This window comes from Ceratotherium simum, chromosome X (genome assembly GCF_057802395.1).
Source record: "Ceratotherium simum simum isolate JZ-2026a chromosome X, ASM5780239v1, whole genome shotgun sequence".
Taxonomy (NCBI): domain Eukaryota; kingdom Metazoa; phylum Chordata; class Mammalia; order Perissodactyla; family Rhinocerotidae; genus Ceratotherium; species Ceratotherium simum.
This window is the reverse complement of record NC_141940.1, coordinates 103,661,561-103,805,739: the sequence shown is the minus strand read 5'-3', so window position 1 is coordinate 103,805,739 and position 144,179 is coordinate 103,661,561. Positions and strand designations below refer to the sequence as shown.

The window sequence follows — 144,179 nt, the reverse complement described above, 5'->3', positions numbered from 1 at the left end:
GATTAACCCCTTGTCAGATATATGTTTTGCAAATATTTTCTCCCAGATGGTGGGTTGTCTGTTCATTTTGATTCTGTTTTCATTTGTCTTGTAGAAGCTCTTTAATCTGATAAAGTCCCACTTGCTTATTTTTTCGTTAGTATCCCTAGTCTGGGTAGGCATGGCATCTGAAAAGATTCCTTTATGATCAATGTCAAATAGTGTGTTGCCTATATTTTCTTCTATGAGTTTTATAGTTTCAGGTTGCACCTTCATGTCTTTGATCCAATTTTGAGTTAATTTTTGTGAATGGTGATAGCAGATGGTCCACTTTCATTCTTTTGCGTGTGGCTGTCCAGTTTTCCCAACACCATTTATTGAAGAGGCTTTCCTTTCTCCATTGCATGTTCTTAGCACCTTTGTCGAAAATCAGCTGTCCGTATATGTGTGGTTTTATTTCTGGGCTTTCAATTCTGTTCCATTGATCTGTGTGTCTGTGTTTGTACCAGTACCATGCTGTTTTGATTACTAGTGCTTTGCAGTATGTTTTGAAGTCAGGGATTGTGATGCCTCCAGCTTTGTTCTTTTTTCTTAGGATTGCTTTAGCTATTCGGGGTCTTTTGTTGCCCCATATGAGTTTTAGTATTCTTTTTTCTATTTCTGTGAAGAATGTCATTGGGATTCTGATTGGGATTGCATTGAATCTGTAGATTGCTTTAGGTAATATAGACATTTTAACTATGTTTATTCTTCCAATCCATGTGCATGGGATGTCTTTCTGTTTCTTTATGTCATCTTTGATTTCTTTCAATAATCTCTTGTAGTTTTCATTGTATAGGTCTTTCACCTCCTTGGTAAGATTTATTCCTAGATATTTTATTCTTTTTGATGCAATTGTAAATGGTATTATCTTTTTGAGCTCTCTTTCTGTTAGTTCGTTATTAGCATACAGAAATGCAACTGAGTTTTGTAGATTGATTTTGTACCCTGCGACTTTGCTGTAGTTGTTGATTATTTCTAATAGTTTTCCAATGGATTCTTTAGGGTTTTCTATATATATAATCATATCGTCTGCAAATAGTGAGAGTTTCACTTCTTCGTCACCTATTTGGATTCCTTTTATTCCTTTTTCTTGCCTAATTGCTCTGGCCAAAACCTCCAGTACTATGTTGAACAGGAGTGGTGAAAGTCGGCAGCCTTGTCTCCTTCCTCTTCTCAGGGGAATGTCTTTCAGCCTTTCCCCATTGAGTATGATGTTGGCTGTGGGTTTGTCATAAATAGCCTTTATTATGTTGAGGTACTTTCCTTCTATACCCATTTTGTTAAGAGTTTTTATCATAAATGGATGTTGTATCTTGTCAAATGCCTTCTCTGCATCTATTGAGATGACCATGTGGTTTTTATTCTTTGTTTTGTTGATGTGATGTATCACGTTGATTGATTTGCGGATGTTGAACCATCCCTGTGTCCCTGGTATAAATCCCACTTGATCATGGTGTATGATCATTTTAATGTATGGCTGTATTCGGTTTGCCAATATTTTGTTGAGGATTTTTGCATCTATGTTCATCAGCAATATTGGCCTGTAATTTTCCTTCTTTGTATTGTCTTTGTCTGGCTTTGGTATCAGGGTGATGTCGGTTGCATAGAATGAGTTAGGAAGTGTTCCATCTTCCTCTATGTTTTGGAATAGTTTGAGAAGGATGGGTATTAAATCTTCTTTGAATGCTGGGTAAAATTCACTGGAGAAGCCATCTGGTCCTGGACTTTTATTTTTTGGGAGGTTTTTGATTACTATTTCAAGCTCTTTACTTGTGATTGGTCTATTCAGATTCTCCATTTCTTCTTGGTTCAGTTTTGGGAGGTTGTATGAGTCTAAGAATTTATCCATTTCTTCTAGATTGTCCAATTTGTTGCCATATAATTTCTCATAGTATTCTCTTATAATCCTTTGTATTTCTGTGGTATCTGGTGTAATTTCTCCTCTTTCATTTCTAATTTTATTTATTTGAGCCTTTTCTCTTTTTTTCTTAGTAAATCTGGCTAAGGGTTTGTCAATTTTTTTTATCTTCTCAAAGAACCAACTCTTTGTGTCATTGATCATTTCTACTGTTTTTTTGGTCTCAATTTCATTTTTTTCTGCTCTGATTTTTATTATTTCTCTCCTTCTGCTGACTTTGGGCTTTGTTTTCTCTTCTTTTTCTAGTTCTGTTAGGTGTAATTTAAGGTTGCTTATTTAGGCTTTTTCTTGTTTGTTAAGGTGGGCTTGTATCACTATGAGTTTTCCTCTCAGGACCACTTTTGCTACATCCCATATGATTTGGTATGGCATATTTTCATTTTCGTTTGTTTCCAGATAGTTTTTGATTTCTCCTTTAATTTCATCAATGATCCATTGGTTGTTCAGTAGCATGTTGTTTAATCTCCACATTTTTGTCACTTTCCCAGTTTTTTTCTCGTAGTTGATTTCAAGTTTCATAGCATTATGGTCTGAAAAGATGCTTGTTATTATTTCAATCATCTTAAATTTATTGAGGCTTGCTTTTTTCCCAACATATGGTCTATCCTTGAGAATGTTCCATGCGTGCTTGAGAAGAATGTGTACTCAGCTGTTTTTGGATGGAGTGCTCTGTATATGTCTACTAGGTCCATCTCGTCCAGTTTTTCATTTTAGTCCACTGTTTCTTTCTTAACTTTTTGTCTGGATGATCTATCCATTGGTGTAAGTGGGGTATTAAGATCCCCTACTATTATTGTGTTGTTAATGTCTCCTTTTAGGTTTGTTAATTGTTGCTTTATGTACTTTGGTGCTCCTATGTTGGGTGCATATATATTTATAAGTGATATGTCTTCTTGGTGGAGTGTCCCTTTTATCATTATATATTGCCCTTCTTTGTCTCTCTTAACCTGTTTTATCTTGAAGTCTACTTTGTCTGATATGAGTATGGCAACACCTGTTTTCTTTTGTTTGCCATAAACTTGGAGTATTGTCTTCTTTTCACTTGGAGCCTGTGCTTGTCTTTAGAGCTGAGACGTGTTTCCTGGAGGCAGCATATTGTTGGGTCTTGCTATTTAATCCATCCTGCCACTCTGTATCTTTTGATTGGAGAGTTCAAGCCATTTACATTTAGGGTAAGTATTGATATATGAAGGCTTAATGTTGCTGTTTTGTCACTTATTTTCCGGTTCTTTTGCATTTCCTTTGTTTCTTGTCCCATTTGTTTCCGACTGCCAATTCAGTTTGGTTCTTCTGTCTTATGACTCTTCTAGTTTTCTCTTTGTTTATCATATGTGAATTCGTTTTGATTATTTGTTTAGTGGTTACCTTGAGGTTTATATAAAAAATCTTGTGTATGAGTTAGTCCATTATCTGATGGCCTCTTATTTTCTTATACTAAGTCAATTCAACCGCTTTCCTCTTCTCCTGCTAAGTCACCCTTGTTACAAATTATTCTATCTTTTATTGTGGGTGTGTGTTTACAGTGATGAGGTTATATTTATTTTTGGTAATTTCCTTCCTTTGATCTTTGATTTTGGTATTTAAGTGATTGCTGACCTATTCCGGTAAAGATCTACTATTTTTCTGATTTTGTCTACTTATTTTGCTCCTTGCTCCAAACTTTGTATTCCCTTTCTCTTCTTTTTTTCAGGCCTGAGGGCCTTCTTGAATATTTCTTATAGTGGGGGTTTCGTGGCCATGAACTCCCTTAGCTTTTGTTTATCTGGGAAAGTTACTATTTCTCCATCATATTTGAAGGATATTTTTCCTAGACAGAGTATTCTTGGCTGAAAGTTTTTGTCTTTCAGTATTTTGAATATATCATTCCAGTCTCTCCTAGCCTGTAATGTTTCTGTTGAGAAATCCGCTGAGAGCCTGATGGGAGTTCCTTTGTACATTATTTTTTGTTTTTGTCTAGCTGCCCTTAATATTGTTTCTTTGTCATTGACTTTGGCCAGCCGTAACCACTATATGCCACGGAGTGGGCCTTTGCCTGTTGATGTGTTTAGGCAACCTATTGGCTTCACTTACTGGTATGTCCTGCTCCTTCCCCAGATATGGGAAGTTCTCAGCTATTATTTCCTTGAATAGGCTCTCTGTTCCTCTTTCCCTCTCTTCTCCCTCAGGAATACCTATAATTCTTATGTTACATTTCCTAACACAGTCAGATATTTCTCGGAGACTTTCTTCATTTCTTTTTAGTCTTAGTTCTCTCTCCCCCTCCATCTGGAGCATATCTGTATTCCTATCCTCTATAATGCTAATTCTTCCTCCATATTGTCAGCTCTGTTCTTTAAAGATTCCAGATTCTCCTTTATCTCCTCCATTGTGTTCTTCATCTCCATCAGTACTGATTGGTTTTTCTTTATGATTTCAATATCTTCTGTGAAGAAACTCCTTATCTCATTGAATTGTTTGTCTGTGTTATTTTGTATTTCATTGAGTTTTTTTATGATAGCTATTTTGAAATCTCTGTCGTTTAGGTTATGGATTTCTGTGCCTTCAGGGTTGGTTTCTGGGTGCTTGTTATTTTCCTTTTGGTCTGGTGATTTCATGTACCTTTGCATTGTGGTTTCTGTATTTGCTTTATTTTTCCTCATCCTGGAAATATCTGGTTGCAGTTTCTGCCTGCTGCCACCATGTGGGGCTTAAGGGCTGTGTAATCTGAGCCCCCTGCACTCCGCCCCAGCTGCTCCCTGCAATTGGCCCGGCCGCTCTGTCTGGTCTGGTCTGCTGAGCTGCAGTGTCGGGCATATCGGGGGTGTTCTCTCTTTTGCCTGCTGGGTCCCTGGAGTGGGGGGCTTCTCGGTTGCCCCTCATTATCCACTCTCCTGGGGTGCTCAGATGTTGATGGCACCCTTGCAGCAGTTCTGAGTCCTCTGTGTGGGAATTTCCCACTGGCTGAGATACCCCGAAGAGCTACGGTTTCCCTGCAGAGGGCCGCCCCTCCCCCCTCTCTGGGAGCTGCATGGACCCCGATCGCTGATCTGATGGGGAGGGAGAGGATTTCTCCTTACCTCTCCCCACTTCCTCTGGGGGCCCCAGCACGTCCACTCTCAGATATGCGGCAATGTGGATCTTTCCAATCTTCCTTTTTGCTGTGTAGGAGTCCATTGTTGGTCTGTGACTGCCCCTTTTGTTGTATCTTATCAGGGGAAGAGTTTATGGGAAAGCTCACTCCGCCATGATCCAATTAAGATATGTCTATTGCATTTTTCACTTCATTCATTGAGTTCTTCAACTCCAGAACCTTTGCTTGATTCTTTTCTATGATTTCTATTTCTTTGGTAAATATCTCATTTTGAACATGTATTTTTTTTTCACGATTTTATTAAATTGTCTTTCTGGGTTTTCTTGTAGCTCATTGAGTTTCTCCAAAATAGCTACTTTGAATTCTTTATCAGCTAGATCACAAAATTCCATGCCTTACAGCTCAGTTATTGAAGAATTATTATTGTCTTTTGGTGATGACATATTTCCTTGATTTTGTGTGTGTGTGTTGCTTGTAGTTTTGCATCACGGCTTTTGCATTTGCAGTAGCAGACACCTCCTTAAATCTTTGCTAGTTGCCTTCAGATGGGGTATTCTGTTTGTTTATGCTGTTATTATCTGGAGTTTTCTTTGCTTTTGTATAGGTACACCTACCTGCTCTACTCTTCTTACTCCCTCTTGTGGTGGAATTCTTAAGCTTTTATGTCTTTGATTCTTACAACTCACCAGGCTGGCTACTGGAAACCTCTCTTTTATTTTCCAAAAGGTGGCGCTATAGCTCAAGTTTGTGGTTTCTCTCGTGCCCATAGACCTTGGTCTGTTTTCTGAGCATACTCTATCTACCAGAGCTCACTCTGCTGCTGTACTCAGGTGTATGCACAAAATACCAGCTGCAGAGTGGGAGGAGGTGTATGTCTAGCACCCAGGGTGTTGGGGGTGCCAGGGGACCTGGTGGGTCCATAGTTCTATGACACTGGGCATTGTACTTAACTAGCTAAGCTACAGTTTCTTTAACTATAAGGTACTTAGCATAATGCCTACAACAGTAAATACTCAGTAATTCAGCTACTGTTCTAATTAGGGCATTAATAAAAGAAGCTTTAGTCTCTAAGTGAGGAAAAAACTTCATAGTCTACAAGAGTATGCATTAAGAAAATTTAGAGAGGAGAAGGTGTCTACATATCTATGTGATTTATTTCCTCTGGAGTGAGATGACAGTGTATACCTCAATGCATGGGCCTGAGCCTATAATAACAGCTCACTGTACTTAGTAAGGAGATGCTTGGATTAAACAGTGTTAATTAGATAGGAAAGCTTTTGGTTGTAAGTAATAGAAAGTAGCCCTAGCCAAAGAAAAAAAATGCATTTATTGAATGGACCTTAATGCACATCTTGGACCCCAAGGACAGGAAGATATCTCAGCCTCAGGGTTATGTTGTAGCCAAGAACTAGATCACCATCTGGTCTCTGTCACTCTTTTCATCTCTCTGCAGTCTAAGATTATTCTTCTCTGTCACTATTTCTAATTCACAAGGTGCAAATTATGACTACCACAACTGCCCAAGTTTTAGGTGTTACATTTAATGGCCACTGGGATACACTGAATCACTCTCTCCCCCATGCTGTCATGACGGTAGAGCCAAGTGTCATGATGGAGCCTCCCTCGGCCTCAGCCCCTGGGGTGACCATTTTGAGCAGAGGCCAGAAATAAACTTTTGCTGTGTTTAGCCACTGAGATTTGGGGGTTGTTGTCACAGCATAACCTAACCTATCCTGGCTAACGAGAATATCCTTGAAGTTCATAGCCTTTGTAGATTTTTTCCTTATCCCTCCATGACAGAAATACATGGGCAATTTGGGAAAAGAGAACTTAGGCTGAAAAATAATTGATGTCCTCTATACCAAAGCTTGCTTTCTTAGTGATCTTAATGCTATGAATAGCAAACGCACAAGTAGAGTTAGCTAGAAACTGCTAAAAATGATCTTTCCTAGGAAATTAATTTGCTTGTTGGTTACAGAATATTACTTTTAAGGGATATTCTTGCCTACTAATTTAAAACACAATATTTGAAAGTTGCATGCGAAAAAAATCATTGTTAAAAGTTTGATTCATACAATCAAGATTTTAATAACTTAATGCAGGTGTTGCTTTAAATAGATTATAAATAGCATATTTCAGTGGTTTCAGTTTACCTAATATTACTCCTGTAGCAAAAACTGAATGGATCAAAGAGACCAGGTTTCGAAGCATTTCCAGGTCACGCGTTTGAGTAAGTTCAAAGCAATTACTCCAGTATAGCTCTAGTCTAGCAACTTGCTTCTCTTTGTCTCATTTCTCTTTCTTTGAGATACAACAGAAGGCCAAAACTAAAAGGCAGGGAGAATGTGATTAAAGGCAAGAATCATTAGAATATCAAAACTGGGCTTATAAATATTTGGTCATGCACCATTACCATAGACAAGAACAAGAAAATAAAATAATGTCTTTTTATCACAAATTTACCAAGACATTTTCTTTGTTTATTTCTTTTAGAAAAGGGAACCCTCATACAGTGGTGGTGGGAGTGCAAACTGGTGCAGCCACTATGAAGAACAGTATGGAGATTCCTCAAAAAGTTAGAAATACCATATGGTCCAGCTATTTCACTACTGGGTATTTATCCAAAGAGCATGGAATCACTAATTCACAAAGATATATGTACCTATATGTTCATCACAGCATTATTCAAAATAGCCAAGACGTGGAAGCAACCCAAGTGCCCATCAATGGATGAATGGATAAAAAAAGATGTGGTATATATATGTACAATGGAATACTACTCAGCCATAAAAAAAAGACAGAATCGTGCCATTTGCAACAACATGGATGGACCTTGAGGGTATTATGCTAACCAAAATAAGTCAGACATAGAAAGACAAATACCATATGAGTTCACTTATATGTGGAAGACAAACACATAGATAAGGAGAACAGATTAGTGGTTACCAGAGGAGAAGGGGGTGGGAGGAGGGTGAAAGGGATAAAAGGGCACATATGCATGGTGATGGATGAAAACTAGACTATTGGTGGTCAACATGATGCAATCTATATAGAAACTGAAATATAATGTACACCTGAAATTTACACAATGTTATAAGCCAATATGACTTCAATAAAATAATTTTTTTAAAAGTAAATTATTCTTTGGCTATAATTAACAAGACAGGAAACAACATGTGTTGGAGAGGTTGTGGAGAGAAGGGAACTCTCATACACTGCTGGTGGGAGTGCAAACTGGTGCAGCCACTATGGAAAACAGTATGGAGATTCCTCAAAAAATCAACGATAGAACTACCATATGATCCAGCTATTCCACTGTTGGGTATTTATCCAAAGAACTTGAAAACACCAATTTGCAAAGGTACATGCACCCCTGTGTTCATTGCAGCCTTATTCACGATAGCCAAGACTTGGAAGCAACCTAAGTGCCCATCAAGGGACGAATGGATAAAGAAGCTGTGGTATATATACACAATGGAATACTACTCAGCCATAAGAAACGACGAAATCCAGCCATTTGTGACAACATGGATGGACATTGAGGGTATAATGCAAAGTGAAATAAGTCAGAGGGAGAAGGTCAAATACCGTATGATTTCCTTCATTAAGTAGTAGATAATAACAACAATAAACAAACACATAGGGACAGAGATTGGATTGGTGGTTACCAGAGGGGAAGGGGGGAGGGAGGAGGGTGAAAGGGATAATTCGGTACATGTGTGTGGTGATGGGTTGTAATTAGTATTTTGGTGGTGAACATGATGTAGTCCATGCAGAAATAGAAGTACAATGATGTACACCTGAAATTTTTACAATGTTATAAACCAATGTTACTGCAATAAACAAAAAATTAAAGTAAAAGTAAATTATTCTTGAATTAAATATTGTGTGCTAAACAGAGATAAATCTAATTATTAAAAAGCATAACGTACTACAGAGTTTACTTAATGTGCTGAATAGATGGTTTGCATAAAGTAGTTAATTACTTTTGATATTTATTATGTGAAAAGTATCTATCTGTGTCTGCTACTATTGACTATAGTTTAAAATTAGTGATTCTGGGCTGGCCTCGTGGCTTAGCGGTTAAGTGTGCGCGCTCGGCTGCTGGCGGCCCGGGTTCGGATCCCGGGCGCGCACCGACGCACCGCTTCTCTGGCCATGCTGGGGCCGCGTCCCACGTGCAGCAACTAGAGGGATGTGCAGCTATGACATACAGCTATCTACTGGGACTTTGGGGGAAAAAATAAATAAATAAAATTTTAAAATTAGTGATTCTGATTTCACTTAATAGATCTGTCCTTTTTAAAATAGGAAATTTGGCTTCAAAGGGCATTTTCACGATTATTATTTGCCTATGTTATGCTACCAGTAAATTAAACTTTGGCCTCTTTGTTTATAATGCTGATTACAGAGTTTACTTATGAGAAACTTGTTTCATATCATCTAGACCTTATTGCTTCCAGACTGTGGTTTTCTATTTTTGTGTGGCTTTTTTGTTTATAAATGACATCATTGCTTTACCACCTACATAAAGTCATACAAATATTATTTAAAAAATTAACTTATAACTGTCTTCTTGGTTAAATCAATATTTTTTCTGCAAGTCACTGCCCAGTGTATTCCAAAAGTACAAATTATGTGTACTCACACATTCAGGTATATTAAAGATTTTATCACTGCATTCCTGTAAGTATGAATACTTTCATTATTAAACAGAAAAGCACTTCTTTCTTTCCAAATAACATTTTAGAAAAAAAATTATAATGGTGAAGACAGCTTTGGCTGGCACACTATCTTCTTTGGCCAGAATTCCAGAGCACCATTTAAAGTACTTCATGAATGTGTTAACTGGGGGTATTCATTGCAATGGACAGATCAAACTACCTTATGGGAAAAAAGCTGGAACAGAAATTTATCATCTCATGTAACCAACCAGCGGTGGAGTTAGATTCAAGGACACAGGCATCAGTGATGTCTGCCACCCCTGCCAACACACACACATACAAACTACATTATCTCTGCTCCTCTGCCTGCTGGTCTCACTCTTTCCCACAGTAGAGAGAATTCTCCAAAGAGAAAGTACCTGACGTGCAAGCCCCGGGCACCTATTTCTACAGTGTTCTGACTAACGAGGCAGGAAAATATCCTCTTCAACTGCAATCCAGAAAAGTCTGGGGAAGAACTTTGGCCCTCTTGGGGCCATTCACCCACGCCTCATACTACTTTGGATAAGGGGAAGGAGAGACTATGGTTGGCAGTTCCAGAAACATCTGGACGAAGTGAGGGAGGAGCAGCCCCTTAAAGAAGAATATCATTGTTCTGGTGAGCTAGATAATATTCTTCAAATCAAGTCTCTAATCCAGTTGTGAGCCAAGACATCTAAACACAGAGAACAGAATACAATGCAAAAAGCCTTTGCAAAGATTTTAAAAAATGATCATTATATTGTGATAAAAGTTTCAATATGCCGAGAAGTCATAACAACTATAAATTTTATGCATTTAATAATAGACTCCAAATATATAGAGCAAAAATTGACAGAAATATAAGGATAAATAGACAAATCCACAATCATAGTGGGAGATATTAACATACTCTTCTGGTTTACTATATCAAGAAGATAAAACTCATTAAGCATATACACAATTTTAACCACACAATCACATTTGATCTAATAGTAATACTGCACCCAACGGTGGCAAAATACATATTCTTTTCAAACAAACAATTAACAAAAATTGGTCCATAAAACAAATATCAACATATCCCAAAGAATCAGTATCATATAGGCCATGTTCTTTGAGCAAATGTAGTTCAGCAGGAGTTCCACTTCCGGTGTGACCAAGTAGGCTCCTAAGAAAGTAACCTTGCAACAGAGAACTAAAAACTCTGGACAAAATACAAAAAAACAACTACCTAGAGGCCAGAGAGTGAACCAAAGCAGACATATTTTGGATGGGAGAAAACTTGAAGGAAGGGATTAGCCCAGAACGACATCACCATTTTTACGGATTTTCACTTTAAACTATTTTTTTGAAAAACTGAATAATGCACAAAAACTTTTGGCAATGCTCCTCACTTATCCACAGATTGTTTGATGGGGGAAATTGATTAACTTGAAGTAGAGATTCGGTAACTGAGTAGTACCAAATAATCCATATGGTTGGCCAAAAAAATATTTTTTTCCCCTCTCTCCTAAAGTTAATTCTGGTCTATGATCCTACCCCTTAGGCTATCTGGACTCCCTGAACCCATTCCATCATGACTGTGATACCGAAACTGAGCAGTCCTGGCTCACTGCATTAACTTCAAAAATTCATTCCAAAAAGATGCATATTTACATAGACATTATAGAAAAATGACCTAAACCTTCATGACAGGGAAGTTAGAATTCATTTACTAGTCCTTCCTCCTTTTCTCTTTCCTCCCTTCCTTCCAATAAGTTAGTTAGAAAAGTAATGCCTCTGAAATCATCCTGTCAGATTAGTAGCAGGTCACTAAGTCAATGATGGGTTTGTAATTAGGGTAAAGTTCTTTCTATTTGCCCATATTACTTTTTTAACCATGTGTAAAGTCTCAGTGATGAAGTAGAAATCTGGTAAATTGAGACAATTCAAACTGCATTCATGTGGCTCATGTGTATTTGTAACAATTTTGAATGGGAAAGACCCCAAGCACACACCAATACGTTTACTAATAGTTCAACGAGAAAGTTAATTGGAAATTGATGAGAGCAGTCAAGAGCTGAATAAGGAGCACGTGAAAAACCAGAAACTGCTGAAAGAATAGAATATAGTCTGTGCAAAATAGCAAAACCTCTTTAAAAAGGTGGGGCTGCTTTTCACTCTTGCATGGAGGAGGTACTCTTGGCAAAAGGCCCTTGTAATGAGTCAAGTAAAGGAAATGTTTTTGATCATATGAGGAATTTTTTTAGAAAGAAAACAGGGTATGTTTATTTATAACTTGTCAGTAATTGTGAGTTTTATGGCTGTGACTTCTTGTTTGCTGCCAAATGAGCAAGAGAATGTTTTTCTGTCTCCTGGCAATCTTGCAGTCACCATTCCTGATGCCCTATTAACAAAAATTAAATGGTATGTCAGTAAGTTGAGTTTTATTTCAACACACAAATGTTTTTAATAAGTTTTCAAAGTGGGAAATAGTTAAATCCATTTGCTTTTTACAGAAGATATTTTAACTTGGCCTGTAAGCTATTAGCAAGATTGAAATCCACAGGAAAAAATCCATAGAAAACAAGGTTGAAGAGGAATCTGATGAGATGTTAAGAGTGGTTCTCTCTTAGGAATGGGATTTTAGTTAATTTTACTTTCCTCTTTGTACTTTCCTATATTTGTCTACCATGAAGATATATTTCAAAGTCAGGAGAAGAAAAGACGTTAAAAGGGAAAACATCTCTGACAAAGGCCATATTAAAACCAGTCCATGTCTCAGGGCAAGCACTTCATTTATATAAACAGCAGAAGTTGCTGACACCCCTTATCTTTATATCCTCCATAGTTCCTAGTGAGGTAACATAACAAAGGGTTTAAGTGTAAGGCACAACACTAACCACTGCAAGAGATAAAAAGAACTAACATGTAAATACATGTAAGAATTAAAAATTATTGGGCCGGCCCCGTGGCCTAGCATTAAGTGCACACACTCCGCTACTGGCGGCCCAGGTTCGGATCCCAAGCGCGCACCGACGCCGCTTGTCAAGCCATGCTGTGGCGGCGTCCCACATAAAGTAGGGGAAGATGGGCATGGATGTTAGCCCAGGCCCAGTCTTCCTCAGCAAAAGGAGGAAGATTGGCAGATGTTAGCTCAGGGCCGATGTGCCTCACCAAAAAAAAAAAAAAAAAAAAAATTCTGAAAAAAAAAATCATTTTACAATTATGTTATCTGTGAATCTGGAATATTAAAGATCATTCAGATTTTGAGGGAAGAAACCATTTTTTATTTATGTTTGTATCTCTTGCACCTCACTCAGTACATGGAATATGTTAAGTGCTCAGTTAATGCCCATTTATACATTGCTGAATTAATTGCATGTAGTCAACCCCCTTGTCTCAGAGGTGAGGATATGGTACCTTTAAGAAGCACTGTGGCTAGTAGGAGGGGCCCAGACTGTACAATGAGAAGGTGTAGATTCTAGTTCTGATTCTGGCCATAATACGAAATTGCTACAAGTCACTTCCCCTCTCTGGACCTATCTTCATCATCTGCAAAACCAGGGAGTTAGATTGTGGCAGACTCTGTTGGCTGCCTAGCTGACTGCCCTTCCCAACCTTCTTCCTTACTTATCTCTCTGTAGAGGCTGAAAGTGCCAAATCCTCACTTATCCAACTTCCTTTGCAGTTAGAATTGACCATATGACTCAGTTCCAGCCAACGAGATAGAAGAGGAATTAGACGAGGCTTCTGGGAAAGATTCCTCTCCCCTCATGAAAAGAGCAGGCACATAAGGAGAGTTCCTTTTCTTTTCCTTCTTTGGGACACTGTCATGTGAGGGACGTAATGCCTGAGCTGTGGCAGCCATACCAGAACCATAAGGCCATAAGCCTTTAGGAAGCCATAGACAGCTCTAGCGTGGCAGCTTTATTTTGCAGCCAAATTCATTTTAACCAATATGACGAACTTGAGGGTACCTTTTAGATTTGTGACTGAAGTCACATATGAACTTAATCAAAGACCTGAGCTTGAATTCAGTGAGCTTAATCCATGTGCTTTCATCGGTATACTTTGACTCTGCTTCTTTATTTAATGTTTCATTTTATTGTTTATTTATTTTCTTATTGAAGTATAGTTGACGTGCAATATTGTATTAGTTCCAGGTGTACGACATAGTGATTTGACACTTATTTACATTACAAAATGATCACCCTGACAAGTCTAGTTACCATCTGTCATCATACAAAGGTATTCCAATATTGTTGACTATATGTTCCATTTTGTATTTTACTCATCCGCTCATTAATTTAACTAAATGTATTGGGACTAGTCTACAATGTAGTTATTCTCTTAAGCAGACATTGATACCCATAGTCCACAGATGATATTTTGCATGGATGATCTCAAAAATGACAGGCGATCAGTTGAGACATGCCTCAATAAAAGCTTGAGGGTTTGGGTTATTTCTTTCTCTTTTTTTTCAGATATGTGAATTGATAAAAAATCATAAGTGATTTTTAAAAACTTAAAGTTAGAAAACACTGAGCCGGTGTCATTTGATGTTTGATGAAAACCAAACGGTTCTATTCTAATTAGGCCAAACAGAACACTTCTAGTTCAGCTGAAAAAAAAAAGTAAGTTGCTGTGACAACCTCAAAAACAAAAAAAAATCTCAGATCACACCAGAAATATTTAGAAGCTATATGCTAATCAAAGTTTATTCAATTGCTCCCAATTCAGAATAACTATGCTTCATTAGGTATTTTCTTTTCTCTATTTCTTTTCACTATGAAGTCAAAAATACCCTTGTATAATAATGAAACATTTGAGACCAAATATTTAGGGAAGATTCATTTTACGCAGCCAATGGACCAGAGCGGATTTTAGAAAACTAGGGATAAATCTGAGAGCTGGAGGGAAATTAATCAAAATCTGATAATCTTGGTGGCTGATGGGACAGATGGCAGTGTCAGGAAATCAGAATATAAAAATAGTATTAAGAATTAAGCTGTTGCCTACTATTGAATTAATGACAATATGGCATCTTGGAATAATTTTATAATTTTTAATTATAAGAAGTTTATGAAATAGAGAACAAAAAAATGAAAACTGAGAAAAAAAGAAAGTAACAAGTTCATGATGTAAATAGGAGTGGCAAGTTAAATGTTTGTTTTTTCTAAAGAATAAATGATTTAGAAAAATTTTTTTTATTTTAGTAGAGACTGATTTTTTGGTGAAGAAAATATCCTAACCAGTCTTTCAATAGTGACTCAATTTTATGATTACAATAATAAATTAACATGTTTTTAACATCTTAATTTTGTATTTATATTATATACCAAAATATTATTTTTGAACATTCATCTCCTGTATCATTTGTATCGTTATGGGATGTCTCACTTTCAAATCATGTAACTAAGCAAAAGTTATACGGTGAACTAACATTTTCATTAACTCTGATATTTAATCTTATATCTGTTGGTCCTTGGAATTACATAGGAGGTTTCTATTTCAAAATTTAAATATGACTACTTTTCTTTAATTTAAACTTTTCTCTCTCCACATTGTATGCCAAAATGTAAAGGTAACTTTGTTATTATTGGCTTATAAACTTTAACAGTACTAAATGAATACTATTTAGGCTAGCTAAATTTTAGTCCAATAATTTTAGTCCAACATAATTTTATGTTATACGAGTAAAGTTCTATATTTCTGCAAACTTATCTTTATTCTATTGGGCATATGTGGTAGCTCTTTACACCAAGAAGTGAAGTCTCTTTCCTCATCCCTTGAATCTAGGCTGGCCGAGTGACTTCCTTTGATGAATAGAATCCAGTGTAAGAGATGCACAAAGTTCTGAGCCTAGGACTAAAGAGGCCTTACAGCTTTTGCTTTCTTGTGGCTTTTGGAACAATTTCACAACCATGTGATCAAGCCAGGGCTAGCCTGCTAGAAGAAAAGGGACAAAATGGAGCAGAGATAAGTTGTCCTAGCAGAGGCCCCCCAAAACCAAGTAGCCCCCAGCCAACCTGGCAGCTAACCACAGAAACATGAGTGAACCCAGCCAAGACCAGCAGAACTTCCCTGTTGAGCCCAGCCCAAGTTGCTGACCCACAGAATTATGAACTAAATGAATGGTTGTTCTCTTAAGCCAATAAATTTTGGGGTAATTTGTTACACAACAATAGCTAACTGATACAATCTCCCTTTAACAGACTTAAATAAAATACATTAGTACATTTTTCTACTGTTATATTTCCATTTTGACATGTTTACTCTTTTGTAATTTGGTGAGCTTTAAAGACTATGTAAATGACTTGAGAAAAGTCGTTTAAATTATAGTCTTGGGTATGACAAAAATAGTTGTGTGTTGGAGTTTGAGGGGGATCAATAATTACCTCCTTCCCCTCAATCTTCTGCTCAAGTTTAGAACCAATTAAGTGACAGGCCTGGGAGTAAGGCAGAAGGAGAATAAACTGTCACTGTAATTACTGGTTAGGCCTGGCCTGGAGGAAATGGCCTAGATTATGAACCTGATGCTACTGAGTTATGGATTGAGAATTACACACACTCACAACCCCGGCTGAAATGAATGATTTTAGGCCACTTTCAGGGAGGTTGGGGGAGCCCCTGTGAAACTTAAAGCAGGGAGGAACAGAGTAGAGTACATGCCCTGTATAGACAGAAAGTGCCTGAGGACTGGGAGGAAAAAATATCAAGATGGGCAAGTTCCTTCTCCCAGATTCACCAACAGATAAGTCACTGCCCTCAGCAAAGGAGCAGAGAAAGGCCGGAAATACTACTTTTGTGGACTGTTTCTCCAAATGTAAAGCTACATCAGAAGCAATGTGTGGGCCGGCCCCGTGGCTTAGCAGTTAAGCGTTTGCGCTCCGCTGCTGGCGGCCGGGGTTCGGATCCCGGGCGCGCGCTGACGCACCGCTTCTCCGGCCATGCTGGGGCCGCATCCCACGTACAGCAGCTGGAAGGATGTACAGCTATGACATACAGCTATCTACTGGGGCTTTGGGGGGAAAAAATAAATAAATAATTATTTAGAAGCAATGTGTAAGTAAGTATCCTGTCTAACACTGTCACAAACTGAAAATGACATGGGTAACTTGAACAATACTCAGAAGTTAGTGGATTTAAAATAAGAAATACATCCTCTTAAAAAAAGGCAAAACCATTTTTCTATAGATAATAATAACAATAATAGTAATGATAATAGCTAATTGTTTTTGAGCATTTATTATAATGGCCAGTGTTGTAACAAAAGTATTTCATTTCCTCCTCATAGAACCCTATGATATAGGTAATCTTGTTATCCCCTTTTTACAGATAGGGATAATGAGGTACAGTCAGCCTAAGGAACCGGCCCCACAATAGACAGGATGGAATGGAATTGGGATCTTTTCTGGATTGTTTCCATCCAAGAGTAAGAAGTATATTTTGAAAGACAGATAACAAGCGTCGGCAATGATGTGGAGAAATTGGAAGGCTCATACATTTCTTATGGGAATATAAAATGTTGTGATTTCATTTCCTTTGGCTATATACCCAGAAGTGGGATAGTGGTGTCATATGATAGTTCTATTTTTAATTTTTTGAGGAAGCTCCATATTGTTTTTCATAGTGGCTGTTCCAATTACATTCCTACCAACAGTGCACAAGGGTTCCCTTTTCCCCACATCCTCGCCAGCACTTGTTATCTCTTGTCTTTTTGATAATAGCTATCCTAGCAGGTGTGAAGTGATGTCTCATTGTGGTTTTGATTTGCATTTCCCTGATGATTAGGGATATTGAGCACCTTTCCATGTACTTGTTGGCCATTTGTGTGTCTTTAGAAAAATGTCTATTCAGGTCCTTTGCCCATTTTTTAATTGGGTTGTTTTTCGGCTTTTGAGTTATATGAGAGTTCCTTTGTACATATTGAATATTAACCCCTTATTGAATATGTGGTTTGCAAATATTTTCTCCCTTTCCATAGGTTGCCTTTCCACTTTGTTGACGGTTTCCTTTGCTATACAGAAGCTTCCAAGTTTGATGGAATCCCACTTAGTAATTTTGCTTTTGTTGCCTTTGTTTTCAGTATCAAATCCAAAAATTCTTCACCAAGACCAATGTCAAGGAGCTTACCTCCTATGTTTTCTCCTAGGAATTTTATCGTTAAAGGTCTTATATTCAAGTCTTTAATACATTGAGTTGATTTTTGTGTATGGTATAAGATGGGGTCCAGTTTCATTATTTTTCATGTGGATATCCAGTTTTCCCACCACCATTTATTGAAGAGACTATCCTCTCCCCATTGTATATTCTTGGGTCCTTTGTCATAAATTAATTGACTGTATATGCATGGATACATTTCTGGGCTCTGTGTTCTGTTCCACGGATCGATGTGACTGTTTTTATGCCAACACCATACTGTTTTGATTACTATAGCTTTGTTTTTTTTTTTTTTTAAAGATTTTATTTATTTATTTTTTCCCCCCAAAGCCCCAGTAGATAGTTGTGTGTCATAGCTGCACATCCTTCTAGTTGCTGTATGTGGGACGCGGCCTCAGCATGGCCAGAGAAGCAGCGCGTCGGTGCGAGCCCGGGATCCGAACCCGGGTCGCCAGCAGTGGAGCGCGCTCACTTAACCACCAAGCCACAGGGCCGGCCCTGATTACTATAGCTTTGTAGTATCATTTGAAATCAGGAAGTGTGATGCCTCCAGCTTTGTTCTTCTTTCTCAAGATTGGTCTGGCTATTCGGTGTCTTTTGTGGTTACATACAAATTTTAGGATTATTTTTTCTATTTCTGTGAAAAATGCCATTGGAATTTTGATAAGGATTGCATTGAATTTGTAGATCACTTTGGGTAGTAAGGACATTTTAACAATATTCTTCCAATGAATGAACACAGATATCTTTCCGTTTATTTGTGTCTTCAATTTTTCATCAATGTTTTCTAGTTTTCAGTGTGCAGATATTTTACTATCTTAGTCAATTCCTAAGTATTTTATTCTTTTTGATGCTATTGTAAATGGGATTGATTTTAAATTTCTCTTTCCAATAGTTCATTGTTAGTGTATAGAAATGCAACTTATTTTTATATATTGATTTTTGTATCCTGCAGCTTTACTGAATTCATTGACAGTTCTAACAGTTTCTTGGTGGAGTCTTCAGGGTTTTCTGTATATAATATCATGTCATCTCCAAACAGAGATAATTTTACTTCTTTCTTCTGACTTGGCTGCCTTTTATTTCCTTTTCTCATCTAATTGCTCTGACTAGGACTTCTGGCACTATGTTGAATAAAGTGGTGAGAGTGGGCATCATTGTCTTGTTCCTGATCTTAGAGGAAAAGCTTTCAGTTTTTCCCCGTTGAGTAAGATGTTAGCTGTGGGCTTGTCATATATGGCCTTTATTATGTTGAGGTCTCTTTACATTTTCTTTCTTTCTTTCTTTTTTAAGTTTATAAAGTATTATAAACTAATACATGTATTTTATAGAAAATATTCAAATGTTGAAAGAAAAGAAATAACACTTAGTTCCACCAATCTAATATAATTGTTGTTAACATTTTGGTGATTGCCTTTCAGACTTTTTTTCCTATGCGTAGTTTTGAAATCTTTCCTTTTTTAAAAGTTTTTTTTCTTTTTTTAATTTTATTGAGGTCATATTGGATTATAACTGTGTAATTTTAAGTGTACATTATTATATATCAGTTTCTGTATAGACTGCATTGTACTCACCACCAATAGTCTAGTTTTTCTCTGTCACCATACATACGTGCCCCTTTACCCCTTTGGCCAACCCCTTCACCCCCTTCCCCTCTGGTGACCACTAATTTGTTCTCTTTATCCATTTACATTCTCTTTATATCCAATTTGTTGAGAGTTTTTATCATGAAAGGATGTTGAATTTTGTCAAATGTTTTTTCTAAATCTGTTGAGATGATCATATGATTTCTATCCTTTATTTTGTTAATGTGGTGTATCACATTGTTTTGCATATGTTGAACTATCCTTGCATCCCTGGAATAAATCCCAGTTGATCATGGTGTGTGATTCTTTTAATGTACTGTTGAATTCGGTTTGCTATTTTGTTGAGAATTTTTGCATCTATGTTCATCAGAGATATTGGCCTGTAATTGTTTTTTCTTGTAGTGTCCTTGTCTGCTTTGCTATCAGGGTAATGCTGGCCTCGTAAAATGAGTTTGGAAGTGTTCTCTTCTATTTTTGGAAGAGTTTGAGAAGAATTGGTATTAATTCTTCCTTAAATGTTTGGCAGAATTCACCAACGAAGCCATCTGATCCTGGACTTTTCCTTGTTAAGAGGTTTTTGATTACTGATTTAATCTCATTACTAGTAATTAGTCTATTCCGATTTTCTATTTCTCCATGATTCAGTCTTGCTAGGTTGTATGTTTCTAGGAATTTATCCATTTCTTCTACATTATCTAATTTGTTAGCATATAATTGTTCAGAGTAGTTTCTTATGATCCTTAGTATTTGTGTTATCAGTTGTAATGTGTCCTCTTTCATTTCTGATTTTGAATCTTCTCTTTTTTTCGTAGTCTAGCTAAAGTTTTGTCAATTTTGTTTATCTTTTTAAAAAAAACAGCTCTTAGTTTTGTTGATCATTTCTATTGTCTTTCTAGTCTCTATTTCATATATTTCCCCTCTCATCTTTGTTATTTCCTTTCTGTCACTAACTATAAACTTAGTTTGCTCTTGTTTTTTTCTTACTTTTGTTCTTCTTGAGGTGTAATGTTAGATTATTTATTTGAGATCTTTCTATTTTTTTAATATATGCATTTACCACTATAAACTTCCCTCTTAGAACTGTTTTTGCTGCATCCCACAAATTTTGGTATGTCGTGTTTGCATTTTCATTTGTCTCAAGATATTTTTTGACTTCCTTTTTGATTGCTTCTTTGACCCATTGGTTGTTCAGGAGCATGTTGTTTAATCTCCACATATTTGTGAGTTTTCCAGTTTTCCTTTTGTAATTGATTTCTAGTTTCGTAACATTGTGGTCAGAAAAGATACCTGATATGATTTCAAAATTCTTAAATTTATTAAGACTTGTTCTGTGTGGCCTAACATATGATTTATCCCAGAGAATGTTCCATGTGTGCTTGAGAAGAATGTGTATTCTGCTGCCGTTGGATGAAATGCTCTGTATATGTCTGTTAGGTCTAGCTGGTCTAACATGTACTTTAAGTCTGTTTCTTTGTGGATTTTCTGTCTGGATGATTTATCCATTGTTGAAAGTAGGGCATTGAAGTCCCTTACTATTATTGTATTGCTGTCTATTTCTATCTTCAGATCTGTTGGTATTTGCTCAATATATTTAGGTGCTCCAATGTTGGGTACATAAATATTTATGATTGTTATATCCTCTTGATGAATTGACCGCTTTATCATTATATAATGATCTTCTTTGTCTCTTGTTACTGTATTTGGTTTAAAGTCTATGTTATGTGATATAAGTATAGCTACGTCTGCTTTCTTGTGGTTTCCATTTACATAGAATATCTTTTTCCATCCCTTCATTTTGAGCCTATGTGTGTTCTTAAAGCTGAAGTGAGTCTCTTGTCAGTAACATATAATTGGGTCTTGTTTTTTTATCCATTTAGCCGCATTGTCTTTTCATTGGAACAGTTAGTCCATTTACATTTAAAGTAATTATTGATAGATATGGACTAACTATTGCTCTTTTGTTCATTGTTTTGGGGCTGTTTTGTAGTTCCTTGTTCCTTTCTTCCTCTCTTGCTTTCTTCCTTTACAATTTGATGATTTTCTGTAGTGGTATGCTTTGATTCCTTTCTTTTTGTCTTTTGTTTGTCTACTATAGTTTTTTGCTTTGTAGCTACCCTGAGGTTTACATAAAATGTCTTATTAGTTGTAACAGTCTCTTTTATGCTAATTACATCTTAACTTCAAACGTATACAAAAGCTCTACATTTTTACAGTCTCCCCAACATTTTATGTTTTTGATGTCACAATTTACATTTTTTATATTGTGTATCTATTAACAAATTATTCTAGTTATAGTTGTATTTTAATATTTTTGTCTTTTTAACTTTTATACTAGAGTCAGTAAGTGATTTACTCACCACCATTACATTAGGGTATTCTGAATTTAACTATATATTTACCTTTACCAGTGAGATTTCTACTTCCATATGTTTTTATGTTACTAATTAGCATCCTTTTGTTCAGCTTGAAGAACTCCCTATAACATTTTTTGTAAGGCCTCTCTAGTGGTGATTAACTCCTTTTGCTTTATTTATCTGGAAAACTATCTCTCCTTCAATTGTGAAGGACCACTTTGCAGGGTAGAGTACTCTTGGTTGGTAGTTAATTTCTTTCAGCATGTTAAATATATCATCTCACTCCCTTCTAGCCTTCTGGCTGAAAACTCCACTGATTGTCTTATGAGAATCCCCTTGGACATAGCAAGTTGCTTTCTCTGTGGCTTTTAAGATTCTCTCTTTGTCTTTAACTATAACAATTTAATTATAATGTGTCTTGGTGTCGGTCTCTGGATTCATCTTATTGAATTCATCTTATTGACTCTTTAGGCTTCCTGGATCTGGATGTCTGTTTCTTTCCCCAGGTTAGGGAAGTTTTCAGCAATTATTTCTTTGAATAAATTTTCTGCCCTCTTGTCTCTCTCTTCTCCTTCTGGACCCCTATAACATATTATTATTATATAACATTATGTAATATTATATATCATTATAATATATTATTATAATACATTGCATATATTGGTCCACTTGATGGTGTCCCATAAGTCCCTTAAGCTATCTTCATTCTTTCTTTTTGCTCTTTTGATTGAATGAATGCCATGGCCCTGTCTTTGAGTTCATTGATCCTTTCTTCTACCTGTCTAGTCTGCTGTTGAACCCCTCTATTGAATTTTTTAGTTCAGTTATTGTTCAGCTCTATGATTTCTGTTTGGTACTTTATCTTCTATCTCCTTATTGAAATTCTTACTTTGTTCATGCATTGCTCTCCTGACCTTGGTAAGTATCTTTATGACCATTATTTTGAACTCTCTATCAGGTAAATTATTTACCTGGATTTCATTAAGATCAGTTTCTGGAGATTTATCTTGTTCTTTTGTTTGGAACATATTCCTTTGTTTCTTCATTTTCCTTGACTCTCTGTGTTGGTTTCTGCACATTAGATAAAACAGCCACCTCTACCAGTCTTGACAGGCTGGTCTTGTGTAGGAGATGGAGACAGAGCTCCTGGTTGCCTCTCAAACCTTTCTGCCATCTTTGTTCTCAATGGCTCCCAGTAGTTGAGGGTGTGGCAACACCCATCAATGTCCCAAAGGGGAGAATATCTTTCAGCACCTAGATGCAGGCTGTTTAGAAGCCGGACCCTCAGCATCTTGTAAAGTGTGCAGTCCGACCCCTTCCAGGGAATGACTGGGAGTGGGTACTTTTGCCTGCTCTGTCTGCATTGAGCCCTAGTGTGATATCTGTGGCATGTGCTTGCACGCCCATTAATAATCACTTCTTTCTTTGCTGTAGTCCTGTGGGACTCGTGAAATGCAAGCCCTGATGGTTCTCAGAGCTAGGTTATTTGAGGGCCCATCCCTCAAGTGGCAACCTTAAAAGTTGGGATGCTAGATGTGTGGACAAGCTCCTTCCAGGGAAATGCTGGCAATTTGGCTTTATTGTTGGAGGAAGCTGGAGGGGAAAGTGTCCTTCAGCTCTTTTGGGCTCTGGAGAAGATCACAGTCAACACCTAGATGCATGCTGATTAGAAGCTAGACTGTCAGGCAGCAGATTGTAAAGTATACAGTCAAACCCCTTCCTGGGAAAGATTGGGAGATGGGCATTTTTGCCTGCTCCCTCTGCACTAAGCCCAGGAAGATAGCTGCAACAAGTGCTCACATGCCTATAACAACTGCTTTTTTTGTTTGCTATGGTCCTGTGGGACTTGTGAATTCAAGACACATTGACTTTCAGAGCTAGGTGGTTTGGGGGCCCATCCCTCAAGTGGCAGCCTTAAAAGTTGGGGCATTAGATGTGTGGTTCAAACCTTTGGCTCCTCAGGGAGAAGTTGGAAATTGGGGATTCCCTCCCGATTGTATGGTGCTGTGCTGGGAGTGGGATTTATGGTGAGAGCATGTCTCAGCCTTTCCTACCCATTTCGATGTGGGTATTTCCTTAGTCACCCAATGTGTAAGAGTCACTCAACTAGTTTCTGGGCTTCTCTCAAAGGGAATTGCTCGGTGTGTAGCTGTATATTCAGTGCATCTATAGGAGTAAAGAAATTCAAGAGCCTCTTATGTCACCATCTTTGTCTGGAATCTCTTTTCACTTTCTTGACGGTATTGCTTGGAACACAAAAGTTTTTAATTTTGATGTAGTCCAATTTGTCTATTTTTCTTTTGTTGCTTATGCTTTTGGTGTCATATCTAGAAACAATGGTCTAATCCAAAGTCAGAAGGTTTACTCCTATATTTTCTTCTAAGAGTTTTATAGTTACAACTCTTACATTTAGGTCTAGATCTATTTTGAGTTAATTTTTGTAAATATTGTAAGGAAGGGGTCAAACTTCATTCTTTTGCTTGTGGAGGTCCAGTTGTTGCAGGACTATTTGTTGAAAAGAGTATTTTCCCCCCATTGAATTGTGTTGGCACCTCTGTTGAAAATCAGTTTACCATAAATGTAAGGGTTTATTTCTGGACTCTTAATTCTGTTCCATTTATCTATATGTCTATCTTTATGCCAGTACCATGCTGTAGCTTTTTAGTGAGTTTTGAAATTAGGAAGTGTTAGTCCTCCAACTTTGTTCTTTTCAAGATTGTATTGGCTTTTGATCCCTTGCATTTCCATATGAATTTTAGGATCAGCTTGTCAATTTCTACAAAGAAATCAGCTGAGCTTCTAATAGGTATTGCAATAAATCTGTAGATCAGTTTGGGACGTATTACTACTTTAACAATAAGTCTTCCCATCCATACACACGGGATGCCTTTCCACTTATTTAGACCTCTAATTTCTTTAAACTGTGTTTTTTAGTTTTCAGTGTACAAGTCTCACACTTCTTTTGTTAATTTCACTTCTAAGACTTTTCACCTTTTTGATACTATTGTAAATGGAATTGTTATTTTAATTTTCATATTGTACATTGCTAGTGTATAGAAATGCAATTGATTTTGTATATTGATCTTGTATCCTGCAACCTTGCTGAACTCATTTATTAATTTGAATAGTTTTTTAGTGGATTCTTTAGGACTTTCTGTATACAAGATCGTGTCATCTATGAATAAAGATAGTTTTACTTTTTCCTTTGCAATATGGTTGCCTTTTATTTCTTTTTCTTGCCTAACTACTATGGCTAGAACCTCCAGTACAATGTTGAATAGAAGTAGTGAGAGTGGGCATCCTTGTCTTGTTCCTGATCTTAAGGGGAAACCATCTATTCTTTCACCATTAAGTATAATGTTAGCTGTGGGTTTTTCATAAATGGCCTTCATCATGTTGAGGAAGTTCCCCTTATATTCCTATTTTGTTGACTGTTTTTATCACAAAAGTGTGTTGGATTTTGTCAAATGCTTTTTCTGCATCTATTGAGATGATCTTGTTGTTTTTGTCCTTTGTTATATTAATATGATGTGTTACATTGATTTTGATTTTAAATCAATCTTGTATTCCTGGGATAAATCCCACTTGGTCACGGTGTATAATCATTTTTATATATTGTTGGATTCACTTTGCTAGCATTTTGTTGAGAGTTTTAGCATCAACATTCATAAGAGAGATTGATCTGTAGTTTTCTTTTCTTGTGATGTTTTTCTCTAGTTTTGATATCAAGTATTACTTGTCTCATAGAATGAGTTGAAAATGTACCCTCCTATTCTGTTTTTTGGAAAAGATTGTGAAGGATTGGTAATAAACTTTTACAGGTTCAGTAGAATTCTCCAGCGAAGCCATCTGGGCCTGGGATTTTCTAATTTTCTAATTAAATTATGAATTTAATTTCTTTACTTGTTACAACTCTATTAAGTTTTTCTATTTCTTTTTGAGTTAGTTTCAGTAGTTTGTGTTTCTCGAGGAATTTGTCCATTCATCTAAGTTATCTAATTTGTTGCCATACAGTTGTTAATAATATTCCCATATAAACATTTTTATTACTGTAATGTCAGTAGTGATGGCCCCTCTTTCATTCCTAAGTGAGTAATTTGAGTTCTCTCTCTTTCTATTCTGGTCAATCTGGCTAAAGTTTTATCAATTTTGCTGATCTTTTCAAATAACCAACTTTTCATTGATTTTCCTGTAATATTTTTCTATTCTCTGTTTCATTTAATTCTACTCTAATCTTAATTATTTCCTTCTTTCTCTTTGCTTTGGGTTTAGTTTGCTCTTCTTTTTCCAGTGTCTTTAGGTGGAAGATTAGGTTATTGATAGGGGATCTTTCCTTTATAAGATAGGTGTTTACAGCCATAAACTTCCCTCTAAGCTCTGCTTTAGCTGCATCCCATTAAGTTTTATATCTTTTGTCTTTTGATTTGTTGAGTTCGAGTTATTCGTGGAATGTTTGGGTGGAGCAACTTTAGTAGGAAGTTGAAAACAGGCCTAGAATTTGACAGAAAGCTGAAGACTAGAGATAAATGGAGATAGGAGTCATCAGTGTCCAAGTGATAGTTGGGGGGAGTGGATGGGTTTGTCCAAGGAGAGAACATGGAGTGAAAAGAAAACAGGGTCAGTGATGAAACACTGTGTATCAACAACATGAATATGATGGGCAGGGGAGGAGAAGTCCAAGAAGGAGACTAGAAAGTCATCAAGAGTAGAAAGAAAGGTCCTGAGATCTTAGAGGCCAGGGCAAGAGAGAATAAGAAGCAGTTAATCTTACAAGGTCAAGTGAGATAAGACCTGAGACCATGGCATTCTCAAGTTAAAAACCACTTTCAGCAGGCAATCTGGCACAGAGTCCAGTCTATGGCAGAGGAATCAGCAGTAGCCAAGAAAGAGTAGTAAGCTAATTTTAACAATAAGTTTCTATGAAAAGGACTCGAGAGAGAGAGGAGGAGAATTAGTGTTTGGGGAATTTAAAAGTACGTTTAAAAAATCAGTCATTCATGCACATGGTGCAGATAATACAGAAGGGATACTTTTGAAATGCAACCTTCTTCTACCCAGAGGCAACCACTGATAACTGTTTCTCTGCTCAGTGTTGTGTCTCTAAGTCATATGTTTATAAAAATTCTTGATTTATCAAATTTCAATAATACCTAGTGCATTCCTGTTTTCATAGATGAGGATTTAACTCATTTACATCTGCGCCTCATCTCCCTTTTCTTCCCGATATAGTCACGTCACTATTTTAGTTCCCTACTTAGTTGCCTTTGAAACTTTTAATAATATGCTTAGAGCTCTACTTCTTATCTCATTGGCTATAGCCAGTGTCCTTTGTCTCTCCATTTTATAATACTGGGACCTCAATGCCAGTACCCTCTCTTCATTTCCCTGTTCACCACTCTCACCTTCCTGCTTCTCTCACATGCACTTTCACATTGACCAGGTTGATAACATTTATACTCTATCTTCTAACGACAGTTCAGTCATTCCGGCTTTGTCTCCAGGTTGATTCTACAAGCTAAAAATCGATAGTGTTCATATTGCTATGACTTTGTTAACTGCAGAACCAAGTTGGGTATTAATGTGTTATTCCCTGGAGTTTCTAAGAAATTAGAACACTTCCCTTCTGTCTACCTGTTGTAATTCGAATTGATTGCCTCTGCCAGCGTCATCCAGGGACTTCTTTTCATTGCTCTGCTGAGATGCGCCGTCTGTTTCCTAGTTACCATTTCTCTTCCTCCTCCTCCTTGTTTACTCCCTCATTTTGCCAGAGCAGATCCTCTAGAAATTTTCCCAAAAGGGTATAGAAACGGTAAACTGCTGTGTCCTTGCTTTGTCTAAAAATGTCTTTATTCTAGCCTCACACTTGATCGAAACGTCCTTAAGTATATAATTTTAGTTAGAAAATCACTTCTACTCAAAACTTAGGATGAAAACACATGTGGTGTTAATGTTGAGAATTCTGATACCAGGCTGATTGTTAATCCTTTTTAGCTGATGTGTTTTTTCTTCCTGGAAGCTTTTTGGGTCTTCTCATTGTTAAGAATAGCTGTTTGTTGGGGGCCAGCCCGGTGGCTTAGCGGTTAAGTGCCCAAGCTCGTCTACTGGCGGCCCGGGTTCAGATCCCGGGCACGCACCAACGCACTGCTTGTCCGGCCATGCTGAGGCCGTGTCCCACATACAGCAACTAGAAGGATGTGCAGCTATGACATACAACTATCTACTGGGGCTTTGAGGAAAAAAAAGGAGGATTGGCAATATATGTTAGCTCAGGGATGATCTTCCTCACAAAAAAAAAAGAAAGCTCTTTGTGAGGTGTGCAGGTCTTTTGTTGTTTATCTTGAATATCACTGAGTAAACCCTAGTATTTTCCTTAAACTCTAGGGATGTTCTTGTGTCTCTTCTTTGATAAGTTTCTCCCTCTATTTTCTCTATTTTCTCTCTGGAACTCAGTATTTGAAGATTGAACCTCCTGGGTTGAGCCTATATTTCTCTTAGTTTTTCTCCTATTTTCTCTGTCCCTGTGTTGTGCTGTACATTTGGGAGATTTCCTCAACTTCCAACTTTTCTATAGATGTTTACTATTTTAGTAACTGTATTTTTTAATTTCATGGGTTTTTTTTTCTATTCCAATTATTCCTGTTACAGCATCATGTTCTAGCTTAATGAATGTAATTTCTACTTATATTTCTCTTATAGAAATAATGAGATTTGTTTTCTTAAGTTTTCTTCTGACCCCTGAATTATCTTTGTTTTTTGCTGAGGTTAGTTATTTGTTTCTTTTAAGCTGCAGGCTTACTCAACTGTCTGGTGATCCTTGATTGTTGGTTATTTTAAAGGGCTGACTGGGCACAGGACTTATTATCTGGCAGGGGAGTTGGTAGGAAGCTGCCAATATCTCCAATTTGTTCCATTTCTTTCGAGAAATATCTTCAGTTTTGTTGTTTTTTGCTGGATGATTAAACACATGGTTGCAAGCAGTTTTGTGAGCTGGAGTTTGGGAGTAGAGTGCAGGGATTTGATGGTTTTCCATTCCGCTTCTCTCTCCTGTCCTCCGTAGAACCTATAGACTCTGAACCCAAGACCTGTTCAGGACTTTGCAGTAATGTTGGCTGCCTCCTCAGTTGTAAGATCTTTGACAGATATTCTAGGCTGCAGGTTACTCCTCTCTGCTGTCATCAGTGCACTCATATTGCCTACCAGAAATTTGACGCGATCTCTTGTTCCTCAATGACCCCCATTCTGTTTATTAATATTGTGGGTTTGTACTTGTTAAATTCCTTTATTATTTTAATGGAATCTTGATGGGGAGAGGATAAATACTACCTGTGCTCATTCCACAATTTTGAACTCAAATTCTGGAGGATTTGGGGGGAAATAACTTTTTATGGGGATATAATTTCAAACTTCCAAAATCATTTTGCTCCATTTGCTTTATCCTTCTCACGTGTGTGTATACCATATATACTTAATATGTACATATATATACACACGTGCCCACATTTTTTTCTGAACAATTTGAAAGTACATTAATGATATCATCCCTTTTATCCCTATATACTTCAAGTATATATTTCCTAAGAATTAGACATTCTCTTACAAAAGATAGTACAATTTTCAAAATCAGGAAAATTATTTGATATGATCCGTATTCAAATGTTGTCAATTTTCATAATAATGTTTTTTTAGCAAATTTTCCTGGTCTAGGAGCAAATTTAGGATCTCACACATTACATTTTGTTGTCATGTCTTTTTTTTTTTTTTTTTTTTTTGTGGTGGGGAGGAAGATCAGCCCTGAGCTAACATCTGATGCCAATCCTCTTTTTGCTGAGGAAGACCGGCCCTGGGCTAACATCTGTGCCCATCTTCCTCCACTTTATATGGGATGCCGCCACAGCATGGCTTGACAAGCGTTGCGTTGGTGCGTGCCCGGGATCTGAACTGGCGAACCCCGGGCCGCCGCAGCGGAGCGCGCGCACTTAACCTCTTGCGCCACCAGGCCCGCCCCTGTCATGTCTCTTTGATATAGAACAATTCTTCTGCCCTCTTTGTCTTTCATAGCATTGATATTTTGAGGCCATTGTTTTGTAGAATGTTCCTTAATGTTGGATTTCTCTAACATTTACTTATGATTCAATTCAGTTGTGCAGTTTGGGCAGGAATACCACATGAGTGATGTTTAATTCTCAGGATGTCCTCCTATCAGGAGCCACACGATGCCGGTCGTTGCATTGCTGGTGATGTTAACTTTGATCACTTGTTTAAGTTGGTGTCTGCCGGGTTTCTCCGCTATGAAGCTACTATTTTTTCCTTTGTAAGTTATAAGCTATTTGTGGGGAGATCAGGGGTTTTAAGCGTGGAGAAGCTTTGAGCATATTTGAGGAGGCAGGAGCCAGTGGAGAAGCAGAGTTAGGGAAGAGAATTGGAAGCATGGGATCCTGGAGGTGGGGAAAAAGTGGTGCCCTTGTGAGTGAATGCTCCTGCTAAAAGTATAATACAAAACAGTAGCAATCCTAAGACCAGGCAGGTCTTAGGATTATTCGCCAAGGACTACAGATCTGATTCACATTACTTTATTTCAGTGCCTTTCAAATCTAGTGCTCCCTCTAAAACTGGTAACAGGGGTTGTTACTGAGGAGAAGAATCGAACAGGTAAGGGATAAGGGGCTAATTTTCATTCTATGATTTTGTGTAACATTTGGATGATGAGCCTTTTGGTTACATTACCTATTATAAACTACAAATTTAAAAAGAAAACTTTTCCGATCATTCCAATGATTTCTTCTCTCTACAAGTTCAATTTGGCCAAGGAAATCAGTATTAATATGGTGTTTGTGGTTGATGGTTACTTGAGTGTCTACATATGTAAAATTTTTCAGGCTGTGTGGTTAAGATTTATGTACTTTTATATACCATCAATAACTCATATAAGGAAACAGACCCTTATTATCCTCTCTCTTTAAAATAATTCTTTTCTAGCTATCTGTGATATTATAATTATAATGAGAAATATATATTTGGTCTTATGTCCCTTTTCCGGCACAGAGCTCCTAAAACCCTTGGCATTTCCTAAGCGATGAGAATGATAAAGGTGTCTTTGTTATGTTAATGAGGTGACTTTCGGAATGCCCCTAAGTCACAACCTTGAATAGAGGTCTGGAACTTTCAGTCCCACCCCCAGACCTCAGGGGAGGGGAGAGGGGCTGGAGATTGAGTTCAATTGCCAATGGCCAATGATTTAATCAATCATGCCTATGTAATGAAGCCTCCATAAAAACCCACAAGGACAGGGTTCGAAGGGCTTCCGGGTTGGTGAACACGTGGAGATGTGGGGAGAGTGGTGCGTCTGAAGAGGGCATGGAAGCTCTGCGCCCTTTCCCCATACCTTGCCCTGTGCATCTCTTCCATCTGGCTGTTCCTGAGTTATATCCTTTTATAATACACCGGTGATCTAGTAAGTAAGTAAAATGTTTCTCTGAGTTCTGTGAGCTGCTCTAGCAAATTAATTGAACCTGAGGAGGGGGTCGTGGGACCCTCTGATTTATAGTCAGTCAGAAGTACAGGTAACTACCTGGACTTGTATTTGGCATCTGAAGTGGGGAGGCAGGGGGCAGTCTTGTGGGACTGAGCCCTTAACCTGTGGGATCTGACCCTATCTCCAGGGAGATAGTGGCAGAATTGAGTTGAATTGTAGAACACCCTGGTCAGTGTCGCAGAGAATTGGATTGGTGGTGTGAAAAAAACCACATTGGTCTATCTCTATAGAATTTTTCCACTTAACCTTCTCATGTTTATTTACACGTGTATGCTTATTATTTTCAAATCTCTCTTGTATATTAAACTCTTTCTTTAGCTTCGCATTATAGAATATTAGTAAAATCCCTGGTATGATAGATAATATGGTAGGGTTTCTCGCGTAGGTTGGAGTAGTGTGAAGAATAAAAATGCTCCATTAAATGATAGCAACTCTTGTATATACCACAAACAGAAGCCATATACTTGTATGCCATAAACTAAAACTCAGAGGGTTCTAGAACTAAGAAGAGGATGTGGAAAATGAATCCTGTGGGACAATCAGGGGTCTATACCAGAGTCTGTACCAGACCCAATGTTTCCGGGAGTCCCCAACACCCTTTACATGTGTCCCCAGTTCTGGTGGACAAAGGCTGTCATGGCTAGAGGAGCTGGGATTCCACTGCTGAACCAACACTGGAGCCGAAGGTCTCAGCTGTGCATTCATATCAAAATTTTTCCACCATTTATGCTCCAAAAAAAAAAGGCACAGGGCGCTCCTTCCCTCTGTGTTTTTCTCAGTAGGAGAATGAACCTAGAGAAGGGCGCTTGGGCTGGGCAACACTGCAGTTAGTTCAGTTCATGCACGCAGGCTTTGTTCTCAGGGCAGAGCACACAGCCTTGGCTCAGGCCGGGGCTGCTCTGGCACTGCCGTGCAACTGTATTATTCTCACAGTGGGGCAAAACCATCACCTCCTTTTAACCCTCAGCTGAGACTGGCTTACTGTACCAAGCTTCTCTTTCCCTTATGACAGAATCTCTCTCAGTGGTCCTGCTGTTTGTTCATAAAATATGACTTTTGTCGGTTCCCCTTCCCCATCCCCAGCAACCCTCTCCACTCATTGACCCAAGTATAGCAGACAGTCATTCAACCAAGTCTTTATTAAGCATTTATTATTTGCCAGGCAATGTGCACACTGTGTATACGTGTATATAAAACGTCACTGGGGACATGGCTTGAGTTTTTCTTTTGTCCTAAGTTGCTCCTCAGCAGTGTATAAATCAGGGGATGGAATTAGGTGGTAGAAATATGTTGCTTAAATCTACCTACCCAAAGAAGATTCAAGGCCCAGGCTCAAGTCAGCCAAAATGCTCAGTTACATTTCCTTATAAGAGAGAGAAAACCTAGAATGTTCCACATGGAAAGCCTGTCCTTTATCCAAAGGTAATACGTTCATAGCAATCCCAATAACTGGTTACCAGAAAACAAGCCAGAGTTCTAAAGCTAAGATTGAAAAGTAAGTGTGGTGGGGGAGGGAGAAGGGAGAGAAGGGGAGGGGGAGAGAGAAGGGGTAAAGGGGAGAGTGAGTGAGTTCTTTCCATTTGACTTTTTCTTGTGCCAAAATCAGCAGCACAAAATTTATCAGAATTGAAAAAGAGTTAATAATGTGAGGGTACTTCAGGCCAAATATATTTTGATGAGCATGTGATTCAACCTAATGTATGACTCACTTCCAATGAGGACACACTTAAAAGTCTCAGAGGGAAAGAGCCCCACTCCCACGGAATTGGCAAAGTCAAATTGTTGAGACAATTGCTTCATGCACAGAGAATCTCAGGTATTTCACTGAAGTAAGTGGTGTGTCACGACAAAATCCTAGTGCTCCGACATTTTAAACAGGCTAGTCTTGTCCAGTGTTTCTAATCCCTGGATGGAGATTAGAATTACCTAGGGAGTTTTGTTAAAAAATAATGACTCCTAGGTCTCACCATCCATAAATTCTGATTCAAGCAGACTAGGGTGAGGTCTGAGCAAGGTCTAATCCCGTAGATCAGCCCTGTGCCTTAGAAGGTTGGGGAATAAATAATCTGTCGTCCACATTGGTTTAAAAAAATAATAAAGGGAATAAAACAACAATCCATCCATCAACTGAAATTCCATAACTCCAGGAATCCTAGGGGACCTTGATATCAGGTATCATGCTCCAGGCAAACATCCTTAAAGACCAAACCAAGGACAAAGGTCATCTGCTCAAAGCTGGGGTATAAAACTTAATCTCATCAAATTTCTACAGCTGAGATGGGCGAGTTCCATCCCATTGCTGGAGATGAGACGGGGCTCCCTCAGAGGAGACCTAGAGACCAGATACGAGATCGGCACATGCTTTTGTCAAAATCCCTGTTTGTGACAGTTACACTGAACTCAGGAACATAAAGAAGCAGTCCATTAGAGAGTCCTAACTTGACACAGTTGTGAACTTGTCTGCTGCCAAGCTCACCTAGTCCTCCTTCTGTAAACGATCATAATCAGTTTTAGCTTGGTTTTAAAACCATAGACTTTAGACACAATTTAGAACACTAAATCTTTTTTTTTTTTTTTTTGGTGTAACAATTCAAAAGACCCTAAAAATTAGACGCGTTTTAAGTGGTGATAGCATTCGACATACACATGCACACACTTTTACACCTACCATACACATTGCTTCATTTATTTCATTTCAGCTCCCTGGGAGAGAATATGTGGAAGAATTAATTTCCAATTGGGGGAGTAAGGCATGGTCTGTAAGAACTTTCATCCGGGCACACACAATGATTCTGGGGAAAAATGGAAATCTAAGCAGACAGAGTCCATCTTTCTTGTGTCCTATATTTCTCTATGAATGGACAAAGATTCACATTTCCAACAGTAGAAGTATATGCAATTTTTTTTATTGAGGTATAATTGACATACAACATATTGGTTTCAGGTGTACAACATAATGATTCGATATATGTATATATTGCAAAATGATCACCACAATAAGTCTAGTTAATATCCATCACCATACGTAGTTAGAGAATTTTTTTTCTTGTAATGAGAACTTTTAAGATCTACTCTCTTAGCAACTTTCAAATATGCAATACAATATTATAAACTATAGTCACCATGCTGCATATTACATCACCATGACTTATTTATTTTATTACCGGAAGTTTGTACCTTTTGACCCACTTCACCCATTTGGCCCACCCCTCAACCCCCACCTCTGGCAACTATCAATCTGTTCTCTGTATTTATGAGCATGGTTTTTTGTTTTCCTTAGATTCCACATATAAGTGAGATCATACAGTATTTGTTTTTCTCTGTCTGACTTATTTCACTTAACATAATGTCCTCAAGGTCCATCCATGTTGTCACAAGTGAAAAGATTTCATTTTTTTAATGGTTGAATAATATTCCATTGTGTGTGTGTATCACATTTCCTTTATCCATTCATCTGTTGATGGATATTTAGGTTGTTTACATATGTTGGCTATTGTAAATAATGCTGCAGTGAACATGGGGGTGCAGATATCTCTTCAAATTAGTTTTCATTTTCTTTGGATAAATACCCAGAAATGGAATAGCTGGAGCATATTTTTAATTTTTTGAGGAAGTTCCATACTGTTTTCCGTAGTGGCTGCACCAATTTACACTTCCACCAACAGTGCACAAGGGTTCTCTTTTTCTCTACATCCTCACCAACACTTGTTATTTCTTGTCTTTTTGATAAGAGCCATTCCAACAGGTGTAAGGTGTTATCTCACTATGGTTTTGATTTGCATTTCCCTGATAATTAGCAATGTTGAGCATCTTTTCGTGTACCTGTTGGCCATCTGTATGTCTTTGGGAAAATGTCAATTCAGATCCTCTGCCCACTTTTTAATTGGATTGTTTGGTTTTTTTTTCCTATTGGGTTGTATGAGTTCTTTATATATTTTGGATATTAACCCCTAATCAGATATGATTTGCAAATATTTTCTCCCATTCAGTAGGTTGCCTTTTCATTTTGTTGATGGTTTTTTTTTTGCTGTGCAGAAGCCTCTTAGTTTCCGGGCCGGCCCCGAGGCTTAGTGGTTAAGTGCGCCAGCTCTGCTGCTGGCGGCCCGGGTTCAGATCCCCGGCGTGCACCGACGCACCACTTCTCCGGCCGTGCTGAGGCCACATCCCACATGCAGCAACTAGAAGGATGTGTAGCTATGACATACAACTATCTACTCGGGCTTTGGGGGAAAAATCAATCAATAAATAAAAATTATTAAAAGAAGCCTCTTAGTTTGATGTAGTCCCACTTCTTTATTTTTGCTTTTGTTGCCTTTGCTTTTAGTGTCAAATCCAAAAAATCATCACCAAACTGATATCAAGGAACTTATCATCTATGTTTTCTTTTAGGAGTTTTATGGTTTCAGGTCTTACATTCAAGTCTTTAATCCATTTTGACTTGATTTTTGTGTATGGTGTGAGATAGTGGTCCAGTTTGATTCTTTTGCATGTGGCTGTCCAATTTTCCCAACACCATTTATTGAAGAGACTATCCTTTCCCCACTGTATATTCTTGGCTCCCCTGTCATAAATTAATTGACCATATATGCGTGGGTTTATTTCTGGGCTCTCTATTCTGTTCCGTTGATCTGTGTGTCTGTTTTTACGCCAATACCATAGTGTTTTGATTACTATAGCTTTGTAATATAGTTTGAAATCAGGATGTAACAAAGATTCACAACCCCAACAGCACAAGTACGTGCAAATTTTAATGCCATCATTTTTTGGGTTTTTTAAATGCAGTAAACAGTGTTTTATTTATTTTTCTTTTACTTATTTTTTTATTGAAATACACTTGACATACAACACTGTGAAATTAAGGTGTACAACATGTAAATTTGATAATTTATATATAGTAATATATTTGCTATTGTAGCAATAATTAGCACCTCTATCGTGTTACATAATTATCCTTTCTTTTTAGTGGTTGGATTAATGCAATCGTTTTAAAAAACTCTTATGGGGCCGGCCCCGTGGCTTGGCGGTTAAGTGCGCGTGCTCCGCTGCTGGCGGCCCGGGTTCGGATCCCGGGCGTGCACCGACACACCGCTTCTCTGGCCATGCTGAGGCCGTGTCCCACATACAGCAACTAGAAGGATGTGCAACTATGACGTACAACTATCTACTGGGGCTTTGGGGGGAAAATAAATAAATAAATAAAATTATAAAAAAAATAAAAATAAAAAATAAAAAAATAAAAAACTCTTATGACTGAGAAAGGAATAATGAAATAGTTACTTTTGGTATGTTGTTGAGGAAATCTCTATAATTATGTTTAAAAATCAAAGTGGAGGGCCGGCCCCGTGGCTTAGCAGTTAAGCGCGCGTGCTCCGCTACTGGCGGCCCCGGGTTCAGATCCTGGGCGCGCACTGACGCACCGCTTCTCTGGCCATGCTGAGGCCACGTCCCACATACAGCAACTAGAAGGATGTGCAACTATGACATACAACTATCTACTGGGGCTTTGGGGAAGAAAAAAAGAAGGGGGATTGGCAATAGATGTTAGCTCAGAGCCGGTCTTCCTCAGCAAAAAGAGGAGGATTAGCATGGATGTTAGCTCAGGGTTGACCTTCCTCACACACAAAAAATAAATAAATAAAAATCAAAATGGAAATTAGATTATGATTCCATTGTATTAACATGAGGTTCACTTGGGTCTAATTTAGATTTTTGAAAGTCAACATTACAGAGCACTCTTAGAAATGAAGATTTGTAGCAACATTGTGAAAACTAGATCTGGTCTGGATGCAGCATTCGACGAATCAGTTTGGAGAGCAGGGTTATGGTTGGGCACCTAAGATAATTTGATGTCTTTACAAACCTTTAAACTTCTTTATTTGGAAATAATTGTAGACCCACAGGAAGTAGCAAAAGAGTACATAGAGTCCCATGAGCCCTTCATTCAGCTTCCCCCCAATGGTTATATCTTATATAACTGAAGTATAATACCATGATATCATTTTGTATTAATAATGGTTTTGGGTTCAGTCAAGATTTCCAGCAAAGAAAACAAACTGATTGACCAAATAATTTCATCTGGCTCCACTAAAGAAGACTGCATAAAAAAAGAGTTAGTGGCATGCTCTTTTAAGATAAATAACCTGTAATCTTATGAGAAGTGGTAATTCATGTATGCAAGAGAACCCTTCACTAGTTAGAACATGTTTTGTTTGAGCTTCATCTCCTTTAAATTTAACACAGTGCATCAAATGGTTAGCTGATTAACCTTTGATTCTCTCTAAATTCATATATCCTCAAAATTTCAGTTAAACGTCTTCTATATTCAGTTGCCTATAATTAATGTGACAATCCTTAAGTCACATAATAAGACATTCAATTCTGTAGAATAAATTGTTCTAAGAGATGATATGGCAGTTTAAAATCTAATGATACTCCTACACATTAATATCTGAATATAAATAATCATTATATTCACTATTTGATATCTGCTTTATTGAAGTATATATAAATATTTTGGCAAAGCAGCTGTAGGGGAGGAAGAACTATTCCTCTACCCTCTAGGTCCTTCTGGCTTGTCCGAGAATTAAATTGACATGAGACAGAATAACAGGAGAAAATCAAACAAAGTTTAATAACACATATACATGGGAGAAACCCAGGAATACTGAGTAACTCACCAAATGATCAAAGCCACAACCTTAAATACCATCCTCAGCTAAAGACAAAGGAGGATGTTGGGGGTAGTAGTTTGGGACTTCAAAGGGGAGGAAGGCAATTCACATGGAGATGGAAAAGCAAATGTTTGGTAAACGAATGTTTGCTGGGCCATCTATAGACAGTGTGACCCGAGAGAGAACTTGGATAAAAATGGTCTTGGCACGGATCCTCCCAGCCTGCCATACCCAGAGTTATCTATGGTGATGGCTCCTTCCTGGGACAGGCCTTCTATCTTAATTTTATTTATTTATTTATTTATTTTCCCCTCACAGCCCCAGTAGATAGTTGTATGTCATAGTTGCACATCCTTCTAGTTGCTGTATGTGAGACGTGGCCTCAGCGTGGCCGGACAAGCGGTGCGTCGGTGTGCGCCCGGATCCGAACCTGGGCTGCCAGCAGCGGAGCACGCGCACTTAACTGCTAAGCCATGGGGCCGGCCTCAGCTGTTGGAATTTTGATAGGAATTGTGTTGAATCTTTGGACCACTTTGGGTAGTACTGGCATGTTAACAATATTAAGACGTCTCATCCGTGAACATGGGATTTCTTTCCATTTATCTAGGTCTCCTTTAATTTCTTTCTGCAATATTTTGTAGTTTTCAGTGTACAAGTCTTTCTTTTAAATTTATTCCTAGGTGTTTTATTCTTTTAGATGTTATGGCAAATGGAATTGCTTTCTTAATTTCCTTTTCAAATTGTTCATTGCTGGGGTATAGAAACAACTGATTTTTGTATGCTGTTCTTGTACTCCCACAGCTTTGCTAAATTTGTTTACTAGTTTTAGTAGCTTTTATTTGAAATTTTTGAGATTGTCTACATATGGGATATGTTATCTGAGAATATAGTTTTACTTTTCTTTCCAACACGGATACCTTTTCTTTTTCTTGTCTATTGCTCTCGCTACAATGTCCAGTACAATACTGAATAGCAGTGGTAAAAGCAGGCATCCTTATCTTGTCCCTGGTCTTAGGGAGAAAGCTTTTAATCTTTCACCATTGACTATGATGTTAACTGTGGGTTTTTCATAAATACCCTTTATCATATTGAAGAAGTTCCCTTCTATGCATAGTTTTCTGAGTGTTTTTTTATCATGAAAGGGTGTTGGATTTTGTCAAATGCCTTTTCTGCATCAGTTGAGATGATCGTGTGGGTTTTTTTCTCCCCCTTTGTTCTATTAATGTGATATATTACATTGATTGATTTTTCTTATGTTGAACTACTGCTGCATTCCTGGGATAAATCCCACTTGGTCATGGAGTAATAATCCTCTTAATATGCTGTTGGAGTCAGTTTGCTAGTATTTTGTTGAGGATTTTGCATCTGTTGCATAAGGGATATTGGTCTGTAATTTTCTTTTCTTTTGATGTCTTGATCTGGCTTTGGTATCAGTGTAATGCTAGCCTAATAGAATAAGTTAGGAAGTGTTCCCACCACTTCTAGTTTTTGGAAGGGTTTGAAAATAATTGATGTTAATTCTTCTTTAAATGTTTTATAGAATTCACCAGTGATGCCATCTGGTCCTAGACTTTTCTTTTTTGGGAGATCTCTGATTACTGATTCCATGTCGTTGCTTGTTATTGGGTCTGTTAAGGGTTTCTATTTCTTTGTGAATGAGTTAGGTAACTTGTGTGTTTCTAGGAATTTGTCCATTTCATTTAGGTTATCTAATTTGTTGATTGCAGTCATTCACAGTATTCTCTTATAATCCTTTTTATTTCTGTAACATCAGTAATGTCACCACTTTTACTTTTGATTTTAGGTATTTGCATCACTTCTTTTTCACTTTGTCAATGTAGCTAAAGGTTTGTCAATTTTGTTTTTCTTTTCAAAGAGCCAACTTTTGGTTTTATTGTTTCTTATTTTTCTATTTCCTATTTTATTTATCTCTGCTCTAATATTTATTTCCTTCCTTCTGCTAGCTTTTGGTTTAGTTTGCTCTTCTTTTTCTAGTTCCTCAAGGTGTAAAGTTAGGTTATTGATTTGAGATATTTGTATATTTTTTTTTTAATACAGGCATTTACAGATATAAATTACCCTCTGAGCACTGCCATCACTTCATCCCAAAAGTTTTGTTATGTTCTGTTTTCTTTTTCATTCATCTCTAAGTATTTTCTAATTTCCCTTGTGATTTTTTTTGACCCGTTGGTTGGTTGCATATGTTGTTTAATTTCCACATATTTGTGAATTTCCCAGTTTTGCTTCTTTTATTGATTTCAAATTTCATTCCATTATGGTTGGAGAAGATACTTTGTATGATTTCAATCTTTGAAAATTTATTGAGACTTGTGTGGCCTAACATATGGGCTGTCCTGGAGAATGTTCCCTGTCATTCCACTGTTGTTGGATGCAGTGTTCTATGTGTCTGTTAGGTATAGATGGTATATAGTGTTGTTCCAGTTCTCTATTTCTTTATTGATCTTCTATCTAGATGTTCTATCCATTATTTAAAGTGTTGTATTGAAGTCTCTAATTGTTTGTATAACTATTTCTCCCTTCACTTCTGTCAGTTTGCTTCATATATTTTGTAATAATAATGATAGTTTTAAAATAGTAATAATAACATACTGATAATAATAGCTAACAGCTTTTGAGTATTTAAAATATGTTAGGAACTATTCTACATGCTTCAAATATAATAATTCACTTAATCATCTTCACAACAACCCAGTGAGGTAGAATGCTTTTATCATCCACATTTTACAGGTGAGGTGACTGAGTTGGAGAGAAATAAAGCAATTTGTAGAAGATCACACAATAAGAAAGTTGTAGATAGGACAGGTAGTCCACCTATACAGCTGGAACCTTAACCATTAATAGTCCAGGCACTTCTAACTCCTTAAACTAAGACAAAACACTGTAATAGGAATTTGTGTAGCATAAAAAAATGTAGTGAGTGAGTGTGTGTGCTTTTCATTGGAGGAATATGGTTATTTTAGAGAATAAACACAAATGGAGTGTTTCATTCATTGTGCTTCATTCACTGTGGCCATTCAGAAGATAAACGTTTGTTTTTTGTATGTAAATGTTAACCCTGAGAGTAATTCATATTTGCTATTGGAAACTAGCATATTGATGGGGTAGAAAGACACATTTGTTCTTTTGTTTATTTAGTTTAGTACAAATTCTTTAGTACAAGTTCTCCTTCTAAAATGAAAATATTTTGTGATACAACAGCAGAGATTCTAACTTTATGTCTGGCCCTCAAAAAACTTCTGTATAAAATTTTTAAAAACTGAATATGAATAAAATTGACAAGACTTGATAAGCTAGGGAAGCTACAATCTTCTTGATGATCTGTGGACATCCTGTAATTGTCTCTCACAGACTTCTAATTCAAGATGTTCCCATACAACATCACCTCTTCATTCTTTCTTAGACTTCTTGATACTTGTGATTATAAAATTATTACATGACCATCATAAATAACAATAATTATAATTCCAAACATTCAGTCAAGGTATAGAAAATAAAGATTATCTATAATCCTGTCAATTGGATATTATTTAAACCAAACTATGACTTTTGAAAAAAATTAATAGTATCATGTAGATCTTTCACAATTTATTTAACCAACCCCATTAGTGATAAGTTGTTTCTAATCCTTCACTGCAGCAAACAGTACCTTGACCAGCTGATATATACTTCTTTGTACACCTGTCTAATGATCTCCTTAGGAAAAAATTTCTAGAACTGGAATTGCTAGGGTTGAGGGGTATCCACATTTAGACTTGGATACATGTTGCCAAATTGATCCCTAGCAGTGTGGATAGGCCCGTGATGGTGCTCAGGGCAAGCTGCCCCAGGAAGCACCACTCTGGTATGCGGATTATTTCGAGCTGAAGACAATAAGGACTCAGAGAGCTCAGGAAAAATATTTGAGTTTCCCCTCCCAAACTGCCTAAAGAATTTAAAACCAAAAAATCTGTTTTAGGAAGGGGTTATTATCATGACTGCTATAAAAGATAATTTAGGATAGAGGTTACAATAGAAAAGGCACCAACAAGCCCATCTTATCGGAGTTCTGTCTCTCGGCCACATTCTTTGGATGGCCCTATGAGGAGTTGTCAGACAATCATTTACAAGGGAAGTCTCCATTTGTAAAGGTATCTCCCTCTCTGTATTGAGAAAAAGGGGGGGTGAGCTCATTTCTAGTAACTTATCAATGTGGAAGATGAGGCCTTGGGGCTGTATAATAAACCTTACTCTTGTTTACTGTGCTTTAGTGGTAATCTCCTGTAACTGACTCCCCCCACCCCCAAATCCTCCTTTGTCATTGGCTGAAAATGATATTTAAGACGAGAATTTCTGCTATTGTGTTGAGAAACGCAGTGTCCCTGCTTTCTCCCATGTATACATGTTATTAAACTTGGTATTATTTTCTCCTGCTAACCTGTCTTGTTGATTATTTGGCCAGCCAGAAGAACCTTAAGGGAAAGGGCAGAGGGAGATTCTCCCTCTTCCCCCGACAGTTTTGGCGAGCCAGCCAGGAGAAGCACTGGCTGGTAAGTTGCCTTCTCTGGCTGGAAGACCTGCCTTCTCCCTGGACTACTGCAGATGATGAGATACGGGAACGCCTGACGAAAGCCGGCAAAAGGTAAGACTTCTTACCACGTCAGCCTCCCTGAATCTCTATCTGCGGAGTCCGGCGGAAGGAAGTGGTGAGAATTTTTTCTCTTTCTAAATTTAGATTGGCAGGAGAAAATATTTGGGAAACTAGTTTCTTGGGCTTTTAGTGACTCTTGGTTTAAATTTGGTAGAGTACTCTTGGTTTTTGATCTTGATCCCTTTTCCTCCCAAAGGTAGTCTCTGTTTTTCTCTTTTGTCTGTGTCTTTTGTCATAAGAAGGAAATACCATAGGGTAGGACGCAGGCATAGGCCCTATAAGCCTGCTGTCCGGACGGGCCCCACAGACTGGTGAGTTTGCGGGTCTCACCAGACCGGCGTCTACAAACTTTGCTGTGGGTTAACATGCACATGAAGTGAAGGCCATTGCCGAGGGCATCTTGGAAGCCAAAAATGCCGCAAATTTAAGTGGGCGCGGGTCGAGCAGTTAAGAGCCATTAGGGCACTCGCCACTTTCAGAAGACTCCCGTGACAGGATAAGTTGGATCACGGAACGGGGTAGATGACACAGGTCCCCCGCCAACTGCAAGAAAATGTCCGTGCAACGACGAGGTACTCTGTAAAGCACACAGTCCCCGACCCCGCGGCACCTCCCCCGCTAGGTATTATTCTGGCTCCAAGAGACCTAAGGCGTGGCTAAAGCTGTCATTGTGCACATAAAAAAAAAAAACAAAACCGGATGAGGTTTTTCCTTCTGTCTTGTTCTGTGTCCTGAGAAAACTTGGCTTTGTGACCAGTGAGAATATTCTCCTTGGTCTCCACCATACGGAAGGTGCATTTACCGGGGTGCACCTTGGTGGCCAGTCGAGTAGACTGGGGTTCCGAACTGTCTCTGTCCGGCTGTGCCAAGCTCTCAGGGGAGTCTGAATATCTTTGGGAGTGAATTCTGTGGATCATGGGGGCTACAACATCTGCGCCCTCACCAGGGACGCCTCTTGCATCCATGGGAAAGATTTATTCTAAGCTTGGAAAGTTACCTCCGGGTCTTTCCTTAAAAAGGCTTATTGGTTCGAGTCACTATTGGAATAAATATACAAATGAAGATCCTACTCGTCAATGGCCAGACGACGGATCCTTTGAATTGGAAAAACTTCTAAATTGGGGAAAAAAAATGTTTTGAGAGCTCTCACATAATTGCTTAATTGGTACCTAAGAATTAAGGCCAGAAAAAGGAAGGGAAAAATTTGACTAGTCTTAAGACCTTGACTCAGGTTACAATTGAATTGAGAACATGTAAAAGTGTAAGTGTTGATAAGATTATAAAGGTTGGAATGTTTGAGCTAATTTTATACAAAGAGGTTACATCAACTTTGCCTGAGTATGTTTTAAAATGTCTGACTGGGAATGCTTCTCTTGTCCAAAATTAGAAGACCAAGACCTATTGATAAAAATCTTAATGATAATTATGTTTAAAGGTATAAGAGGTGACGAAATTTACATGAAATTTTATGTTATTTCTATTACAGAACTGGTTAACAAAAATAGTAATTTAAATGATGGCTAATTTTATCTGAAGTCTTATGAAGTCTTATAGGCAATCTAAATAATTATTGGGAATAAGTAACTAAATAGTTGTGAAAAGGATGAATGTTGGATGAACTTTAAACAATAATTATGTGTTATGGTGGTTACAGCTTCCAAACTCTTTTTGGTGACTTAAAACTTGAGAGTTTTGCTAAGTTTTATGATAAAAATTCTCTGAGTATCATCATTTCCAAATAAGATAAGATATTAGACATTGATTGCTAAATGTACATTTGTCTACTTTTGGCTTTTCATTACAGGAAAACTAAAAGGTGTTTTGGGTCTATTGGTAAACATGTGTTTTATTAAAAGATTGTACTATAAAGTAATGTGTTTCCAGAAGTTATGAAGTGTTTATAAATTTTCCAAGCCACAAGATACTAATGTAAAAAAAAGTTTATAATGGTTCACTTAGTTTTTACTCACAAATTAAGGTTTCTAAAGGTTAAAATTTCTAATTAGTATATGTGATTGAAAATTAAGAAAAATATGTCTGTGTACAAGGAAAGTAAGATGTATAAAGGTACAAAAAATGGAAATATTTTGTTTGGTTAAAAAAGATAAATTTGTCCTCAAGTACTAGGAGAGAAAAGAAAGACATGGGACAAATTCTGAATGTAAAAAGAAAGTTATAGAAGGTTTGTGGAAGAGGAATTCTGGAAAAAGAGTTTTTGCATGATCAAGTTGGCTAAGATTGAAATGAATTTAATTAAGTAAATGAGTTTTAATAGCAGAAGTAAGTTGGTGCAAAATTAAAATTTGGTCTTATTTCTCTTAAAAGGATAATCTGCTTAAACTTGATAAAGAGGTTATAAAAGATTTTTCTTTACCTTTGAGTAAGTCTACCTAAAAGAAAGAAAAAAAAAAAAAACTGTTAAAATAATTTCCTACGTTCAAAAGACTGAGGTCTCTCTATTAAGGCTTTTAGACTGTTAATGCTCTGTTTGCTTTGACTTTTTATATTTTTGACAAGCTCCCCAAAATTCATACCTTAAATAAAGTCTTTTTTTACTTTTTTTTTCTTTGAGAATTTTCAAAGGGCCCTGGAACTTCTCAAAAAAATTTGCTCTCTTCCTATAAGCAGGAAGATACTAAACTTATTAGGCTGATTCAGTATGTTAAATTACATAGAAAACATTGTCAGACAAGTGATGATAAGCCTGCTTAGGTGGTATTTTGTGGGCAAATGTTATTGACATAGGTGTTTTAAAATTGTATAACATTACTGAAATTCTGATCTGTCCTGGTTATCAGTCATAATTCTGGTTATTATTATTTTAAAATGTTGTATGTCACAAAATTAACCAAATTTCTCTGTCAATTGCCATTTTGAGGTCTTGTTGTTTACAGACTTATTTCTTTGCTCTAATGCTTTTGAAAAATATGTTTCAACTTCAGAAAAATTCATGGAAAAGACTCTGATATTTACACTGGAATACAGGTTTCTGACAAACTTTCTGATCATAAAACTGAACTTGGTAAGAAATTACAGAAATCTGATGGAGAAACTGACTTCATGAAGCTGCTAACAAAAAGACTGGGATCGAGAATGGATTACACAGGACTGAATGAACTGATAAGGATGATTATAATTTTTATGATTTTTCGTTTGAAGTATTGCTGAATTTTTAATATTTTGTTTTTTCAGATTTAAAGAAAACTTTTTCTCTTTTCTCCCGAGATAGCTATGACTTATAGCAATTTGGTAAATGATATTTTTGTAAGTAAAATTGAAATATTTATCTTTTTCTCTCTACCTGATCCCTCGAATTTAGAAACTCTTAGTAAGTGAATATTGTTGTTTTCATGGCAATATAGTTATTTGCATAAGTTCAATAAGAATCTGTTCTCCTTATAACAGGACACAATTGGAAACACTGGTTCTATTACCAAGGTTGTGACTGGAACATCATATTTGCAATATAACCATACAGCTTTTGAGGAATGAAGATTGGACTTTATGGAATAAAGCCACGTGGAAATATTGGCCTGGTACCTTATGTTCCAAGCAGCACTTACCAGGATAGGTAAAGAATGTCACTTATCTGGCAGGTACAAGGAACCTCGAAATATTTTGGGGAAACCTCAGAAGAGAGGAATTCACCCAAATCTATAGGTATTGCAGGCAAAGTCTGATGACAAAATCCTTGGCTTGGCTTTCCTGGCCTCGAGAGACCTTTAAAGTTCAATCTGAGATTCCTTATAAAAAGTTCCAGCAAAGCAGATTTAAAAGAGCCTATGTGATCAACTGCTATTCTTGCTGTACTTATGTAAATAATTGAGCCAACTCTATTAGAACTAGACTTATTTTGCAAACTAGTTTTAATTTTGCTATCTTAATAAAAATGAGGGTGATTTTAGAGAGAAAAATTATATTTCAGTAAAAACTATTTCAGTATAAGTTTGCGGATATTAGCTCCTAGTTTTGTTGTCTTTTGAGGTTTTTGTTTTATATCTGTTGACTGGACTGGATCCTGATTTCTTCTAGTCTCCTGAAATATCTGGCTACAGATGTCCAAACTAACGTTTTTGATTTTTTCCATCATTTTCATTTGAAATCACTGAGAACTGAACCTGCCCTTTTTCCTGAAGCCTTACAAACTGAAGCTGATGAACTTGATATAAACTTAAGAGATGACCTGACGACACCATCAGAGACATTTTAAACTGCAAAAGATACTTTGATGCTAACATCTAAAATTCTTCTTCACTGGCTGTCCTCTGAACTCAAAAACTGGTTTACAATTTGCTCTAACCATTAACCTTGTTTTTCTTTTGTTTACACAAATATGCTTTTGGAGTCTGCCATGCTGTTGGCACAATTTGGAAATCCTGTGGATTCTTAACTTCTGCAGGAACTCCTATTGCTAATGGACACTTAATTGCAGCCTTATTACAAGCTATTCACCTTCCTTCAAAAATTGCCATTGTTCATTGTTCAGCCCATACTAAGGAGACTGATGTCATATCTTTAGGGAATGACAGGGCTGACAGAGCTGCTAAACATGCAGCTCACTATGGACCCCCTTATCCGTTTTCCACCCAATTTTTAAATCTGCCTTTATCCCTGACTGATGTTATTAACTATTAGGCAAATGCCCCACAATCTGAAAAAGACAATTGGATACAAAAGGGTGCCAAACAATTATCAGATGGATTATACATTGGACCAAATAGACTTCCAGTAACTCCTTTTCTTTTGACTTTTTGGCTTGCACTTATCTCCCACCAAATGGGACATATGTGCAAACGGGGGATAGTTAAGGAACTGAAAGACAATTGGTTTTGCCCTGGCATCCATAAAATTCCTTTTTTTTTTTTTTTTTTTTTTTTACCACCTTAACCATTTTTTTTTTTTTTCCATAAAATTTCTGACCAAATCACCTCCCAGTGCACAACTTGCAAATCTTACCAAGTCTCTGGGAGAAATCAGTGTGATCCAGGAAGTCCTCCCAGGCCCACGCTGCCTTTTGCGGCACTCCAAATAGATTTTATAGACTTGCCCTCAGCTTTAGGTTACTCTCACTGTTTGGTTATTGTCTGCATGTTTAGTGGATGGACTGAATGCTATCCGACCAGACATGCAGATGCCACAACAGTGGTAAAGAAATTAATAACTGAAGTTATTCCTCGCTTTGGCATTCCTTTATGGATTGAATAAGACCAAGGAACTCATTTTACAGCAGAGATAAACCACTTGCTTGCAAAAACTCTGGGGTATTCATTAAAATTTCATACCCCATATCACCCTCAGTCATCAGGGCAAGTGGAACGTAAAAACCTAGATATAAAAAGAACTCTAGGAAAAGTCTGTCAAGAAACTGGACTTAAATGGCCAGAGGCTCTGCCCTCGGCCCTTATGAAGATTCAAAATACTCCAAATAGAAGGCATGGACTGACTCCTTTTGAAATAGTTTTTGGACGTCCGATGCCTACTGGTGTCTCTAAACCTTCAATTCCTGGATTAAATGAATATTATGGGAACTTAAGTAAACAATTTGATGCTATGACTTGTTATATACAAAAATTAACTAGTATACTTGAAGCATATTGTCAACAGGTAGAAGAGGCATGGCCACCACCTTCTGACAAGCCTTGCCATCCTTTTCGACCAGGAGACCGGGTGTACATCAAGGTCTTTAAAAAAAAACACGCACTGTCACCTCGCTGGGAAAGACCTTATAAAGTCTTACTGACGACCTGCACTGCCATCAAAATAAAGGAAAAATCTTCCTGGATCCATGCGAGCCACGCCAAAATAGACCCAGAACATCGCTCTCAAGACAACTGAGAGATAATCCCCACAGGTGACCTTAAATTAAGGATTTCGAGGGCCAAAACACAGGCCCCAGAAACAGCCGACATCACGAAGTAGACAGCTTTTCCCAAGATCACGGATCAAGAAAACCTACTTTGACCCATTTCCCCCCCTTGCTTTAAAATTCCCTATATATATATACACACTCACACACACAATCTATTAGTGGATATATATATATATTTTAATCATTTATTAGAAAGCTGACTGGAGAGTGCTGGTCTCTATCTGTCCCTCTTCCCTCTCTAAGTCTCCGCTATGGGCTCTTTTCCGATCTGTGTCTTGCTTTTACTAACCCTCTCCTTTTCAACAGGTCGGGCACAGACCAAACACCCCCTCGTGCCAGTTTACCAAGCCCTAGCCACGTTAACTAATCAATCTGACTGTTGGTTATGTCAACAGCTAGATAGTGCAAAAGAACCTGAACTCGTCTTTGTTCCTGCTGATGTGAACACCTGGTGGACTAAGTACGGAAAATGGACGAGTAACAGAGTATGGTATCCGCAACAAGGGAAACTTCACTCTGCTTCTTCTCCTGGTGGCATCTTCAGAACTCTCAAGGGAATTGTAAGTGACTCTATCACTACTCCCTCTGGCACAAACATTTGCCAAATCACCAAGTGCTCTGGATGGCTTACGAGCCACCCGTGTGCAACTTGGGGTATAGCAACTATCCGCATGGTTAGGCTGCCCAATGCCACAGACTATATATGGGTGGATCAAAAATCTGGACTCATTTGGTCAGGTGACAAGACCAGGCTTTATAGCTGCCAAAATCAGACTGCAGGCCTCCTGTACCAGCTATTCCGCAATCTATTCTGTTCTCGCAGACTGACAGGAGCTCATGGGAAATGGAGATGTTTAGGTAGTAACAGTGCAAGTGGCACAGATCATGAAATAGTCCAGATCCTGGGAACTACAGACTCAATTCTAACCTTGTCTTTAAACTACACTGGTCTTTTCATTTTATGCGGCAACAAAGTGTATAAAGGATTCCCACCTAATTGGTCAGGACGATGCGGACTTGGATACCTGGCTCCTTCTGTCACCAAACACTCCACCTTAAATGCTAGCCAAATTACAAACTTGGGTTCGTTTGTTCATAAGATTGTGCCACATAAACGTGCCAGTCAAGAAATCGTGGAAAATCCATTTGTGTATCACAACTCCAAGTTCTTTTCAGCCTTGAGAGTCCTATTCCCCGGCTTTGGAGATTATGAGTTGGAGAAAGCAATATTAAATCTCTCTATGGTAATGGAACAAGAGTTCAACACCACCATGCAAACCTTAAACATACTCCAGTCAGAGATTAACAGCCTAGCATCTGTGGTGCTCCAAAATCGATGTGCTCTAGACGTACTCACTGCCCAGCAAAGAGGAACATGCGCAATCATTGGAAAAAAATGTTACTTTTACGTGAATCAAACAGGTCAAGTAATATCTAACTTAAATCTATTAAAAGAGAAGATTGACATTTTTCATCAGATAAACGAAGCTCACACATTTTATTGGACTGACTTATTTCCAGGATTGGGGGACTGGTTTAATGGAGTGTGGAGAAATATGCTCCGATTTGTTCTCTTCTGCTTGTTCATCCTCATTCTAATCTATGTTCTTTTCTCTCTTTGCAGACTTCTTATCACTCGGGTACTAACACGATTTCTCTCTCCACAGTCACCAGCTCAGCTTTAATATGTGAAACTTCTAGGGAAGTTTCAGAGGAGGGAACTGATGGTGCTCAGGGCAAGCTGCCCCAGGAAGCACCACTCTGGTATGCGGATTATTTCGAGCTGAAGACAATAAGGACTCAGAGAGCTCAGGAAAAATATTTGAGTTTCCCCTCCCAAACTGCCTAAAGAATTTAAAACCAAAAAATCTGTTTTAGGAAGGGGTTATTATCATGACTGCTATAAAAGATAATTTAGGATAGAGGTTACAATAGAAAAGGCACCAACAAGCCCATCTTATCGGGAGTTCTGTCTCTCGGGCCACATTCTTTGGATGGCCCTGCGAGGAGTTGTCAGACAATCATTTACAAGGGAAGTCTCCATTTGTAAAGGTATCTCCCTCTCTGTATTGGGAAAAGTGGGGGGTGAGCTCATTTCTAGTAACTTATCAATGTGGAAGGTGAGGCCTTGGGGCTGTATAATAAACCTTACTCTTGTTTACTGTGCTTTAGTGGTAATCTCCTGTAACTGACTCCCCCCACCCCCAAATCCTCCTTTGTCATTGGCTGAAAATGATATTTAAGACGAGAATTTCTGCTATTGTGTTGAGAAACGCAGTGTCCCTGCTTTCTCCCATGTATACATGTTATTAAACTTGGTATTATTTTCTCCTGCTAACCTGTCTTGTTGATTATTTGGCCAGCCAGAAGAACCTTAAGGGAAAGGGCAGAGGGAGATTCTCCCTCTTCCCCCGACACCCACAAGCACTGGGCAGTGCTCGGTTTTATGTTTTTCATATTTGTTACCCTAGTATTTATTCCAATAATGGAAACCAATACCAATAGAAAATACATAACCTTTATTACAGGTGTAGTTTAAAACTAGGAAACAACTAAACCACAACTAATGCACGACAGAAACAAGAAATAATGCCACCAGGGTGTTTGATCAGCAGTATAGGAACTGAGTTTGTGGAACTGATTACATAATGGCCAAAGATCAGGCAGTGAAATAAGTCAACGTAAGGGAAAAGTATGCTGGGGAAGGGTAGTAGTTAATGTCAGATAATTCTACATTTTCTGTATCCATTAGCAAGGAAAAGGACCACTGTGAAACTACCACAATAACCAAATGCTGTGGTTTAGTACATGAAGGAACTTTAAAATCTAAAGCTTATAGATACTCAAGTATAAAATGATTAATACATTTGCCTTCTGATTGCTTAAAATATTTACTTATAATTGAAGTTAATTTCTTACCTTTTATGTAAAATAACACACCAAATTCAGAAAACAAGGGATTTACAGTATGCACTAAGTTTATATTTAGAAAATCCTTTTTAGAACATAATATTCATTTTTTAAAAGTACATAACAGGTATAGGATTCTCAAAAATTTTCAAAACTCAGTATATTTTCCTTATTTTCAGCAACTTAACAATATTAAAAATGAAACAAGTTGGATTGAATTTTGAAATTGTCTTTTGGCAAGATAGAAACACCAAATAGCTATTTAAAATCCATTTTGAAAATGTAGTCTCAAAACAAAAGCACTGCCCTTTGGTTTCCTCCAGAACACTGAATTCTAAACAAACATATCAATTATACCTCAATAAAGCCGTTAAAAAATCATACACAGTTTTCTAGTTTTAATGAGAAGCTTTCCTTTTATCCTTCATTAGAAAAGTTACCTCCAATTGAATACGTTAAGAGAAAAATAGCACAAAAATCTTGGTCAGAAATGTTAAATTTCATTTTCTTCCCCATAGGTTATGTATTGGTCTATGGGCTATACAAAGAGCTACACTCTTGGGCTGACATTATTATAAATTTTGCTTAAATTTTGAGGAGAGAAGAATAACAAAAATCTCACATCAAAACTAAATCATATTAATAGATTATATGTTGAATGGATTATAACACAGACACTACCTAAATAAATGAAGGGCAATTCTAAATTACAAAATAAAAATAGAATTAAAGCAAAGTAAAAAATAAATTTTAAAAATTGTGTGTAAATGGCAAGATTTCATCTTTTTTATGACCATTTTATTTATATATATATATATGTATATATATCACTTCTTTATCCATTCATCAGTTGATGGGCACTTAGGTTGCTTCCAAGTCTTTTGTGAATAATGCTGCAATGAACATGGGGTGCATATATCTTTTCGAATTAGTGTTTTCATGTTCTTTGGATAAATACCCAGAAGTTGAATAGGTGGATTATAGGGTATTTCTAATTTTTTGAGGAATCTCCACACTGTTTTCCATAGTGGCTGCACCAGTTTACATTCCCCCCAGCAGGGTATGAGGGCTCCCTTTTCTCCATATCCTCTCCAACACTTATTTCTTGTCTTGTTAATTATAGCCATTCTTATGGGTGTGAGGTGATATCACATTGTAGTTTTGATTTGCATTTCCCTAATAATTAGTGATGTTGAACATCTTTTCATGTGCCTGTTGGCCATCTGTAGATCTTCTTTGGAAAAATGTCTGTTCATATCCTCTGCCCATTTTTTGATCAAGTTGTTTCTTTTTTTGTTGTTAAGTTCTATGAGTTCTTTATATATTTTAGATATTAACTCCTTATCAGATATATGATTTGCAAATATCGTCTCCTAATTGTTAGGTTGTCTTTTCTTTTTGTTGATGGTTTCCTTTGCTGTGCAGAACCTTTTGAGTTTGATGTCGTCCCATTTGTTTATTGGTGGCTACCAGAGGGGAAGGGGAGGAGGGAGGGCAAAAGGGGTAAAGAGGCACATGTGTACAGTGACAAATGGCAACTAGACTATTGGTGGTGAACACGATGTAGTCTATACAGAAGCTGAAATATAATGATGTCCACCTGAAATCTATACAATGTTATAAATTAATGTGACTTCAATAAAAAGAGATTATTAGAAAAACACTGAACTGTACACTTAAAATTTGTGCATTTCAATGTATGCAAATTTTATTCCCTCAAATAAAAAAAAAGAACTTTAATAAAGAAAAAAAAAGCTCTGTGGTATCTAGACTTGAAAGCCAAAAATCAAAACAATCATTGCACAGTTAAGATGCAGCACCAGGTGCTTTTACTTCAGTGAATGCAAGTTTTACCAGAGGTATTTATGTTTACTAACAGAGATATTTGAGCAATTCCGTATTCCTCACAAAGTCAGTATAACTGTTGCAAAACAAAAAATCAACTCTACTCCCCAGCTAACTACAACCAAGCATCTGATGTAGGAGACTGATTAGTGGTCAAGTCACTTCAGAAAGCTTCAAATCCCTAGTTTCTGATACAGGACGTTTCTGTACGGAATCTTGTTCACTCAAAGCACTGGAATCTAGAGTTGTGTCTGTTCCAGAATGGACTTTCATTTTATGCTTTACACTTTTAATAGCTTTGTAAGAATTTCTACATCATAAGTGGCCTTTCTCATTGAGATTGCAAGTTTTTGTTGAGCTAAAGTTTTCCCACAGATAACCACCTATGTATGTATGGTTTTCCCTTGTATGTTTCGAGTAAGTCTGATAGGAGAACTAGAGACAGCAAATGCCTTCTCGTGGGGATGATGCATGTAAGGCTTTCCTCTGGTGTGCCTATGATGTGACAGGTCAGCGTGCTGGCTTGGGCAAATCTTGTCTGCTTCTGTCATAGACATACGGCTTCTCTCCACCATGGATCCTTGCATGAATCTTGAGATCGCTAGAAATCGTAAATTGTAAATCACATCCATCCCATTGATAGGGTTTTTTTCTCACCACAATGCATGTGGCTATGGATGAATAGCTGGCATTTTTGAGCAAAGTCTCTATCAGAAAGTTCACATTTGAATGGTTTCTCACCTGAATGACTTCTTATATGAGTTTTCAGCTGATTACACTGGGTATCTTTCCACACATGTGGCAGACATAGTGTTTGACTTCTTTATGTATACTCATTTACTTTCTTAAGGTGCTGGCTTTTAAAAACACTTTTCCATATGTATTACACATCAGCTTGGCCTTGAAATACCTCTGATCCAGCTCTTCCTTGGAGCTCTCCAGCTCGTAAGGATTCTTGACACTGGCCATATTAGACATAGCATGTTCTCTCAGAGTATAGTTGAGCTGTGATTTTCCACATTTCTGTTTCACTACTGGAATTTGCACAGACATCTTGTGCTGGAAATGTATTTTGTCAACTCAAGTTCAGAATTATCATTTCTTTGAGCAACTTGTTCTGATACAGGTGTGGACAATTTATTTGCATCTAGAAATAATTCAACAGATGCAGTCTCTAAAATGTCACTGAGATACTGCACTCTTATTCTGCCTTGTTTTCTGGGAATTGAAAGCCTTTGTTTTAGTTCGAGATAATGTCTTTGCTCAAGCCCCTTGTTGAGGATTTGCCTGAACTAAATCTGACCTTATTTTTAATTCTAGTGTTTAATCGAGTTATTTAGAAGAGTTTTAAGTTTTCTTCCAGGTGGCTTGGTTTCAATATTTAGATTTAATGTCTTGCAATCAGAAAATGTGGCCTATAGAATTGTTCTCAAAATTGAAGTTTTCTTGATTTTTTTTTTGCAAATGTTTGGTGGACATTTGAAAGAACACAGTTCATGTGAGATACAAAATCTTATTATATGGAGATTTAACCAAGCTGATTTTAATCTTCACTTTTTTTTTTTTTTGTGAGCAAGATCAGCCCTGAACTAACATCCATGCTAATCCTCCTCTTTTTGCTGAGGAAGACCGGCTCTGAGCTAACATCTATTGCCAATCCTCCTCCTTTTTTCCCCCAAAGCCCCAGTAGATAGTTGTATGTCATAGTTGCATAGCCTTCTAGTTGCTGTATGTGGGACGTGGCCTCAGCATGGCCGGAGAAGCGGTGCGTCGGTGCATGCCTGGGAACTGAACCCGGGCCGCCAGCAGCGGAGCGCTCACACTTAACCGCTAAGCCACGGGGCCGGCCCTATTGCTGATTTTTAATACAATCCTTAGCTTTTAAATATACATGCTGAAAACATTATCGATGAAATGAAATGTCTTGGATTTGTTTCAGAATAATGAGGGGGGAGGCAATACCTGGGGATGGATGCAGGTTTGGCCCTGAATTGATGGTTGTTGAGGTGGTACATGAAGACTCATCGTAACTTTGCCTACTAACTCTCCATAACAAAACATTTTACCAAAAATAAAAGATAATTGCTCCCTGTAATCCAAAGCTAGGCCAAGCCAAGTTTTTTCCTCCATGTTCATGTGGCAGCTTGAAGTTACGCCCCTCATCTATGTGCCAAACCACTCCCATTAAGTGCCTTCCTTATTTAATGAACCATGGTGCAAGTGACATAGACAGCAAATGTGGCCATCTCTGTGCTTCCTGTCTAGCAAACAGATTCTTCCATTTGCCTGCTGCTCAGAGTTTGGGGTCTTCATGGGCTCTTTGGGGAGTCCCATAGACCTACTTTGCAGGTTGACCTTCACTGGCAGCTGGAATTGTGGGCCGGCTGACACTGGTTGCTATAGCCCTCAGTACGTCCCCATCTGCACATTTCCGACTCCCTGAGAACACCCTTTCCTGTTCTCCAACACTTAAAAATGTTTCAGTGGAATTTGGGAAGACAAACTCAAACTGTAATCTTGAAATAGGAGTCCCCCTACCATGTGTGACCATTTGGTTCACTGTCAAAGTGTACAGGGATTGCAAGCTATTTCAATATGCTAACCCCATTATTTCTTCCCCTCAACCCCAAATGCCTTTCAAATAATTATCTTTTTTTGAATCATGCACACCCCAAACAGACTATTCTTAGCGATTTAAAAGAAATCAGAATTGGGGGATGGGATTTACAAATGGCTATGTTAGTGGTTCTTGATCCAGGGAACAGAAAACCTGAAAACAGCCTCAGTCCCCAAGAGAATAAATGCACAAATAAGTCAAAAGAAAGCAAAGTAACACAGAATATAGTAACTAGCATTATGCTCCCAACCACAATGCAAAACTCTAGGAAGCTAGGCTGCATTACCTGACTTCCCACACTATATATTTCTCACCACCAGAATGTCATGAAAGGGTGGTCAAAAGCATCTCTACCACTGTTCAAAAGGCAGGACAGGTGAGATGATTTGACCGCTCTGAGAATCTGAAACCAGCAAACCAAACTCTCACCCACATATTACATACCCTTATCAGAACCTTTGAAACCTCCATAATGAAACATCACCTGGGCAATGACCTAGAAAAAGGCCAACAAGCCAGTCAAGTCAGGAAGTCTCTGGAGAAACGCAGGTGGGAGACAAACATTGGGTGTTCTATATGTAACAGTCTTCCACACTTTGTGTAGGAAACTGAGCTAATCAATTCTTAATGAGAAATCACTTTATGAATAGTGGGATTACAAATCGATAATGTAGTTCTCACAGATGCCTCTCTAATTACCAAAATGAGCACCATAATGAATCACTATTGTGGTAACCAAACAGATTTGAAGTAATTTTCTATTTCAAAATAAATCGTTTAAAATGGACAACCCATGGGGCCAGCCCCGCGACGTAGCAGTTAAGTGCGTGTGCTCTGCTGCTGGCGGCCCGGGTTCGGATCCCGGGCGCGCACCAACGCACTGCTTGTCCGGCCATGCTGTGGCAGTGTCCCATATAAAGTAGAGGAAGATGGGCACAGACGTTAGCCCAGGGCCGGCCTTCCTCAGCGAAAAGAGGAGGATTGGCATCGGATGTTAGCTCAGGGCTGATCTTCCTCACAAAAAAATAAAAAATAAAAGGGACAACCCAGGAGATGGGAAATGATAATGGGAGGAGGGGAACACGAAAAATACTTCACATACTAAGTTATCTTTGATGTTCTTTCTATGCATTACTTTACTGTAAGAGGTGGTGAAGGGTAACCAAATAGTTGAGGGAAAGTTTCCTTATGATTTCTGATATAGAGGGAGAGAGGAAGGGAAAATATATATACAGATTAAAGATGTAAGAGACATAACAATCAATTTCAAGTCTTCCAGTTGGATTGTAATTTAGATGTTTGCAAAAAAAATTTGTGAGACTCCTTGGTAAATTTAACACTGGATATTTGGTATTAAATTATTTTGTAAGGTGTGATATGAGTGTATGGTGCTTATGTTAAAAAAGTTTATACATGAATTGCTATGACGTCTGGGATTTGTTTCAAAATAATCAGGGAGTGGATGAAAATATGGATGAAATAAGACTACTTATATATGGATCATTTTGGAAGCTGGGTAATGAGTAAATGGGGGATCATTATATGACTCTTTTGCACTTGTGTATGTTTGCAAACTTTCATACACAGTCATGTGTCACTTAACGATGGGGATATGGTCTGAGAAATGAGTCATTAGGCAATTTCGTCATTGTGTGATCATCGAGTGTACTTACACAAACCTAGATGGAATAACCTACTACATACCTAGGCTATATGGTACTAATCTAATGGAACCACTGTTGTATATGTGGTCCATCGTTGACCTAAACATCCTTTTGCAGTGCATGACTATTCAAAAAATGTAGTGGAAGTGATTTTGACTTTAAATATGCTTAATCACTGAAAAGCCTATCCACTATAATTCATCTGTGGTGATTTCTGTGCAGGAGTAGGGAAGGTTGACTACAGACCCTAGCAAGATGAGGGCAGGGGGCCAGCCAGTGGCATAGTGGTTAAGTTCGTGTGCTCTGCTTTGGCGGCCTGGGGTTCATGGGTTTGCATCCCGGGCGCGAACCTACACACAGCTCATCAAGCCATGCTGTTGTGGCCTGCTACATACAAAAAACAGAGGAAGATTAGCATAGATGTCAGCTCAGTGGCAATCTTCCTCAAGCAAAAAGGCAGAAGGTCGGCAATGTTGGCTCAGCGGCAATCTTCCTCACCATAAAAACAATACAGAAAAAATTAAAAAAAAAAGAGGGTCAGGCCCTCCATGATTATTTGTCTTTTTTGAAAAACTAGCTACAAATGACATAAAGATAAAAAAAGAAAATTACTCATTCTTCTGTAAATAACATATTCCACCTTTTATATAAAATTTGCTTATATATACTTTTGCCCAATTTTTAAATTAATGTACACTTAATAGCCCAAATCTAATATTAATGTTCTAACAGAGGAACAGAAAGGAAAGATTAGGTTTCTGAGACAGCATATTTCAGTCCAGAAATATGAGTGCTGGAACTAGGACTAGTTTAATACTATAAATCATTTCTAACTACACAGAAAAGATGCAGAATGTAGTGTTTGCTTTTAGTTTATTAATTTATTTTGCAGGAATCTTTGACTTTCCGAATATGTACTGTTTGGAGATACGATGCATGCATAGCCTTTTAAAATGCCTTTGTACAATTCCACCTCAAAATAATTTGATTCACAGCATACACAGAAATCTAAAAGAGACTGGTATTTACAAGATTTAATAAGTTCTTGCTGTTTTAATGAAGAAACTGATCAATTCTTTTACAGTAGAGAGACATGGACATTGGATGTCATTATAAATAAGAATTCAGAATTGTTCAGTCTCAAAGCAATGTTTCATGGCTTTAGAAACTAAAATTGAGTCATCATTCTATTCATCTCTGAATGCCCAAGCCATGCAAAATCTACTTGTATTAAATATTTGGGGATGCAAATAATACAGAAAAAAAATGCATGTCTGGTGAATGTGAAAATGTCATCAGAATTAACTTTTACAATAAGAAAATACTGTTAATTCTTTCAAAAAGATACAGTAGTGGTGCAACAAGACAGTGCCCAATTTATTCTGATTTTGTAAAGTAATATTTCAATTGTCATTTTTCTTTCCCTACAGATATACAGACACACTGTAACATGGACTCATTCAAAGTCTGAACAACAATTACAATATTAAAATAAATCAACTTTAACTATAAAGGGACATCTTCACATTCCAGGATACATCGTTTTTTATGCCTTATATTCTTGCTTTTTGTTTATACTGTCAAAGACCTTAGAATTACCTTTCAAAGTACTATATAAAATTGAGTTGCCACAGAAAGTTGGATACAAACCCTAGATAACTGGGAAAAGCAATGACAAGATATAAGGAAACATTTATTTCTTTTAATAATTAAAAAGTACTAAAATTGAGACCAGCTCCTTAAAAATTATTAAACTGCTCATCACACTTTCCATTTCTTTCAGGGAAATAAATTAACAACACTTTCCCCACCATCATTAATCTGCTCTAAAACTACCTTTTTTTTTTTACAATGCATTTCTTTTGTTTCTTTAAAACTCCCCCCTCTACACTCTCCCAAACAAGGTCACTACCAATTTGAAACATTTTACAATGCTTAGAAAGTTTCTGGCTCCTCTATTACCACTTTAAACTTTTAAGACCTACTCCAAAATTTAAGGGGTAATGTACTTCAACAAAATGGCAAATATGCTTTCTAAAAACCCAGTTTACAAAACAGTGAAATAATGTAAAATGTAGAGTCAGGTCTATGTGTTACCAGATACATCAAACTAGTCATATTTTAAGAAAAAAATTTTTTACTAGAAACAGGAACTTCAACAACTGATCCAAAGAGCATACGCACCTCAGCAGGCAGGCATCATCCAATTTATACCCTACCACTTAAATGCCAATTGTCTGTACCTATCAATCTGACTAGGAGATCCTTTTGAAAAGGCACCTTGAAAGGTGACTGAATTCTTATTCAAACTGGTCATAGGCAGGAAGTAGTCTCTATATGGGACACAGTTAACTATATCAAATTTATCAGCTCCAAATAATTTTGCTTATTTTAAAAACTGAATATAGCCTCTGTTGGTGTATGAAACTTGTGCACAACCAGAAATGAACACATACAAAACTTCCTTAAAATCAGTCTCTGATGTCTCATACCCCACCCTCTATACCTATCAAATAGACTGGTTTCTCATTTTCCTGGCAGGTGAAAACAATGATTTACTAGATATATCACCAAAGGACTGGAACCATGCATCTACTGTATGATAACAGCTTAGTAACCTGGATGGATGGTCATGCAATAGTTTAAAAGTCATCTACATGGTTTTAATAAAGCATCAAACTGTTTTCATACATGCTACTTTCATTCTCAACTGACAACTGCCAAGTTAATTGCTGCCACTTCAGCATATCACTAAGAATACTGGTAAACCTTTAGCTAGAACACCAAGCAGTATATATATTTTTCCCCTAAATTGTTACTTAATACCAAGTGGGGTTGACCATCACTAAAGAGATATGAAACCATACAAAGACAAAGGTATTGGCATATTATAGAATAGTAGGACTGACAGACTGTTACTGGAGACTGACAGACACCAGTGTTACAAAAGCCTTTAAAGAATGCTGTTTTCAGGGTAATGCTTTTAAGCCCATCTGCTTTCTCACCATTATTTTCAGTTTTGCCACAGTTGTTGCATGAGAGATGTTTTATCAGTGTAATTACATAGCCATGCTTACTCTGTGAGACGAGTGGATATTTTTGAGAATTTTCCACATATGATAAAATGTTTCAAGGTTGTAGGTAGAGTGTGAAATTATGATTTTGATGGAAAACTATGATGAGTTATTATGCCTTTGGTTTCGTTATGCTATTAAGTGCAGCTTGTTTTTCCAAGTCTGCCAGAGATTACTGCTAAATTAGAATACAATGACAGCTTGAAGAGTGTGTGTGTGTATAGCGGGGGCAGCTGGTATGGGAGAGTGGATATTCCTAAGGTCATATCAGGTAAAATCCTTTAGGATCAGAAAACCTACCAATTTTATTGCTGTTTGTATTCACCCAAATAAGGGGAAGATTCCAAAATCCAATTCTGAGCTAGGAAGGAAATTCAACCATGGTAGAGACCTTAATTAAATGTCCTATTAATAATTTTCCAGTGTTGCACCCTAGTGAGTCATATGATTTTATATCTCTTCAGTTATTCACACCCTAAAGTTCTGGTTTCGTAAATAAGGAGTGCTTTCTTATCACCTGAACTACTTGAAGGAACTCAGTATTATCTCTGAACACGGTATGTTAAATTTTAAAAGTTCTTAGTTTCAAAGTCCTTTGTAGTCACCTTTCTTTTTATTTCTTGACTAGCCTTCTCTTCCTCCCCAAATAACGCAGTGTGCAGCTTTATGATATTGGCCAACTGTAATTTCCCTCACACTGGCTTATTAACATACATGCAAATAAATCTTGATTGAACAGGTAACTTTTTTTTCAGCTAAGTTAGAACTATGGCACAAAGTATTATCTGTGCTGTAAACATCATGAATTTATCACAAAATTGGAAAGAGAGGAAAAAAGTGGCCCTATGGACTACACTATAGAACCACAGCTGAGCTCAAGATTTCCAAATGGATTTTGGAATAGATTTACATTTGGCATACGTTCACTGTGCTATTGGCAAAGCGCAGTTTTACGAGAAGGTCCTTCATAAAATCATACTTTGTAAGGACTTGTTTGTTATTTTTAAAACCAATGGCCTAATAAAAGCATGCAGTAACTTAAAAAATATATCTATTATGTGGCGTAATTAGGTCTTAGTTACCAGTGTTGATATAGCTTGACGAATCATTGTACAAGCAAAAGGGATCTTATCACCTCTGATTGTACTTTCAAATAAAGGGCACCATATGCCTAATTCCTGACTGCTACAAATCACATTTTAAAACATCTTGTTTGTGTGTTTGAAATTACCCCTGAAAAAAGCAGCAATTACAAATACCCTTATAATTTTGCAGAAAAAAAAAAAAAAAACACACCCATATCCTGGGTGCTTTCTCCTGTCCTTCTCTTCAGTAGGAAATAATGGGAAGAAGCATGGGGAGCCTTTGTTTTCCAGAGAGCTGTGACCAGGTAAGTCTGCTCTGGGAATTCACAGCTTGTTTGCATCAATTGTAACATGTCACACTGTGATTCAGAGTTCTAGTTTAAAAAGTAAGGGTCACTCAGCAGTAACTTTAACAATTAGGATTCCACAGAAGAGCTCTTGGCTTCTCTGTGTACATTCTTTCAGGAGTGAATCCTTTCCCAGTTTCAAGTATCCCTTTCTATCTCTCACTCTGCAATGAGTTAAGAAAGGAAAAAAAAACCCTCCCCATTTTTCCTTTAGTGAACACAAGCGGCTACAGTGTCATTCCTCCTCCCCCCACCATGTAATCTGAAATGAAAAGGCTGAACAGATTCCCGGGGTTTCCTTTTCTTCTAACAGGTGCTCAAAGTTTCACTCTCAACCTGGTGCAGACTCTTCCGAATTCAAGTGTACCGTGGCATCTCACACTGCTCACAGCGATTTAGTGCTGGGTGGTTCAGAAAGGTGCAACTATCACAATTCCATGGAGCCCCTTCATAGTCTTCATCTCGAGGTTGTGTCCGAGGACTCTGTTTGGAGCCAGTTAGATGCTCTGAGGGAAGTTAGGATTAAAAGAGAGAGAGAGAAAATAGATTGAATTTTTTCCAGGTATAATCCAAACTGAAATTAAAAACTACCAAAAAGAAGCAAGGGAGGTAGTTTCCTACCTTACCTAATGTGAAAGCCAATTAGTATACAGAGCTACTGGAAATGTAGAACTGAACAGGAAGTTTATGATATATACTTTGTTCTAAACAGTTTACTTTTTTGCTATAAGAAGATAGACAGAAGTCTAGCATAGATTACCCTCCTAGCTCATTATCCACAGATAGTGGAAAGTTATGCTATAATTCCAGCCAAATGAAAAAAATGAGAAATGTTATATTCTGCCTCCTCCCTAAGTTGTCCCTGACAAGTTCAGCCCGCCATGACTTCCCCACCATAGTACTAGCTACACTATATTAAATGTGTGCCTTCTTCCGTGAGATCTTCAGCTCCACAATATGCAAGTGTTTAATAATGGTTCATAAATGGCAGTGACATTTCATGAGTTTTTCCCAGAATGGTAAAAAGATAAAGACTCTACAGTTGGTTTCTCATAAAGCTAAATTAATTCAATATAAAAGATTATCTTTTATTCTCCGATTCTTTCCTACCTTTTTGGCATTAAAATATCCTTCAGATATTAGTTTTAAAAAATGTCTATACCTGGCAACCTTATGTTGGTTCTCAGGATTTTATTTAAAAAACCTGAAACTCATCTTATATTCCTCCTAGGTCCTCATTCTCTCTGGCCTTGTGCTCAAAAAGGCTCTTTGTTTCTAGTGTTAATTTGTAAATCCTCCTTTTAGGAACAGTCTCTACTGAAAGGGAGGTCAGTGACTAGAAGGCTAAAGATCTCCGGATGGAATTCATCCTGGAATCTGGAGCAAGGTCAGGAGGCCCAGAAAATCTACTTGTAAAAACACTGGAAATCCTCACTGTGAACTGTAAATGAGATTAAAATCTAAGGTAAGCAGGGCCGGCCCCCTGGCTTAGCGGTTAAGTGCTCGCGCTCCGCTGCTGAAGGCCCGGGTTCAGATCCCGGGCGCGCACTGACGCACCGCTTCTCTGGCCATGCTGAGGCCGCGTCCCACATACAGCAACTAGAAGGATGTGCAACCATGACATACAACTATCTACTGGGGCTTTGGGGGGAAAAAAAAAAATCTAGGGTAAGCAGCCTTCCTAAGCAGGTAACAAAAAACACTGAGATTCAGGGAAGCTTTAATCAGTTACCATTTGGGGTTAAGCATATCTTCCACTGGAAATTAATGAGCTGATCTGTGGTTTATCAACTGGTCTTTCATGACAAATGGCTGGTGTGAACATTCCCAAGAGGTAAAGAGAACTGAGTTTTAGACCCTTAACCTTACCGTAGGCATAATAAAGCTCAGGCTCAATCAGGAAGGTGATTTTAGCCTTACAACAGAACAGAAAACTACTGAGTTCTTCAGCCTATTCCTAGGACTTGTTTCTCTGGCCTCAACTGTCGCTTTTAACTGCCATTATCATCCACCTTGTATCTTTTGGCTCATGACTCCAAAATATGTAGATTTAATAGTTTTCCTTCTTGTCTCATATGGAGGAATAAAATGCATATTGTTAAAGCTTTCGGTTAGAGAAAAAATGTTCTGTGTGCCATTTCCAGTAAAGGTCCTCTCTCGTATAGTAGTCTTTACCTTTCAAAAGTACCAAATGCTCCAAAAATCGAACACTTAAAAAAAAACTTATCTTACTGCTGTTGGTTTTTAATAGACAGGCTCTAAAAACTCACTTTTATACTTTTCTAGGGCAGGCGACTTTTTATGTCATGAAGTATTTATCACAGAATGAGAAAATTTAAGATATTAAACCATTAAACTGTTACATTCTGTCTTTCTACGCTAACTCCAAACACAGCCTTCAATTTTAGATTGTGGCAATGCAAATGTTTAATATGAAAAGGTTTTTCAAACTCCTCTTTTTTCTAAACTACATAAATAACTGAAAAACTTTTTAACCTAACTAACTAATCCAGGATACCTAGGGATTCTCTTGATTGTTTAATACTGTAGGGAAGGAAAAATTTTTCCTTCTACCTTTCTGAGTTCTTGGCTGAGACTCTCCCTGTAATAAAAAGACAGTAACAAGAGAAAAACAGTTTATTAACGTGTATACCTCACATATACATGGGAGAGACCCACGAAAACTGAGTAACTCCCCTAGATGGCCCAAGCCATCACCTTAAATACCATCTTCAGCTAAAGACAAAAGAAAGATGTTGGGGTGAAGGGAGCTAGTTATGGGAGGTTACCAGGCAAAGCACAGTAATTAAGGGTAAGGTTTGTTATGTAGATTTAAGCCAGTGCCTTTCTCCATTGATTAAGATTCTCTTGTGATCTCGAGTCACAAGACTCTCTCTAGTACAGAGAGAGACACTTAAAAATGGAGATTGCCTGTATAAATGTAAATGTCCCTTACAAAAGGTTAACTTCACTCTGTTTTCAGAGCTTCTCTTGAAGTTTCTCAAAATAGTCCTAATGCCAAAGGCATATTTTAGGGTGGCATATTCTGCTACCCTTCAGTACCATAACAATTTAATTTGGAATAATAAATTACTCTGAAGTAACTTAAAAAATGTATTTAAAAGGCATCTAATTTAGAGTTATTTTTGGTCCTAACAAAAGATACTTCATTTCATCACAAGGAAGTATCGTTTAAACAGAAGCATCTAAAACCCAAAACACAGTTTAGATGTCTGCTTTCATTTGATTTACAGGTGTGAAACCTTTTCTTTTTTATGGAATATTTTAAAAATTAAGATATTTCAGGGGCCAGCCCAGTGGCGTAGTGGTTAAGTGCGCGCACTCCACTGTGGCGACCCGGAGTTCAGCGTGCACCGACGCCACCGACGCACCGCTTTTCAAGCCATGCTGTGGCGGCATCCCATATAAAGTGGAGGAAGATGGGCATGGATGTTAGCCCAGGCCCAGTCTTCCTCAGTAAAAGAGGAGGATTGGCAGATGTTAGCTCAGGGCTGATCTTCCTCACACACACAAAAAAAGATATTTCAGCTCTCATGGAAAATAAAAACTCAAAAGAATATGCATATTTATATACAAATAAGAACTGAAGTAAATAGGTTTTTCCTTTAAGACTATTTTTAAATGGATTAATAGGCTAAATTTCCATTAAAATGACTGTCCTCACAAATATCACAAATCAATTTATCAGTTTAATCAATATTGTTTATATTATATAGTAATTAGAACATAGAAGAAAAATTGCTCAAAAGGATGCAACTAAAATTTTCAAAAATTCTAAATATTTTCTACACAGTTTCAAAGATAAATGAAAAACTCATAGAAAAGCTGTTATTTTTCCAATAATGGGAAATACGCCAACAGTAAAGGAGGAAGGATTTGTTTTTTAATTATATGAAGTATAACATAGTTTCATGCTTGGTTTGTTCTTAGGTTGGGATCTTTCCACCTTGTTATAAAATATTCTTTCTGCACTAAGGGGAATTTCAGAAATATCAAGTATAATACTTACACAAACTCAAAGATATACATTTTTAGAAACCTTATTTCAACTGAATCCCAGGATAAAGTTCAAGAAGCATTAGAAAACTTCAGTGAGAAGTTATAAAGTCCAGAGCTTTCAAGTTTTTTTCATTATTTACTTGGCCTTGCTTTCTAGATACTGTTATATTAGAGCGATCTGTCCAATATGGTGTCCACTTGAAATGTGGCCACTCTGAATTGAGATGTGCTGTATATGTAAATATATATCAGATTTCAAAGATTTAGTATGAAATAAAGAATGAAAATATCTCACTAACAATTTTATATTGACTTCTTATTGAAATGATAATACCTTGTATATACAGTCATGCACCACATAACGTTTCAGTCAACGATGGACCGAATATATGACAGTGGTCCGATAAGATTAGTACCACATAGACTAGGTGTGTAATAGGCTATACCATCTAGGTTTGTGTGAGTACACCCTATGACATTCATACAACAACGAAATTGCCTAATGACGCATTTCTCAGAACGCATCCCTGTCGTTAAACGACACATGACTGTACTAGATTAAATAAAATATCTTAAAATTAATTTCACTTGTTTTCTTTTTTACTTTTTTAATGTGGCTACTAGAAAATTTTAAATAATGTATGTGGCTCGTATTATATGTCTATGGGACAATGCAGCCTTAGAAACTCAATAGAGTAATTTTTTAAAGGAAAAAAAAAAGTCAGCTTTTTCGTGTAACTCTGCATGGGTTAGCACGTGTCTTTGGATATTTTGCAAAAACTCTGGACACACAAGTACAAACCATCTGCAGCTACTGCCTGGGTGTCATGGACGTCCGCCTGTACTTTGGAGGTCACGCTAATTCTTCGGGCTTTCCTCTCAATTGTGCAGGGGTCTGACGAGTCTGCATAAGAAGCGAAGCCAGGAAGAAGGGATCAAGCCATTCATTAGAAGAGTGGACAAGCTCACAAGGATCTCTCATGGGACTCGCACAGTTGAGGGTTTACACTTTCTATTACTTCATGTTACTTTTAGTTCTCCTCTGAGGGCATATTTAATACTGCTTTTACAACCTATACAGAGCAGTGGCTCTTACAACTTTTTCCATCCTCTCCAATTACTTGGAATAAATGTCTTATTTCACCAGTTTCCCACTTTCTTGTGGGTTACGGGTGGAAACTTGGTGATAGTAATTAAATGTCAATGTGAAAGCAAAATTTAGGAGATTATACTTTAGCAATTCCCTGATTAAGCAAGTTACTAGAAAATTATCGGTTGAAAGTATACTATCCATATAAGGCTAACTAAAGAACCCACTACAGTAATGATTTAAACTACAACATTTTATAATTAAAGAGCAAGAATAGCAGTACTTGAAAAATCAGAAGTAACTCAAAATAATACTATGTACTGATAACATGTGCTCCCCAATCATTTCATAAATTCCAATTACCTATGTGTGTAAAAGCCCAGTAGACACTTTACAACATGGACTGCAGGCATCCCAATTTCTTGCTAGAATACTGTTTCTATTAATTTATAGGTTATCAGTAAGTAGTCCTTTGTTTTAAGTAAAAACAAAAAATGGCAGACTTCATATTATTTGCCCTTAAGAACCAAAAGAAGATCTGGGATTTTCTAATCAGTTCTGAGCCCAAAAGCAGCCCCCCAGGAAAACCCACCTTTGGAAATCAATGCTCCAGAATCCTAAACTGGTGCTCAGGCACTTAAAACACTCCATTATCAGAGCAAACAAAAGCAGAGGAAACATCTCCTTACACTCCAAAGAATAAGGTGAAGTTCTATTTCTTAGATTTGTAAAGCACTTTTATAGCGTCAGACACCGCCTTTCACTGACTCTTACAACAACCCTATAAAATACACAAGCTAAGTATTTGGATTGATCACCTCTCTGGTGCACAGACTGGATCTGAACAAGGTCAGGTGGCCAAGACAACCAGGACGTGGGACACCAAGGTCAGTGCTCTCGCCACATGAGGTACCAGCGACAGGGTGGGGGTACTTTCTGAATCAGCTGAGGAGCTTACACGCACACTGTACTGCTTAACTACAAAGTCCAGTCCAAAAAGGTTTCTCTGTTTCCCTTTCTGTCTGTCTTTCTCTCTAATTGTCACACTTATTATTCAGATCAATATCTATATTCCTCTTGGATTTCTAGCATATATCTAATAACTCCAAGACATTTATTCTAACCAATAAACCAATTCTACTAGTTTACTTGCTTTTTAAACTTAAGTGGTACTGCAAGATGATCTGCATTAAACTAGATAAACTTTTAGAAAAGGCCAATTTAGTTTAAAAGAAAACAAATTTGACTTCATAGAGAAAACCAAATAGCTTTTATAAATCTGTGATAAAAGGCTTCCTAAAGAATTACAGAATTTAATCAAGTTCTAGCCTTTCCAAGTTTTAACAGAAAAAGGTAAAAGGTTTGAAAACTATATGGTGTATAACAGCACCATTTTATACTCTCACCAACAGTATATATTATATAGTAATTAAAGCTCAATTTGATTTCTAAAGAAATTCATAGCGAGGATATTACTTTAAATGGCTTTCTAGTCTACTTTTTATTAAAATTCTGTATATGCTACTTCGGGTAGGAGTCATGTTCTACCTTTGTAGCATCAAGCATCTATCTACATAATCCATCTACATATTGAGCATTTAATGCATATTTAAGAAATTGATTGAAATTGGAATCCCACTACAACTAACTCTAAGGGACTATCCAATAACAGTTTTAGCAAATTTTGTTAGAATTAAAAGTGCTATGGAAAAGAGCCTTTTTAGTGTAAAGGCACCTGGAGGGAGCGAGATGAAGCTTGATATTACTGGCATATTAATGCAAGCGCTGCACAATTCCCCGCTGAGAAGTATACCAAACAGTAACCTCTCACCTCAAATACGTGCTGTTGGTCTCAAAAGCAGAAGGACATACCTGCAACACTAATATGACCACTGCTAGAGAACTCTTATGGGCTCCTGGCAGCTGATCTATCACATTACCTCAAGAAATTCTCCTTTGTGAATTTTTGAGGTAAAATTTATACAATGAAATAAATACACAAACCTTAAGTGTACCATTTGATGAGTTTTGACAAATGCAAATGCACCTGGATAGTCCAAATCCCCATCAAGACTTAGAACATTACTATCAGCCCAGAAAATCCTCCCATGCCCTTTCCTAGTTAATACCCAACCTCAACTCCCATGGAAAACCACTGTTCTGATTTTTCTTTTCTTTTTTTTTTTTTTTTACCATAATTTAGCTTGTTCTAGAATTTCATATAAACAGAATCATACAGTATGTATTCTTTTGTATTTGATTTCTTTTGCTCAGCATTATGTTGTTGAGATTCATCCATGCTGTTCATGTATCAATAGTTGAGTTTTACTGCTGAGTAGTATTCCATGGTATGAATATATCACAGTTTATTCATTCACCTGTTGATGGGTACTTGGGCTATTTTCCATTTTTCATTATTATGAATAAAATTGCTATGAGTCTTCTAATATAAGTCATTTTGTGGACATATGCTTTAGAGTCTCTTGGATAAATCTTTAGAAGTAGAACTGATGGGGCTATAGGGCAGGTGAATATTTGGTTTTACAAAAAATGGCCAGACCATTTTCCAAAACGGTTACACCATTTATACTTCCATCAACAATGTATAAGAATTCTGATTGCTCTATATCCTCACTAACATTTCATATCTTTGGAATTTTAGCCATTCTGGTGGGTGTGAGGTGGTATCTTAGGATTTTAATTTGCATTTCCCTAATGTCTACTCAAGTTGGGCATTTTTCATGTGCTTATGGCCATTTATATATATTCTTTTGTGAAGTGTCTGCTCAAATGTTTTGCCCTTTTTTGGGGGAGGGTGGTCTTTTTATTATTGTGTTACAGAAGTTCCTTATATATGTTGGATACCAGTTCTTTACCAGATATGTTTTGCAAATATTTTCTCCCAGTCTGTGGCTTGGCTTGTCTTTTTTTTTTAAAAAAAAAATTTTTTTTTTTTGTGAGGAAGATCGGCCCTGAGCTAACATCTGCCAATCCTCCTCTTTTTGCTGAGGAAGACTGGCCCTGGCCTAACATCCATGCCCATCTTCCTCTACTTTATATGGGACGCCTCCACAGCATGGCTTGCCAAGCAGTGCGTCGGTGCGCGCCCGGAATCCGAACCAGCGAACCCCGGGCCACCACAGCGGAGCGCACACACTTAACCGCTTGCACCACCAGGCTGGCCCCCGTGGCTTGCCTTTTCACTTTCTTAGTAGTGTCTCTTGATAAGCAGAAGTGTTGAACTTTTTTTTTATTGATGTTTTAATAGTATATAACATTGTGGAAATTTTGGGTTGTACATTTTTGTTTGTCCATCATCATATATATGTCTCCCTTCACCCCTTGTGCCCAACCCCCACCCCCAGTGCCCCTGGGAACCACAATACAGTTTTCTCTGTCCGTGTGTTGGTTTATATTCCACATATGACTGAGATCATACAGTGTTTGTCTTTCTCTTTCTGGCTTGTTTCGCTTAACATAATACCCTCCAGGCCCATCCATGTTGTTGCAAATGGGACGATTTTGTCTTTTTTTTATGGCTGAGTAGTATTCCATTGTATATAAATATACCACATCAAGAAGTGTTCAATTTTAATGAAGGTAATTACCAATTGTTTTTCTTTTCATTGCTTCCTCTGTCCTGTCTAAAAATTTTTCTCTACCCCTAAGTTGCAAAGATATTCTATGTTTTATTCTGGAAGCTTTATAGTTTAGCTCTTACACCTAGGTGTGTATGACCTATCTCAAATTTGTGTGTATAGTATGAGGTAAGGATCGAAATTTGTTTTTTTCCATATGGATACCCAGTTCTTCCAGCACTGGTTGTTGAAAAGACTTTCCTTTCTCCCTTGGTTGCTCTGGTGCTTTTTGTCAAAAACCAATTGGCAGTGAAGTTCTACATCTGGGCTCTCTATTCTGTTCCAATTATCTATTTTTTTATCCCTATGCCAATACCATACTGTGATTACTGTGGCTTTATAGTAAGTCCTAAAGTTGGTTAGCATAAGAATTCCAACTTTGCTCTCCTTTTTTGAGATTGTTTTGGATATTCTAAGTTTTCTGCATTTTCATGTGAACTTCAGAATCAGCTTATTAATTTCTACCAAAAAAAGAAAAGCCTAGTGGGGTTAAAATTGGTATTGCATTGTATCTACAAATCAACATGGGAAGAATAGGTATCTTAACAATATTGATTTAATCACAAACTGGTATATTACTCTTTATTAGGTCTTCTTTAATTTCTTTCAGCAATGTTTTGTAGTTTTCAATGTACATATCTCTGGTTAAATTTGTTCATGTGTCATATTTTTTGATGGCATTGTATTTCATTTTCCAATTGTTTGCTAATATACAAAAATACGGTTTTTGTATACTGACCTTGCATCCCAAGACCTTGTTAAATTGACTTAATATTTCTAATAGTTGTTTTTCAGTATTCTTAGATTTTCTTTGCAAATAATGTCATCTGGAATGGCTGTTGAATTCTGTCAGATGCTTCTTCTCCATGTAGTGAAACGATCATATGCTTTTCCTCCTTTACTTTAATATTGCATTCCTGAGCTAAACCCAACTTGGTCATGATGTATTATCTTTTTTATATTTTGTGAATATTTTATTAAGGATTTTTTTTACTTTTATGTTCATGAGGGGTACTGATCTGTAATTTTGTTTTCTTTTGGGGGAATGAGTAGGTAATGTCCTTCTGAGGTTTTGGAATCAGGGTTGTGCTGGCTCCATTTAAAAAAAAATGCGTTTTCCCTCCTCTTCTATTTTCTTGAAGAGATTGTATAAAATTGGTATTATCTCTTCCTTAAATGTTTGATAGAATTCAACCACTAGTGGAACCATCTGGGTTTGGAGTTTTCTTTGTGGAAAAATTTTTGATAATGGATTCAATTTCTTTAATAGATATATAGCTACTAATATTTCCTACTAATATTTCCTATTTCTTCTTGTTTTCAGTTTTAGTAGGTTATATTTTTTGAGGAATCTGTCAATTTCATCTAAGGCATCGAGTTTATCGGCATAAAGATGTTAATCACATTCCTTTATTACTTTAATGGATAACCCATCTTCATTTCTGATTTTGGTAACTTGTGTTCTTTCTCTTTTTTTCTAGATCAGTCAAACTTAGGGTTTATCGATTTTGTTTATCTTTCAAAGATCAAATTTTTGGCTTTGTTTACTCTGTTATTTCTGTTTTCTATCTCACTGACTTATCTTTCTTTTACTTACTTTGTTCTTCTTTTCTAGCTTTTTAAGGTGGAATTTTAGGCCACTGATTTTAGACCTTGTCTTATATGAGCATGTAAAGCTATAAATTTCCTTTTTTTTTTTTTTTTTTTTTTGGTGAGGAAGATCAGCCCTGTGCTAACATCTGCCAATCCTCCTCTTTTATTTTGCTGAGGAAGACTGACCCTGGGCTAACATCCGTGCCCATCTTCCTCCACTTTATATGGGATGCCACCACAGCATGGCTTGCCAAGCAGTGCATCGGTGCGTGCCCGGGATCCGAACCGGTGAACGCTGGGTTGCCGCAGCGAAGCGTGCGCACTAACTGCTTGCGCCACCGGGCCGGCCCCTATAAATTTCCTTCTAAACACAGCTTTAACTATTGTGTAGTAAAGAATTTGGCCTTGCCCAAAGAGAGGTGCCCCCAGCTCCTGGGAGATAACCTTTAAAATCTTGAAATTTCCAAGTGATAGGAGTGTCTTTGTTATTTATGGTGGGCCCTTCAGACTACACCTGAGAGTTTATGCTAATGCAGTGGCTCCTGATGGACATACTGTCCACCATTTCTTATCAACTTAGTCCTCTGTTCCCAGGTTAACAACTTTTCAATGCACTCCCTTAAATCAATTAAGTGAAGTTTATCTGTTGGATTACCAGTAGGTAATACTTCTTGAGCAGACACTCAGGCAAAATCAAGCTTAAAGACTCATATATTATTAATTCAAATGGTTAAGGTAATCAGTGATATATAACCCAATGACTTTCAGCTTGAAACTGCATATAATGTCACCACAGCACCAAATCTGGTGCTTGGAAGTCATCCACTAAGATTCTTCTTTGTACCATTTTTAGAAATCAGTAGGCTATTTTAAATGCAGATCAGATGAAACACCCATGGTAGTATTAAACAATAAAAAGAACAGATACTGCATTGCAACCTATAAATGAAACACTTAAAAACATTCTGTATTGAGCTTAAAATACACAGAAAGCTGTTCAACCAAAATTTAAGTAATTTAGGTTAGGTTACGTTATTTGGATAGAATTTATACACTCCCTGATTAAAAATAAGTCTGATGAGATTTTAAAATGTTACATCCTTAGGTAATTTTTTTAAAGTAAGGCATTCTCCACTATTCCATATGTCTTCATGATCAATCTATCTTGAGTTGCTTAAAGCAAAAAGGATTAAGATATGAAATGCATATACTTTAGCTCAGTCTTGAGAATTTATAAAACAAAATAGGCCATTAATAAGAATGGGGCAGAAGTTTATCTAAATTCAATGACTCAACATTTACTGAGAATTATTACTTAATTCAAATTAATTTTTTAAGATATCGAAATGCCAATTAAACATTTGGTATGTAAAAACAAGGAGAACAGATTTGATACCTTTAATATTACATAGAAGTGATTTAATAATTATCCAAAAATGATTCCTCCAAATCTTGGTTATGTAGGATTTATTTTGTTTTTGATGAAAAAACACCTAGTCCCTATCTAATTGTTATGCTCACCTGTTGAGAACACAAGGATTCTTTTGTGGCCTGTCAATTAAATAATCTTAGATTTACTGCAGATCAAACTTTCCATTATAACATAAGACCTTTAAAATTCTCATTATTTTATAAGAATTATCTTTCAGGATTATAGTTTTTAGAGTGCTGAATAAATTTATAATGTTAACCATATAATACACTGTTTCCACTTCTTTTTTAAAAAATAGATTATATATCCTATTTAATTACCTTTGACAATAATTCCAGGAATTATTAATTTTAGTGCTTTTTAGAAATTTAAGTTTGGGGATATTTCATTATTGCCACAGTAACATCAATATGGTAACTTTTTTTATGCTGAATAAGTTAATGAATATGTTCAATGGAAATTTCTTCAGCTATCTGTGAACTCCTAAAGAATTCCGATATTTATTTCTATGAAGTTGGTAACATTTCTCTACTCACCTTTTTTAGATGGCTTGGGTGGTACAACTGGGCCAGGTTCTATGTTGTCATAAAAATTATTCATGGCTTTTGGATCAAAGTTTCCTGTAAAGAAAATCAAATCACCAGGCATTTAGGACTCTCTCTCCTGCTATTTGAATTTTCTGTTATTTATGTAAGAAGAGAAACTGTTTTCTAGGGTTTCAAAACTCATTATTATCATCCTACCCTCCTCCCACTGAAATTGTTTTCCTTCTCATTGTGAGAAAAGATCCAAGCAAACTACCACACCAGTGTCCTGTCTACAACCTATCAGCTAAAGGAATATTTTTCTAACTGTAAAGCTAAGTCTCTTCAGGCAGGATTAAGCATGTGGCGCATGTAGGGAGGTAAATGAAGAAGAGAAATGAAAGGATGGCTGAACTGTTTTCTCTTTCTGTTTGTTTTGATTTTAATAAACAAACCATGAGAAAAATTTAAATAGTGAAAGCTCACTTGCACGTCTTTCATAATTTACCTTAAAATTTTATCCATTATGAATTCAACTAGGGAAGAAGCTAAATATATAAATTTACAAAGATTAATCAAGTTGTAATGACAGCAGTAGCTCATGGATTTCTATCTTCAAGAAAAAGGAAATCTTAAATGCTGCTTACAGATTTATCAGTGATAAAAGATGATATGGTGCCAATTTCAGAATAATAGAACAATCCCTGAGAATTTTGTCTTGCCACAAAGTTTTCACCTCTCCTAAAATGTTCACTCCTTGACCTAGTGTCTATTTCAGCCCCAACTCCTGCCGTGACTCCTCTAAGGTCAGTTCTGGTCCAGTGTCAGCTTTGGGTCCTACCTTCACTTCTGTGAACCTATCATTGCGATCTGCTTGTTTGCACAATTCCAATTAAGCTTTATAACTGTACCCTTGCTTATTTACAGAAGATGCTATATTGTACTGATGGTTCAAAGACATTGGATCTCTTGATTTATAGACTTTTCCCAACAAAAGTCTTCCTCACCAAAACCAACAATAAAGCTGCTTTTCATCAAATCATGCACTGATTTACATCTAGTCTAAATGTTCCCAAAAATGTCTAGATTCCTTCTCTCGCTTAAAAGTTTAGATTGGAAATTCAGAATAAAATTTTTCCAGAACATGAAAGAGTAGAGTTTAATATAAAATGGATATATTTGGACCCTTTATGAAAGGAGATTTAGAAACGCTTAAGCACCAAAAAGAGCTCTTCGTTGCCCAATGGAGACCAAAAACACACCTTTTCGCTTATAAAACCTTAATAGTGGTTTACGTTGCAGGTACTATTTATTACAAATGCTTTTATCCATTTGGATATGCTATTTTAAGATAATTTTCTGAAAGTAATTCCTATCATGGCTCATGAAAGCCACAATGCTATTTGATATATTAATTGGATCTTTTTATACTTTAAGATGCTACATATGTATTTCTTCAATTACTTAAGTTATAGCTGATGTTCTAATTTCTAGATCCCATAAGGCTTACTATAAATATCCTAACCAAATGTTTGAGTGTCTCTTTGCTTCAAAGAACACAGAGCAAAAAAGAAAAATTGATGAAATCTTCTAATATAGTAGCAATAGTTTGTATAACCCCCACATTATGCATACTAATTCTTTCATTGCTTAAAACTAGTAGGCTGTAGAGTGACTAGGCTTCTGAAAATGACTTTAAGGGTACCTGACTAGATTGCTCAATTTTCACATTCAAATTGGCTTCTGCCTATTGTTCAGATAGTTCCATATCTTTCAGGTTCCCCTGCTTCTACTGTTTAATCTTGCCTAAAAATGGCAATGGGGTACTTTGTTATATACTCTTAGAATACAGTAGAAGCTCTCTTAGCTGCCATGGTAAGGGGGGGCCTGATTAAAACAAGGAATTGTTAAGAAAAATTACATGTCAACTTTAATCTAACAAAACATATAAATATAGCAATATTTTCAATATTTTAATGCTGGACCAAGACCTTTTCCTTACGTGTCTGTTGACTGAAGTTCTTTATTGTCTTTCTTACATAAACTACACCTATGATGACCTAAAATGGGAGCGGGCAAACTTTTTCTGTAAAGGGGCAGATGATAAACATTTTAGGTTTTGTGGACCTGTAATACAGTCTCTGTTGCAAGCCCTCAACTGTGCTGTTAAAGCACAAAAGCAGCCCAGACAATATGTGAACAAATGGGCATGGCTATGTTCCACTAAAACTTTATTTACAAAAACAGGCAGCAGGCTAATTTGCTTAACTCTGATCTATAATTTCTTGTTTTGATTTCTTTAGAATGGAGCAAGAAAGATACTTTAAGAACATTTAATTTGAGGACAGAATCCTCTTAGATTTTTATGATTTTCCCCCTTAACCTTTTTCAGTTGTTTTCATCCATATCTAATTCAGTCCCTATTTTTCTTAGTGATTTGCCTTTGATTCTTTAAAAAGCATTTGCTTTTGGTTTTTATAGAAGAACTTCTCCTATATTCATGTCACTTTAAGAGACTTTAAATTAAATTACGGAAGTACAGTAACCGGCATAAACAGGTTTGGGAAGAGGCACAACTGACTCTTGCTAAGTAGACAATTCAACTGATGGGAGCGAAAGCACATGGACACGTCAGAATACAGCCTCCTAGTCAGGAGTGTGCAGTGGCTGTGGACTCAGTCAGTTTATTTTACAGAGGAAATGAAGAACATCTCTAACCTGGTGAGCTGGGTAAATGGAGTCAGTTAAGAGAGCTTCTACTTACTGTGTAGTACACTTCTATAAGAAATCCAAAAAACAAAAACTCTAAGATATAGTTGGATGTTTTCATGCAACAGATAAAATACTAAAAAGTGGCATATGGAATTTATTTTAAAACTGAGAAATCTGATATTCTGATTTGGGATCCCTATTTTTACAGATATTTTAGATGAATATCACATACTATGAATCTACTAAGTTTTAGATTTAAAACCCATGAATTTATAAAATATTCACAGTAAATCACCAGGGAGGATAAATGCAGAGTAACAATACAGAACAATCTTAATGATAAGAACTTAAGAATGAAACTGCCAAAGTAAAACTATTTTTTGATCCCTCAAATCTGATCTATTGACCATGGGGTGGAGGGATCTCTTTACCAGGACTGTAATCTTATAATGGATAAAAACTCTCTCTTAAACTTGTAAAACAAAAATGATTGCTATTTAAGCAGCTTAAAACACCACACTATTACTTATGGTTTACCAAATAATCAAGTCTATACCTCTAGATTGAAGGAGGTCAACTTCTTTCAGTGTACAGTCAACATTTATCTGGAGTTGTCTGTTCATGCTTCTCAATCTTGTCATTTCCTCAGGCTAGTAAGAAAGGACCCAAAATAGCAATTGTGGGAAAGTCATTATCAAGCCCAACATTTAAGAACTGCTATTCATGTTAATTGTTCTGATTGGTTATTACCAAGAATATGGCCTTAGTCCACAAGAGGGCATGTTTAAGAAATCCTATACGTTACGTTTTTCAAGGAATAGTCAGGTATAAAGGGGACATCAATATGGCCACATATAAACAAAATCTGCATATAATGTGGCAGACTATAATACTAGACTATGTTCTATCATACAAAATACTACCATTTTAATCACAGAGCACTGAGAATATTTTATTTCTGTTTTCATGATAAGGGAAAACTGTAAGAATCAATCTTTTAAACAAGCAATATCCATGATTTTAGTCTTGTCCAGGCTGGTAAAAATTACAATAGTACTAATTTTAATTAGCACTTACTAAGTGCCAGGCACTGTGTTCACCAGAATTCTCTCATTCCTTTCCTCAAAACAATATTTCGAGGTAAATACTAATATCAGTCCCAATTTATAGATAAGGAAACTAAGGCACAATGAGGTTATATGATTTTCCCAAAGTTATAAAAGCTAGTAATTGGTAGAGCCAGGATTTACACAGAAGTTTTCTATATAAATTGATATAAGAAATCTTTTTGTCTTCTTTTTTTCTAGATCGAAGTAAGCAATTAACGTAGTACATGAAAATTTCAGGAACAAATGGACTCTATTCTTTCTCCAACTGTGTTTCCTTCTGCCTCGACCTTTCCAGCCTAGCCTACTCCTTAGGCCTCTCAGGGACATACATGAGACACTGAAATGTGAAGAGAGCCCTACTCTTCAGTTAAATAAAGCTTTTTGGAAGACTTTATTTCCCCTGACATTCTGAATTTCTTTACTATTTACATATATATAGTTATTTTAAGTTAGGGTTTAGACTCCAGAGGCATGGGTACTGAAGTCTTCAGCACAGGCCAGGTGTTAACTCAGTTACTAAGTTGATTTCGACTATATATAGTAAAAGATAAATATCTGCTATGATAGGAAGACAATAAAATCCTATTCTGTTAAAAATATGTATTTTGCTAAAAACTAAATATATTAATATAACAGTGAAGAAACATGTGCAAAAAGGCTATCTTAATCAACAATACTGCAAGATCTTATGCTATGTTAGGAGGTATCATCAAATACCTGGGAATGCCCATTACATTAACAGGTATCAAAAGTTTACAATAAGTGATATAACAGGCAGCATATAATAAGAGCTATATGCCAGGGGAACACAAAAGTCATTTAGAAGTATTTGTTAGGGATTGCTTTTCTTTTCTCATTCCTACGGGCAAACTTTATGTGACATTAACCTGTAAAATGTATATACCCTGTCTACCAAGTAATATTAAACGAGTTTAAAACATAACTGAGCATTTATATTAAAGATAAAACACTTGTTCAGGGGTTTCAAAGAGTTATGCTGTCTTCCTAGGCATTTGTGAAAGAACCTATTTTCTTTACAGAATCATATTGGGGAAGTCAACTACCTGAAGGACCTTATCCTTACTACATATTTTGGGGTTGGGGGGGATGTTGCGGCCATGGTGGTCCCAAATAGTGAAGCTCAATAACTAAGTACAGAAATACAATAACACACTTTATAGTCAAGAGGCTATTGCATATTTGCTTATAACAACAACAACAAAAAGCTCTTGCCAACAGGCTCATTTTGAAAGACAGCAGAAGCACTGGAACTTACTAAATGAACAGTTTATCTGTAAGATTCCTATGTCCGGGCCGGCCCCGTGGCTTAGTGGTTAAGTGCGCGTGCTCCGCTGCTGGCGGCCCGGGTTCGGATCCCAGGCACGCACCGACGCACCGCTTGTCCAGCCATGCTGAGGCTGCGTCCCACATACAGGATGTGCAACTATGACATACAACTATCTACTGGGGCTTTCGGGGAAAAAAAAAAAAAAAAGAAAAAAAAAAGATTCCTATGTCCTTTTTCATAGCTTCTGATTAAATTGAGGGGGGAAAAAAAGCTGTTTCTGAAAAGTTACTACCATTTGTCAAAAAATACACTGTATTTTCATGGAGGAAGGGTTTCAAGATTGGCTGTGTGTAATTTATTAGAGTTGTTGTAAAATACCAGGATGTTTATACCTGACATCTCAAAGTAAAAAATTCTAAGTTTTTTTCAAAAGGTGGCCAGAAATACCTTAAGTCAACTGTTTCAGCACTTTAAGAAGTTGTCTCACAGAGACCAAGGCCGAAGACCAGTGATATTTTTTGGTGGCTTGGCCCCAAAAAACTGGGGACTCAAAGCTGTGGGTTAGTCTAAAAACCAAATTAGAACAAAATGATTGGGGGGAAAAACTTGGGGCAGGGGGTAATTGGCAGCTCTCTGCTTATTAAAATCTTATTTCCCCTTCAAAGTATAAGTTAAATTTCCCTCCTCCTCCATGAAACTGTCTCATCTTTGAACCCTATTAGCAAAAAGCTACTTCTATCTCAGAACTCTGAAAGTACATAACATCATTACCATTTAGCTAGCCAGCACTTCTGATTTACTGTCTTGCATTATCTTCTCTCTCTCTCTCACACACACACAAATACATATCTTTTCACATACAGATCTCTTTAAGAGATGACATCTTCCACAGCATCTAATACAATGCTTTGCAAATACCAGATTGAGAAAAATGATGGCCCTCATGCATCTTGCACTTCTGCCCTCCTTGGAAAGATTATTTTAAATCCCTCTAGGTTTCTGCAACTGCACATGTCACTGGTCACAAATGTGCATTCCAGTCTCATTAGGCACACACGTTTCTAACCAATTTTTTATACACTGCTTGATAAGAAATTAATTTGTTTGAAAACCTGAAGGTAGCAATATGTGCTAAGTAGCAAAAAAAGTCAATTCTCTATTGCATAATCCTATATGAGTAGGACAATAATAAGGATAGCCATTTACTGGGCACCTACTCCACACCAGGTGCTTTACATACATTGTCTCTTTATTTTGACAAGATTAAAATGTACTTGTTAGAATTCCCTTTTATAGATAAGGAAAATCAAATGCAGAGAAGTTAGATATAGCCAGCGAATGCCAGAGCTATTCTGGCTCCACAGCCTATGTGGAAACACTTTCAACTATGTCATTGTGCCTCACGTGAGCCTCTATGAACAAAAGGGGAATTTGAACTAAATATTTATTTCTTGATTAATTTCCTACATAATCTACCCTTATGTTTATACATGCTCCTAAAGCTAAAGGAAATCAAAGATTTGCAAAATGCTTCAGATTTGTGTATATATATAGATATCTCAAGTAGATTTTTCAACATTTATAAGACTTACTATTTGTTGGGCATTGTATAAATTGTTTACTGTATATTATCTTATTTAATCCTAATAAAAATCCATGAGATGGGTACTCACGTACTATAGATAAGAAAACAAGCACAGAGAAAGTTACTTATCCAAAGATACGAGTGACACATAAGTAGCAGAAGTAGGATTCAAATTCACACCTGAATTGAAAGCCCACTGTCTTCACCACCACATATAACTGTCCCTCAGCCATGCACTCCTAATAGTCCTCCATTTTACTTTAGGCCTGGCAGCAGAAACACATGGGAATCACACACTCAAATTTCTCATCTGTCAAATATTATCACCCACATGAGCTACCAATTTCTGAAGCTGGGTGATGGCTACAGGGGGGCTCACTATATTATTCTGCCTATTTTATATATCTTTGAAATGCTCTATAATAAAAAGTTAAAAATAAATTACAGCCCAGGGCAGCAGTTGCACCAACTTCCCTCTTTTTCTAAAGAAGTCTCATCAATATAAGTTCTCATCTAAAAGCCATGTTTTTTTGAAGCACTAACCTATACTACATTAGACAGCTCTCCACTTCTAACAACAACAAAATCAACAGGGCTTTATTTAGTAGGGATTATCACACAGCAAGAGGTCACTAAACAAAGCTTATATGATTATTCTAGAGAAGATGACTTCCATGCTAAAAAGAATTTGTTTATGCCTAAAGGACTCCAAAGTGCCCAACCACCATAGGTGGATTCCCATATGGGTTATGTTCTTCAGTATCACCCCCAATCAGGGGATTCAGTTAAGGTTTCAAGTGAAGAAAAAATGAGGCAGAAATGTGATTTACACTAATATCACCTTTCAGTTAAAGATAGTTTTGTAATTTTCCAAGTGTTTTAAGTAACTAGAACCCTCCCTTCTTACTTCTAATACAGACTATACTTAGGAATTTAGTCAACATTAGAAAAAATTTCATTAAAAATATTAAATACGCCTATTTCTCAATAATCTCCTTCTCAAAAACTTTCACTGGTTCCCCATTACCAGCAGAAAAAAGTTCAAACACCTTAAGCTTAAGGTCTAAGCCCCACTCTACCTATGCACATTAACCTGTTAAGACATCAGAAATCTTAGCTTAAGTGGGAGAACTCTATTTGCTGCCTCCCTCAAGTCAGTCTCTGTCTTGACTTCATTACCTGATGTTCTTTTTCCCTTCTAAAATGCCTTCTCCTTTCCTCTCTGCCTATATAGCAATATTATATCACTTAGGGAGTGGTTCCTCATCTTTTTTTCCTTCAACCTAATAACCTTATGAAAATCAGATGAAAGCTACAGACTCGCTTCCATATAAACACACGTATGAAACTCTGCATATAATTTCAGGGATTCACAGATCTCCTTTGAAGCCACGAACCTCAGTTAAAAACTTCTCTAAAAACTTCTCAGACATGCTGTCTGCAAGCAGCCTGACATATATGCCTACTTCTCTAAACTTGCAAATTCTGAGAGAGGGATTACTCTCCGTTTAGAGAAGGTAGAAAAATAAAGAATGGCTCTGTGGAAAAAGTAGAGGTTAAGGTGAGCCCTGAAGAACAGAGAGGATTTATACACGCAGAGCTTTAGAAGGGCATTCCAACAGGAGGATAATGTGAGAGAGCGGAGAAGTGCATTGAGTATATACAGAAACTACTTGATGTATGAGTTCTCTCATTACCTGTAAGCATACACAGCACTTACCACTGTATTATAGTTATCTGTTGATGGATCTATTTCTCCCACTAGCAGGTATGCAGTAAGTACCTAGCATAGGACCACATTCATAAACTGTACAAAATGCTTGTTGGATGAATGAATGTTGAAAGGTGAAATGATAGGTTGGATCATAGAAAGCTTGTGATGTCACAAGATTTTATAAGACTGGTTTCAAAATTTTCAGAATTGTTTAAGATATTAAGAATTCATAAATATTAATCAACATGTTAAAAATATATTATCCGAATCTTTTCATTAGAGCAGTTCCTGTTAGGACTGCCATCAATACTGTTATCTTAGTCTTAGTTTCTATGATTATCTACACTTAACAAAATTGCTCTGCCTTAAAGTATTCTATAGTCAACACTTTTCCAAAATTCATATTAATCTCATTCTAACTAATTTGAATTAATATACTTAGAAAAATAATTTTTAAATGTTTGAAAAAAATATATAATGTGCTTAGAAGAATAAATGAATACATGAGAACAATTTATAAAATATGTGGTCAGGGTGCACTTTTCTATTTTGACAGAAAGCAATTTATTGTAAACGAGATGCTATACCTTGATTATAATTGTCAGTATTTAAAAATACTAATGAGCCTATGGAATTTATACATGTGAAAAAAAATAAAGCATCAATTTATTTTGATGAGAACTACCAGAGGCAAAGTCCTTCATCTATTGTTTAAAAAACGGAAACAAAACTCTGCCAGCAACAGAACCTAAAAGAAAAACAAACGGCCTGGACAGCCAACTTGCTCACCTTCTTATCCACACATCCCAACAGATCACTTACCGTTGGGATTGCAGTGGTGCAGCTGACCCTTCTGAGCCGTCTCTGCATCAAGTCATGCTCCATACCGTTCACTTCAGCCTTCAATCGCTCTAGCTCCTCTTTCTCAAGTTTCAATTGCTTTGCTAACCTCTCCATCCTTGCTCGCTGATGTAACAGCAAGGCTATAGCATTACAGATAAAGTCATTGCAGAGAATAACATTGAACAAGTGACCGGGAAATTTTTATATGCATTGCTAATTATAAAATACCCACAAGGAACCCTGTCATCCTACTTGAGTTGGCATTTATTCTCATGTCTTCCTAATGCTATTCTGCCTCCATATCTGCTTTAACTTAGCTCTTGTAACTGCTGCCAAAATGACATCATCTATACATCCCTCTTGTTCTGTAGTCCTTAGTTTCCCTAAGATTCTCTTTAACTATACCTGTGTGTGTTTTAAACAGGCTCAATACCAGGCATATTGAATTACAATCATAATCACTTCCCTTCTTATATACTGAAAGAATAGTAAATTCTCAGATATCTTGAAATAGACTTCTAACATACTCTATTCTTTATATTTAGTTAAGTCCACTATTAACTAATTCAACAGTGTTTTTCATTACTAATCCCACTTCTTATAAATGTATATTACTAATAAATATCATTATACCCTTCAGGCCATCTCTTTAGAAAAGATTCAAATTCTTTCACCTTGATGAACATTAGTCCACTCTCTATGAATCTCTTTTTCCCATTGTGTATTTTGTATTTTTGACAATATTGATTTCACTTGTCTATATTCTTCTCCCAATGAATGTTTTTCCTAAAATAAAGTCGTATTTTGTCACTATTATCATGTCTACGTTTTCATATTTTAAAACAAAGTCTATAGAGGACTCTGAAGCACTAACCCTATTCTTAATAGTAATGCTATTGCCCAACATTTAATAAATACTAAATGTTTAATTTAAACTATTTTATTTTGAATAGGAGATTGCTGCCTCACCACAAAGATTAAATTTCATAAAAGGGCAAAAATTACCTTGTGTATAGGCATAGTCATCTGATCCAGAACTAGAACTCCTCTGATATTTATGGCTTCCCTTTTCTCCCCCAGAGCCTGGTATCACTGAAATGGGCTGAATAGGTTCTGGGGCCGCAGAACGCTCTTCTTGGTCCACTAAATTTAAAAGATTTTCAGTCGTTGCTCGACCTACGGTAATTTTAAAAACTGTAGTTGGGTTTGGCATCACCCGAGGAGATGGTGATGGAGCGCATGAAGGTCCAGTTGGCTGTGTATATGTAATATACACAGGATTAACACTAAATGGAGGTTTTGGTTGACTGGATATCCCTCTTGAAGGAGAACTTGAAGGTGGCGTGGTGGCTGTGTACAGAGAGTGCTGATTCCGTGGAGACGGTTGATTACTGATAGGTGAAGGACTCCTATTAATTGCTGTCCCAGGTCTTTGAGAAGGTTCAACAGTAATTTCTATCTTCTTCATGGATCCTTTGGGTAAGCTAGATGTTGTGTATGGCAGATAGGCTACTGAATGGCTTCCCTGTTTCTGATAGTTAGGAGGTCCTTGTTGATACGGATGGGGTGGAGTAGTTGAAGGACTAGGCGGCATAAAGACATGGGAACTTGGGTGGCCCAACTGGGAAGGTTGCACTTGATGCTGTGGAGAGCTGAAGGGTGAAGGACATTGAGAAGGAGGTGGTGAATGGTAAGCAGCTTGAGGAATCTGCTGTTGTTTGGGAGAATACTGAGGAGGCTGATAGTTCTGTTGATGCGGATAAACAGGTAAAGGACGTTGGCTATAATGAGGCACTGGGCCCTGTGGTGAGGACTGCCATGGTGTACTCTGAGGAGTTTGTCTTCCTGGTGAACTCTGAGATGTCTGTCTAATGTAAATAGAACCAGGAGACCCATAGAGACTGCTTGGAATTTGTGGAAGAATTTGTAAAGCTCTTGGTACAGTCTGTCCAGAAGGTAGGTTTTGGGATACTGTAACAGTAATTGGATTTGTACTATACGGAGGTATGTGCATGTATGAAGGAGGTGGAGGCGGTGGTGGTGAAGGCCCTTGCATAGCAGATGGAGTCATTCCTGTTTGCATGGAAGATGGCTGTTGAGGTGGCTGTGAAGGAGGAGTAGCTGCACTTCTGTTCTGTTCATTCATAAAAAATGGATTGTAATTGGGAGTAGCAGCCACAACAGCTGGAGCTGAGTGTGGTTCCTGAACTAAGCATATCAGCTGTTTACCCGCTGCATGCTGTGGATCAATGTGTCCATCACTTGAGCTATGTACCAGTGTTCGACCACCATTAAGTTGAGCTCCATCTCCTGGGTGGTAGCTACTAGGAGAATGGATACCCAGGTTAATATGCAAAAGGCGATTTCTATTCATCCTGTTGTCATCTGGACTATGGTATTCCATATATAAGTATTTGCTACTCTCCTGTGAAAGGGCTCGGCAACAGGCTTCAAGATTGTTGTTATTCTAGGGAGAAAAATGGCAAAAGTAACATTGTCAAAATTAACAAATCCTAATAGTGGAAGTCAAGCTTTGACAGAGAGTTATGCAAATACGACTGTCATAGAATAAGTAGAGAACAGCATTTTAAGCACAAAAAGCTTCATGGTCATCTATCCTGAAAAGGAGATTCCAAACAATTCATATTATTTCACAGACATTTAGCTCACATGACTAGTACTAGCGCTACTGCTACTGCTACAGAAATGTAAAGTACCTACTAATGAACATTGTGACTCAACCCCAACTTTTCTGATTCCAAATCCAGGACTCATTTTATACTGTTGCATCTCAACAAATTAAAATGTTGGGCTAATCTTGGATTCACCACAATTGCTGTAATATACAAGTATAAGTAATATCCATCATTAATATTTAAACTGATAAACATGAAAATAACCATGCTTTAGTTTTCAAAAGGCCACAAAAGGTAAAACCACAATAGGAGAAAAAAATTATAATAAAATTCCTAAAGAGTCAAAACAATAAAAATTCTAAAGCAGCCTTCACTTTTCTTTTAAGCAAAGTTATAACTGTCTGTATCATTATGAAAAATTAAGCTAAACAAAGAAATCAGTAAAAGAACAAGTCCACTTTTTGAACTATGGTTCCATAACTTTACCAAAGCTATGGTAATTTAACACAAAACCAGGTCTTGACTGCCTTAATGAAATTCATTCACACTCCCAGAGTCTCAAAAGTTTTTACCCACTGAAAGGTAGCCTGGTAAACTTTCAAAATCATTTAAGGATTTGAATTTTTTGAGTTATATACACACACAAAGATGGTAATAGCAAACTGACATTTTAGATGTTCCAATCAACAGTAGTCAAACTAATAAAAGGTTCCCTCTTTTTTAAATTTTAGGATATTATAGGGTAGCTTTCCATTAAAATACAGAATTCGGAGCTATTTTATTAGCCTAAAACACTATTATTCATTGCCTTGGAAATAACCTATGAAAGTTTCTCAATCATTGTTACCTTCTCTGTAGTTCATAAATATACATAGATACGCACATACATACATACTACTATATATTTATTTTAGGGAAAAATACATTTTATATAACAACGAAACACTTCACTTCTCCTGAGAATCAAATAAGGTTAAACCTAAAACAGGAGATACAATGCCACAACCTGAGAGTGAGGAGAATGCTTAGGGTTCATTTACTCCAACTCAAGTCATTTACAGATGAGGAAAGAGATGCCTGGGAAGTTACATGGCTTGACAACAAGCACTTAACTAGTTAACTGGAAAGCCAGTTCTACATTCTTGGTCTTCTGACTCCCACTGCTCTTTCCATTATGACAGTAATTTCAAAGGAGAGGATGTTAGGCCAAAAGCACATTACTATACTGAAGCTTTAGGAAGTAGAAGAGATTCAGTCAAGCAAACCTTTGCAAAATGAATTCTCAGAAATTTAAACAATTGGCTTTATCAAAACTCAATAGATAACTTTTATCCTTTTCCTTACATAAAAGTCTTTGATACTAAAATTCAAATACTTCTAAAAATACTTTCCGAGCCACAGAAAAAAATGTAATTGTTGAAACTTAAGAAAAAAAATAATGAGAACTCAGTTTGGGCTTTTTCTTATCCTTCTTGAAAATCATGCTGATCAAGGGAGAGAAGCTAGATATTAAGCAAATTTGGAGCCAAAGGATTCAAACTGATTGCCAACTAGAAAATGCCACTGACAAATATCTGAAGAAAAAAATATAAAAAGTGAAAATAAAAGTATCTCCTTCCAGTTGTTTATAAACCTATAGATTAAGGGGAGAACAAAAACTAGAGTTTTATTTGAAACCTGAAGCAGTCATGGACACTTCGACATTTTTATTAACGATCCTGAAATTTCATGTTTTCTACACTGAATTAGGCAGCCTAACAAGTATCATCACAAAAAGGATCCAAATTCAAAATGATACAAAGCTGGATTTCTCAGCCTATTCAAGTGCACGTCTACAGTGACAAGCTGAATAAATTTTCTTATGAAAAAAAATTTAAAACCACAAATATAAGATATTTAAGTATAATCTTTACAGAAGTATTTTAAAAAGAATACCACCAGAATAGATTTAAATGTCATATTTGACCTGCTAAATGTCTTTAAAAGAATGGATAAATAATTTATCAAACAATAAATATGAAGAATAAAGAAATCAAAATTGTTTAGTTGGATAAAGAGGTCAGAATTTTTAAGAAGACATATGAATGAACACTCTTGAAAGGACTGAGGCAAATAAGCATCATACTCCTAAAAAGTGATCCTCAATTGAGGGATGATAGCCCAGAGAGGCTTTAAGGCCTGTGTATGAAAGGCAAACTAGTGAGTCTCATATTTTAATGCAAACAGAAACTTTCCAGAGCCAGCAGGTGGTAAGTCTCCATATCAATAAACTCTATTAATCCCAAAGGAACAAAAAAAGTAAAAGACTTAGGATAATGTAAGTTATCAACAGATGTTCACTGAGTTGAATTTAAAGTTCCATTCCTTCAGTTTACTAAGTGAGATGAAGACAATAAGCCATGAAAAAATACAGGTAATAAAGGGCTAAATAAAATTAAGTTTAAAAAAAAAAAAACAAGGTTAGAGCTAGGTGGGGCTCTAGGATAGGTGAGGAAAGTGCCTGCTAGGAAGTGGTTTTAACTAGAAGCCTCACTCATGCTTGGTTTCACATCAATGGGAAGTACCTTTGCTCTACCAGAGACCAAAATGGGGCTAAAATAAAGAACGTACATTCAGACTGGGAATGTGTGTTAGAAAAACCAAAAGCAAGTTACAGCACAAAAACCATAAGCCCAAAGGTCTAGACCTAGTAGAAGGGCTTGCAAATAAAGGAAGCACCTCTGTTACTACCACTGTTCGGTGAGTATCTATTTCTGATTAATCTCAACTGTATATAGACTTAGGTTATATCTTGAGCCACTCACACTGCAATAAGGTACAGTTTGCATATTATGCAGTAAGGGAGAATTTGAACTGATTGTGTGTGTGAGGAAGGCCAGTGGGCAGGATAGAAGTGCTGCTCCCAAAATCAACCAAATAGGGAAATGCTATAACCCCAAACATACTGAGATCCTGTGAAGGATGATACAAAACTCAACAGGGGGAGTGTTAGGCCTGTTTCTCTGCTGCCCCTTGAGTGGGAAGACATATTCTATCAGAGATGAAAGACTTATTTCAATAAAAAACAAGACTAAAGAATGTGATGAAACTAAAGAAAGTGGCCTTACACTTAAAATTAGATATTAGTAAGCATTTACCAACTAGAAAAACAGTAAGAAAAGGAGTGGACTCTCTACAAACTTTTAAAAATAAGCTCAGGGCCGGCCCCATGGCTTAGCGGTTAAGTGCACGTGCTCCGCTGCTGGCAGCCTGGGTTCGGATCCCGGGCACGCACCGACACACCGCTTCTCCGGCCATGCGGAGGCCGCGTCCCACATACAGCAACTAGAAGGCTGTGCAACTATGACATACAACTATCTACTGGGGCTTTGGGGGGAAAAATAAATAAATAAAGTTTAAAAAAAAAAAAAAAAGCTCAAACGAATATAGTCTAAGAAGTTATAATGATAAATTTGAGATTCAAAGTTCAATTCTAAGGACTTGGGAACTGATGACACAGCCCCAAAAATTTAAGGAGTGAAATGTGAGGAGAGGAGAATCTTTTTTTTTTTTTTTTTTTGCTACATGCCTCTACTCTTTTCTCGCAATCAGTGGTTCTCAATGGGGGAGATTTTGTCTCCCATGGGACACTTGACAACGTCTGGAGACATTTCTGGTTGTCATAACGAGAGGACACTATTGGCATCTAGTGGGTGGAGGGCAGGGATGCTGCTAAACATCCTATAATGCACAGGTGAGACTCGAACAACCAAGATTATCCAGCCCAAGATGTTGACAGTGCCAAGGTTGAGAAATCCTGCTCAAATGCCGCCCCCACCCCACAACATACACAAGGAAACTTAACTGAGCTCTAATCACAACACAAAGCCAGCTCTAATAAAGAAAACTGTAACTTAACATCACTATCATTGGTGGGCAATCTACCTGTAACATGCATTGAGACACCACACCCTCTGGAATCTCAGGGAAACGTTGTCGGAGGTCATGGAGAACCTGCATATCAAGCTGTGGACTGCTTTGCGCCATGCCAGAGCAAATGGTGGTCAAGTTTCTCTTAGGAAATGGATGCTAACCGGCCTTCCAATAGTAATGATCTTCCAACACTGCAGTCATTTTCTATTAAAAGAAATTAAAGTATGGTTAAATTTAATTACATATTTCACTTTATTCAAATAGAAACCATCAATATGTTAAAATGGAGAGAACTAAAATAAGTATACCTAATTCCAAAGTTGGAAAATTGACAAATTTAGCCAAAGACTTTTCTGATGTAATATAGCCAATCACTGGTATATAAAAAAAAAAAGCCAAAAAAAAATTTCCCAAAACTTCAGTTTCATTTTAATGTTTAAAGAAACAAAAGCAGCAGCTAGATTAAAAATACAGAGTATTATTCTTCCGCAACCATATTTTTCTAGGCTTGAGAAATCCTACTTGTGTATAATCACTCATGTTTTCCCAAAGGCTACCACATCCCTCTAAAGCAGAGTAATCCTTTTGCCATCTAAAATAATAAAATAAGGAAACAAGGACTTGATAATAATACCACAAAGCACACTTGTCCTGTATGCCTTATAATCTCCCTATACTTTGAAGCCAAAAGGTTTGAATTTGAAGTCTGAGTAAAGGAAACTCAATGTCTAAATGAAACAACGGGGCAAAGAAAAATGAAAATGGAGAATCCTCTGTTTTCAAAGATGATACTGGTAGCCCATTATCAGCCAGACCTGCCTAGCTAAGCTTTCACCTAGTTCTAGTACAACTGGCACAGGTGCTAAGATGGCAGGATTTGGGGGTAGTTTAAGCAGAGGTAACTGACTCCCAATCTCACTGGTACTCGTCGAATTGAGCACCCATGTAAGTAAGGCAACTACAGTCATGTGCTGTATAACGACGTTTCAGTCAACAACAGACCTCATATACAGACTGCGTATATAAGGCTGGTCCTGTAAGATTAGTACCATATAGCCTACGTGTGTAGTAGGCCATACCATCTAGGTTTGTGTAAGTACACTCTATGATGTTCGCACAACGACGAAATTGCTTAACGACGCATTTCTCAGAATGTATCCCCATTGTTAAGCCACACATGACTGTAGCGAAGTAATAACGAAATGATAAATCAACTGGCAGCATCAAGGGTCAATTACCCGATCCACTTTTTAATCTATATTTCCCATTTCTAAAAGGGGAAAAAACATACAGCGTATACCATACAATCTCATAATATTTCTGCTGTGTTCACTCACTAGATAGTCAAATATCTTTAAGAATGAGAAGTAAACACCTGCATATACATAGGATGCATGGAAACCATGATAATAAGATAACATGTCTAAACCACACACATAAGGGAGGATCATCCCACACCAAATCTTCTATTTCCTGCAAATAGGCCCCGAAACTTTAAATCATACCATTACTTGGGGCAATGTAGAGAACTAGAGAGAATATTCTAAAAATAAAAAATGTTTAAGGAAAATATTGAATTACTTCTGCTGGTTTATAATTAAGTAGATAATTAAAAAATAAAAACCATGTAATCTCAAACTTGACTTTCATTATAGGCAGGGAATTTCATGTGGCACGCAATCTACTGACTTCTACTGGGCATCTAGCTCTCTCTCTTCTTCCTTCCAAGCCAAGGCTGTCAAGAGTTATGTACACTCTGTGTCTACAAGGTGGCCACAAAGCCCCTATGTATAAGACTCTGTCTAACCACAGGTAAAAAGAGCTATTAGGGACTGCTTTAATGACTTCCAACCATCAGATGTCTAAGAAACATAAGGAAAAATTAAAATGTGGGAAAATACAGATAACTTTCAATTTGCACATATAAGGACTTTCCGCTCACCTTGTTATTCTCCCTGCAATTCATTCCTCAGTCTGCTCTAATCTGGCTCATATCACTGTTCCACTGAAATACTCTCTCCATCATCTATCTGCTGCTAAAACCAGAGAATATATCTTCTGGTCCCTATGCCCTTTGACCTCTGCAGCATCTGACACTACTGATCATTTCTTCATTTTTTCAGCCTCTGTGACATCACACTAGCCTCGTTTCTTCCCACCTCTCGTCACGTTACTGTTTCCCTGGTTTTTGTCCTAAGCTTCCTCCTCTTCTCATTCTACATCCTTTTGCCCAGTGATCACATCCACTACGCAAGTTTCAATAACATTTACAGGCTGATGATTCCCAAATTGGTATATTAAGCATCATGCTCTCTCCAAGACTCCAGACATATAGCCAACTGCCTACTACACAGCACCATCTGGATATGCCCAAAGATATTAGTCAATATGTCCAAAAAGGAACTCCTCACCACAACCCTTCCCCATATGCTCTCTGTTCTCTCCATGAATGTTACCACTATTCACTCAGTTAACAAAACTAGAATCCAGGGTGTGATCCTTGACTTCCCATTCTTGCACAACCAACTAAACAGAGTGTGAAAACAAGTAGGTCATGGTTCGCACCCTGGTGCTGCCATTTAGTAGTCTCTAGGAAAGATACTCAATCCTTATGCCTTTGAAGCTTCATCTATAAAACGGAAATAATAGTAGGGTTGTAGTAAAATTTAAATGGCAAACACTAATAAGTCAGAAAGCATTAGTTATTATTTACAGCATGTCTGAACATTCTCATCAACATATAGTAGCAACCTCCTGCTGCTCTTCCTGCTTATGGTCTTGCCTTCTTCCACATCACAGCTAAAGTATTTGTTTTCTAAGATGCAAATCTGATCACGTCCCCTTCAATCTCTGCATCCCAGCCAAATAGAACCATGTGTGATCCTGTGCATGGATGTCCTGTGCTGCCTCCTCTCAGGGCCCATGATCATCCATCTGCCTGAGGTACTTTTCTATCTTCCTCCTTCCCTCCTGTTTCTCCAAGCCACATTGATCCTGTACATGTCGGTATTGGTGGCACCTCCTCTGAGGAGACTTCCACTGACATCCCCTCTTAGTCCTGCTACCTGCCATGCCTCTCCCTCTACCTATGCTGGGCTAGAGGATCTTCCACTACGCTGCCAAAGCAGGCTGTGCTTATGCTCACAGGAGCACCAAACACACTATACTGAAGCCACTTATGTATCCAAAGGTCTCTCATATAAAACTGTAGCTCCATGTGGAATGTGCTGTTACGCCAGAGAGTGAGGAAGTACTCAAAAACTGATAGGAGAGTCAGAGGCTCCCACTGGCTAAATCTGTGACAATTTGAGCACCAAAATAATTAAAGACAGTAATGAATTATAGGCCTGTAGAAAAGAAAAGCCATGAGTCCATATCAATAATAAGTAGATAGTTAAATACACACATACATAAACGGAGAAGGGAGGGCTTTTGCTTACACTGGAATCCAACTGGTAACTGTGCAGAAAGTGCTGGAGCTGGAAAAATCATTTTGCAGCCATCACAGTACAGACTACTTCAAGCAAGAATCATCAATGGATGCTAAATCTAGGGCAAAATCTGGATGAAGAGTAGAATATATTAATGGTCTTAAAGTGTCTCCCCAAAGAATTGCTTATTAGTTGCAAGGGGGAAAAATTTAACTATACAGTGGATAAATCGAACAATATCTTGACTGGGTAATCCAAACATCACCAATGAGGGACAAATGGACAGCATACACCTCCCGATGTGATACCCTGAGAAGAATATATCACTATATAGTATTCTGGCCAGAAATGCATAACCCGAAACTACTCATGAGGAAACAGATAAACCCAAAATTAGAAATGTCCTATTAAAAAGAAAGCAGGGAATAAGGTGGTGAGAATGTCATCTTAAAATTGCCAATGTCATAAAAGGCAAAGGCTAGAAAAATATCACAGATTAAAGGAGACAGAGCCATATAACAACTAGATCCTATACTAAATGGAGAAAATACTATAAAAAAATTAATGGGTCAACTGACAAAATTGAAATGTGGACGGTAGATTAGGAAAAGTATTCTATCAATGTTAAATTTATTGAATTTACTAAGCTTACTGACTTGATAACTGTGCTGTGGTTATATATGAGAATATCTCTACTTTCAGGAATTAGACAATGAAGAAGCATTTAGAGGTAAAGGGCGTGACATATGCAACTTACTCGCAAATTGTTCAGGGAAAAATATATATGTACATGTGTGCATGTACACAAACACGCATGCACACACATGCACATAGAGAGAGGGAACAAATTATAAAGCAAATAGGGAAAAATGTTAACAACAGGTGAATCCGAGTAAAGGATATATACAGTGTTCTTTCTACTATTTTTATTCTTGTAACTTCTGTAAGTTTGGAATTATTTCCAAATAAAAAGTCAAAAAAAAACAAAAACCAAACAGAAAGCCTGTAATTCTATTCAGGGGCTATGCCTTGTTCACCACTGCATTTCCAGAGCCTGACCTAGTACCTGCTCAAATATTTGTTAAATGATGAAGAATCAATTTTACAATACTAAACCAATCTAGCTAGTAAGATTTAAAAATATATAGACGAACCTTGCCCCCTACCTCCTGCACACACCCTCAATAAAAATTTGGGAGGATCAGGGATCACCTACGTAGAGTGATTTGTGAATGCTTAGGACAGAAGAAAAACAGGTTTAGGCTATGGATAATGAGTATATTTTTCCAGTTTGCCCCTTTTAAAACATCCCAAATCTGAAATGCTAAGAGATTCTACCAGATTAACAATCTAGGCTTTAATTTAAAATGTAAATTATTTCAAAGTCCTTAATGTTAGTTTGACTTTTTTATCAAAGTTTGAATTATTCACCTTTTTGATCAAAGCAAACATTACCTGCCATTTTCACAGTAAGGTGATCTATAATTCGCACTAGCCACTGGAGTCCTAACTAAATGAGTAACCTTGCCAAGTCACTGAAGCTCTAAGGCAGCACTGTCCAGTAAAAACAACGCAAATTATTTAAATGTTCTAGTAGCCACATTAAGAAAGTAAAAAGAAATGGGTGAAACTAATTTTAATCTCTTATTTAACCCAATATATAAACAATACTGTTTACTGTTTTCACACGTAATCAATACAAAAATCATTGATAAGATATTTTACATATTTTTTTCAAATTAAGTCCTTGAAATCCAGTGCGTATTTTATAATTAGAGCACATCTCAATTCAGACTAGCCACATTTCAAGTACTCAGCAGCCAACTGTAGTTAGCTGTGGCTACCTTATTGGACAGCATAGCTCTAAGGCTTTAGGATTTTCATTTAAATGACAGGCTAAGACATACAACTCTTAGATTCTAATTCAATATCTCTTTTAAGGGTATACAACTGACTAAGACAGGGCCTAGCACAGACCAGGTATTTAACGAATATTTGTTAGGTGAAATGAAAAAAAAAATGGAATTCGTTGAATATTTAATGATAGGAATGGCCTTAGGTAATCAAATCTGCTTGTGTTTACAGAAATGATAACAGCTTTCCTACCAGGAATGATTCCTCAATATTTGAGGGGCTAACCACATTCAGAACACTTGATGACTATTTAATCATTGTCAATAAAGAGCTTCTGAAGCACCCAAAGGCTTAACTTGAGCTTTCCTAGTGGCTTCAAAGAACAGTTTTATTCATTTCTCAACCTTAATTTCAAGTCTTTAAAATATAAGGGCAATATAGTTGCCTTTTTATGAGGAAAAAGAAAAGGCGACAAGGGTCAACAAGAACAAAGAGGCTTCGGCTGTCAAGAGCTTGGGCTTCATATATCTCAGAGACCCTGGGAGCCGCTAGCTCTCAGACAGCTTTGTCAGCCATCAGAACCTCAAGTGCTACCCAGGCCAAAGTTACCATTAATTTTATCACTATTAGTGTCAGCTACCATTTACTAAACAACTATGCCCTGAAAGGTAGCTATTATTATCTCCATTTTACAAATAAGAAAAAAACCTCAGAGAATGGGCATATGGCAGAAACATGACTCAAATACAAGCCTGCCTTCTCCAAAATCTGTGTTATTTCCACTATGTCATTGGTAGGTATCAAGGACATTCCCAGTAGAGTGACGATGAGTGCCCTTCTCTGACTGGCTGGGAAAAAAAGACAGCAAACCCTCATCAGTTTATCATCCAAATAGGAGGTTACAGGTGTATGGGAGGTGGAGGGCTGAGGGGGAAGGAAAGAATCCTTGTAGAAATAAGCTGTTTTAGGACATACAAGAAGCAGAGCTAAAGGTAAGAAGTTGCCATTTTTTAAAAATGGTTACAAATACTTGCCTTTGAAAAAACATATTAAGAAGCATCTTTAAAATCGAAGCCAACAACTTACACACTCACAAGGATGGCTATCATCTGAAAAAATGATTAATAGTAGACCTACTTTTCACAAGTAGGAATCTAAACTGATAAAAATGTAATCTCCCTAAGGGATTATGTCTGTAATCTTAATAGTGGTTAGCACTCTGCCCTGTACAAACATTCACTCACATAAGCACTAACTGACATGGATAATCATTAAGTATTTCAAAATATATAACACTCTCAAATAAACTTAATAATTTCTTGATGATTATTAAAATGTTAAAATACTTCTTTTAAAAAAGCAATTTCCTTTCTGCTCACTGGGAGATTAAGCCAACAGATAGTTAACAAATAGAATATATTCCAGCCAATGAGATGGGCCTGTTTCCTTAAAAAACACTTGAAGTTTTACAGTAAAGTACTACACTATATTTTTGCATTTAACCCCATAGAATACAACTAAAATAGAACATTGTCATATAGGATACTATAGATTTGGATATGGTGCAGATCAAAATACAATCTATTCTAGTCCATATACATCAATGTATGCAACAACTAGGCAAGATACATATGGACTTTGTTTCTTAACAACTTTATAATAAAATGATGGGTGATGAGTTGACACCTTAAAACCAGGCAGAGGACTCCAGCAGTATCTGAACTGTACTGGCTAGGCTAGGATGTGACCAAACTCCTGGAACACCCTTGAAACACCTCCAGTAAAGTATAGATGGCCACAGCTGTGGAATGTGGAGCTATGTAGGCAGTAACCCTAGATCAAGAAAGCAGAAACATGGAAGGCATAAATTCCATGATCGTCACACAGTTCTGAAGCCACCTAAACCAGGAGACTGTAGGGCGGAGCCTTTACTGCCCGTCAGCTTTGTAGGGACTCTTTTAATTTCTGAAGGCCGGAAGGAGAAGGGGGTCCAGGATGGTATGCTTAGTGGTAGAATCACTCCGAGGCTTCCTCCAGTGATGCAGCTACCCACCTAATTCAGGACTGCCAGCACCACAAGGCACAGGGGGTTCTGTTCCTCAAAAAGCAAGTGCTGGGATTTCTCCCAACAGAATTCTTCCTCCCAGTCGGAGAGGAAGCCCCCCCTCCAGAGCTCTGCTCCAATGCCGCAATTCTCCACACTCTAGAAAATGACCTCAACACCAAGTGCTTTGTTTCCACAGCCTTTTCTGAGCTCAGCAAATGTGCAGGGCAGTGCTGTTGTGACCCTGACTGTTTACCTCTGCCAGAATTTTACCTCACTTCCTAAAATAATTATACCACAGGTTACAAACCAATGGTCTGTGGGCCGCATCCAGCTCACTGATCTGCTTGGTTTGGCTTTGGCAGTGTTAAAAATAAAAAAGTTGAGCCACACTTTAAAATAGGGAAATTTTACATAAAAATGTGGATATCTAGCCTTTCTCTGAAAAATCAGAAGATGTAGCAACAGTAGGCGACAACTGGCTGAAGCTGAGACGTTGCTCCCCTGTTTAGAAAGGACATGCTCTCCAGCTTGCCTAGTTCCTCCACTCCCTAGGATGTCCTAGACACTGAGGCCTGGCCTTGCTTCATTCATTGATATACTTGCTGGGTCTGTCACACCTGAAATGTGTTCGACAGAGAGGTTTAAAGATAATACTTTATCAGTCTAGTCTAACTGTGTCTCAACAGTATGTTATTGATGAGGTAATTTGGGGTGCAATAATTCTTCATCATGCAAACTTGTTTCATGTGTTGCAAGGTTCTTAGCATCCTGGCCTCTCCTATAAAATCCCCAGTAGCACCCCCAAGTGGCCCCTAGAGAAGCAACAGTATCTCGGGCTGACAACCACTACCAGCATGTTAAGTTTGGTGAGGTGAGCATTTCCCAGGTTTGAAGAAAAGTTAGCTTTGTCTTGAGAGGATTTTCAAGATTAAAAATAAACAAATCATTCATTTTTCTGATTGGTCTGGTCCAAGTAACAACTGTTGAACAAAAACATGTATACTTTATAAATCTTTGGAACTTTCATCCATCTTCTTGCTGCATTAGAGTTTCTAATTTTAGATAGTATTTGTTGAGCCATATCTATGTACCAGACACTGTGCTAAGTGCTTTATCTCATTTAATCTCTGTTATCATCCCATGGGAGACGTAATAATATCATCCACTTTTTACAAATGAGGAAATGTGAGGCTCAGAGAGGACAAATAATTTGTTGTGGTCACACAGTTAACAAGCAGCAAAGCTAGGATACGAACTTGAAGTCTATGCTTTATTCTCCTGTTCTGTTGGCTACATGATAAGACTTTGATGATATCACAAGTCTTAAAGACAGTGTCAAGTTTAAACCAAAACCTGCTTTTAAAACAGAACAGTTTTTGTACCAAGTTGTGAATTCTTCAAGGTAAACAGCAACAAGAAGTAGCTTACACAGGAGCATAACAAATGATCTTTTACTGACAGAGGTAAGGGTTCCAATTTCAGGATTTTTCATGTATACATGTAAAGGTGCTACCAAAATAACAACAGCGAGATAGGAATATGATAGTTATTATTTCCCCTAAATGAACTTTCCAAATAATTTCTAAAACTATCGTCCTATATGATCATTACAGTGGAAACCATTTTGAAATAGTCACATATTCACTGCATCTATCTCATATTGTTATATTCTCAAAAGAGATATACTATGGATCAAAATAATGTTCATATTAAAAGAATCATCAAAAGCATTTTCAAGTTAAATATAGCCCCCCAGAAACAAACAGAAACATATTCAAATTAAATTTAAGCTTAGCACCCCCCCCCAAGTGAATATCTGTTTGCCAGCTGTCACCTATACAGGACATATCATACATGCCACTCCCTGCCTTCCTCCACCAACCTCTCCAACGAAAATAAAAATAAAGGTACTTGAGATCTCCTCCCAACTCGGAGGTTGGTAACAAAGAGGTAAAATATTAAAAAATAAAGTTTAATAACCTTATATAGTGGTATATGAAAAAAGAAATGGGAAAGCCTTGATTCTTATTAGAAATATTTTGTTCAATTAAGAATACTGAATTGGTGGTTGGGAAAAAATGGTATCTAGGTTAGAGAAATCCAAGGTTTCCTTCATAAAGTGACTAAAAATATCTCTAGAACATTCTGGAAAAGTAAAACTATAGAGAAAGTAAAAAGACCAGTGGTTGTGGGGAGGAAGAGAGGGTTCATGGGTGAAGCATAGGAGATTCTTAGGGCGGTGAAATTATTCTGTACAATACTATAATGGTAGATATATGACATCAGACACTTGTCAAAACCCACAGAACTTTGTAACACCAAGAGTGAACCTTAAAGTATGCAAATTTTGAAAAATATTTTAGGAGGTCAGATGATCCCAGAAAGGAATGGAGACTGTATGACAGAATCTAACTGTATTATAAATGTATGAAACAATATCACTGTAGGCGATGAGGGAGGAAAATGCTGATCTAAATAACTTTGGAAACGAGTGGAGTCTATACGACTAAAAGCAAACGGAACTGTACATAAGCATTGTATTCTAGTAACAAACTACAGAAATGATCCCTGAAAGAATAGTCTATAAGCATTGTACTCTAGTTGATAAAATTGTATCCCATGGGGGTACAGGTTAACAATTCTGATATATATCTATACATGTATACTAGGATTGAACAACTAAGTAAATGAATGGTGAATGGTAGGAGCCAGGTTTCTCACTGTTGTAGTGGGAGGTTACAGACAAGCAAGGGGAGAAGGCTAGAATGATAATGGATTAGAGTTGGAGACATCAGTATGAACTCATGTTTAGTTTAACATCGATACAAACAGATATATAGAAATGGATACAGAGAAATATTTATAGATATGCATAAATGTACAGATAGTATATACACAGGATTTCAGCTAAGAGGGCCTAAAAGCAGCAACACCCCACTAGTCATGAGCACACCTAACACCCAGATCTTGATTTCCAATAGCATTCTCTAATAAAAGGAACCCGGGCTTTGTGGAGAAATTGCTGATTCTAGAACTGGGATAAGGGATATACAGGATGAGCCTGGACTACCTTGTAGTGCCAGAAAGTATGGATGTGCTCAAAAAAGAGCCCCATTACAACTGGGGCATGTCTAAGTGACACAGGAGCCAAAAGAAAGAGCTTCTAATGGCCAAAGCTGGAAACATTTTGAGCCAAAAAATAAAGTAGTATTGGATTACGACTCAAAGGATAAAATAAATATCCATGAGCCCATACTGATATAAATAAATAATTGAATGAATGAATAAATAAATAAATAAATAAATGCAGGAGAAGAGACAATCTCCCATGCAGAAGAATTCCCAATAATCTATGTATTAACACCCTTCAGGAGATGGAGCATAACTTCCCACTCCTTAAGTGTAGACTACACATAATGACTTTTTTCCAAACAGCACAGTACAAAAAGAGGTTTAAAAAAAAAAAAAAAAGTAAATTTACAGTGGAGAAACCTGACAAGCACCTTCAGAGCCAGGTGACCAAAGTTAACATTAACAGTGATAAATCATGTTGATGGTAAGTACTCTTGATATGATGTGATGAGAATGTGAGAACGGCACTTTACCTGTGGTCATCCTCCCAAAAACCCATAACCCCAGTCTAACCACGAGAAGAACATTCGACAAATCCCAACTGAGGGACATTCTACAAAATACCTGATCAGTTCTCCTCAAAACTGACAAGGTCATCAACCCAAGGAAAGTCTGAGAAACTGTCACAGCCAAGAGGAGCCTAAGGAGACATGACGACTAAACATAATATGGTATCCTGGTGGGATCCTGAAACAGAAAAAATAGATTAGGTAAAAACTAAGGAAATCTGAATAAAGCATAGACTTTAGTTAATAACAATGTTTTAATACTGGTTAATTAATTGTAACAAATGTACTATGCTAATGAAAACTGTTAATAATAGAGGAAACTGGGTGTAGGATACATGGGAACTCTGTATTATCTTCTCAATTTTTCTGTAAAAATTAAAACTGTTCTAAAAAAATAAAGTCTATTTAAAAGCTTTTTTTAAATTACCTCAAGATGGTTTATGAGCCCTGGCACAGGAGTCTTACACACATCTCCAGCTCTGAAAGCACCTTCTTTTCAGTAATCTGGAAAACTGACAAAATGAGGAGATAGTCATCCTTTTGTTAACTTCCCAACTCAATATGGAAAAATGACAAAAACTCATAGACTTCTGGTGCCTTAAAGTAATAACAGAAGACAGGATGCTAGACCATACTTTTAGGGCAGGTAGTTCTTTCCCAAGTATCATCATAAGCTGAATTTTCTTCTTTTCCTTTAGGTCACAAATATCTTCTACAGTAATTAAACTCTACATTATCCCACAGAAGAGAGCAGTTCAAAAAGACAAAAAGATAGTCCATCGCTTTTTTTCTTAAGGCTTTTGTAGCACACCTGGTTGTGACTTACCATCCTGAGCCCCCCGTTCTATTTAGAAAAGAAAAGATGAAGCCTGGTCCTATCAAGCATCTATAAAATTTTCAACTGCATAGCCAAAATAGTATATAACTTTTTAAAAAATATTATATAACCCATTTCTGTTCCATGAAAAGCAATTTATATCTAGAATAGTAACCTTAATAGCTTATTTTGACAGACAAGCATTCTCTCTCCACATCATTTAGAAATTATCTTCATTCTGAATAAACCTAGTAATTCAAGGTTAACTTTATCATTTTAGGGCAAATACTGGCTTATATCAAAAGCCATCGTGCGTATAACTTTCTAATTAATCTCCTGACTCAACCTCCTTTTATAACCACAGTAGAGCTAAAATGACATAACCTGTTTATCTACTGTATATTTTCAGTGCTTTACCATACTTTCTATTTTTTAATTTCTGTTACTTTATCTTAAACATTATCCAAAAAATAAACTTCAACTATGAATAAGCAGTACTGTGCACCTACAGGAATGCTGTTTTCTACCGTGCATAATAGCTTTTTCTAATCTCTGATATGACAACGCAAACTCTAGCCCACATTCATGTTAACCTTCTCCTATCAACTTGAATCAACACAACTTTCTTCCCTTCCTAAATGTCTACAGAAGTCACTGTGTGTTATTACTACTTTCAGCACTTGAAATAATGTTTATTAACTTTTTATTCTCCTCTAGGCTTTATCACCATAAATCTTGAGAATGAAAGCCAAACATGCTCTTTGAGCTATAGTGCCTTGTGCACACTAAATACTTAGTATAAATGACAAAATATAGGACTTTAAAATAACTGGAAATCTAACTTGCTCTGGTTGAGGTGTTCCAAGGTCTTTGTTCAGGTCAACTCTTAAATGACATTATTTAAAAAGAAAGACAGGACAACCTACTGGTAACATATGCCAGAGGCAGACCATCTCCACATTTTATTACTTAAGGAGATTACTTAGAACAGAGTTTTTCAAATGGTGGACTGTGACCTATTAGTGAATTGTATAATAAATTTACTGGGTGATAACAAGTATTTAAGAAAAAAAAAAAGAAACAAATATAATAGAAAATATCAGAGTGCTTTACACATAGTATGGTAAATATTGTTTCAAAAAACTTGTTTGAGGTGTTTACCTACTAGATCATGATTAAAATGTATTTCTTACTGTGGGTTGCTTTGAGAAATAGTGACAGAATATGGTGAGGTGTTCTAGGTTACATAAGAAAAATATTCGCTACCTTTCCTTTTTTACTTTTATCTGAATAGATGGCAGCTTTCTAATTAACAAAATGAAGTTATGTGAGAAATGTCTGGATATGAAAGCTGAAACAACTTAATTCTTTATGTTATGAATTTTTGTGTGACTTTATTTTCCTCAAATGCAGCCTTGATGTGTTTTTTGTAGCTCTCACATAGTATTGGAGGCTCCTGCCTTCTAAAAGATTAAAAAAATGAGTAACCAGTCTCATTAACCCAGAAATTCAAAATCACAAACTGTGGGAATTTCCTACTGGAAGAGTTGGAAAGATTAACAAAAATGCCATTCATAACCATTTATTTAACAATGTCTAACCTGATAATACTCCTGAATTCACTGTTCATTCATTTAATAAAATACGAGCATTTAGCTTGGAGATACAGGAGGCCCATGCCCTTGAAGCGAGAGAAACACACTGATAGTTATAATAGAGTGGGATTAAGTCCTAAATTGTAAGAAAAAGAAATAAGTTAGGACAAGGAAAAAGAGCACCAAGGAAAGCTTCATGGAAGAGAGAACATTTAAGCTGGGTTGCAAAGAACAGGATTTTTAAAAATAAAAACAATAGAATTATAAAGCTAGAAGGAACCCTACACATTATCTAATCCAGTCATTCTCAACTGAGGGCAATTTTGCCCCACAAGGCAAATTTGGCAATGTTTGGAAACATTTTTGATTGTCATACTGGGGAGAGGTGCTATTGGCACTTGGTAGACAAAGACCAGGGATACTACTAAACATCCTACAGTACACAGGACAGCCCCTGACAACAACTATCCAGCCCAAAATGTCAACAGTGCCAAAGCTGAGAAACCCTGAACCCAACGTCAGTACAATCCCCTTGTTTTACACAAGATAACTGAAGGCTAGACGGATTTAAAAACTTGCTAAAAAGCTAAGATTATAAAACAGGCCTCAGAACATCTTGTCCACTGTTTAATTCACAACACACACCCACATATGTTATTATACTACGAAACAGATGTTAAAAAGAGTGGGAACATTTTTATAAGGTGGAAAAACAAACTATCTAGAAATCAAAGCTGATATCGTTATATAGTCTTTCTTGATATAAATCTACCAATGGCTCAAAGCAAGAATTATACTACAATATCATTTTAAAAATTATATCATTTGTTCATTAATACTAGATTTATCATCTATACAACTGAGTTATTGAATATAGATCTGAGAGTAAGAAAAATTACAATAAATACTAGAAAGTTGGAAGTTCAGCATACGCACACACACCCAGTTACTCCTTGGCGCAGGTCTTTCAAGCTCCACCAGCTTTAGGCACTGAGTGTCTGGGACCTGGATGGGATTAGCCCCTTTCATTCCAAATCAACTGCTAAATGACCATTCCATTTGCTGGTGAGGTTTCTAGTAGCAAATAAATTGTAGAAAGAACTTGCTTAGGGTCCTGATTTAGGGCCTAAATCTAAACATGAAATCACCTGGACATCTTTTATTTTCTCATCCTTGCTCTTAAATGCACAAAAGGGATGGGGATGAGGGGGTGGGGTAAACAAACATGTTAACAGCAATACAGATTAGTTTTCAAAAAGTATTTTGCTCTAATATGACTACAAAAATACACAGACACAGATATATACTCCTTACCTCTAATTTTTCAATTGGTGAAACTTCAACTAGGATACCTTGTCCAGTTTGACACGCAACAATTCACCATGAAAAACTTGAAGAAAAGCTAAAGACACTGTCCTAAAAAAATGAAAGACCAAAGAGGTAAGATTCAAACTGAAAGGTTTCAAGAAGACAGCGTGACCAAGTGATATAGTATACGAATAAAAGGTCATGAAAAAGAAAGCCATGTGTACACCTATACTAACTGAAATGTTAGTGAATGAAGTTTATGTTCGATAGATACTACAAGAAAGTTCACCTGACTGCCTGAGTCACCTTGCTCCCCTTTCCGGTCAGTGACTTCTTCTTCTTCTTCTTTTTTTTTTATAATTTTATTTATTTATTTTTTTTTTCCCCCAAAGCCCCAGTAGATAGTTGTACGTCATAGTTGCACATCCTTCTAGTTGCTGTATGTGGGACGCGGCCTCAGCATGGCCGGAGAAGTGGTACGTCGGTGCACGCCCGGGATCCGAACCTGGGCCACCAGCAGCGGAGCGCAAGCAGTTAACCGCTAAGCCACCGGGCCGGCCCCCCGTCAGTCACTTCTAGTGCCTAAGGCACAGCTGGCAAAGCAGAGGGGACGGCCAAAGCTTTTCTGAGATTTTGGCTTGAGAGAAAGCTAGCAAGAGGAATTTTAGTTGCATCCCTGGCAAACCATCAGAGGTCCCTGCAGCTCCCTATAATATACTAGTCATTAAATTTTAATAAGTTTGATTACAAAACTGTCCTAAGGCCCTTTAAGGGCCAGAGGTCTTTAAATTTAAACAACTCCATACTGAGTCTGATTTATTCTCTGGTAGAGTAGAGGAACTTTTAAAACTTACACACCCCAAGTGAGCACCACAGCCTCACTGCAAGGCCCAACAGCAAAGAGGGTGCACGGTTTTTTTCTTTGTCACCTCACTACACCTCAATAGAATCGGAACTGCTCACTCAGGACTGGGAGGCCCTCCATAACCCAAGCTATGAAATCATTCATCTACCATTTAAGAATAACTTTAACTTCCTCAAGAAGGAACAAAAGTACTTATCATAAGCCTTAGTGAATTAATAGAGTCTTAGCTAAAGAAGAAAGCAGAGTCTTCAGTTCCTCAAGAACTGACTAGATATTTCAGGTTAACCAAACAGCCCTAATGAATGAGGAAAAAGTTCTTCCATAGAGAAAAATTTCAGCTAATAATGGCAGAACTGACCAAATTAGAACAATCACAATTTTGCAACTTTTAATTGAACAGCTAATCCATGCAATGGTAATCAATGGATGGTAAAAGCATTAGGTGAAAAGTGGACCTTTATGAAGGGAGCAGGCTGTCACCCTCTGATGAATCAAACAAACCGACTATAAAAAAAATTTCTTTTAGGGGCTGGCCCCATGGCGGAGCGGTTAAGTGTGTGGGCTCTGCTGCTGGCGGCCCGCGTTCAGATCCCGGGTGCACACCGACGCACCGCTTGTCAGGCCATGCTGTGGCGGCGTCCCATATAAAGTGGAGGAAGATGGGCACAGATGTTAGCCCAGGGCCAGTCTTCCTCAGCAAAATGAGGAGGATTGGCATGGATGTTAGCTCAGGGCTGATCTTCCTCACAAAAAAAAAAAAACAAATTTTTTTTAGACAACTGGAAAAACTTGAACATGGACTAAGTATCATATATGCTATCAAGGAATCATTATGAAGTGTGTTGTATATAACACTGCATTGCAGTTATGTAAGAAAATGTGTTGTTTTAGAGACATTATTTAGAGATTAAATAATGTCTTGGATATGCTATAAATTCTCAACAAAAAAAGGGGTGGTGGAAGATGAAACAAGCATGGTGAAATGTTGACGACTGCAGTATCAGAGGCTCACTGAACTTTTTATTTGTATACATTTGGAAACGTTCATGAATAAATGTTAAAAATAAAAACAATCAACTAGGGGTCACTCTAGAGTCCTTTAAGGAGAAAAAAGCAATGTATTCAAAATCATACTTAAAAGCTGATGATTTTCATTATTTTGTACAAAGACTGCAGAAAAAGAAGCTAGAAATATAAAACTACTAGGAGGGTTCTTAAAGTAGTCCAGAGATAAAATCCTTAAAAAGGCAAAATCATTATATTTCAATATTAATTTAATATTATTATTATTATATTAATTAATAACTATAAATGTCAACATATTTTGTAATTAATTATATTAATAATAAATATAAATTTAAATATTTATTGAAAATATTACATGCAAGGCCCTGCAATAAGTGATAAAGCAAAAGTGTTAATGGACTAAAGCCTCCAATCAAAAGACACCGAGTGGCCAAATAGATTAAAAAAAAAGACCCATCTATATGCTGCCTGGAAGAGACTCACCTCAAAAGTAAGGACTCACACAGACTGAAAAGAGAAAAGATGGAAAAAGATATTCTATGCAAATGGAAATGAAAGAAAGCTGGTGTAGCTATACTCATATCAGACAAAACAGACTTTAAAACAAAGACTGTAGTAAAGGACAAAGAAGGGCATTACATAATGATAAAAGAGTCAATCCAGCAAGAAGACATAACATTTATAAATATATACTCACCCAACATAGGAGCACCAAAATATATAAAGTAAATATTAATGGAACTAAAGGAAAAAAGTGATAGTAATACAATAATACTAGGGGACTTTAATACCCCACTTACATCAACAGATAGATCATCCAGGCAGAAAATCAATAAGATCATCCAGGCAGAAAAATCAATAAGGAAACACTGGCCTTAAAGGACACATTAGACCAGACAGATTTAATAGATATATACAGAATATTGCACCCAAAAGTAGCAGAATACACGTTCTTCTCAAGTGCACATGGAACATTCTCCAGGACAGATCACATGTCAGGCCACAACACAAGTTGCAATAAATTCAAGAAGACTAAAATCACAACAAGCATCTTCTCTGACCACAATAGTATGAAACTAGAAATCAACTACAGGAAGAAAACTGGAAAAATCACAAAAATGTAGAGATTAAACAACATGCTACTGAACAACCAGTGGATCATTGAAGAAATCAAAGAAGGAATCAAAAAATGCCTAGAGGCAAATGAAAACAGATACAACACACCAAAGTCTATGCGATGCAGCAAAGGTAGTTCTAAGAGCGAAGTTCATAGCAATGCAGGTCTATCTCAAAAAAAACAAGAAAAATCCCAAATAATCTTTACACCTAAAGGAACTAGAAAAAGAAAAGCAAACAAAGCCCAAGGTCAGTAGAAGGAAGAAAATAATGGGTTAGAGCAGAAATAGATAAAATAGAGAATAAAAAAATAGAAAAAAGGTCAATGAAACTAAGAGCTGGTTCTTTAAAAAGATAAACAAAATTGACAAACCTTCAGCTAGACCAAACAGGAACAAAAGAGGGCTCAAATAAACAAAATCAGAAATGAAAGAGAAGTTACAGCTTATACCACAGAAATAGAAAGGATCACGGAGACTACTACGAAAAATTATATGCCGACAACCTAGAAGAAATAGATAAATTCCTAGAATCACACAACCTTCCAATACTGAATCATAAAGAAATAGAAAATCAGAATAGACCAATTACTAGATAAGGAGATTGAACTAGTAATCAAAACCCTTCCAACAAATAAAAGTCCAGGACCAGACAGCTTCACTGGTGAATTCTGCCAGACATTCAAAGATTTAATGCCTACCCTTCTCAAACTCTTCCCAAAAACTGAAAAGGAGGGAACACTTTCAAACTCATTTTATGAGGTCAGCATTACTCTGATAGCAAAACCAGACGAGGACATCACAAGAAAAGAAAATTACAAGCCAATATCTTTAATGAATATAGACGTAAAAATCCTCAACAAAATATTAGCAAACTGAATTCAACAATACCTTTAAAGGATCATACACCATGATCAAATGGGATTTATTCCAGGGACACAAAGATGGTTCAATATCTGCAAATCAGTCAATGTGATACACTTCATTAACAATATGAAGGATAAAAATCATATGATCATCTCAATAGATGCAGAAAAAGCATCTGACAAAATTCAACATCCATTTATAACAAAAACTCTCAACAAAGGAGGTATAGAGGGAACACACCTCAACATAACAAAGGCCATATATGACAAGCCCACAGCTAACATCATACTAAGATCAGGAACAACACCAGGATGTCCACTCTTGCCACTTTAATTTAACATAGTATTGAAAGTCTAGGCCAGACTAACTAGGCAAGAAAAAGAAATAAAAGGCATCCAAATAGGAAAGGAAGAAGTAAAACTGTCACTATTTGCAGATGACATGATACTATATATAGAAAACTCTAGGGCCAGCCCGGTGGCTTAGCGGTTAAGTGCGCACACTCTGCTACTGGTGGCCTGGGTTCGGATCCCAGGCGCGCACTGACGCACTGCTTCTCCGGCCATGCTGAGGCCGAGTCCCACGTACAGCAACTAGAAGGATGTGCAACTATGACATACAACTATCTACTGCGGCTTTGGGGAAGAAAAAAAGGAGGAGGATTGGCAATAGATGTTAGCTCAGAGCCGGTCTTCCTCAGCAAAAAGAGGAGGATTAGCGTGGATGTTAGCTCAGGGCTGACCTTCCTCACAAAAAAAAAAAAAAGAAAACTCGAAAGACTCCATCAAAAAACTGTCAGAATTCAGTAAAGTTGCAGGATAGAAATTCAATACACAAAAATCTGTTGCATTTCGATACACGAGAAATTAAGAAAACAATCCTATTTACAACTGCATCAAAAATAATAAAATACCTAGGAATAAATTTAATCAAGGAGGTGACAGACTTGGGCATTGAAAACTATAAGACACTGATGAAAGAAATTAAAAATGACATAAATAAATGGAAATATAGTCCATGGTCATGGACTGGAAAAATATTGTTAAAATGTCCATACTACCCAAAGCAATCTCAAGATTCAATGCAATCCCTACCCAAAATTCCAATGATATTTTTCATAGAAAGAGAACGAACCATACTAAAATTTGTATGGAACCACCAAGACCCCAAATAGCCAAAGCAATCTTGAGAAAGAAGAACTAAACTGGAAGCATCATGCTCCCTGATTTCAAACTTTATTACAAAGCTAAAGTAATTAAAACAGTAGGGTACTGGCATAAAAACAGACACATAAATCAATGGAACAGAATAGAGAGCCCAGAAATAAACCTACGCATATGGTCAATTAATTTATGACAAAGGAGCCAAGAATATACAGTGGGGAAGACAGTCTCTTCAATAAATGGTGCTGGGAATTGGACAGCCACATGCAAAAAGTGAAACTGGACCACTATCTGATACCATACCCCAAAATTAATTCAAAATGGATTAAAGACTTGAATGTAAAACGTGAAACCATAAAACTGCTAGAAGAAAACACAGGCGGTAAGCTCCTTGACATACATCTTGGTAATGATTTTTTGGATCTGATACCAAAAGTAAACGTAACAAAAGCAAAAATAAACAAGTGGGCCTACATCAAACTAAAAAGCTTCTGTGCGGCAAAGAAAATCATCAACAGAATGAAAAGGCAACCTACTGAATGGGAGAAAATATTTGCAAATCATATATCTGATACGGGAATATTATACAAAATATACAAAAAACTCATACAACTCAATAGCAGAAAAAACAATCTGATTAAAAAATAGGCAAAGATCTGAATAGACCTTTTTCCAAAAAAGACATAGAGATGGCCAACAGGTACATGAAAAAATGCTTAACATCATTAATTATCAGGGAAATGCAAATCAAAACCACAATGAGACACCACCTCACACCTGTTAGGATGGCTATTACCAAAAAGACAAGAAGTAAGTGTTGGCGAGGATGTGGAGAAAAGGGAACCCTTGTGCACTGTTGCTGGGAACGTAAATTGATGCAGCCACTAAGGAAAACAGTATGCAAGTTAATAAAAAAATTAAAAATAGAATTACCATATGATCCAGCAATTCTACTTCTGGGTATTTATCTGAAGAAAATCAAAACACTAATTCAGAAAGATATATGCACCCCTGTGTCAATGCAGCATTATTTACAGTAGTCAAGATATGGAAACAACCTAAGTGTCCATCGATGGATGAACGGAGAAAGAAATTGTGGTATATATACATACACAATGGAATACTACACAGCCATAAAAGGAATGAAATCTTGTCATTTGTGACAACAGGGATGGGCCTTGAGGGCATTACGCTACGTGAAATAAGTCAGATAGAGAAAGACAAACGCCGAGTGAGCTCTCTTACATGCGGACTCTAAAAAACAAAAACAAACTCATAAATACACAGAACAGAATGGTGGTTGTAAGAGATGGGGAGTGAGGGTGGGAGAAATGGATGAACTGAGGTTTTTTTAGTTTAAATAAATTCAACAAAAAAATTTTTTTTAAAAAGAGCAGGGGCCAGCCCCGTGGTGTAGTGGTTAAGTGCACGCGCTCCACTGCTGGTGGCCCGGGTTGAGATCCTGGGCGTGCACTGCTGCACCACTTGTCAGGCCATGCTGTGGTGGTGTCCCACATAAAGTGGAGGAAGATCAGCATGGATGTTAGCTCAGGGCCAGTTTTCCTCACCAAAAAAAAAAAAAAAAAAAGAGGAGGATCGGCATGGATGTTAGCTCAGGGCTGAATCTTCCTCAGCAAAAAAAAAAAAAAAAAAAAAGAGCAAGCAGGTATATTCCTTAACTCATTTTACAAGGCCACCAAAACCTCACAAGGACAGTAACAGAAAACAAAACTAGAGGCCAATCTCACTTAAAAACAAAGATCCAAAATTCCTAAGAAAAATAAAAAGAAAATGTGATAATGACCAAACTGGGTTTATTTCTGGAATGCAAAGTTGATTTAGCAGTAGGAAATCAATTGATATAATTTGATTCAAGGAGCAACATCATATGATTATATTAAGAGTAGGGAAAGCATTTGATAAAATCCAGCATCATTCATGATATAAGCTCTTACCAAGAACAGAAACTTCCTTAATCTAATAGAGTAACTGGGAAAAAATTAAAGCAAATATCATATTTAGTGGAGAAATGTTGAAAGTTTTCCCTTTGAGAAAGGGAACAAAACAATGGTGCCCTCTATCACCATTTCTATTCAATATTATAATCTAAGTACTAGTTAGCACAGTAATAAACAAAAGTATTACAATTTGAAAGGAAGAAACAAAGACTATAGAAAAACTACTAAAAGCAACAAACGTTTAGCACAATTGCTAGACTTTAGTCGATATACAAAAGTCAATTGTATTTTTATAAACAACAAAATGAAATTTATAAAAATTTACAATATCAAAAAATATCAAATATCCAGGAATAAAACTCTCAAAAGTTGTGAATGACTTTCTGGAGAAAATTATAAAATATTATTGAGAGAAATTAAAAAGGATCTAAATAAATGGAGCAGCATTTCATGTTCATGAATTAGAAAACAATATGATAAAGATGTCAATTCTTCCTAAATTGCTCTATAGATTCCATACAAATACAATCAAAATCACAACAAGTTTTTTTTGTGCGTGCATGTGTGGTCTGTGGAAAGTGACAAGATGATACTAAAATTCATATTAATGTGCAAAAAGGGGCCAAGAATAGCCAAGATGCTCTCAAAGGACAACCAGGTGGAAGAACTTGTTCTAGTGAACATCAAGACTTATCATAAAGCTACAGTAAAGAAGACAGTGTGGTATCAGTGCAAGGACCAATGGAACAGAATAGACTGCCAAGAAACAGAACCCTAAACATAGGGATATTTGATTACTGACAATAGTAGGGAAAGATAGTGTGCTGGGACAATTAGCCATCCATGTGGAAAAAAATAATATTGTCCCCTTCCTCACAGGATGCACAAAAATCAATTTCAGGCAGATGCTAGACCTATACGTGAAAGCCAAAACAATAAAGCTTCTGGAGGATGGGAGAGAATAGGGAAGGATATTTTAAACTGAACCTGATCTGATGTCTAGTTTAAACATAAAGGAAAATAATGATAAATCTGACTACATTAAAACTAAGAACTCTGGTTTATCAAAAGACACATTAAAAATATAAAAGCAGGGGCGGCCCCGTGGCTTAGCGGTTAAGTGCACACGCTCCGCTACTGGCGGCCCGGGTTCGGATCCCGGGCGCACACCGATGCACCGCTTCTCTGGCCATGCGTCGTGGCCATCGCGTCCCACGTACAGCAACTCGAAGGATGTGCAGCTATGACATACAACTATCTACGGGGGCTTTGGGGGAAAAAATAAATAAATAAAATTAAAAAATATATATATATATATAAAAGCATGCCCTTGCAACCAGTAAGGGCTCATTTCTAGCATATAATAAAGAACTTCTACAAATCAGCAAGTCAAAATAGGCAAGGAAGTACATGACACATTTTTGAAGCAATTCCACCCAAAACAGCTATGAAAGCACAAACCTCAGTCAGCTAGATTTAGTTATAAATACTGACACTTTCCTTGAGATTTACAGAGTAAAAGGTTTTATTATATATTAACTCAAAAATTTTTTAGATGCCCATATTAAAATAAACCAGTTCTCCCATTCTTTCTCTAGTCAGAATTCCAAAAGAAATACTTATAACTGAAAAAGTCCTTTTAGGAAATCTGGCTACTCCAATGTCAGAAAGACATTCTCCAAAAACTGAAACCTACCTACATATCTGTGAACAACAGAATAATATATAGTGTTATATTTACACGATAGAATACACAGTAATGAGAGAACAGTCTACAAGTACACACAATGTAGATAAATCTCACATTCATAATGTTGCACAAGAGATCACAGTAAGATTCCATTTATATAAAGTACAAAAGTAGGCAAAACTAATCTGTGATGATAAAAATCAGGGAAATAATTGGGGGATAGGGTGGTAAGTGACCAGAAGGGCACATAAAGGGGCTTCTAAGTGGCTGGTAACGTTCACTTTCTTCATCTGGGTGCTGGTACACAAGTGGGCTCAGCAGTGAGCTGTTCACTACTGATGTGGACTTCTGCACATATATTAAACTTTAATAAATTTTTTTTTTTTAAAGATTTTATTTATTTATTTTTTCCCTCCAAAGCCCCAGTAGATTGTTGTATGTCATAGCTGCACATCCTTCTAGTTGCTGTACGTGGGACGCGGCCTCAGCATGGCCGGAGAAGCGGTGCGTCGGTACGCGCCCGGGATCCGAACGCGGGCCGCCAGCAGCGGAGCGCGCGCACTCAACCGCCAAGCCACGGGGCCGGCCCTAATAAATTATTTTTTAAGTGTGAAGGAGTATCTATTTTTCAAAATTGGTTAGGGGACATGACAGCAAAAATGTGTGAAGTCCACTGCTTCAGGTCAAAGCCCAGAAATCAAATAACTAACAAAAACTAAAAAAGCAGGTATTGGACAACATGCTAATTACCAAAAAATATTCATAGAGGTGTCAAACCAACTAGTGACTCTCAAACTTACAGTAACATTGGTTAGAAACTATTTCAACTCAAAAAGATAAATTGACTTATATCTAGATTTAGTGACTAGTGTTGATTCATAAAGATCTAAGACAAGCAACTTGATCTTACAGGTTTTTATTAAATAGGAGGGTCTTTCAAATCTCAGAAATTAACTAATAAATTCACACATCTAGTCAAATCTCCTAATTTTACAAATGAAGAAACCAAGGTCCTTTGAAGTTGAGTGATTTGTTCAAGGTCATAAGCAGCTCTTGATAAGTAGAAACAATAGAAGTTATTTAAGTTCACACCTCTCCCAATTTTCTGTCAGTTCTAGGGGATTTCCACCCACCAAGAGCATTTATTTACTGGCAGTGTGCCTCAATACATACCATATTCAATTGAAATATTTTTATCCAAATGTTACCAATTCAAAATTAATTTCTTTGCCATCCATGACTAATAGCCAAAAGCTATTTCTGAGGCAGAAAAGATAAGACTTACTGGAAGTAAAGTTCATGATGTGCAACCCAACAGATAACTTTCTGTTTACACTAAATGATGACTTGGACATCAAACTTAAGGCATATGTGATAATTTAGAATGACAATGGCACCTACAGCATATGGTACTCCTGAAAAAGACTTAAAAGAATCAATCATGACCACAAACTGAAACCAGTACATATAAACAAACAAATGTGCTAAATTATTGACATTAAATTATTGTACTAACTTAATATTAATTTCTTATTAAATCAATCATAAGTACAAAAAATTAATTTCTCCCATTCATTCCAATTAGCTAGTATATCCAATATGAAGAAAGTATGCTTTCTATCCAACTTTAACATTTTTAAAAGGAAGGATGAGTTGTCATTTTGAAGCTAAATTCATTAAAAGTGAACAGTACATAAAAGAACTCATTTAGGGCCAGCCCCGTGGCTTGGCGGTTAAGTGCGCGCGCTCCGCTGCTGGCGGCCCGGGTTCGGATTCCGGGTGAGCACTGACACACCGCTTCTCCGGCCATGCTGAGGCCGGGTCCCGCGTACACCAACTAGAAGGATGTGCAGCTATAACATACAACTATCTACTGGGGCTTTGGGGGGAAAAAAAATAAATAAAATTAAAAAAAAAAAAGAACTCATTTAGTCCTGTGAAAACATATTTTTAAATTATAAAAATGCTTTAGTCTCCACCTTATCCCTATAGCATTCTTTCCACTATCATAGGTCTCTCTACTTTTATTTCAAACTATAAAGTTCAGTGCTAAGACAAATCCCTGCATGTGCCATCACCAGGGGAAACCCCTGGCCTTTTGAGGACCTGCAGAAAACTTAAATCAGAAAATGGCTTTATGTCCACAGAAACTCATTCACTAAAGAACAGGAGATCTCAATGATATAAATGCAAACAATTAAAAATGACTTAACAACTTAATGCAACATGGTATCCCACATTAGCAAGAAAACTGGTGAAATCGAATAAAACTGCAGTTTAGCTAATCTTAATATACCAATGACCGTGTTTTAGTTTGACAAAGGTACCACAGTTATGTATACCTGGGTGAAGGGTATATGGGAACTCTGTACTATCTTTGCAACTTTTCTGTAAATCTAAAATTATTCCAAAATAAAAAGCTTACTTAAAAAGAAACGATTTAGCGAAAACTACCAAAAGTTGACAAGTTTGTACCTCTATTCTGACCCAATCAAACGTCCACAGTCAGTATCTTCAAGTAATGTCTCTCCATTCCCACAAGGTCTAAATAGGAGATGGGGGTGGGTTCACAGAAGAAATGCTACCTATTTCTCCAATATTACTAAATAAAATAAACCCCAGAAAAGCCTCTCAAAAAAAGGTGCTTACTTTTGGCAGGGATGAAAATAAAAAGCTATGAAACCATTTCTCAGTGGATAAGGGAGGAGAACGATCCTATTTAAGTACAATAGATATGGGCGTGGAGAGCCAAGTAAAGGGGGGTAATTCCAGAGGTCCTAAAACAGTAAAGCTTAATAATAAATATATAACATTTCTTATGCATTCACCTATAGGCCAGGTGCTGTTTTAAGTGCTTTATATATATTAACACATTTAACCCTTCCAAGAGCCCTGTAAGAGAGGCAGTTCTTTTTTTTTTTTTTGTGAGGAAGATCGGCCTTGAGCTAACATCTGCCAATCCTCCTTTTTTTTTTTTGCTGAGGAAGACTGGCTCTGGCCTAACATACATGCCCATCTTCCTCCACTTTATATGGGACACCGCCACAGCATGGCCTGACAAGCGGTGCGTCAGTGCACGCCCGGATCCGAACCAGTGAACCCCGGGACGCTGCAGCGGAGCGCGCGCACTTAACTGCTTGCACCACCGGGCTGGCCCTAAAGTATTTTTTTTTCTTTCTTTTTTCTTTTTTTTTCGTGAGGAAGATCAGCCCTGAGGTAACATCCATGCCAATCCTCCTCTTTTTGCTGAGGAAGACTGGCCCTGGGCTAACATCTGTGCCCATCTTCCTCCACTCTATATGGGACGCCACCACAACGTGGCTTGACAAGTGATGCCTCAGTGCGAGCCCGGGCTGCCAGCAGCAGAGTGTGCACACTTAACCGGTATGCCACCGGGCCAGCTCAGAGAGGCAGTTCTTATACCTGCATTTTACAGATGAGAAGTTCTGTAAGTGATGGAACAGAGATTTGAGGGCAACCACTATACTATACACCCTGTTGAGGAGCCAAGACAGGAAAAAGCTCCTGCCTTCTAGAGATCAAGTCCCACTACTCACCCTCTCCTCAGCCTCCACCAGAGAAGAAAGCCCTTCTGCCCAAGGCTTGAGAGTCCTTGCTAAGATTGTGAAGGAATGTGACTCCACTGCCCCATCTTCAAGATTGTTTTCATAATCTTTCAGTACCTGATGCTCTCAGCGCATGTTCTTGTTGAGACACTTATACACAGAAGTTAGTTTTTAGTACTACCAGTCTTCAAATTCAGATACGTTGGGCTGGACTGCGAATCTGAAGGCCACATATGACATTATTTCTGTGGGAAAATGGTGCTGATTTCCAAAAAGAAAGTCTTATAAATGGACCACTTAAAAATTGAGACTCTCTCTACAGACTCTGGTCTTATAGATGCCAAGATAATAAAACAAATTTTAATAAAAACACTATGGTTACTCAAATAATCCAGTTTTGCTCATACATCAAAGTGGCATAGTTCCTCATACCTAACATAATAGGAATGGTGGGGGGCCAGGCCCTTGGCTTAGCAGTTAAGTGCACGCACTCCGCTACTGGCAGCCTGGGTTCGGATTCTGGGCGCGCACCGATGCACCGCTTCTCTGACCATGCTGAGGCGGCGTCCCACATACAGCAACTAGAAGGATGTGCAACTATGACATACAACTATCTACTGGGGCTTTGGGGGGAAAAAAAGGAGGAGGATTGGCAATAGATGTTAGCTCAGGGCTGGTCTTCCTCAGCAAAAAGAGGAGGATTGGCATGGATGTTAGCTCAGGGCTGATCTTCCTCACAAAAAAAAAAAAAAAAAGGAATGGTGTTACTGAAAAAAGTCAGCTTAATATTTTACGGATTTCCTGCACTATTGCCAATTTTGGATATACCCAATAGTTAATATACTGCTCTCCTTGGCCCCCCATAAGCTTTGCACTAAAAAATTACTACTGAATAAACAAATATATCTTTCACACACACACACATCCAAGAACAGAAGGGGTGTCATTTCAGAAGGTAGCTAAAGTAGTAATAGCAGCAGTAATAATGCCAATGACAATGTAATAATAACAAGAACTAACTCTTTTTGAGCATTTACCATTGCTAGGCATGTTTTAAATACTAGACATCCTCTGGCTCATTTAATCCTCACAAAAGTCCTGTGAGGTAGATATCACATTATCCCAATTTCAAACATGAGGAAACAGGACAGAGATTAAGCAACTTGCCGAAGATCATCACAAAGCTAGCTAAGCGTCAAAAGTAAGATCTGAACATTTGAACATTTTACCTCTAGAGATCATATTTTTAACCACGGCACTCTGTAATTAAATAATTTGGTAAACTCTTTTTTTTTAATTGAGGTAACACTGATTTTCATAAACTCTTAAACAAAGGGTGCTTACTCAAATTCATTTTTAAAACAAGAGTGGTTTGGAGACACAAAAAATATGCCCATCTTGCCTTTTATTAGGAATGTTCTTCAACCAAGCTAAAAACTGAACACATTTATGGAGAACAAATTTAAGATGTATTTTACTTCACTTTTACCACTTTGAAATCCATCACTTAATTGTTTGAACACTACAAACAGTGGTAACAGTATGTAACTTCAACAACACTAATAAAACTTTATTTCAAAATCTTCAGGTAAAACACACTGTCCACATTTACCATTAAGTAAACTAGTGTAAAATAACTGCACAAGTTCCAATACCCTTGAAAAGTTTCAAAACAGCAGCAAGAAAAAGTAGGAACAAGATATTCCTTTCATGACAAAGCAAAACTGTTCTTTCCACAACACTGTAACATCTGCTTTAATGACAAACATTAACCTGAGATGGACTGAACTTCAACTGTATTTCAAAACACGTGCTTAAATTCAGAAATTCCTCACTGACAATCTAAAAAGGCTATCAACGTCTATCTCCTAGAGGAGCCATCTGATCCACATAACACATCTAATTTTGAATAGCTCAAGGTGCACTCCCTACCATCCCACTGAGTAATTAACAAAAGCACACAACCTCCAAGAACTTCTGGAGTACAAGCTGATTTTTTTAAATCGTCTATTTGAATCTCAGAACTGGCCTTCCCAGGAAACAAAGGTCTATGTGCCAGGTTTCCAAATCAGCCCACAAAAGCTTAAACACCCATAAGGTTACAGAAGGATAATAAAATACCAAACCTGCATGGGCAGTGTTTCTACAGGAAAACCCATTTAGCATTCAACTTAAAATAAAAGCAACTACCCCACCCCACTCAATCCTGGAAGTAGAAAAGAATTCTTCCCTCCCCTAACTAGGAGTCTGAGCTCCCCTAGGACCACAGGCCTAGGCTTCCATGATCAAGGTAGAGCAGGAGGAAAGGCAGCAAGTTAGGACAAAAAGGCAGAACTTCGGTGGGAGGAGATCCTGAGATAAGAAAGGCAAAACCTACTTGGGACAGACGGATGAAGGGTGGGATGGCAGCTAAAATGAGAGAGGAAGAAGTGTGGGGGTCACGGTGGGCTGCAGAAGAGGACAAGGGAACAGTGCCCGCTCCCGCAGCAGTGGGTTTTCATAAACTCTCCTCCTTATCGCTTAGGAGAGGAAAGGAAAAGAAAAAGAGAAACCATAGCAAGGGTCCTAACACTGCCTCCCTCACTCTGGCTACTCTCATTCTCCTTTTCGGAGAACTGAGTGGGTTAAGGGGTCTTGTCCAAGTCCCTCTTGACCCTCTAGAGCACAGGGATTCAGAGAAAGGGAGTAGACTTAGAGGAGTTTCGTTGCCCTCCTTGTCAGCATCCACTCTGCCCAAAGACTTCAGTGTCAACTGAGAACTATGGGAAGGCTCCAGGTACCAGCAGGAACAGTGTCAGAAAGAGAGGAAGGAAAATTAAGGTGAGAAATTTGAAGCAGGAGGGAAGTGGGATGTTGAAGGGTCAGACAAACAAATTAACAGAACTGCCAATGAGTTAAACTATAATAAATGTTCTTAAATATTTAGGATTAATTCATTTTGACAGTTCCAAACACTTCATCAGGTCCATTTCACTTTTAGACAAATGAATATTTGTGGCCATGATAATAAATTGAGGTTTATTATGGGGAAGGTATAAAAATAAACTTCTAAAGACATATGAGACAATTTCCTGGTGTCTTTTCTTTATATAGTGGCAATATAAGTCATCTCAGAGAGGCTTTTTTATTTACTTGGTGAGCACTCAGTTACATTATCATTTGTCAATTTTTTCACCCCAATAGCCCAAATACCATGAGTAATTACCTTCACAAATAAGTATATTTAACTCTTTCTTGGGCATATAACGATAATGAAAAATTTGCTCATTCAGACCAAACACTGTCTGTCAGGACTCTAAGGTATTACTTCAAGCAAAGCTCCAAACTCCATATAACATATACACACGCAGATGTATCCTGGGGAGCAGAGGACTTCTTTTTCCTCTAATGCCCACTGTTTCCAGGAGACATGGTTACTTAACTGAAGGCTCCCAAACAACTTACTTCTTATAAGATGAAGCAGCAAATCCCAAATTCCATAATAAGTTTTCTAGAACTTCCAGCCAGGGATAATTGATTCGACAGGCAAACCTAACCAAATAACCTGCTGAAGGATGAGTGCCAGACACTTAACCACCTTTCCTTTTTTTAAATTTCAGCAGCTACTCTTGCAGTTGAACTCTCTCTTGAGCAGAGATAATGGCAAGGATGGCAAGCTCAGCAGCACATCAAAGATGCAAGAGCAGAGACTAGTGGGGGACAAAAGTGACCAACGGCCGTGCACTAGCAAGATGTTCTTCCTGTTTCCCCAACACCTCAGATACTGCCTGGGAAACTGGAAGGTGTTTTACTCCCTAGCCCCATAGAAGATTATGCTGGATCCCAGAACAGCTGCCATTATTTTCTGCAAACCGCGAACCGGGTCCGAAACCCCTGTACTAAATTAAAGAGAAGGAAAACAGTGTCTGTTATCAAGTACTCTACTCGTTGGAGAAGGCAGGTGGGTGGGTGAGTAGGTGGGTGGGTGAGTAGGTGGGTGGGTATGTTTATGTGTACCTCCAAGCTATGATAAAGCAAATTCAAACCCCTCTAAATAGTTGGTATTTTATTTTAGTAATGTAATTTGGAAAACTATACAGGACCAGAATAAACAAAACATTTCATCTTTGAATTATCTTGGGCATACTGAAACTGGATGCAAAATTACTAAAAACATCTGAATTTCAGATAGCTCACTAGCGGCTACTAGGAATCCTTAGTAATCAGCAAACTTCTGCTAAAATGTTACCTCTGGCTAGAAAATGGACATAGCTGAAAAGAAAAAAAACGACATTATCTTCAGTCAAGGACACTGAAAGCTTTCTAGATTACCAAAAGAACTGAAAGGTTTCTTTGAAACAAAAATTTCCATTTTCATAAAATTTGTATTAATCAGCACGTACACTTATGCAGAGCATAGTAGAAAAAGCACATATTCTAGAATCAGACACACATGAGTTTGAGTTCTAGCTCTGCAACTTAGCAGCTATACGACCTCCTCAGAAAAGTTAGTGAAAAATACCGGGGTTAGTGTCGATATCTGTACAAGAGGGATAACATTATCTTTAGCACAGGGTAGCTATGAGCATTAAATGCAAACATACGTAACTCACCGAGCCCAGTGCCTGAATATTCTCAATGTTAGCTCCCTTCGCTCCACCACAAACTGTAGAGTGTGGTATCTATAATTGAGAAAACTGTGTCAAATAAATGTGAAAGAAAATTCCGAGTGACAGAACATTGATTATTATGTTCTGTCAAATGTAAAGATGAAAATCACATATCTAATATTTACCTTCATTAAAGTCTTTCCCTTGATTAAGCTAGTTGTAGGCAAATGGGGGCTGGGGCTAAAGTTGAAAAACTTCATATCGCACACTGATTTAAAATTATGTATGTGTATGCTTGCATTCTTCCAGTGTTCATAAAAAGACACCATCACAAAACTTTCCATGGGTGATGATGCCCTTTATAATTTAATACTGTGAAAAATTAAACTCTCATCTCAAAAGCCCTTTCTTGATCGAAATGTTTCTTTCTTCTTACAAATGTTCTTGTATACTACTGCAAAACATTTGCAAAACAAAGAAAAAAAGTAAATCCCCTTATCCTTCCAAAATGAAAAAGTGTGCAAAAGAAGCTAAGTTCGTCAAATTCTTCTTCTTCCCCATCAATTCTTGTTTTTTTACAAACCAGAAGTAAATACATCACAAGCGAAAATTACTGTCTGACAAACCACTAATGAACATATGGAACTGACAATCCCTGTCTGAACCAAAGATGACAAGTTTTCTTAAGCAATTTAAAAAAATCACGTTTCAGTAAGGAGAGAAATGCTTTTCACCAACAATAAGAAATTTTGACCTCATATGCAGCTTACTTTATAACTCACCTTGTCCCCCCTTCCATCCCCCCAAATCCTGCTTTTATGCACTTTAATGAGCTGGTACACAGTACTAAACTATATAACTCCAACTGGGAATAACTGTAATCTGTTATTGGACCTCAGAGAACTGCTTATATGATCTTTAAAAGAAGGGAGACAATGTTTTCTCCTTAGTCCACACCTGCCAACAGTCATTTGCAAATCTCTTTTAGAACAATTATTACTATTACTACTAATCTTCCCCATGTCTCTCAAAACCTCAACAGCCCCAACCTTGGTGCTTTTAGTTCTCATCCCGAAACGCCTTGCTGGGGCTTGAAGCCCGTCCACAGAGGTTCACTCTTGGCAATGTCTGGGGTCCGGTGAGGAAGGACATCATCCCCTCCGTTTGAGGAGCCAGGGCCAACCCAGGCCCCCGGCCACTCCCTCTCTCCTCGGCCTCCCGGGGCGTCCGGGGCGGTGCGGGCGCGCGAGGCCCTGCGCAGACCTCCCGCAGCCCCGCAGTTCCCGGTGTCTGCCGCAGCCCCAGGCCGGGCGGAGCCCCGAGCCACCCGCAGTCGCACACACGCCCACCGCCCGGGCGCGGGGTCACCGGGACGACCCCAGGGCCACCCCCGACGCGCCGGGCAGGTGCCGGGCCTCCTCGAGGACACTCACCCGGCACCCGCTGCTCCCCGTCCGCCGCTGCCGCCGCCTCGCCCTCACGCCCGCCGCCTGTTCCCGCGGGGGGTCCGGGCCGGCGCCGCTTCCCCGCCCGACCCCCCCTCGGGTGCGCGCCGCGCGGGGCCCGGACCTGGTGAGAGCCGCCGCCGCCGCTGCCGCCGCCCCCTTTCCTCCCTCCTCCCTCAGTGCGTCCCTCCCACCGAGGCCCGCCTCGTAGTTCCTGGATCCGGTCTCAGCGAGAGCTTGGCAAGAGAACCGCCGGCTTCAGGGTTCCCGTCGTGCGCCGTCGCTCGCCAGGCACAAAGATGGCGCCGCCGGGGACTGCCGAAGGCGATCTCGCGATGCTTCCTCCACAGCAATCGGAGGGCGGGGGCCCGTGGGAAGGTGGTCAATTAGGGTAGCCCGAGCTGGCTTCGGAGCAAACGCTCCCATGTATCGGAAATGGGCGGTATGGATTACTGCAGAAGTTATTGCGCCTGCGCGCGGCCGGGCAGTGACGCATGCCCAGAACGGTCCTTGGAATAAAAACCCAGTTCTCCGTGTTTTACCTGTTTCCTCTAGAGGCCCGGGGCGGAGGAGCAGGGGGCGGAGAAACCAGGAATGAAACCGGGGAAAGGGCTGGTCAGGAGCCGGCGGCGAAGTGAGAGGCGTCCCTTAAAGGCACGGACATCCCTCTAGAGCCCGAACGGCGAACACGTTTGGGCGTCCCCGGGAGTCCTCCAACCCTCTCCGTCTCCCTACCCTCCCTGTCTGCGAGTATTCTTTGCAGAGTCTTAGCTGCCCCTTCATCCTCTTGTTGATTCGTGTTATTTATTGAGAGCTTGCTGTGTGGTCGGAGCTGAGCGTGCAACTGGCAGCCACAGCCCTCCCATTTCTCACATCACCGTCTAACTTTCTCTTTCATTTTGGCGCTCCATGAGCCTTCCACATCTCATACTATTAACTACTTCTGTTCCTGTTTTATTTCTCCTCGCTCATTCATTTATTCATTCATTCAAACGTGTGTTGTTCAGCGTTTCCTACGTGCCAAGTGCTGAGGAAACAGATGTGCTCTGACCTCAGGGAGCTATTGGCCTGGGATGGAGGTGGCTGAGAAAAAAACAATGATGACAGTTCAGCACAGTAAATTCTTCGATAAAATTGAGTACAGAGAGGAGTGACAGACAGTGGGGGCAGGGTGTTACGAAGTATATTACAGAGAAAATTCTTGAGGGCAGTCTCACAGGCATAGAATTTAGTCCAGTGAATTAGTCAGGATGATGTCAGGAAACAAACAACCTCAATTATTTTAACAGAGAATTTAATATAAAGCATTATAAATTAGATAACTGAAAAAGCGAGAAGAGCACTCAATATATCACAGAGATAGCATCTGCAGGAAGCAGCTGCTATGCCTAGAGCTAGGAGGACCAAGGAATGAGGTTGGGATTATTACAATTTAGACATTTAAAGGAGGGGTCTTGCGGAGCTGAAACTCAGACCTCTGAGGAGGGAGCAGCATCTGCTGGTGCTGGTGTCTTTGAGGGGGAGCTCAGGATGCCTGTCTGCTAGTATAGGGAAAACAGTGCTGGATCCAACTGCTGCTATGGAAGGGAACTGCTACTGTCTTTTTGTTTGTTTGTTTTTTAAGTATTTTTTTTATTGAGGTAACATTGATTTATAACATTATATAAATTTCAGGGGCACATCATTATATTTCGATTTCTGTATAGATTACATAATGTTCACCACCCAAAGACTAATTACCATCCATCCCCATACACATATGCAAATCACCCCTTTCGCCCTCCCTTCCCCTCTGGTAACCACTAATCCAATCTCTGTCTCTATGTGTTTGTTTGTTGTTGTTGTTATCTTCTATTTATGAGTGAGAGCATACGGTATTTGACTTTCTCCCTCTGACTTATTTCACTTAGCATAGTACCCTCAAGGTCCATCCGTGTTGTCACAAATGGCCATATTTCATCCTTTTTTATGCTGAGTGTGTATAGTGTGTATATATACCACATCTTCTTTATCCATTCATTCCTTGATGGGCACCTGGGTTGCTTCCAAGTCTTGGCTATTGTGAATAATGCCACAATTAACATAGGGGTGCATATGTCTTTATGCGTTTGTGTTTTCATGTTTGAATAAATACCCAGCAGTGGAATAGCTGGATGGTATGGTAGTTCTATTAATTTTTTGAGGAATCTCCATACTGTTTTCCATAGTGGCTGCACCAGTTTGCACTCCCACCAGCAGTGTATGAGAGTTCCCTTTTCTCCACATCCTCTCCAACACTTGTTATTTCTTGTCTTGTTAATTATAGCCATTCTGGGGGCGTGAGGTGATATCTCATTGTAGTTTTGATTTGCATTTCCCTGCTAGTTAATGATGGTGAACATCTTTTCATGTGCCTGTTGGCCATCTGTAGATCTTTGGGAAAATGTCTATTCAGATCTTTTGTGCATTTTTTAATTAGGTTGTTAGTTTTTTTGTTGTTGAGATGTATGAGTTCTTTATATATTTTGGATATTAACCCCTTATCAAATATATGGTTTGCAATATCTTCTCCCAACTGTTAGGTTGTCTTTTTGTTTTGTTGATGGTTTCCTTTGCTGTGCAGAAACTTTTTAGTTTGATGTGGTCCCATTTGTTTGTTTTTCCTTGCCTGGTCAGACATGGTATTTGAAAATATGCTGCTAAGACCAATGTCAAGGAGTGTACTGCCTATGTTTTCTTCTAGAATTTTTATGGTTTCAGGTCTTACATTCAAGTCTTTACTCCATTTTGAGTTAATTTTTGTGTATGGTGTAAGATAACGGTCTACTTTCATTCTTTTGCATGTGGCTGTCCAGTTTTCCCAACACCATTTATTGAAGAGACTTTCCTTTCTCCATTGTATGTTCTTGGCTCCCTTGTCGAAAATTAGCTGTCCATAGATGTGTGGGTTTATTTCTGGGTTCTCCATTCTGTTCCATTGATCTGTGTGTCTGCTTCTGTGCCAGTACCATGCTGTTTTGGTTACTATAGCTTTGTAGTGTATTTTGAAGTCAGGGAGTGTGATACCTCCAGCTTTATTCTTTTTTCTCAGGATTCCTTTGGCTATTCGGGGTCTTTTGTTGTTCCATATAAATTTTAGGATTCTTTATTCTATTTCTGTGAAAAATGTCATTGGAACTTTGATAGGGATTGCATTGAATCTGTAGATTGCTTTAGGAAGTATGGACATTTTAAACATGTTAATTCTTCCAATCCAAGATCATGGAATATCTTTCCATTTCTTTGTATCTTTTTCAGTTTCTTTAAACAATGTTTTATAGTTTTTGCCACTGTCCTTCTGAGAACTTCCAATCTCTCTCCAGCCTGGAGATGAGAATGAGACACCTAGAGCAGAGCTGAACTTGACCCACATCCTTAAGCAAAGCAGCTTTGGTGTTGAGAGCCACTCATTTTGGAAGGTGGATGTGGTCAGAAAGGGGGCCATTGACTCCTGTCACACATCCCGCTTAGTGGGGACCATCGTGTTAAAACATTTGTATAAAACCTGTTCAAGGTCAGGGTTTTATACCAAGCAGAGCTGCCCCAGCCAACTCACAAACCCATGAGTGAGAAATACATGTACATCATAGTATGGCACTGAGACTTTTTGCTGACTAAATGCAAAAGTGGACTAATACAGCAGCTCTGTTCCACAAAGTGAGCAGGAGTTAGTCTCCTTCTGTCTTCTTGTTCCACCATCTCTAGAGGGTTCTCCTGGTATATTTGGTCCAGAATGGCTCAGCACCATATCACATTCCAGTCATCAGGAAAGGGAAGGCTTACCCATTTCCTTTAAGGGCATGACCCAGAAGTTGTTAACATCACCTATGTTCACAATCCATTGGCCAGAACTTAATCACATTACTGTATCTACCTGCAAGAGAGACTGGGAAATGTGGTCTTATTCTAAGCAATCTTGAACCTAGCTAAAAATTCTATGACTTTAGTAAAAGGCTGGGGGGATAACCAGCAGTCCCATAAAATAATTAAAACTTTAAATCTGATTTAAAGTTATATCTTGTTTTCTCTCCCAGTTGGGTCCTGCCACCAGTGGGGGGCTTGAAGTCAAAGAAGAGGGTATGATCCTTCTCGTTCTGTTACTTAGGCTTCTATTTCTCCTCTCTCATTTTGCTAACCATAGTTTCTTCTCCTCCAAAGATGAAGAGGGTGGGAATGGAGGTGGGCAAGTTATTGCTTTATTGCTTTAAGATGGCTTTGTCCTCTCTGGACGTGGAAGATATCTAAAATTGGCCCTTTCTTGGTTTCTTTTGGGGATTCTTCTTAGGCTCCCACTGGGAAGATTTGATAGTACATCTTAGCACACAAATGATGCTCTTTCCTCTGTCTGGCCTCTCTCTTCTCAGCCCCTGGTGTCTTTTACTTTTTGATGTTGCTATAAGTCCTCTCTTGGTTGTCCATGCCTTCTATGTGACTGGCATCCAAATGCTGGCTCTCCTAAGGGGTGTGATTCTTCAGCACCCTCCTCACATCACAGTTCTTTGAAATAGATTCAACTTCTTCTAACTTTTTCTCAACCTCTGCCTCTTGTGAAATACCCAAACTTCTTACTGCCAGGATCCCCTCACCAACTGGCAGGGCCTTTGGCAGGGCACGAGCAAGAGGCTCAAGTTTTTTTGCTTTCTGTGATAGTCACTTGATCCATGGGACACTCACATATCCTTGCCATGCTGAACAACAGGCATACTGCCCTGTCATTGCTGTTCCAGCAAGCTTCCTGTCTTCTGAATTCTTCTGGCAAGAGGCAGGCAGCAGTGTCTATGCTGACTCCAGTCTCTAAACTCCAAGTGTATGTGGTCGGCTCTCCCTAAAATCCTCTGTGTGAGTTGGACCTATAGATAGCTGCAGTTCAGTAACCAAGCAGCTGAAGGGTGATACATCTGGAAGACACTCCTAACTCAGCTCTCAGAGGCCCCTTGCTGGGCTTGGCCTTCCCCAATGGAAGAGAAAATCTACAACACTCTCTCAAAGATGATAACTAATAAAAATCTCCCTTCTAGTCTTCTCTTCTTTAGGCTGGAGGAAGTGTTTGGATGATAGTCATAGAACCAGTTTTGCTGCCTCTTGGTGAGCCTTTAGGGAAGGGCCTAGAAGCTCTCTTTAGTATGTGATAGAATTTTGCATGTATATTCCTCAGCTGTATCAGATACATCTTATGTACCATTTCAGGTATTTTTGGCCTCACTTGTTGTATCAATAATCTATTGCCATGTAACAAACCACTCCAAAACATAATAGTCTAAAATTATAACCTTTTTATTTGCTCATTATGCAGTAGGTCAGCAATTTGGGTTGGGCTCAGCTGGTCAGCTCTTCTTCTAGTCTTACCCAGTGTCACTCATGGTGACAAGTATAGTGGCTACTCATGGACTAACAAGGGCTGCCTCTCACCAAGTCATCCCAACTCCACAGGGTATGGTCTAAAAGCTAAAAAGTTAGCTTTAGCTAATGGCCATAGCTTTAATGGGCCATTTCATTAGGCTGTCAGCTTCTGAGTGATAACGTATATGATGAGACCCGTGTTTCTCATGGTCATGTGCAACTCCTTTGCGGTAACACGGGTCCATTGGTTTTAGGCAATACTGTATGGGATACCACGTCAATAGATGACCATTTTGTAATCTCTTGAATGGTAGTGCTGCTAGGGGAACTGTGTATGGGAAAGGCAAACATAACAAGAGTATGAATCAGTTCTGGAAAGAATGAATTTCTGCTCCACAGTCATGCACACGCTATGTGGAAGGGATCCAAAGTAATCAATTTGTCCAAGTGACTGGCTAGTCTCCTTGAGAAATGGTGCCATACTGTGGCTCAGTGTTGATTCCTGCAGGTGGTGGGTTGGGCCAATAGTAGCTAATTGAGCCTTGGTGAGAGGAGACCCTTGTTGGACCTGAAGGGTGAGCCTGGGTTCCGTTGATAGGATCCCTTGCTCTTCCTTCTTATGCAGCAAGCCTACGAGGAACCTTGTCAGTGATGGACTACTCAGGCTGCTTGGTGCCAGGCAATCTGGATCTTGGGTGCCAGCTGTTTATAGGCATTGTCTGGGACCTTGGGGCTGATGGGATATTACAGTCCTCCTGTGAGAGGAGGAAATCCCATGGGAAGCTGAGCTTGGGTGCAGCCCATCCCTCTGGGAGAAGGGCAGATCTCTGGTTTTAGTTAGCTTTTTGCCTGCAACCCAGCATCATGAGTTCTCAGGATCACTTTAAGACAAATGTACTCTTCGTACTAAAATACTCTATTTAAATTATGTTAATTTTCACCTCTGTGTAGACCCTTGATTGATTTTTACCTTGTGATTTGGTGATTCTCAATGGTAAAGGGGTTCCTTGTAATCTAAATTTTTCCTTATTATTCTATCCTCTACTTTGCTTCCTAGCTAACCTTCCTTTAGCACTTGCCCCTGTACTGGCCAGTACCCTAAATAATGAGTGTGTCGGAATGCCTTCTGAACTTGCTGGAAGAACTAAAGGCAGCCTATTCTAATTTTCCTTATCATAACCACAAGGAACAATGGAATTGAGTCCTCTTATACCAAAACACTTAAAAGGGGAAAATAAAATTATTAATTAAGTGCAAAGGACAAAGAAGGAAAAGACATCAGTTGGCTATCACCCACACCCTTTCACTCCTGGTCCCAGGGCAGGTCAGGCTCATTGGCTGACATTTCAGTATTCTCTGACTTGAGAGTTGTATATCTGGTGATGGATAATGGGTTAGTGCTTCTTCTGGAGCATAACTCACCTATCCTCAGCAAGACTCTTTTTGGAACAAGCTAGAGAAATAGGGTTGTATCTCAGGCCATCACCTGAACTGGATGGATATAGTACACCAACCTCAGCAACTCCAGCTGGTGACAAGGATCAACCCTGTCACATCCCTACTTTTCCCTGCCAGTCCCTGTTCCTAAACACCAGAGCCCCCATCCAGTAGTCCACTCCCCATTGGGTCATCTCTATCAAGGCTGTCATTTCAGAAGTGATAACCTATCTCTCAGAAGAAAGAGAGGTTATCTGTTTTTTCATTTCTTCGCATTTTTCTTCAGTCTCAGAAGAAAGAGCTTAATTAAAATTGGTTCAACATATTTTTCTTGTTTGGAGTCAAAGTTTAATTAATAATAGGAATAAAAACATTTAGGGGCCAGTTCTCTTGATCCGTACAAAGTAATCTCTAATTCCTTTTTCCAAAAAGTACATTTAAAGTAGAAAACATGCTCAATGTCTACTTCCGAATAAACTCACTGTGACTCTCAATTTTCTTTCCTCAATGCTAGATAAGCTCAACGATGCTCTGAGAGAATCCTCACACACAAGCTCACAGTTGCCCACCTTCTTCAACTCTCAAGTTGAGAGAATCACAAATAGATTTCTTTAAAAAAAAAAAAATCTCTTCTCTAACGAGCCAGCAAGGTAGGTTTGCTACAGATCGAGTGGGTGGATAACGGAGGTAGGAGAAGACAGGAGAGGAAAACACTTGTTGTGTATTGGTTTGATATGATTTCAAATCCACTTATTTATGACTTAAATGAAGTTGTTTTAGTTCACTTGTTTATGACAAAGAAAAAAAAGTTGTTCTTTTAATATAAGAATGAAGTAAATTGTGTCAGGATGTCATCATCTCATCTGTTGTCATTAAGAACTCAGTAGCCTAGCTGCTGAGGGGCCTCGATTGGGGCTTATCAGTAAGAGCACGCAGAGAAGCAACTATTGCAAGAGGACATTTAGACTATAAACACCAAGAGTTGGTGAAAATTATTCGAGAATTTTTGTCTGGGCAAGACACTCTTTGCTCACCTAAATAAACTCTCCAAAAACCGTGGGGCATTAGCTCCTTTTGTGGTAAGGATGACTCCCTTATCAGTAGTGGTGACAAGCGGCCCCATGGAGAAGATTAGCCTGCCCCTCAACACCAGTGCCATCATTCCCTAGCAATGTGCTCTAGCAACGGGGGAGTTTTCACTTTCGTCTTGCACTGGCAGCTGGACATCAGCTTTTGGTTGGTCAAGCCAACTCTCCCGAGTACCTACTCATATAAAAAGGTACACCTCAATTTAATTTGGACTTGATTCCTTTCATCTCCCCTTGCCTGGAACAATAGGGTGATTAATCTATCATTGGTTTGGAGTATGTTATGTTATTTCTTTATTGGCTTATTAAGAGACATTGTCCTGTATGCTATTGGCTTGTGAAACTATTATAAATCCCACAGCAAACTTGAGTTAAATAAACTATTGGCAAAGACAGTCTTAGTCTCTGAGCATAATTTTGCCCCCCAAAACAAAACAACACCGTTTTTGGCTAGGCAGGTACAAGAGAATGAGTGGGTAGGTGAATTGGGAAGAGTTCATATGGAGTGACCTAGCTAAGATTATAGCAATGGTAGAGCATTTGTAGTGGATATTGGGTGCTCCACCGAGATCCCCTCTTCAGGGCAATATACCTATCCCCAAGTTGCTAGGGCTATCAGTTCCTGACAGCTGACATCGATGTCCCTCACTGGGAATTGCCTTTGCTTCAAGGATCTACCTCACAAAAGTTGTGCACTTTCCCAGTGGGTGGCCCACAGCCAATGACTGCTGATGGGGAAATACAAAGACTTGGCATTCTTGCATTAATTTGGGTCAACTCTGAAGGACAATTCCAGCTTCAGAGCTCCATATAAGACAGGCCGAAGCCTTGGTCGAAACCTCATCATGGGTCAATGTCTCCCTCTGTCCAATCTTACTTCCTTACAGGTATATTTCCCAAGAGACTTTCTCAATAAACATTCTGCACTCAGCTATTCATCTCAAAATCTGTTTCCAGGGAACCTAATCTAAGACCTCTGTATAGTAAACCTATGTATACTGGACTGAGTTGTTTTATTGTCTAGCACCTACCAACCCTTCTTCTAGTAATTGTTCCAGATTTCCCTTGGTGGGGGATGGAGGAGACTACTCCCCTTTTTAAGTGTATGTGCCTCTAGTGAAGTTGCCTTCATCTCCGGCTCCAAGGGTAATCAATATTATTCAGTCCTGGCCAATCAGAGCCTCACAATCCTCAGGCCACAGTAATTGGTTCAGGGGTGCGCACATGACTTAGGCAGAGCCAATCAGATGCAGTGAGACTTTTGCTGAGACATCTAGGAAAAACATTCTCACTTTTTTCTAGAGGATGGAAGATCTAGAGTTCCTACAGCCATCTCATGACTACAGTGAGAACTCCTGTCTAAAAATGGTACCAACCCAAAAGAAGTGAACTGCAAGATGAAAGAGAGAGAGAGAAAGAGAGAGGAACTAGATTTGGAGGATATCATTTCAACTCCTGCATCAGTACTTAAAACCAGTCCTGGGGCCGGCCCGTGGCTTAGCGGTTAAGTGTGGGCGCTCCGCTACTGGTGGCCCTGGTTCAGATCCCGGGCACACAACGATGCACCGCTTGTCCAGCCATGCTGAGGCGGTGTCCCACATACAGCAACTAGAAGGATGTGCAACTATGAAATACAACTATCTACTGGGGCTTTGGGGAGAAAAAGGAGAAGGATTGGCAATAGATGTTAGCTCAGGGCCAGTCTTCCTCAGCAAAAAAAAAAAAGAGGAGGATTGGCATGGATGTTAGCTCAGGGCTGATCTTCCTCACACACAAAAAAAACAAAAACCAGTCCTATCCCCTATACTATTCAGTTACATGAACTAATACATTTTCCTTTGAGTAAGCCTGTTTAGAATAAATTTTCTGTTGCTTGCAAACAAAAGATTCTAAACTGATATACCATGAATGAATGAGTATAAGAAATAAAGGGTTTGAACACTGAAGACCATGATTGAGTGTAGGGAAGGCAAAGTGAAGAAAAATATTTATATTCTGTGTTAATAAAATGCATCCTATCTTTTCCTAGTGCTTAGTGCTCAACATATAATAAGTGCTCAAGACCTAAGTGCTCTATAAGCATCTGCTAAATTAATGTAATTCTACAAAAGGAAACAAACCTGGAGAACCTAAGTTGACACAGTAAGTTTGGACAGAGGCAGGATTTAAATCCTTCCTTACCAAAGTCAGTGATATATGGATTAATACTGCTTACAAAATATTGTCACTGAGAGTCTTCTTTGCTCTTGGGAAGACTAGAGCCAACTCCTCAATACATATAAAAAATGGCTTCTGGGGCCGGCCCATGGCTTAGCAGTTAAGTGCGCACGCTCTGCTACTGGCAGCCCGGGTTCGGATCCCGGGTGCGCACCGACGCACCCCTTCTCCGGCCATGCTGGGGCCGCGTCCCAGGTACAGCAACTAGAAGGATGTGCAGCTATGACATACAACTATCTACTGGGGCTTTGGGGGAAAAAATAAATAAATAAAATAAAATAAAAAAATGGCTTCTGTTTCAACCACTTTCTCACCCAGATAGTCTTAAGGTCTTTCTGGACCACAGAGTTTCCTTTTCATAGTAAACATGGAATAGTACAAAGAGACATTTAACAGATGAAAATTGAGATTAAGAGAATTGCCCAAGGTAATAGGTAACTGTCCAGCCAAAATGGGAATTCAGCCCTTGCCTTCCCAAATGGAATGAACTCTCTGTCAGGAACAGTAGAAACAGCAAGTGTCATTTACTCATAGCCTTAGGAATTCATTCATTGCTCAATATACATTTACTGAGGCAGGTTTTGAAGATACAGAGATGAATAAAACAAAGTCCTTGGCTTCAAGGTATAACCAGTCCGTTGGAGAAAAATGCCACATAAACAAATAAGCATAATGGAATGAAGTAAATGAAGCTATAGTTCATACCTTTGGTGTTCTAGAAACTATGGGTCTCGAGGAAGTCTTTGGGAGGGTTGGGGTTGGGAAAAGTTATAGGAAGGAGAAATTTGTCTAGGGAGATTATCCTTAAAGAGGTCATGTGTAAACTCATAACAGAAATGAGCAAATATATGTTTAGTTGTTATTAATGAAATAATAAATATTTAAAATCAAATTTTATCATTATTTCAGTTTTACCAAGGAGAAATTATGTAGAGAGTTTTTAAAAACTTCTCCTTTTGGTACCTAAAAAGATAATTTGTTGGGGCTGGCCCAGTGGCGTAGCACTTAAGTGTGTGCGCTCCACTTCAGCGGCCCGGGGTTCACAGGTTCGGATCCTGGGCAGGCATCAATGCACTGCTTGTCAAGCCACACTGTGGTGGCGTCCCACATAAAGTAGAGGAGGATGGGCATGGATGTTAGCCCAGGGCCAATCTTCCTCAGCAAAAAGTGGAGGATTGACATTGGATGTTAGGTCAGGGCTAATCTTCCTAAAAAAAAAACCATTTGTTTACGCTCAAACCTCATGCTCCCAATCAGAGATTGGTGACATCACAAGAATTCTTTCTTTTTTTTTTTTTTTAAAGATTTTATTTTATTTTATTTTTCCCCCCAAAGCCCCAGTGGATAGTTGTATGTCGTAGCTGCACATCCTTCTAGTTGCTGTATGTGGGACTCGGCCTCAGGATGAACGGAGAAGTGGTGCCTCGATGCGCACCCGGGATCCGAACCCGGGCCACCAGCATCGCAGCGCGCGCACTTAACCACCAAGCCACAGGGCCGGCCCACAAGAATTCTTTCTTAACTTCTTATTCTATAATTTTCTGACCCATTGTCATGAGCCTAAAGATGTGGGAGGGAATAGCTGGGAGGTGGTAAATCACAGTGCATGAGAGTGGGTCCTTGTGATATTCCGATTTATGGTAAGAAATATATATTTGGTCCTTGTCCCCATTCCTGGCACAGAGCATCTAAAACCTTTGGAATTTCCTACATGATAAGAACTATAAAAGTGCCTTTTGTTATTCATCACAAGTCCCTTTCAACCACACCTGATATTATGTTAATGAGGTGACTTTTGGAAAGCCCCTAAGGATGGGGGCTGCTTGCCAAGGGAACCAACCTTGTATTTAGAGGGTTGGAGCTTTTAGCCACACCCCCAAACCTCTGGGGAAGGGAGATGGGCTAGAGGTTGAATAAATCAGCAATGACCAATGATTTAATCAATCATGCCAACTTAATGAACCCTCCATAAAAACCCAAAAGTACAGGGTTCAGAGAGCTTCCTGTTTGGTGAACATGTAGAGGTGCCAGGAGGGTGGCATGCCAGAGAGAGCTCCATGCCCCTTCCACCATACTTTGTCTTAGGCACCTCTTTCATCTGGCTGTTTCTGAGTTATATCCTCTTATAATAAACTGGTAATCTAGTAAGTAAATTGTTTTCCTAAATTCTGTGAGTTGTGCTAGCAAATTAATTGAGCCTGGGGAGGGGGTCATGAGAACCTCCAATTTATAGCCGGTTGACCAGAAGCACAAGTGACCACCTAGACTTGCAATTGATGTCCGAAGTGGGGAGGGAGGGGGCAGTCCTTTGGGACTGAGCCCTTAACCTGTGGGATTTGACACTATCTCTATGTAGATAGTGTTATTGACTAGAATCTTAGCCATATGACTACATCTAACTTCATATGCCTAGGAAACAGATTAGAATGGATTTTGGTGGACAGCTAGTAGACTCCACCAAAATAGTGTATGTAAAATCTTTTGCTCTTATCTTTATATTCTTACTTGCCTTATCATTATATCAAACATTTTCCATGTTTCTTCATAGTCTTCATTATTGTGGTAGATTTTATTGTTGTTGAAAATATTTGCTGCCCCTTTCCTCTGGGGCCGTATTTACAGAGCCAGTCCCTGGTGGTCCTCCCTGTAAGAGCAGTATCTACTTCATTGATATCAGGCTTGGTCATATGACTTGCTTTGGCCAGTGGAATTTGAACAGAAATGACATATCCCACATCTGAGCATAAGCTTTAAGAGCTATTGTATTATTCTGTTCCTGCTTTTTCCACTGCCTTGAGACCAGCATGGGCCTGGTCCTTCCAACTGGGTCCTGGAATGAAGCAGGGCTGCAGCTAACCTGCAAAGGATAAATAATTGAGTAAGAAATAAACCTGTGATAAATCAGAGATTTGGGGATCATCTGCAACTGCAGCATAATCTAGCAAAAGCTGACAATAATTATAATGGCTGCATTTTATTCCATTGTGTTATGTACTCTGATTTTTTAGTCCATTCTCCTAATATTGAACATTTAGGTGATTTCCAATTTTCTGCTATTATAAATAATGCTGAAATGAACATCTACGTGCACATTTTTTTGTGGTTGTTTTCGTTAAATTATTTTCTTAGGCTACATTTTCAGGGGTAGAAAACTGGATCAATGTGTATAATCATCATTATTGCTCTTATTCCCAAAAGGAGTGTATTGTCTGTGTATTAGGTCAGGTTCTAGCAAAACCCACAGAAACCACTCTAGTACTTCTAACAAAGCAAAAATAAAACAGGAAATTGAGTTTACAGGTAATGGAGAAGCTGAGAAGTCAGTGGTGAAATAACTCAGAGATTGGCAACAGCAGAAAGATGCTGCCACCCTAGGGATGGAGGGACACTTGGATGAGGTGGTATTAGCAGAGCCCAGAAACCAGAGCCATCCAAAGGGAACTAGAAGCATGACTGGATCTGCCTGGTCAGAACTGTCCAGTAGTTGCTGGGATCATCAAGGGAGGTTTGGTCTAGCAAAATTTGGACCCATGGATGAGATGCTCTAAGAAGCAGAAAGAGAGAGAAAAGAACTTTGAACTCTCCTCTTCTTGCTCTCCAATCTTCTGCAAGTACTGTCCATTGGGCAAAACTACCCAGAAGCCAGAGAACAAAGGAATTTGGAAAATTTAGTTTCTTGTGATACAGAACAGAGCAAGAGAAGGGCAGCAAGTTATCTGAGAGCAAACTGGACAGTAATGAATGAGTAAACCACGTTACCAGTCTTTCCAGTAGTGTGTGTTATCATCATTATAAATGTGACTCTTTTGGCATGGGAGGTAATATGGTTTAGCAGTTGAGAGTACTGACTCTGAAGTCAGACACCACTGGGTTTAAAATCCTGCTCTAAGTACTTCCTAACTATGTGACCTTTGGTGCGTTGCTTAACCTCTTCAAGCCTCAGATTCTCATATATAAAATGCTGTGAAGATTAAATGATATAAAATACTTAGCATAGTGCCTAGCATGAAATAGGTCCTCAATAAGCATTAGCTAATATAGTTATTAGGTGTAACATGAACTCTCTAGATTAGTTTAATTTTCACTCCTTTGTTATCTATATAGGATAAACATTTTCCAAGTGATTTTCCTTCACCACATGTATTTCCTCGAGAATCAATTGACTGTTCATTCTCTTAACTACAGGATTTAGGTGTCTTTCGTATGAATTTAAATGACTTGTTAATATAGTATAGTTATTAATCCTTCATCTATCACATTTTACATTTCATATTGCTCAAAGCAAAAGAAATAGTCGTTCTTACACAAAGCTGAAAAATACTCTATTTTGTTCTGGGTTTCTAAAATTTGATTATGATATATAATTACTTATTAATTAAGATGTAAGTTTGTGCATAACAGATAAATAAAATTTTTCCCATAAAAGTCTAGGCTAGTATGATGCTCTATAGTGTCAGAAAACCAGGCTCCTTCTATCTTATTCTGCCGTTCATACAGTGCTGCCCTGATTTCCTGATCCCAGATGGCTCTCTTCCACCTCAATATTCCAACTAGTGGGAAGGCAGAAAGGGAAAGACATGTGTCTTCCCTTTAAGGGCATAACATGGAAGTTGCACATGTGCCCTCTCAAATGCCATTGGCTAGAACTTAGTCCCATGACCACATCCAATTACAAAGGAGTCTGGGAAATCAAGTTTTTATTTTAGGTGGCCACACACTCAGCTCAAAATTCTATTATGATAGAAGAGGCGAACAGATATTAGGGGAAAAGCATTGCCTCTGCCACTCTGCTATTCTGGCCACACAGACATCTATGCATGCCCTTCTTCCCACACATAGAACATACCCATCGCCAAGGGAGAGAACTCCCAAGTACAATCCCATCACTACTGAGGGAGCGCAGAATATGCCACCCCAAAAAATACCTATTTGGCATATTGATTATCTTGAGCTGGTCATCTTTAATAAACAGTAGATGCAGAAGAAGCTCTGAAAACTGAGTATAAGTTATCCTCTTGTAAGAGACATTGACATTTATAAGGGAAATCTCCGTTTGTAAGCGTGTCTCCCTCTGTACCAGGAAGGGGAGGGTGACTAAAACTCTAGAAACTCTTATCAGTGAAGAAGATAAGGACTTAAATTTGCATAACAATCTTACCCTTGTTTACTATGCTTTTCCTCATCACCTCCAATAACTGGCACCCCAACATCTTTCTTTTATCTTTAGCTGGAGACGGTATTTAAGGTGGTGTCTTGGGCCATTTTGGGAAGTTACACAGTTTTCCTGGGTCTCTCCCATGTATACAGGAGGTATACATGTTATTAAACTTCTCTTTTTCTCCTGTTAATCTGTTTTTTATTACAGGAGGGTCTCAGCCAAGAACCTAGAAGGGTAGAGGGAAATTTATTTTTCCTCCCCTACACTACGTACATCTCAAAGTCCGAGATCTCTGAGTGATGTGTGATCCCCTATGTCAGGTTCAGATGTGTCTCCTTGTGATCCTGCAATCTATAAAAAATAAGAGAAGTGATATGTCCCATCCAAAACATAATGGTGGAGTAGGAGCAAGGTGACAAGAACAGAAACACCGATATTAGAAAGGGAAAAGTGGAACCACTCAGCAGTCATCAGTTCACAGCAATTATTGAGTCCTACTGGCTTGGAAATGCAAAAGCTCCTTGTCCTAGCATTGGATTAAATTCCTTAGTTAACTTATCTGACAGCCCTTAGCTCTGCTCTCTTAAAGGAACCATTTGTCCATTGTCCCTTATGTTCCTATTCTCTGCCTTCTGGAAGGTTCATTTTCTTTGATTATTATGGTCACATCTACAGTAGGCCTTTCTTGGGGATTGCTCAGCTTTCACAGCCTGTTTCCTGCTGAGCATTTTGAGGGTCCTAAACTGCTTGGAGGTGAAGGCGATGAGAATTTGCAACCCCAAAATATGTCTCTTTGGCATAAGGGTTATTTGGAGCTAATTATTTTCAAGAAACAGTAGACACAGAAGAAGCTCTGAAAACCAAGTAGAAGTTACCTTTTTGTAAGAGACATTTACATTTATAAGAGAAATCTCCATTTGTAAAGGTGTCTCCCTCTCTGCACCAGGAAGAGGAGGAAGGCTCTAAATCTCTGGAAACTCTTATCAATAGAAGACCAGGACTTAAATCTGCATAACAACCATGCCCTTGTTTACTGTGCTTTTCCTGATAACCTCCCATAACAGGCTCCCCACCTCCAACCTCTTCTTTTGTCCTTAGATGGAGATGGTAATTAAGACTGTAGCTTGGGCCATTTCGGGGAGTCACTCAGTTTTCCTGGGTCTCTCCCATGTATACAGAAGGTATACATGTTATTAAACTTCTGTTTGTTTTTCTCCTGTTAATCTGTCTTTTATTACAGGGGGGTCTCAGCCAAGAACCTGGAAGGGTAGAGAGAAAATTATTTTTCCTGCCCTACAGAGGCTTTAATCATCGTAGGCATTTGCCAGGCTTTTGGTTGCTTTGGCTTTCAGATTCCCTGTAACACTTAATAGGCTTCTGGTCTATTTGCTGCTTGTCAATTAGATATAGAAGTAACCATCCTGCACAGTCAGCTGCCCAGCAACGGAGTCTGTCTTGGCCATGAACTCATCTGGAGGAAGGAGGCAGGAAGCAGGAGGGCCTAGGGCTAGAAGGGCTCACAGACCCCAGGAACCGGATGTGCAACTGTCCAAGGCTCTGCCCTATGCCCTGTGCCACAGGGCCCTGAAGCTGGGACTTCCCATGGGGGCCAACAGCTTCGTGCCCCTGGGCGCCCTCCTGTAGCTGCCCCAGTTCCACAGCTTTTCAACTAAAGATGTGCAACGTGTGGTGGACACCCATGGTAAGCAGAGGTTTGCCCTGTAACTGGGGGACCCCAGCACTGACCTTCCCATCCACGCCAATCAGGGTCACTCTCTGCAGGTACCTTAGTTGGAGCTGATGCCCCTGAGACCCCGCAGGCCCTGCCCCGATGCTCATCCATGGCACATTCTGGCAGCACTGGCCATCCATCCTGCTCAAGGATCTGTCCTACTGGGGAAGGACATACATTCACCTGGCCCTAGGACTGTCTGGGGATCCTGGTGTCGTCAGTGGCATGTGGTCAAATTGCGAAGGGGCCATGTTCATCAATGGGCCCCTGGCCCTGGCAGATGGAATCCTCTTCTGCTCTGCCAATGGAGTGATTCTGACTCCAGGGAATGCTGATGTCTTCCTGCTTCCCAAGTACTTCAAGGAGGTCCTGCAGCTGTGCCCTGCCAGAGATCCTCTCTCCTTGGCTGGTAATGAAGAGACAGAGTGTCAGAGTGGCCCCAAGCACAGCTCCAAGGAATAAGGATGATCCAACAATAAAATATATATTAAAAAAAAAATAAATGTAAAAAGATAACAAAAAAGAAACTCTAGTTTGAAAAATAAAAAATAAAATAGAAGTGACCATAGCCCAAGATCTTTTCCAGGCAAATTTTCTTGCTGTTTCACTGTTCTCTGTGCCGACTCATCACCCTCTCATTTAACTTGGTAGCTGCTTCTTTAAGCTCTTCTTAATAGGTTTGGGTGGGAAGTTGATATCCTTAATGTGCTCTTTACCTCTGCTCTGGCTCTCATTCGCTGGTCAAGAAGGAAGGTGCTTGAGGAGCCAAAGTATTATCTTTTGCCGAGTCTTGCCCTTTTTGCAGCCTCTTTAAACCGCTTCACTGTGGAGTTGCAGAAAGCAGTTGACTTTCTCAATTGTATGGGGCTCTGAAATCACAGGCCACAGGCAGAGAATGACTCTTGACAGAGCTATGTTCTCTTCCATTTTTGGTTGCTGTCTGGCTACCTCTGAGTAGGGTCCATCCCTCTGTAGGATGTTGCTAAAAGTAGCAAGAAACAGCAGACAATGCTCAACATTATAAATCTTTCTTATTTACGCCAATGCTATTGCTGCCGATGCCTGTGTGCTGCTTTCCAAGATCTTGTTGACCTTTGTTAATGCTGTGCCTAGCTAAAATTTCTATTTCCTTAGAAGAAAGAGAAAATGGATGTTGAGGGAGAATTAGCACTCTGTCACAAATGCCTATTGATTCAGACACGTTCTTAATTCCACTCCATAAAGTGAGTCAGCAACTTGTAGAAGGCACGGGGCCAGCAAAACAGAAAACTGGCACCCTCAGATTGCCATATCGTGCAGTATCAAAGGGCTCACTATGAAAAAGGAAGCTCAGACAGCTCTCCCCCCACACAGCTAAAGTTGCAGCTAAATTTTAGCTAGTTTTGATATGATTGGTCTAAATGCTCAAAGATTATCTTGTAACTAGCAATGAAGCTGACTTTCTGGACCCTGTCAAAAACTTGATGTTGAAAGTCTAGCAAAACAGCTACACAGTCATTTTAAAAACTGTAAAAATGAGAAAACCTATGCACCGTTATAATTTTTCAATATGGTTGTCAGATTGTTGAAGTTACTTCTAAAATTTTTTAATTCTCTTTTAGATATGTTGAATGTAGATTTAGAGCTTGTAATATATCCTAAATACCTCACGATGTTTCCTCCTTTCTTACATTATGAAATAAACCTTTAAAGAGAATGAAAAATTAATGATTGCCACAAAGAGATTTTTCTTTCTCTTCTCAGCACGTTAATTTTCTTTATTATATGGCATTTTCTTGATGTTCAATTCATCTGATAAATCTACTCCAGATTCCTTCATCTCTAACACCAAAGATACCTTCACCACTTTGCACTGTCAAAATACAAATTAAATAACAATTTTATTTGAGAATGGAGGCAATGACCTTTCTAAACAGAAGTTCTAGAACAAAGTCAAAAGACTTTAAGAAGTTTATATTATTATATTTATTAATATGGGTATGAAACATAAGGGACTTTGGTCTATTTTGTTTACTGCTATTTACCTGGTACGTAGAACAGAACTTGGTGGACACTCAATAAACATTTATTGAGTTAATGAATTAATGGATTTTTCTTTTTAATAATCACAAAATACACTGGAAAATATTTAATCAAAGTAGTTGGAAGAGAGTTGGGTCTTCTTGATTCTAATAAGGAGAAGGCATGATGGGATTATATAATTCAGACTATTAAAATTCATGAAAGCATTCAGACTGGGTGAAAAGGCATTGAACCTCAGTTTAATGTCTCTGAGTATTCATACCAGGAGATAAGAGGAGGGGTACAAACTGTGGAAACACAATTATGTGATACAGTGTCTCAGATGTGTGTCTCTGGTGGGAGATAATGGGTGAGAAGACACTGATTCAAATGATTGGCAACATTAATGTTGAAATAAACATTTTCAAGTGCTCTTCATATAGTCTCCTGGCCTCAAAACGAATTTGAGAAGTGGTTTCTATTACTATTCTCACTTTATTTATTTATTTATTTATTTTTAATTTTTTGTTTATTGCAGTAACATTGGTTTATAACATTGTAAAAATTTCAGGTGTACATCATTGTACTTCTATTTCTGCATGGACCACATCATGTTCACCACCAAAATACTAATTACAACCCATCACCACACACATGCACCGAATTATCCCTTTCACCCTCCTCCCTCCCCCCCTCCCCTCTGGCAACCACCAATCCAATCTCTGTCCCTATGTATCCGTCCATTGTTGTCACTATCTACTACTTAATGAAGGAAATCATACGGTATTTGACCTTCTCCCTCTGACTTATTTCACTTTGCTTTATACCCTCAATGTCCATCCATGTTGTCACAAATGGCTGGATTTCTCCACTGTTGGGTATTTATCCAAAGAACTTGAAAACTCAGCCTCCCTGGGCGCCTATTCTCACTTTAAAAATGTGAAAATTGAGCTCTGGAGAGATAAGTAACTTGTCCAAAGTCTCACAGCTGAAGATTGGTAGAGCCAAGACCTGAAAGTCTTTGATAATCAAGGTCACGTCGGGTAAGAAGTCATGCTTTTGCTTCCTTGGCATTCAGCTACTCTGTGGTTCTCCTGCTGCCCCTCACCCTCTTCTGCAGCATAATTCCCTTTCTTTTTGTTAAGGATATTGTACTAATATTGTAATGTCTTTATGTGTCCTGAGTTAATAAAGGGCTTCTTTTCTCTTCTAGTGTCCAAAGTGATGCACAATATTTGCTGGGTCTTCAAGAAGGAAATAATGATGACTGGAACCAAAGTCCCAGAATTCTTCACAAGTAACCTGCCATGCTACAAATTTCTGGAAGAGCTATTTAGTAGGAACACTCTATTACGGACTGAATGTTTGTGTCCCCCCCCAAATTCATATGTTAACCCCCAACGTGATGGTATTTGGAGATGGGGTCTTTGGGGAGTGATTAGGGTTAGATGAGGTCATGAGGGTAGGGCCATCATGGTGGGATTAGCGGCTTTATAAGTAGAGGAAGAGAGAGAGATCTCTTTCTCTCTCCACACACATGCACTGAGGAAAGGCCATGTGAGGACACAGCGAGAAGTTGACCATTTGCAATCCAAGAAGAGAGCTCTCACCAGGAACTGAGTTGGCTGGCACCTTGATCTTGGACCTCCCATTCCCCAGAACTGTGAGAAAACAAATTTCTGCTGTTTAGATCACCCAGTCTAAGGTATTTTGTTATGGCAGCCCAAGCTGATTAATATACACTCTAGTGCTTTGGCCCCCAAACCTCTATGTGCACCTCTCAGCCCAGGTGAGGTGGACTGGATCACTAATGAGGAGTGAGCACTGTTTTTGCCTAGACTGGAAACTAGCCTAAATGGCCTTCTCATGTGTTCTTTCTCCTGAGCCTGAACCTGGCTTCTGCTCAAGTTTTTAAGAGGATGCAAATAGGGGTGGGGAGCTTCTTCCTAGCTGAGAGGGGAGTGAGAGAAAGAAGGGATGTGGCCCATTGTCATTACTAGTCACCAAAAGAGGCCAAGAGTAAGAATCTCAAAAAAGAGAATCCAGAGGAAGAGAATACATGTACAGACAATCT

At 38.0% G+C, this 144,179-nt stretch overlaps 2 protein-coding genes and 3 pseudogenes across 9 annotated transcripts; 2 read left to right on the top strand and 3 right to left on the bottom strand.

Moving 5' to 3' along the window:
* The first annotated feature begins 31,030 nt into the window (after positions 1-31,030).
* LOC147911965 (endogenous retroviral envelope protein HEMO-like) lies at positions 31,031-50,837 on the top strand. 2 transcript variants are annotated; one of them, XM_087427291.1, is made up of 2 exons: positions 31,031-31,230; positions 45,573-50,837. In XM_087427291.1, exon 2 carries the CDS (start codon positions 48,751-48,753, stop codon positions 50,182-50,184), a length of 1,434 nt encoding a protein of 477 aa, XP_087283417.1. In that variant the 5' UTR covers positions 31,031-31,230; positions 45,573-48,750; the 3' UTR covers positions 50,185-50,837. The 2 variants fall into 2 exon arrangements, with proteins under 2 accessions (XP_087283417.1, XP_087283416.1); XM_087427290.1 differs by having other exon boundaries at positions 31,031-31,234.
* Positions 50,727-55,805, bottom strand: LOC101405788 (uncharacterized; annotated as a pseudogene).
* A 2,586-nt stretch (positions 55,806-58,391) lies between these two features.
* TAB3 (TGF-beta activated kinase 1 (MAP3K7) binding protein 3) lies at positions 58,392-123,225 on the bottom strand. 7 transcript variants are annotated; one of them, XM_087427284.1, is made up of 13 exons: positions 123,103-123,225; positions 121,673-121,741; positions 104,837-104,938; positions 101,538-101,622; positions 101,166-101,288; positions 93,578-93,698; positions 90,150-90,341; positions 84,595-86,056; positions 83,569-83,729; positions 77,607-77,700; positions 74,351-74,434; positions 66,864-66,965; positions 58,392-62,547 (listed from the first exon to the last, which is right to left on the bottom strand). In XM_087427284.1, the coding sequence occupies exons 7-13, from the start codon at positions 90,249-90,251 to the stop codon at positions 62,399-62,401; spliced, it is 2,154 nt and encodes a 717-aa protein (XP_087283410.1). In that variant the 5' UTR covers positions 90,252-90,341; positions 93,578-93,698; positions 101,166-101,288; positions 101,538-101,622; positions 104,837-104,938; positions 121,673-121,741; positions 123,103-123,225; the 3' UTR covers positions 58,392-62,398. The 7 variants fall into 7 exon arrangements, with proteins under 7 accessions (XP_087283410.1, XP_087283411.1, XP_087283415.1 ...); XM_087427285.1 differs by lacking the exon at positions 123,103-123,225 and adding an exon at positions 121,855-122,694; XM_087427289.1 differs by lacking the exon at positions 66,864-66,965.
* Positions 99,975-100,053, bottom strand: LOC147911964 (small nucleolar RNA U3; annotated as a pseudogene).
* A 16,578-nt stretch (positions 123,226-139,803) lies between the features above and the next one.
* Positions 139,804-140,583, top strand: LOC101393909 (tRNA 2'-phosphotransferase 1 pseudogene; annotated as a pseudogene).
* Positions 140,584-144,179: the final 3,596 nt, after the last annotated feature.

Bases quoted from the DNA above. Each gene is read 5' to 3' on its own strand.
- TAB3 (XM_087427284.1), bottom strand. From the start codon at position 90,251: ATGGCGCAAAGCAGTCCACAGCTTGATATGCAGGTTCTCCATGACCTC. The intron at 83,730-84,594 runs GTAATTTTTGCC...GTAATGCTATAG, and splicing joins TGACTATGCCTATACACAAG to CCTTGCTGTTACATCAGCGA. The intron at 74,435-77,606 runs GTATAGACTTGA...TTTTCTTTACAG, and splicing joins TGACCTCCTTCAATCTAGAG to GAAACTTTGATCCAAAAGCC.
- LOC147911965 (XM_087427291.1), top strand. From the start codon at position 48,751: ATGGGCTCTTTTCCGATCTGTGTCTTGCTTTTACTAACCCTCTCCTTT.